Source organism: Perognathus longimembris, chromosome 3 (assembly GCF_023159225.1).
Source record: "Perognathus longimembris pacificus isolate PPM17 chromosome 3, ASM2315922v1, whole genome shotgun sequence".
NCBI lineage: Eukaryota > Metazoa > Chordata > Mammalia > Rodentia > Heteromyidae > Perognathus > Perognathus longimembris.
Genome location: NC_063163.1, coordinates 7,749,085 through 7,893,263, shown reverse-complemented (window position 1 = coordinate 7,893,263; position 144,179 = coordinate 7,749,085). Strand labels below are relative to the sequence as shown.

At 43.3% G+C, this 144,179-nt stretch overlaps 1 protein-coding gene across 1 annotated transcript; it reads left to right on the top strand.

Annotated features, from left to right (window-relative positions):
- Positions 1-53,867: 53,867 nt before the first annotated feature.
- Clybl (citramalyl-CoA lyase) lies at positions 53,868-132,853 on the top strand. The gene is made up of 8 exons (XM_048340578.1): positions 53,868-53,914; positions 54,288-54,474; positions 105,560-105,748; positions 109,620-109,721; positions 111,544-111,637; positions 112,965-113,132; positions 117,650-117,774; positions 132,560-132,853. The coding sequence occupies exons 1-8, from the start codon at positions 53,868-53,870 to the stop codon at positions 132,653-132,655; spliced, it is 1,008 nt and encodes a 335-aa protein (XP_048196535.1). The 3' UTR covers positions 132,656-132,853.
- Positions 132,854-144,179: the final 11,326 nt, after the last annotated feature.

Below are 144,179 nucleotides of genomic sequence, written 5' to 3'. Positions count from 1 at the left end.
CTCTGCCATTGGCTTCAAAGTGTCCCAGCTGGAGTCAGAATTAAGGACATAGTAAGGGAATTTCAGAAGCACTGAGGAGAATATCTAGGTTTAAATGGAAGGAAATAAGCCATTGTTTCTTTAAAAGCTTAGTAACCTCCATAATGAGAGGCTATGAAATAGTCCTTTTTAGAACAGTAACTTTTTAACTTCCCAGCCCTAATAGCTCCAAGGGTCACTAGTGGAGAGCCCCAGGGCTACACCTGCCTTGAGTAGATTAGGGTCCCACTGCAGCTGTCTTCATTTGCAAGACTAAGGTGTAGCTGAAGCGGCTGGCGCTCTGCATGGCGCCTCCTTCTCGATCTCCATAGGCTGGCTTCACGGATTAAGTTTACCATTGCAAGCCAGGCACAGAAATTGCAAGATGAGGCAGGTAATGATTTCCTGGGTTTTATGTGTTAGACCTTCAGAGATCTGAAGCAGGAACCTTCTACAGGTCTGCCTTGAATTAGCCATCCCTTTTACAATCAGCTCTGTTGAGGAGCAGTTGCAGAATCTTCCAGCATGTACACGGGCCATGCAACCATTGGCATACTAACATGTTTCCTGAAAGTTTGTCTGTGGATGGGTTTGTCTCAATGAGCACAAAAGGGAATGAATGCTCTTTGAGACCTATAGTTAGTCAGTGTCGGTCTGTGGGTTGGACACGCTTTTCCCTGTAATGGGAATTCGTTTCGCAGGAAATACAATTAGGATAATTCTTGTGTGTTCTCTCCAGGAAGGAAGTAGTATACTGCTTTTGAATGGTGGGCTAAATGAGGGAACCATTAAAGGGGTTTTAATAGACTTTTGAACCAAAAGACATAAGGGACTCTAGTTATGTTGCCTTAATTGAGAAATATTTTGGCTGTGTGAGGAGACTTAATCAAGTTTTCATTACATACCTGGTCAGGGAGCAGGTTGAATGTTTCTTTAAGCAATTGGGTAAAATGGTCATTGAAGACTTGTTAGTTCTGGGAGAATGTGGACGACGTGCTCATCTCTCCTGTGGGTGCCCAAGTAGCAGATACTTGGTTTACTGTGTTGGGTTGAATGCTTCTGTTCTAATTTCTAATGAACTTTACCACCAGACTACTTGATCATGACTAAGCCCAGGAACAATGCAAATGGAATTGCCCCCTGATGGGGAGGAATGGGCCCAGATGGCCCTTAAAAGGTGATAATTAGGAAATATAGCATATCTGAGTAGCTAGCAAGAGAGAAGCTTGTTAAAGACAGTCAATCTGTTTGAAGCAATGGTCTTTCCTTTAATTATATGCATTTTCATTTAGAGTTGCTTTAAAGTAAAAAAAAAAAAAATTCCCAGGAAAAATCATTAGTAGCTAGAGCCTAGAAACCACTCACTTTTATTTTTGTTTCAGATTATCTTGAAAATTCTTTATGTGCTTTTGTTTCCAAGATCTGTGTAACAGACTTGCACTCTGTGTGTGTGTGTGTGTGTGTGTGTGTGTGTGTGTGTGTATTTAGGGGGCCATTTTAGCTCTTATGTTAAAACAGTAGGGGAGTAATTAAAAGTGAGAAAAATATTGGTATATATTTGCAAACTGAGCTTTTAAAATTAAAATAGTTGCAGGATATTACAGTGTGTGATTTCATATACTTTGTAAGATTGCCTTAAATGTATTGCCTTCTTGGCAACATAATATTTAGAGACTTTTCAAGTATGTCATTATACATATTTGCATGTGACAAATTGGGATTTTTTTCTAGTAATTATATTTTATCTGAATTAGCATATTTGTATTTGCTAATGCTATCACTCATTTGGCTATTCTTGAGTCAGCTTTTTTTTTTTTTAAGTGTACAAACTTGGCATTACTTTAAGAATAACAAGTGAACTGGGAATAAGACCAGTTTGCAGAGAGAGAAGAAACATCCTTATCCTCCCTCTTGCAGCTCCTGCCTGGAATGGAGGATAGCGAAGGTGGCGGTCCAGGGAATTAAAGCATAGCACAGAAGCCAGAGTGGCCGGAAAGCAACTTCTCCCTTATTTGTAAAGTCAGAAAATCAAATTACATGGAGGTGCTAAATTACATTCTTCTGGATATTTTGGCAGTCATATTTGGGCAGATGAGTTGCTTTCCTGAAATTACTCAGCACCATCATTCATTCTGACAAAAGCCAGTAGTACAGATGCACCTTTGGGACTGAGGCCAAGGTGAAACCTGCCTTTTCCACGTCTGCCCACTACAGTTTGGAAGGAGGCACACACCACGCATCACCCCTCTCCTCCTGAGGAAGTATGCACTGTGGCTGAAAAGCGGGGTCCCGGGAGCCTAATATATATTCCTAAAGCAGCTTCTCGACGCCAGAGTCTCTTACAGAGTCAGACATTTTTAAGCTGTGTCACTGAAAAATGGATCTAGTTCACTTTGTTTCAGGTTTTCAGAAGCAAACATACCCAGACAGAAGGGAGAGGCCTTTGCTCCTTCGGAAGCTGCAGGGTGAGCCCTGGGGACTCTACCTAAAGAAGCATTGCAGCCGTATCCTTGCAATTATTAACAGGTCGTCCCACGTCTTCCTGCTCAGACTTCTTGTTATCAGTGAAAAGTAGAAACTATCTCATGCAGGCATGCTTAAGAGAAGACAAAGGCAAGAGGAAAAATGGGAGATAAAAATCATTTTTATCGTTAAATTCATGATTCTCAGCAAGGAAGGTTTTAAATCCCATGTCTCCCAAGCTCTCTGTAAATGAGAGTATGATTTTCGGAGATTTGAATATAAGGATTTCAACTTAAATAAGTTCCATGTTTACCAAAGGAATGTGTTTGTGTACTCTTATTTCCTAGATGCAGACTGACTTGAAACCTTTCATAATTGAACATTTTTATCCTTCACAGAGTGAGCTGCAAAGGGGAATAGCCTCTAGTCTAGTGTTGTTTCAAAAGGTAAATTTGAGAGCCACTACTAGCCTGTGTCTTGTGTGGGTAGCCAGTACCTGAATGCTCAAACAATATTTGGAATTTTGTCTAACAGCAAGAGCCTGTTGAAATAACCCGGGAGGTGAATGGCTTGACTCTGCATTCTTTTTAGATTGTTTTATTAATTAGCTCTCAGAGACTCAAATAGGTTACATCCTCTGAGCAGTAAATTGCATTCCATTTGCAAATGCTTTGGAATAAATTTGCATGTGGCCCAAAAGCTAACCACTTGGTTGTGTTAAGTAGCATTTTATTTCCCTGAAAGAAAGGGCCTGTCCCCCTCAACCCCCACTTTTCTGCCTCCCCCACCCTTAAAGTTTTATTCACTTTCCTTTTGGGCATGGAGAGTGGCTAGTGGTTTGGTCATTTGGCACCATCTTTTTTAATTGTTAAATTCACTAAAGGCATCATGCTTGGGTGGTAGGAGGGCTAGCAACTTCCCAAGTTCTGGTCCACTAAGGTTTCAGAATTCTTTGTTGTTTATTTACAAGGGATGTTTTCAGCTTCTGTCTTTGCTTTGAGAGCTGATTAAAAGAAAAACATCAAGCAACACTATAAAAGGTAGTTTTTGCTGTTGAGTATTTTCCCTTGAAACTTTCTTCTCCCCTGCATCCCACCCCCATCCCCATCACCACCTTCTCCCGTCCTCAAGAGTCTGTGACTTGGATTAGAAATATTTTAGGAATCAGACTCATACTGCACAGCCTGAGGACCAGAGAGTTGGGTGGCGCCTCCACACCACATTGATGCAATCCTCAGCGGTGCAAATCTATTTTCCAAGATGATGTGAGAATGTCCCCCAACGGCTGCCGGGAGCGGTGGGAGGCCGGGACTCGAGCCCACCTTCCTGCCATTCTCTGGACTCCCAAGCACAACTCTTTTGAAAGAATTAATATCAGACTTCCATATTACAATCTATCATTTAATAGGATGGGTTTCTTTTCAGTGCATACTTTACAATTCAACAGGGGCTCTGCTAGTTTAAAAAATCATTAATCACATACTTCTGGCATTTTCTCTTTCAATTTTCTGGGGGGGGGGAGAGTTATTTGAATAACAAACAAACAAACAAAACCCCCTCACTGCAAGTAGCTGTCAACCTCCTACTTGAACAAAAGCTTTCTCTCACACTGAGACCTACAGTGCTTTGTTTAGTTAGAGGCCCCCGGGTGGGGTAGGCCCTGTGCTGAAAGGGCTGGGTTAATAAGCACTTTCTGGAGTTAGTATCTCTGATTAACTCTTCGATTGCTTGCTTTGGGTTGTTGACCCCCTTTCATTGACCCCCTCAGGAACTGTAACATGGCAGCCTTCTCTGCATAGATGTCCCTCCCTAGATTCACTGAAGGTAGTTAGGAGTGGGCTCTGGGGAAGTTTGTAAGCAGTGTGGTGGTTTTCAAACAAAGTGAAAGCAAAAAGCTCAAGTACTACTTGTTTTGTTGACCTAAGGCGCATTTTCAGTTTTCTTCTCTTCTCTTCCTCCCTCCCTCCCTCTCTTCCTTTCTTCCTAGTATTGGGGCTTGAATCAGAGCCTGGGTGCTGTCCCTGAGCTTTTTCACTCAAGGCTGGCATACTACCATTTGAGCCACAGCTCTTCTTCCAGCTTTTTGCTGGTTAATTGGAAATAGGAGTCTCTCAGACTTTCTTGCACAGGGTGACTTTGAACCCCAATCCTCAGATCTCAGTCTCTAGGATTATAGACATGAGCCTGCTAAGGAACATTTCCTTAATAAATGAGGTGATCTAGAGTTGTAAATAAGCTAAACAAACGAATTCTTAGACACACGTCTATTGTGTTAGTACTGAAGATTGAACTCAGAGCATCAGCTCGTGGTCTACCATTTGAACCACACCTCCACTTCCAGCTTTTTGTTGAGTAATTGGAGATAAGAAACTCTTTGATTTGGTTGCTCGTGCTGGGTTCAAATCCCAGTCTTCAGATCTCAACCTGTCTTCTCTTCCCTGCCAATCACAAATCTTTCTGAATTTGTAGTTTACCTATTCTGAACATTTCCTGTAAATGGTATGTTATTGTGGCCTTTTGTGTCTGGCTTGTCTCATTTAGCACAGTTATCTTTAAGGATCATCCTTGAGACATATATCAGTATTTCACTCCTTTTTGAAAAAATTGTAGGGAAAGTGTTTAAAGTTTGAGTGGACAATGAGAGTCAAGATAGAAGCAACCTTTACAGAATTTTTATTAGAGAGAACCCGAGAGAGCCTCTTGGAGTCCTGGCCATGGTGTGGAGAGGAGTGACTCTTACAGACCCTGGCTGGGGGAAGGGGGACTGTTAAGGAGTGAACAGAGGGACGGATGCAGCCCAGGCTCTTGGAGGAAACGGAGTCAGTAACAGGAAGACTGAAACTTAGGCCTCCCTGTGATGACCATCCCCTTGGGCTTAGCATGGTGAGGCCTAATGGCAGAAATTGTTTTCTGTTCTCATCAATAATACTTTCCTTTTCATAATTGCCCCATTCTGGAAATATATTACATTTTGTGTATCTATTCACCCAATGATGGATATTCGTGTTGTTTCTACTTTTGGACTATTATGTACAATTCTGCTATGAATATTTGAGTATAACTTTTTTTCCCCTTTGGTCATGTTGTGGGGCTTGAACTGAGGGCCTGGACTCTGTCCCTGAGCTTTTCTACTTCTGGTTTTCTGATGGTTAACTGCAGGTATGAATCTCACAGACTTTCCTGCTCCACTGGCTTCGAACTGAGATCTTCAGATCTCAGACTCTTGAGTAGCTAGGATTACAGGCATAAGCCACCAATACCCGGGGTTGTGTACAACTTTTTGATTAAACAGTTTTCTTTTTATCTTGAATACCTAAAAGAGGGCTTGCTGAGTTATATAGTTTCTCTAACTTTATGAGGTAGTAAGATGCATGACATTTTGTAATCTTTTGATGAAACTAATTATGAAGCAGCTTCTGTTTATCATCATTAGGCCTAGTTCTTCCATTGGGTTTTTTGTATTTCTTGCAACAGGCATTATCCTTGTTCATCTTTGTATCTTGTTTAGTCCAGTCCCGCAAAGCACATAGTAGGTCCTCAGAAAACTGATAGCAGTGGTAATGACCAAAGTAACATTCTTTTACCCTTGAAATCACCGGCACATGTGGCACACATGCACATTTTCTCTCTCCTCTACATAACAAGCGCAGTGCAGCTATAGAGATGAGGCTCAGAACTGTCCATCAAACCTGATAGCTGGGCACACCCCCTCCTTATCTGCTGTGGGGCCTTCCCCCGATTCTGGATTTCTTCAGGCTGCCTCCTCCCACAGTAGCAGTCCCATGACCTGCTTTGGTTTATGCAGATCCTCTAAGAGAGATTATTTTAAGCTCCGCTGAGACTGGAGCAGAAGCAGGGCTGGTGGGAAAGCTGAGTATTTGAGGGTGAGCTTCCTGTTTGACACAGTTCAGCATGGACTCACACATCTACTTTCCAGAGGATTTGAGCAGAGACACTAAGACACCTAGCCAGGCTTCGGCTTTGGGAGCACTTTGTACAGAGAGTTTAAGAAAGATTATTTTAAGACCCTTTGAAGGTAGAAGCAGCATCTTTGCGATTTTTTTTTCTACCATTCCTTAGGCTCCTGTGATTTTAACCGTATCTCAGGTTGGATTGAAGAGACAGAGCCGGCCTTCACTGAAATGACCACCTTTGATGTTACAGTACTGAGGAGGGGAGGGCCGGGGGAACAAAAGTTGTAATTGCCCAAATTTACAATAGGTTCCCAGCAGCAGCCAGCACAAAAGAAATGTTAATGCAATAAACTGTAAATGGAAGGAAGCTAAGCAGGATTTATGGCTGGCACAAACCTCCACCACAACACTGGAGCCTCTCTCCTTCATCCCTGAGGTATTGCAATGGGCTGCAGTACAATTGAGTTCATTTGAAAGCCGTGACCATTCTGTATCCTCCCTCCCATATGTCTTGCAACCCCTCCACAAACCAACTGCTGTGAAAACCTGACAGAACAGTTGCAAGAGACTAGCAGGTAAGGAAGGCCAAGCCTAAAAGTCTGGCAGAGCCTGGAGCACACACATCAGCTGTGCGCATGTCTGTGCCACAGCTGCAACGGAAGCATGCCTTTCTTTTCCTTGCATCAGCCCACATTGGGCGTGGCCATGGACACGGCCGATGGCCATAGTGTTCCTGTGTTTTGAGCTAGAGAGAGAGGGCAGCCTGGCACTCATTGGTCAGGTTCTGCCCTCCCTGCCAGGGCCACATTGTCAGTAGCTGCTTTTCACACTTGAGTTCCTATGGGTTTTATGTCATTCTAGCTTTGCACATACCTTTACCTGAATTGGGGGTGTTGGTTGTCCCCTCAGTCACATGGTGGCTGGTTTGGTTTGTTAAAGAGCGGAGGAGCACAGTCTAAATGGAAAAGTGCCCTCTGAGGTCAAAGTGCCATCTTCACAGCTCCATGGTGTTAGGGGCTCCCTGCAATGAATGCATTCAGAGACATTCTCTTGTCCCTGGCCCTGGGCTCCTCCCCTTCTGACACTGAGGCTCTAGTTGTGATTCTAGCTTTAAAAATAGGTAGAGCCAGGCACTGGTGGCTCATGCCTGCAATCCTAGCTACCCAGGAACCTGAGATCTGAGAATTGCTGTTCAAAGCCAGCCCAGAAAGGGAAGTCCATGAGACTCTTATCTCCAATTTACCACCTGAAAACCGGAAGTGGTACTATGGCCTAAACTGGGAGAGCAGTAGGCTTGAGTAAAAGAGCTCAGGGACAGCACTCAGGCCCTAAGTCCAGGCAGGACCCATGACCACCACCACCAACAAAAGATAGAATTAGAAGAAAATGAGTTTCCTAATTGAGTAACTGTGGGAGAATCTCCCCTCTTTTGGAAATTGGGGAAAAGAACTCATTAGACAGCGTTTTTTGTTGTTTGTGCTGGTGCTGGGTTTGAATTCAGGCTTTTTTTTTCTTTAAACTGTACCACTTAAACCACATCTTCTTCACTTCCAGCTTTTCAGTGATTAATTGGAGATAAAGAGTTTCACAGACTTTCCTTCCCAGGCTGGCTTTGAACCTGAATCCTCAGATCTCAGCCTCAAGTAGCTAGGATTATAGGCATGAGCCACCAGTACTTGGCTGGTTTTGTTTCTTTCTTTCTTTTTTTTTTTTTTTTTTGCCAGTCCTGGGCCTTGGACTCAGGGCCTGAGCACTGTCCCTGGCTTCTTTTTGCTCAAGGCTAGCACTCTGCCACTTGAGCCACAGCGCCACTTCTGGCCATTTTCTGTATATGTGGTGCTGGGGAATCGAACCCAGGGCCTCATGTATATGAGGCAGGCACTCTTGCCACTAGGCCATATCCCCAGCCCTGGTTTTGTTTCTTGAAAGAGGGTTTTGCTTTGTTACCCAGACTGGCCTCAATCTCACATGCTCAAATGATGTTCCTGTCTGTTCTTTTCGTTTTTTGTTAGTTGTGGGCCTTGAACTCTGGGCCTAAGCACTGTCCCTGAACTCTTCAGCTCAAGGCTAGTGCTCTACCACTTGAGCCACAGTGCCATTTCCTGTACTTGCCTCTGTCTTCCAGTACCTGTGACTGTAGGCCTAACCCGTTATTATAATGCCCTGTTAAGTTCTACTAGCTTCATCATCAGTGTGTGTGTGTGTGTGTGTGAGAGAGAGAGAGAGAGAGAAAGAGTGTGTGTGTGTGTGTGTGTGTGTGTGTGTGTGTGTTCTGGTCCTAGGGCTTCCTGAGCTCTTTTTGCTCATGGCTCTACCACTTGAGGCAAAGCTTCCCTTCTGACTTTTTTGAAAGTTCATTGGGGTTAAGTTTCATGGACTTTCCTCCCTGGCTGGTTTGGAACCCCAGCGCTCTGTTTCTGTATTGTTTGAGTCTTAGTTAATATTACAGGTATACTAACAGTAGAAAACACATGAGGTTGGGGTTGGGACTTGGAAAAACCTTGAGTTGCAATGCAGTACTCTGGGTCAGTGATCTGTAAAATGGGTATAGTCAAAGTCTTTAATTTGTAGATGTAAACCTCTGGGCTGACGGTGGTTGCTGTTATTTGCAATAACCTTCTGTTTAATTCCTCTTTTCATGCTGAGGTTGACTGTGCTCCACCTGACAAAGCACCAGGTCATTAGGGCACCAGGTCCACAGGTAAATCTGGTGGCATGGTGATAGGAAAGAGATTAATTGAGGATGTCAATACTGCCTAACACTAAATCTCAGGAAGTCTCCCAGGGCATGCAGAACACAAACCCTAACAGCACGCTTGTTGTCGCATGATTGGGGACATTGAGTGGCACTTTTTGCATGTGTCAGCGGAGGCTAGCTCGGGGTTGCATGCCTTGATGGAGTGGCCAGTCAAGAATCAGTGCCACGTCTAGGCCCCCACCAGAACTACACTCAAGCTATAAGTAGTTATGCAGAGTCAGAGGTTAAACGATTAGGGAAGAAAATGCCATTTGATGTGACAGAAATGAACCCTCCGAGGCCCACATTTCCTGTGGGACTTGCTCTCACTTACGGTTCTTGTGTTAAGTAATTTTATTAACTGAGGCAAGGAGGGGCATGTGGTGACAGGGGAAAAAAAATTTTTTTTTTAACCAACATTTTAATCCTAATCACAAAATTTATTATGTGTTGCTTTATATGCATTTGTAGCCATAAAACTCGTGGAAAATGAAGAAAATAAAATTTCAAATGTGTTGTTTCTCTTCCCAGGTGTTATTTAAAGCATTGTATGAATTGTCAAAAAGATTAATTGTTGCTTGCAGCTGAACAGATGATAAATTTTAAAATTATATTATGACTATGTGTCAGCATAAAAGCTCTGGGTCCCAAGTGTGGCACCTTTTTCTGTTGCTGTTGACAAGGTTCACATTTTATAGCACACCGCCAGAAGGTGTTGACATACATTCAGATTACTGATTAAATGTTTTAAAAACGTGCCACTCAGAAACTAACCCTGATGTTCTACAAGAGAGTCATTTTTTAGGAGAAAGATTTTTTCTTTCCCTTCACCATTGACATGGAAGAAATATTAAACATTGACATTTTAAAATACAAACTTAATGTTATCTTGCTATTTTTCAATTGCAGTGTGTGAAGTAAAAGGGGCACCAGCACCCTCCTTTCTGCCATTCTCCTTAGAAAGAAAGGGAGCAACATGGTGTAAAAATGTCTCAGAGGAAGGTGCTAAATGGTGACTTGTAAACACCCCTGCTTAGCACTGGATGCAGAATGCCAAGACTAGGGAGGTGAGGACAGGCCTGAGATTGTTTGTGCCTTGTAAAACTCCCTTGTTTTGACTCTACCTTTCAAAGCTGACTTAGCCTTTGTACCTCAAAGTCTAGAAGCCTCACAGTCCTTTCATACTAGAAGGTGTATGGACATCACAGGTCATGGCCTTTTGAATTTTGTGGATGAAATGGGCAGGTCCTTAGTCCTTAGGTGAGTTTCAAGAGCTCACCTGCATATTTGCTGTAATGATAAATATAGTGTGCCATGAATCAACATTTGACAGTTACGATATTTGAAAGACATAGTAATATCTCCAGCTCTAAGCATAGTGTGAAAGATCTTTAAAACAGAACCTGTTATGGTGACTTACCTATAATACTAACCACTCAGCAGTTGATGCAGGAGTAGTTAGTGTTCAAGGCCAGCCTGGGGTACACAGTGCAACCCTGTCTCAAAAAAAAAAAATAATTGTGGGAAAGCTGGACATTTCCCCCTTTTCTGATTTTCAAGATTCCTTTGTCTTGTCGGTTCTGGAGTGTGAATGGTTCCTCTTGGTACTGAGTTAAGTTGCCATTGATTCTGTGGTGTATGACAGCTATTGCCCCTGTCATTGTCATCTCAATGAAGTTCAAGTTCAGAGAGACACAGAGTCTCCCCTGGGGGAAAAAGGCTCCTGAATCATAACTACTATGTGTGGAGCATTTAAAGCAGATCTGGAAGGTTACACTTATTGTCTCTAATCCCAGCAATCTAAGGACAGTTAAGTGGAGACTGTGTGTGTGTGTGTGCGCGCGCGCGTGCACGCGGTGCTCCTGAGACTTGTACTCAGAGCCTGGGAACTGCCCCTGAGCTTTTTAGCTCAAGGCTGGTGTTCTACCACTGGAGGCAGGGTTCCACTTCTGACTTTTGGGTGTTCAATTGCAGAGTTTCATGGGCTTTCTCGACCAGGCTTGGAACTTCAATCCTCTGATCTCAGCCTCCAGAGTAGCTAGGGTTACAGGTGTGAGCCACTGGCGCCCGGCATTCTTTTTTCACTGCCGAGGCCGAAGTGCCACCCAGTTTGTGTCCATTTGTCCTTGCTTCTTAGCTTCCTGTGTGCTCTCACTTCCTTAATGCCTTCTTTATTTAACTCACTTTAGTGTAAGATTTGCAAGTCAGCTGTTTGTTTTCTTCTCACCTCCTGCTGGTTTTTAATGTGTAGATGACTTTGGGAGGTGTTTGCATATTAAATAAATTCTTTTCTTTACGTAGGAGTTACAGCCAGAATGATTATCCATCTTCCTTGTATACAAAACATTTTTTTTTCAATCAAAACCTCATCTGCTTGACTTACAGTAGAAAGGAAACTTTCTCCTACATACTGGGAAACTTTCCTACTTTGATGCCAGTAGCCCAAGTTTATACCTACACGGCAACGAGGAACATGGATAAAGGTCAGCCCAGTGCTGGCTTTCATCACTTTCTATTTGTAAAACAGAACCTAAGCTCATTGTGTAGGAAATCCCAGTGTTTGTCAGGGGCTTTGAGAGAAAGTGATTGCAGGAAAGGGACAAAGCACCTGCCACTTGTGTAAAGGCCATTTATGTAAATTCTCAAGCTTACAGTACTGGAGGAAGCCTTCTTTGTATTGTTAATGACTTTCAGCTCTTTCCTCTGTAGGAGAGTTGTCTTTGGTTTCTTCCAGCCTTGTGAGGTGTTGTTCTTCACTTATCTGAAAAGATTAATTTATTTTTGGTTGGTCATAGAGTTTGAACTCAGGGCTGGGCACTGTCCCTGAGCTCTTTTTGCTCAAGGCTAGTGCTCTACCACTTTGAGCCACAGCACCACTTCCAGGTCTCTGGTGGTTAATTGGAGATAAGAGTCTCGCAGACTTTCCTGCCTGGGCTGGCCTTGAACCATGATCCTCAGATCTCAGCCTCTTGAGTAGCTAGGATTACAGATGTGAGCCACCAGCGCCCAGCAGAAGATTTTTATTACTTTGATTCCTTCTTTCGGAGTCTGGTGATAGTTATAGGGATGTTCGTGGAACATTTAAAATCCTCTTGTGAGATGGGTGCCAATGGCTCACATCTGTGTTCTTAGCCACTCAGGAGGCTGAGATCTGAGGATTGCAGTTTGAAGCCAGACCAGGCAGGAAAGTTCATGGGACTCTTCATCTCCAGTTAACCAGCAAAAAGCTGAAAGCAGAGCTGTGACTTAAATAGTAGAGCAGTGTCCTTGAGCAAAAAAACTCAGGGGAAGTGCTCAGGCCCTGAGTTCAGTCCTCAGACCGACTAAATAAATAATATAGGCAAAGCTGCTAGAAAAGATACAACATCCCTTTTTGAGTCAAATATACCCCAAATAACAAAAATATAAAAAGTAAGCCAGACTCTTTTTGTAAATTCAATTTTGCACCCTCCGGGATCCTTTAGCTAGCTTGTTTGTCTGGGGGCTCCTCATTGCTAAGGCTCCAGGTAAGCTAGGAGGTTTACAGTCAGGTCAGTCAAGTAGACACAGATTGTGCAATGGTGGGGATAACTTTAGGGTTCTTAATAATTGTGAATTATCTGTATCATTGTATTTCTGAGACTAAATCCTGAAGAGTATTATTTTGTGGACGGTCTTGAGAAATTGCATCGTTCTTGGGCATTCAGTCATTTGTAAAGGGGAAACACGTGCAGTCAAGGTCAAACCTCTAATGATGCAAAACTAGATCCACACAGGGCTTAGTAGTTGGATTGTACACTTACATCCTCTCCAGCGCTAGAGGAGATTCCTGTTTCCTTAGCTGAGTGCCAAGGTGAATAGAGGCTAGGAACTTTCAAAAGATAGAGAGGACTGTCGGGCTCTGGTGGCTCACGCCTGTTATCCTACCTACTCCAGAAGTTGAGATCTGAGGATTGTGGTTCAAAGCCACCAGGGCAGGAAAGTCTGTGGGACTCTTGTCCCTAATTAACCAGCAAAAATCCAGAAGTGGAACTGTGACTCCAGTGGTAGAGCACTAGCCTTAAGTGAAAAAAACTAAATTCAAGCTCCAGTACTCGTATGCACGCGCGCGCGCGCACACACACACACACACACACACACACACACACACACACACACACAGATAACCTCTACCTGTTACGGGGTTCAAGGGAGGAGATTCCACATCACTCCAAGAGTCCACCATGCAGAGACAGTCTCAAGCAAAAAGATGGATTTATTGGGGAAACAAAAAGCGAACTGACCGGCCAGGGACACAGTGCAGACTCGGGAGCTAATACGGTGACCCCTAACAATCCTCAAACTGAGGTTTATAAAGGTAAAAGCATAGCACAGATGTGTAGGGGGTTGGCACAGGGGGTAGAGCAAGCAACAAACAAGCCATTTACAGAAGCAGAATTTTGCAGTCAGGCTGACCTAATATTTAACTTCATTTTAACAATTGCTACCAGGTTTCCTTAATCAAGATGGACTCAGCTCTACTCCCCAACATTTGCTACCATGTTTCCCTAATCAAGATGGAGTCATCTCTACTTCCTACAACATACCTAGTGTCTAGGTTCTTGCCATTGTTGAAGGAAGAATTTAGAGACTAGACAAAATATCAGGGAAGACATTTCTTTCCCAGTGAAAGTACAACAGTGAGGGATCAGATCAGACTTCTCAAGAAGAATGGCACCAGCATATATCTGGGATTTCTGGATCCAATTTTACAAGCACACTTTAATGAAGGGGAGGATTATTCATGAGTTAAGGTGGAAAAAAGGTGGTGAATTCTAGAAATGGTCAGAGATTTTCCTAGAATAGTGGTTACTCCTCTTTTCTGTTCTTATGTGAGGTTTTCTGGATATGTCCCAATTCAGATGCCTGATGGGACAAGCAATTTTGCAAGGCTGATGATAATGGACCTGCCATTACAATGAAGCAAAGGACAGTCAGCATTTGCACTGGTTGGCTTGGCCATTTGGCTCCCAGCTAGTTTGGGGTGGTTTTTGTAAGGTCCACACCCAGGAGGGCTCCATGCAGGTGTCCCCCACCTGTGTAAGTCTGCGTCCACTACCTGAGTTACCTAAGTAACTGGCACACCTGGAGACAGTTACCTCCTCCTCTGAGGTCACACCCAGTCCACCTGGCCATACCTCCCACCTTTCCCCATATAATCCTGCTCAAGACAGTCCCCACTCTTTGTTTTTCTTTCTTGCTCTTTTCTCTCTCCCTTCTTCCTTCCCCTCTGTCTCCCCATGCCTCCATCTTATGTGGGCTGGCAGTTTATTCCTCCCCCCCCCGCCCCCAATAAACTCCTTTTTGCATGAACCATGTGGCAGGTTTCCTTTCTGGCCAACTTTACAGTTTTGTTTTTACTGTTTGCACAGTCATATGGCCGGCATTGATACAGCTTTGTGAAAATCCATGCAGTCTCCGCTCCCCTGGTCCTTTGCTATCTAGCCTACCTTAGGAAAATGAGAACATGTTTCCACTTAGAATCAGACTCTAGGAAGAAGAGTATTTTGATTATCTTTTCTCCTTCTCTTGCTAGGCAAGTGCTCTGCCACTGAGTTCCATACTCAGTCCTAGAGTGTTTTGAAATCTGAATTTAGACAGGTATGACAGTTTCCACAAAGTGATAGAGGCTTCTGGAATTTGGGATATCTGGGACTCTATAAAGCAATTCTGTTTTCTCATTCATCATGAGTGATTTGGCTGGGCCTGAACCCTCTTCAAATATTTTTTTTTCTACTTTTGTTTCTTCCAAGTACAAGTAGTTAAACTCTAGAAATTTCAATATGAGGTGAATTTTTTGTGTGTATGACAGTCCTGTCTGTCCTGGGGCTTGAGCTCAGGGCCTAGGCACTATCCCTTAGCTATTGTGCTCAAGGCTGACACTCTAATCACTTGAGCCATACATACACTTACAACTCTCGGGTGCTTAACTGGAAATGGACTCATCTGGGTTTAAATCTCAATCCTCAGATCTTAGTCTCTTGAGTAGCTAGGGTTACATGTGTGACCCTCAACCAGCTTGAATGATTATTTGAAACACTAGGTACTATAAAGCTTCTTTCTAAAATGGCAGTCAATCATGTTGCTGCCATGGTTGACTTGGAAGGAAGATTCTGATAAATCCTGATGATTAGTATAGTTGCCCACATTGTGTTTTTCCTAGGCTAGCTGTTCAAATCTCACCATCTCCCTTATATTTGAAAATCATTGTGGATTTTTCTTCATTAAAGTTGAAGCAAAGAAGCCAGGTGCTGTAATCCTAGCTACTCAGGAGGCTGAGATCTAAGGAGCATGGTTTGAAGCTAGCCCAGGTAAGAAAGTCAGATGGACTTTTATCTTCATCTAACCACCAGAAAATCAATAGTGGCGCCATGGCTGAAAGTGGTAGAGCACTAACCTTGAGTATAAAAGCTCAGGGACAGTACCCAGGCCTTGGGTTCAAACCCCATGACCGACAAAAAAAGTTGGAGCAAAGGAAAATCATTAATGCTAAGCATCTTCATCTCAAACCCATGTTCTGTTGGATATCAGTCCAACATGCTTTATCATGCTTTCCCTTAAATGCCCCTTAGCATTCATCCCAGACTATGGACCCTACAAGTAATTGGCTGGATGTGTTGGACAGTGTTTCCACCAGTCATCTTCTATTATTTATTCCCCACCTTTGTACATCATTCATTCACTTGTCCATTTATTGCTTGATTTTATTGCAAAGGCATTTGAATGTGTGAAACACTAGAATTTCCTTCCTTCTTTCCTTTTATCCTTCCTTCTTTCCTTCCCTCCTCCCTTTCTCCCTCCCTCCCTCCCTTTATCCCTTCTTCCCCCCCCCCCCCCACCTCCAGGGTCTTGCTATGTAGCCCAGGCTATTCTCAGACTCATGCTTCTCCTAATCCACCTCCCAACTGTTGGGGTTACAAGCATTTGCCACCCTGGGATGTCTATACTGTCTCATTATATACAGAATAAAGGGTAGATACTGGTTAGAACTCATAAGAACAAGGTTGTGAAATCCGGGTCCTGTTAATTACTGTTTATTTGATCTTAGGCAAGTTGCTTAACTTTTCTCTTTTCTTTGTTTCTTTCTCTCTTCCTCTCTTTGTTGGTTGTAGGGCTTGAACTCAGGGTCTGGGCACTACCCATGAGCTAGTGCTCTGCCACTTGAGCCACAGCACTACTTCTGGTTTTTGAGTGGTTAATTGGAGATAAGAATCTCACGGGGGCTTTTTTGCCTGTGCTGGCTTTGAGCCATGACCCTCAGATCTCAGGATTACAGGCATGAGCTACTAGTGCCCAGCTAATTGCTTAACTTTTCTAAAACTGCCTTTTCTCATTTAAAAAATGGGAATGCCAGGCATAATAGTGCATGAGTTTGAAGCCTGCTTGGGCCATTAGTAAGACCCTTTCTCCTAATGGGGGGATTTCTCCTAAGTAGACTCTGTGTGTGTGGGGGGGGCAGAGGTTCAGATGTGGAGTACTCTAGCACTGAAAGTAAAGTGCCAGTAGAAAACACTTGACTAGCATGTGCAAGCTTCTGAGTTCCATAACTCCCCCCAAAAAGAAAGCTAAAGTAAAAAAGAAAATGTTTACGCCCAAACTATTGTGAGGACTGAATTTGTGTAAATTATTTCACTATAAAGAATTTTATAGGGGTTGGGATTATGGCCTAGTGGTAGAGTGCTTGCCTTACATACATGAAGCCCTGGGTCCGAGTCCTCAGCACCACATATATGGAAAATAAAAAGCCAGAAGTGGGGCTGTGGTAGAGTGCTAACCTTGAGCAAAAAGAAGCCAGGGACAGTGCTCAGGCCCTGAGTTCAAGGCCCAGGACTGGCAAAAAAAAAAAAAAAAAAGGAAGAAAAGAAAGAAGGAAGGATTTTGTAAATAGTCATAGGAAATAAAGCAATTAGAAGTACCTTGTTATTGTTTCAGCAGCTAAATTCACTCCTACTTATTTTTAAATTGATGACTTGGGGTTTTGTTTCTTTGCTTACTTTTAAAGTAACTTAAGATTGGACAGTGCCCTCCCCTCCTCCTCGGCCTTCAGTGCTAGGCCCTGGGCCATGCAGCAGGGTCGCATTCTGGACTGGGCCGTCACAGACAGCGCACAGAGCATTTGTGCTTCCCAGGCACCGTCTGCTAGGTTTCTCTGCCCCAGTGGAGCTGGGGGAAATAATAAAGCTGTTATTATTTATACTGTGCAGCAGTGTGTGTGTGTGTGTGTGTGTGTGTGCGCGTGTGCGTGAGAGAGAGAGAGAGAGGGGGGTCTTTGTCTTTGAGACTTGAGAAGGCAATGTAGGGCATGAGGGAACTTGCAAGTTTTTAATCTAAACATTGGGAGAGGAATCATGTTTCCAGGAATGTTGCCTTCCTAAATTCCTCCAGATCTTTCCATTTCCTGTCTTTGTCCTTCTCTCCACTGTCCTTCAAGTTCTTTCTGTGACCTCAAGTGATGTCTGTCAACTTGCCACCTCCAGCCCTTGGCCTCCCTCTCGACCCACCAGTGTTCTGTGGTATCCCCTCTTTGGCTGCACTATATCCCCAAAGAGGTGATGGAACCCAGGGCCTTGCATATGCTAGGCAAGCACTCTTAACTCTGTTTGTTTGTTTTTTTTTTTGGCCAGTCCTGGGCCTTGGACTCAGGGCCTGAGCACTGTCCCTGGCTTCTTCCCGCTCAAGGCTAGCACTCCGCCACTTGAGCCACAGCGCTGCTTCTGGCCGTTTTCTGTATATGTGGTGCTGGGGAATCGAACCTAGGGCCTCGTGTATCCGAGGCAGGCATTCTTGCCACTAGGCTATATCCCCAGCCCCTTAACTCTGGTTTATATTCTTAGCCCTTTGTTTCTGGAGACAAGATCTTACTGTTATAGCTCAGGCTGGCTTTGAACTATGTAGCCTAGGTTGGCCTACACCTCCCAAGTAACTATGATTTATTGGTGTGAACCATCATACCCAACTTAAAAATCTGCGTGTGTGTGTGTGTGTGTGTGTGTGTGTGTGTGTGTGTGTGTTTACAATACTGGGTTTGCACTCACAGACTTTTCTGTCTAGACTGGCCTTAAACGAGCTGCAGAACTCCAGTTCTCAGCCTTCTGAGTAGCTAGGGTTATAGATGTGAGTCCCTAACCCCCAGGTTTCCCTTTACTTTGAGGGGACTGGTCTTGCTGACTTTTTTTCCTTCTAAGTAATTCATCTTAGTCTCCTAAAAGGATTTTAAATCCTTAACTAGACCCTAAAATCTCATACCCTTCAGGGTAACTTTTTCCTTCTATGCCATTTCTCTTGACAATGACATCCTTTTCACTTATGATAATTCTAGAATCTTACTTGGGTATGAGGCACTGGTGTTCAGCCATTGCTTGCTATTTTTTAAATGGAGATGTAAATTTTGAGAAAAGATACAATTTACGGAGTACATTTACAGAGTAACTAAGCAAAATAATTCTAGTACTTGTTGAGGCGAGTCAGACTGACTCCATCTCAGATTAAGAACTCACCTCGCGGGCTGGGGATATAGCCTAGTGGCAAGAGTGCCTGCCTCGGATACACGAGGTCCTAGGTTCGATTCCCCAGCACCACATATACAGAAAACGGCCAGAAGCGGCGCTGTGGCTCAAGTGGCAGAGTGCTAGCCTTGAGCGGGAAGAAGCCAGGGACAGTGCTCAGGCCCTGAGTCCAAGGCCCAGGACTGGCCAAAAAAAAAAAAAAAAAAAAAACAATTCACCTCACCCTTGGGAATTAGAACTAACCTACAGCCCAAAGTATTATCTCCTGTGACCACCTCCTTGTTGTGTTAAATCGAGCAGAAGCTGACCCCATCTTCATTAAGATCTCCCCTGTCCCTGAGCTTTAGGGTCGAGGGCTGCGCCTCGTCTGCTCAGAATCCAGGGAAGGTCCCCTTCGCCATGATGAGAAACTGCTTGACCACCTGTGTTGTGGAACATTCAAGGTTAACAATAGTACCCTGCCCCATGCGTAAGCGTGTCCGCCTGCATCATGTGGGGCCAGCCAGATTCGCACACCAATTTCTAACTAAAATGACAGGGTGGTTTGAACCAATACTATGTGGCAGGTTGTAACTCCATTGGCCACCTACGTGTGGCCTGGCATAACTATGCGGTTTTCTGTAAGTGTTGTAACCTCATTGGCCACCTGCGTGTGGTCAGGCTTGACCATGTGGTATTTGCCTTTATAACCCCAACTTGAGCACCACTCGTGGTCACGGTAGCAGCTCCGGAGTCTGCACTGTGTCCCTGGCCAGTCAGCCCGCTTTTTTACTGTCACAGTTTAAGCTCCTGAGTCTGTGCTGTGTCCCTGTCTGGCCAGTGGGCTTTTTGCTTCCCCAATACATTTATCTTTTTGCTTGAGACTGTCTCTGAGTGGTGGACTCTTGGAGGGACGGGGAATCCCCTCCCTAAAACCCGTAACAGTACTCTAAAATAATTGTAATACTCCCACAGGTGTGAGCCACCAGTGCCGGGCAAACAAACTTTATTTCTTATAATACTAGGGTTGGAAATCTAAGATGAAGGCCCCAGCTGAATTGGTGCCAGATGGACCCCTCCTTCCTGACTCGGAGGTGCAGATCTTCTCACTGCGTCCTCACTGGGTAGAAGCAGTGAGGGCTATACCTCTGGATCCCTTTTCTAATAGCACCAGTCCCATCCATATGACCTCTGCCCTCTTGACTCAGTAACCAAAGGCTCAGTCTCCCCAGCCAGCACACTGAGGTGAGAAACTTAACATAAGAATCTGTGGGGAGCCAGGTACCAATGGCTCATGCCTGTAATCCTAGCTACTTAGGAGGCTGAGATCTGAGGATTATGATTCAAAGCCAGCCTGGGTAGGAAAGTCCATCTCCAGTTAATTACCAAAAAACTGGAAGTGGAGCCGTGGCTCAAAGTGGTAGAGCTCTAATCTTGAGCACAAAAGTTCAGTGATGATGCCCAAGCTCTGAGTTCAAGCCCCAGGACTGGCACAAAAAAAGAATTTGTGGGGGATAGAAACATTGACTCTATGGCACCATTGCCTTCTTGCTGTGAAGAATGAAGGCACACTTCTCCTAGGTGTCCTTTGTCAACCTCTTCAGGGTTTATATTCTGCTGATGGAAATACTGTTCACAGCCGAGCAGTACTGTGCCCTATAATTAAGCTGGCTTTCTTGTTTGACTTTTGCCTTTCTTACAGAACCTTGTTCCCCTCCAGTCAGTAATTGACTCTTTAGTTAAAACTAGTCTTTTCTCCAAGCTCTCTGACAATGTTGTCAACATCAAGCAATCTATTTTGGGGAATCAGAGAAAAAGAGTACCCCAGGGTTGGAGATGTAGCTCAGTGGTGGAGCCTTTGCTTCCATACAGGCGGTCTTGGGCTCCACCCCCAACACCACAAAAAATGAAACAAATCAAAATAAACAAACAATAACACCAAAAATAGTCCTTTAAGCGATGGCAATTTGGTTGCCTGAGTACTTTGAACAAAAGCAGATTGTATTCCCTCAGAACCCACGTCTCTCTCGACCTTCTCCTTCCTTCCATTGTTTCCTCCCCTAATCAAGGTTTAGAAGTCAGAACTCCTCTTCCCTGGTGGGTTCATAGAAACGATAGCCCTTCTCCTCTAAAGTACACTATAAAACTGAGGGGTCATGCTAGGTGCCCAGTGGCTCACACCTCTAATTCTAGCCACTCAGGAGGCTGAGATCTGAGGATGGAAGTTCAAACCAGCCTAGGCAGACAAATCTGATTGACTCTTGTCTCCAATTAAGGAGCAGAAATGCTAAGCAAGAGCCCAAGGCCCTGAGTTCAAACCTCCCCAATACCCTGAAAGGTCATGATCGTGTATCTTCCTTCTCCCTTGAGGCCCCTGACCCAGAGGGAAGAAATCTACAAGGAGGTCAAGAAGAACCTAACGGCTGGGCCTCGCCAGCCTTCCTCCTCAGTCTATTACCATTAGCACCTACCTTTTCATACAATCATATTTTTAGCTTTGTTTTTGTGCTAGAGATCAAACTAGGGCTTTGCTCATACTAGACAAATGTTTGGCCACTGAGCTACATCCCCAACCTGTCCAATCCTCTTTCTATCAGATATCTATTCTTCTTGGAACATAGGAGTGAAAATAGGCTTCCCTGGATGGCAGTCTCCATTTCGGAGGCTTCCATGTCATATAAAATTGATTGAATACATTTGTTGTTTTATTCCTCTTGTTAACTTTCCTTTTGTTATACTGGTGTCCTGCTTGCTATGTCCCTTATAATGGGCCAGGAAAGGGAAGTACCTTTCTGCTCCTATGCTGTCTACACCCTCTCTTCCACTCTGCCACCCTCCCTCCCTTTTTCCTTCCCTTCTTTCCTTCTACCTCCCCCCTAGAGCTTTCTGTTCTGAATCTGCTGCTTTCTAGGCCAGCTATTATTTACCTCCAGGCCAGCTTTTTGCTTGCTAATTGGAAATTGATCTCTCACAGACTGTGCTGCCTGGGTTGGCTTCGATCTTGGATCCTCAATCCCTAGATCTTAGCCTCCTGAGTAGCTAGGATTACAAGCTACTTATCTGTACCCAGCTTAAAAAAGAAAAAAAAAACCCAAACCCTTTTATTTCTGGTTTTTTTTTTTAATGGTATTAGGGATTGCATTTAGGGACTAAACGCCACTGGTGCCCTGCTTGCTTGTCTATTTTAAGCAGGAATGGGTCTGCATTATCTCAGTCTATTATAACCTTATTCACTTTCATGCCTTCCATCCCAATTCACCAGCCCAGTTTATCCGGCTGATCTGGATGAATGAATAAATGAGTGAATTAATGAAATATCCATTTCCAGGAACAAACAGAAACAGTATTCCAGTGAGTAATGCTTCCTTGTCAGGGAGACTAGGATCGGCAGAATGTACTTCTCTATGAGGATGAAAGTAACGTGAGTTCCTAGGGGAAAAAATTAGAGGACTTCTTATATACTTCTTTTCTTTCTTGAGCCACCATGGTCTTCTATGTACTCAAATTCACACTGCGCCGGCCTCGGCCTCCTGGGTGCTAGAACCACATAGGTGTACCACTATGAGCTTTATCTTCAAGTCCCAGGCGATAGAAACCTTAAACCACCCTGCATTGCTGGATACTTGAAGGTCGCCTGACAAGTGAGTTCTCTTTTCCTTTGCTGGTGGCTTCACACAGCATCTTTCCCAAGTGGAAGGATTAAAGGGTGGCAGAGAACAGGACACTGGGCCTGTTTACTTCCCCCTTGCCCCATTTTTTAAGAAAAGTGTGCCTTTGATGAGATATAGCTGCAGGCTCTTGTTTTACATTTTTCGTCAGCTACATTGTCAGAGCCTAGTTATTGATGCCATGCCCTGTTTTAATTCACACTTCTCTGCTAATCAATTACAGCGTTTATCCATTAATCAGGCATCCTGACAGGGTCAATAACTGCTTTTTGCGTCTTGTGCCAGGCTGCACGTTGTCAAGCAAAGAATAAGGCTCAGGAGTAAGCTTTAAAACATGGTGTGACTTTCCCAGGCTGGTGGACTTCCGGAGCAATAAACATCTACTGGGGATTTCATATGGTGGGTTTTAATATATTTGGTCGATGGGATTTTCTCCCTGAACACTTCATTAGCAGGGCTCAATGTTAGTGAAGTGTAGACAGGTGTGCTTCTGTTTAAGAAAAACAGAAACATCAAAAGGTAATTATTCCCATCACATACCCAAGATTGTTCCACCTACAAGTAGCATTAAATCACAAGCTTCCTTCATGTATTCAGTGTTTACAAATAGTATCTTCGTAATAGGGTTTGAAAGTAAAGCAACGTAAGGCCCAAATGTTTGAAGCTGGTGCTAGGTTAAGAAAAAAAAATCCCAAATTGAGATCATATATGTCTATAATTACAATGTGAGTAGAGAGGGAAATAATTTATAAAGAAAGCTGAATTTCCCTTCATAAATTTCCTGAGGCCTATCTTGTAGGTGGAGCGATTGGACTTCCATAGCTAAGTTCTTATCCATGTGCACGAACACATTTTCCACACACCTCCGCCTTTATGATGTGTTACCACACACACAGATGTAAATCGGTGCAGAAAGGAAAACTTTGCATTTTAGGAAGAAAGAGGCAGCAAGCTTTAACTAGGATTACAGTGTAGATCGTTAAGTTACCATACAGACACTGGCTCCAGGTTTCAGTGGTCCTTTTTTTTCCCCCCTGACAGATGTACCAACATTTAATTGTTTTTCATCAAGGGTGGAGAGAAAAGACACTTGTGTAGATTTTTCAATTCTCCTATGTGTCACTTAGCTGTCCTCGCCATTGTCTGAACCCCTTTCTCTCACCCTTTTCGCTGCAATGAGTTGTGTCATTCCCTCATGGTCAGCACTTTTGTTGTCTTTGTTTTTTGCTGTACCTCAGAAGTCCATCTTTTCTTTCATCTCCTTCCCATTCATGCATGAGGGAACAGTTGTGCCCTGTTGTGGGGATGTTCCGCTGGCTTTCAAACAGTAGGGTTTCTTTTTATTCTCTTCGGAGAAGTACAATGGGGCTGAATGTCTGTTACAGAATGCACACGCTAATATGCCAGGTTATTTGGTTTCTAAGAAGTCAATAAAAAAATACTACATTTAGGCTCAGTCCTTGGCTTCCTTTTTCCCCTGCTCGTTTTTCAAGTCTTCTGTGATAAATCAGTTTGTTTGTTTCTGGTTGTAAAATAGAATCTTCCATATTAAATCGAAGGGTGGAATCAACAAACACTTAGAGGAAAAATGTTTTCTGGCGGTGGAGTATTTTCGCACTAGGCAGGATTGGCAAGCGGCACTCCCTTAAGAGCCTCGAAGCCGCCGCCAGGGCTAATTAATGGCAGCCACGACTCTGAGAAGATGGAAAAAAAAAAAAAGAATGGAGCCCAAGTTGGTCTTGGCCAAACTTTGCAGTGTAAGACTAGCACATGTCTGCATTTCATGGGCTGCAGCTTTGATGTTTTCATCCAGGTCATCTTGGGTTCTTGTTTTGGGGGGAGCCATGAGCAAAGTATGTTCCAAACTCAGCCCTGAGCCCAGCACAGCTGCAAAAGGCTAAAACATATATAAAGCAGATGTCTCAAGACACTTGGCTTTCATATTCAGGAACAATCTTCAAAATCCTCCCTAATGAGGTCATAAAAGAAAAAAAATGGAACAAGTGTTCCTTGTGTACTTCGCTAGGGCGTGTCGTCAGGGTCACTGGCCACCAGTATCCTATTTAAAAAGGGATTGGGGGAGTTCAATCAAGCATTGCATTAAGAGGGACACTTTGATTAATTCCTTCTCTTTTCTTTTGTGCGACAGATAATTTCAGTAAATTCGTGATACTTTCTTCTTAGCCATTGCTGAGGCTTAAAGTTTGGGATACGTCCTGCTGCGTATTAGCATTTATCGGGCCTCCTTGGCCAGGGTGAAGGGGAGCACATGTGGCAGGCAACGCTCTAATCCCTGACAAGCAAGGCTGGTCTATAAACATGACTGTAAGCTGGGATCTTGAATTAGGAAAGAGCTCACTTTCAGGTTGGAGGCAGAAGCAAAATCTTGATGTAAAAGAAGGAAGACCCAAGAGTCATAAATAAGATGGCGATTTTCCACAGGAAATGTTTGGAAAGATCCTGGATCTGCCTCTTGCCCAGAGATTTCCTAGCTCTGGTAAGTTTCAGGGAAGGCTCTCCAGGGAAACAAAAGCTAGCGGAGAAAGGGAGCTTGCACGAGGGCAGTGGGAACTGAAGCTGGCCCTGAGGGGCAGGCAAAGGTAGGAGATAGGATTCCACTGCCACTTGCTTTCTTTAATTTCCGCACTGTTTTGTTGGTTGGGAGGCATCTGAGAGATGAAGGGGCAGTTTAACACCATTCTGAAGAAAGCCAGTTAGCTCTGCTTGTTTTGGTCTCCAGGCAAGTTAGGGAATATTTAAAATGCTTAGTTTAAACTCAGTCACACACCTACTGGTTTTTAACGGTGATTTTGTATATATATGTAAAGTCTATTATTTATCCATTTGCTGTCTGTATACTTTGGTGCCATTGAGAAGTTGAGTTTGGGTCCAGGTGGATGAACGGCTTCCAGGGAGACACCATGGTGGCTTTGAGCCGCCCTTCCTTTCTAAGCTTACTCCAAACACTGGAGCTGTTGCCTTCTGCCTTGGCAATCCAGCTACTGCACATGCGCTGAAGGCAACAGGGGAGCAGTCTTGACCTAAGGACAGTTTTTGGTGTGTATAGATAGAATCCTTACTTTTCCATAGGCAGCATGTTTTTTTCATGGATATATATATATGTATATATATATATGTTATATGTATGTATGTATCAGTTAAGTTAGATCAAGATTTCAGAATTATTTTTTAGAATGTCTTGTGATAACATTTTAATAGCCAATCATAAAATTTTTATTTGATTGTTTGATTTTTAAATTAATTGAGTAGTTGTGATACTGGGGATTGAACCAGGTTCTTACTTGTGCTAGGCAAGCACTCTATCCACTTGAGCTATGTTCTCAGCCCAAAATGGATAATTTTAGAATTAATAAAATATTAGGCTTCTCATTGATTCTCGTTGTGGTAATATTTCTAGATTAAGAACCTAAAGATGAACTCACTTGTTTATCAAATATGGTTTATTAAACCCCTATTTTGTGCCAACCTCATCATAACATCGTTGTTGAAATTGCCAGTGCAGTTATTTCTTACTTTTTATTTATAGTGATTATTGTAGCTAATAGGAATAGTATCCTAGAATTTGAAAATCAGCTTTGAACAGATGTCTGGGGCTCTCCCGTAGTTCTTGGAATGTGAACTGAAGTTTTGTAACAATAATAGACTTCTCAGTACTTGAACTGGAGAGATTCTGGGGGGCAGAGTGGTGTCATGGAAGGAACCTAGTGGCCCTGGCCTTTTCTTGTGTGAAGAGGGCTGAGTCAGCAGCTCCGGTGGGGAACCAACCCCCGATGTAGCAGGGCCCTAGCTCCATGGTTCCCTTTCCCCACCCCATATTCTTGGGAATTAGTTTCCGCAGAGAGTAGAACCAGAGCAATAGAGTGCAAGAATGTGTAGTCAGAGTTTCATTCCTGTAGCTCTGGAGGATATACCTGCCTCATTTGCTTGTTTGAAGCAAGATGGCAGAGTTTTTGTTTTTGTTTTATTTATTTTTTTGGTGGGCTTGGACCCTGGGAGTGAGTGCTGTCTCTGAGATTTTGTGCCCAAAGCTAGCACTCTCCTACTTCAGCCACAGTTTTACTTTGGCTTCTTTTTTTGTAGTTAATTGGAGTTCAGAGTCTCATGGACTTTGCTGCCTGAGCTGGCCCTGTGATCCTCAGAACTCCGCCTCCTGAGTAGCTAAGATTATAGGCATGAGATACTGGCGTCCAGTATGAGATTTTATTTTGCAGTGCTGGGGGTAGAACCCAGGGCCTCATACATATTAAGCAAGTTCTCTACCACTGACCAACATCCCCAGCTCTTGCAGTTATTTTTTTAAAAATATTTTCTCCAGTGGCTTTCCTTTTTTCCTCCTAAATATTTTTGTCACAAAACCATTTTTGAGAAGAAAAAACTCCCTTAACATCAAGTCTCCTTCTAGTAGTTTCTTCCAGGGTTGCAGGTTTTTTGTTTTTTGTTTTTTGTTTTGTTTTTTGGTTTGTTTTCAAATAAAAGAGAGAGGAGTGGAGGGTCATCTCCTAAAACTGGAAGATCATGGTCGACTGGGCATTTTGTCTCTGATATTAAGTTGAAGATTCATTTCACTACCCTCCTAACAAACCTTCGTAAGTCAGATCTTGCATCCAGGCAATAGCAAAAGTGGGCCACCTAGAAAAGGAGCCATTGAAGGAAAGACCATCAAACGGTCTGGGCTTGTCTAGTTAGACTTAGTTCTTTCTTCCACAGCCAATGTGCAGCGACTACTAGCTGGAGAAAAATGTCTGTCATGGGTCAGATCTCACAGGAAGAATACCTTTTGTTCTCTTCTATTTACAGAGGATATTAGTATAACTATTACATGCTTCTTTTCATGACTTTTGTGATGGGTGTTCTCTAAAGCCTATTTGATATAAATTGGGTCCTCCTCCACACTTAATTTAAATATAGCAGTTTTCAATCTATTTATGACACTTGTTCTTTCTGCTTCAGAATGCTGAAAATACCTTTCTGAACGATTGTGTTCTGAAAGCATCTTTGGGCCTTGCTGGTAGAGCCAGAGAAAACAGGAATGGTTAAGGGCCAGCAAATCATCCTCTTCCCATAGGGCAGGATGAAGGGCTGCGTTAAAAGATCCTTCTCATCTTAAGCGGAGAATAAGTAGCACTGAAAAGAATGATCTGGACTCTTTTCTCTTGTCTGTTGTATGTGTGAACTCTAAGGGGTGGAGAGGGTGTCTTTGTGTGCTGTGATGTGCCTGACACATTGTTTGGTGACTAACAAATGTACTGGGGCATTTATATGGAGATAATGCATATGTGATCTTAGCCAAAGACCCTCTACTTATAGGTCAAACACTAAGCCTTTCTTCATCAGCCTTTGTGATCACATTCCTTTGTCAGCCACCTTCCTGAGTACCTGTTATCCTTAAGCAAAAGGCACAGGAAATATTTCTCTGCTGAGTTTCATCTGGTCAGTAAGATATATATGCCTTTAGATGTGTGAATCTGTTTGCGGCTGAATATCTTCAGAGTTTGTTGGGCATCAGAAATGTGCATAAAGGGAGAAGGACCAGAGGCCGCATCACTTCTTTACTGTTTAGAGGGGACCAAAGAAAGTACAGGTGGCCATTGGCCATCGGGGAGGCATCAGAATCAGATCAGAAAGACTTTTTCTCAAATCATGACTTTCTTCTGCTGATAAAGCAGGGAGGAAGAGTGCTGGATTGTGGCCCCTTAAGTCTGTATGCGGTTCCACTGTGTCGCTGCCTTCTCTTCCCACTGCCACTGCTACCCTTTGTACTAGCTTAGCCTGCTGAGGCCGGAGGGCTAGGACCACCTTTCCAAGGGCTTGCTACTAGAGTGGACACTTAGGGAAGTAGCTGCTTGACTGGGCCGCTGGAGCCTCACTTTCCATCTTGTATCTGAGTCTGCTGTTTAAAATATGACTGTCCCTACAGGAAGAGCCCGTCACTCCCACAATCTTCAGTTACTGAGGAGTCAGGCCTGGTAGGAAGTTCAGAAGTGGGTTGAAGGGAGTCAGCCCGTGACCTGGCAGGATGGAAGGCATTAGGCCTAAAGCATTTCATGATTTCACTGGCAGGCTTCTTTGTTAGTGAGCCCCCAAGACTGCTGTTCAGAGCATTTCCTTCCTACCTTTCCTCAGGACAGGCCCTGGTTGGCCCTGGTTGGCCAAAAGGAGGGCCAGGGCGGCTGCTTCTCGTGTAAAAAATGGCAAGACAAGATCCAGGGGATCCTTGAGCATTAGACCTCAGGGTTTCAGGAACCAGCCGAATAGCTCAGAGTCAAATCTGCTCTGAAGGTAATGGCCAAGGCGCCACAGTTTCTGGAGTCCCAGCATCCTCTAGCACAGGCCTCCCCATCATTTCCCCTATAGAAGCGGGGTTGGGGGTGGGGGGCTGGAGGAGAGGAAGCAGGTCCTGGCCTGGTGGTACTTTGTTATTATGTGCGCACAACGGCAGCTTGCACCAAGTAAGGAAACATAAATGGCAGAAGAGTTGTACAGATTGGAAAAGTTATTAGAGCCAGCAAAGCCTTGTTTGAAAGTTTGGACAGCTTCCATTCCTTTTTCTTACTTAAACAAAAAGCCTAGGAACAGAATAAACAACTATTTTGCCTCAAATTAGAAGAAGGATGCCTCAAAGCATTTACATCAAACTTGCTGACAATATCACTGGGAAAATAGAAGCCTGTGCCGTTGATTGGACCATGAAGGCTAACAGAGAAGGCCACGCATGCATTTCAGCGGGAGCAGATAAAGGGCTCAGTGGGGAGACCTTAACGGAGAGATGGGTCTCAGGACAGAAGGATTATGATAATGAGTCATGGAGTTGTGATTTTGCTATCTTGAAAGAGTTTTAAAACCTATAGCCCGTTCTTGACCTCAGGGAACCACTCACAAATTTTAGGTGTCACAAATATCTGAAAGAGCTTAAAAATAGAGCTAAAATATGAAAATGCAGCTGTAGAAAAGGCATTCATGACCTTTTCCTTATCCATCAACTTCAACAGGACAACTTTATGCCTGACCTAAATGTATTTAAAAAGGAAACACTTTCCTTTGCCTCTTTTATGTCTCTGAATTTCATTTGAATGATTAAGAGAAGCTCATTGGTTAGTACATTAACAAGTATAGTCTCTCTCTCTCTCTCTCTCTCTCTCTCTCTCTCTCTTTATTTCTCTGAGGGTCTTGTTATGTAGCTTAGGGTTGTCCTCTTTTTTTTGGTGCCAGACATGGGGACTTGGACTCAGGGCCGAGGCTCTGTTCCTGAGCTTTTCTACTCAAAAGCCAGTGTCCTACCACTTGAGCCAGAGCTCTACTTGAATCTTTTTAGTGGTTTATTGGAGGTAAGAGTCCTGCCCAGGCTAGCTTCAAACTGTAATCCTCAATCCTCAGACCTCAGCCTTCTGAGTAGCTAAGATTACAGGTGTGAGCAGGCTATGGTCTTGAACTTGTGATCCTCTTCCATGTACCTCCTGAGTGCTGGTATTACAGGAGTATGACATTACTCTTGACTTGCGCTTCTCATTTTTAATTCTTTACAAATAATAATTGTCAGTATCATATGATTAAGGGAAATGAATTTATACAAAGTAATTTAATAGATAGATTTTGCCCTCATGTATTGACACATGATTTTTTTTTTTTTTTTCCAGTCCTGGGCCTTGCACTCAGGGCCTGAGCACTGTCCCTGGTTTCTTTTTGCTCAAGGCTAGCACTCTGCCACTTGAGCCACAGCGCCACTTCTGGCCATTTTCTATCTATGTGGTGCCGAGGAATTGAACCCAGGGCTTCATGCATGCTAGGCAAGCAGTCTTGCCACTAGGCCATATTCCCAGCCCTGACACATGAAATTTTAATTAGAATCTGTTATATAACAGTTATAAGGCCAGGATCAGCAAAGAATACTTTCTAAAATCACAGCTCCCTAAAATCATATCTCATTTTGTATCTGTTTCTCATTCAAATATTGCCTCCTTCCTTGTCACTGAGATCAGGGATTTATATTTATTTATTCATTTATTTATTTATTTATTCATTCATTCATTCATTCATTCATTCATTCATTTATTTATTTATTTTTGGCCAGTCCTGGGGCTTGGACTCAGGGCCTGAGCACGGTCCCTGGCTTCTTTTTGCTCAAGGCTAGCACCCTGCCACTTAAGCCACAGCGCCACTTCTGGCCGTTTTCTGTATATGTGGTGCTGGGGAATCGAACCCAGGGCCTCATGTATACGAGGCAGGCACTCTTGCCACTAGGCCATATCCCCAGCCCTATATTTATTTTTAATACCCCATAATTTCAGTTATGTAATATGATGTAGGGATGGCTAGAAGACAGAAAAATATTCCTAAAATTGTCATTTCTGGTTGAGCATGGTGGTGTACGTCTGTAATCAAGCCCTCAGGGTAAGGGAGAAAGGTTGCAAGTTTGAGGCCATCCTGGGCTCCCCAGTGAGACCTTAAGGTAAAAGCAAAAGAAGGGAAGAAAGAGGAGGAGGGAAGAAAAAGGAGCAGGGGCAAGTAGGGATGGAGGGAAGGAAGGAAATTGTAATTACTGGAAAGCTGACAACACCAGAAAAAGTCACATATTTGTCTTAAGATTGTGCCTGTGAGAGAGGCCTGCTAAGGCTCCAAGCAACCCTTGTTGTAATTTGGTCCCTCAAAACTGCCTATTTATTGACAAAATTACTGCCCACATTTCCTCCTTCTCCTTATTTCCCCTTGCTTTTTATCTTGTATGCTACCAGCATACAACATAGCCATGTTTAACTACTTCCTGAAGACATCATTAGTCATCAGGCGCCCCAGTTATTATCAGTGTGGATAAATGGACATTCAGCCCAGCCGCTACCAGTTGACTCATTTGGAAAATGTTTGTTTGTTTGTTTCAAAAGAATTGGCTCCTTTGGACGTATGTAAGACTGCCCAGTACATTTCTCTCTTGATTCTGAACACCCAGCCAGTGTGCAATGCAGATGCAATAGGGGTAACATAGAAAGTAGGGAAAGCTGGCCGAGTTCAGCCTCCTGCCTTTAGAACTCAGGATCTGGGCGCTGTCCCTGCGCTCTTTGCTCAAGGTAGCTCTCTATCAGTTTGAGCCACAGCTCCACTTCCGGTTTTCTGGTGGTTAATTGGAGATCAAAGTCTCATGGACTTTCCTGCCTGGACTGGCTTTGAACTGCCATCCTCGTATCTCAGCCTTCTGAGTGGCAAGGATGACAGGTGTGAGCGACCAGTACCTGGCTCCATTTCATTTTTGGTGGGCTTTCAGCTTTCCTTCCCTAAACGTAGCTCCACATCTTTCACCAGCTATTGTTTCCTCATCTTAAAGGGAATAAGAAAATTATGACATTTTAAATGCAGTTGACTTTTATTTTGTTCTGACCCAAAGGGAATGAAGGTAAGAGATTAAAATCTTGTCTTGCTTCATCTGAGTAAGCATGGAAAACTACAATCCTTAATCTGTTAAAGTAATAATAATAACCCTTCTCTGTTTGTGGGATTTCTGAATAATTTTTTCCACCCTGCTCTTGTATCCTGCATTTGTGTAGTCAAATACTGTCTGTCTAGGGGCTGGGGATATGGCCTAGTGGCAAGAGTGCTTGCCTCCAATACATGAGGCCCTGGGTTCGATTCCCCAGCACCACATATACAGAAAATGGCCAGAAGGGGCGCTGTGGCTCAAGTGGCAGAGTGCTAACCTTGAGCAAAAAGAAGCCAGGGACAGTGCTCAGGCCCTGAGCCAAGCCCCAGGACTGGCCAAAAAAAAAAAAAATACTGGCTGGATTTTTGTGTATCAATTACCTCCCTCCTTACCCTCCCCTCCCTTCCCATCCCTTTCCTTCCCCTCCTTCTGACCGCATGAAGAGCAGGGAGACTACAGAGCACTGAGTTTCTGGGTTTTGTATTTTAAAAGCATGTCATGCTTGCTGACCTTAAAAACTCAAAGCTGCTCCATTACTACTTGTCCCCAAAAGAAATTTTTTGGCAGCACCAGGATAGGAGAAATAAGGAAAGTGAGAGACCTGGGGAGTTTAAAAATGCAACAAAAAAGAAGCAAATATAATGTTGACTTTTGTGACTCACAGCAATGCCACTTTCCTTTAAGGTGGTACAAACTAGTAAACGTGGCAGCAACTTCAAACTTCCCAAGCTACCGGGGAGCATCAGCGTGCTGAGAAGTTCTCTTGCTGGGGGCTCTGAATGGCAACTGGGCTGACACACTTGACCAGCCCAATCCTTCAGTCCTGACTGCTCTGCCCTGACACAGCTATTGTACCCAGGGTCTCCTTGGTGACTTAAACCCCTTTCTGTGGAATGCTAGATACATTGGTTTACAGCTCAGCCTGAAGACAAACATTCTGTTGTAAATGGAGTGTATGTTTTTATGTGTGTGCATGCATGCCCTGGCACTAGGTTTAACTTAGTGCCTTGCACCTTTGCTCAGCTTTTTTGCTCATGGCCACTTGAGGCATACCTCTAGCCCTGAAGACAAATACTCTAATCTGGAATCTATTGGCCAAATCAGATCACCACTCATTTCTGTTTGTCCTTTACCAAAGAATGATTTTCCAAGTGAATGATTTGATTATTGGGCCATTAGTTTTGAACCTCAATTAAACAAAATGCTATCTCTCAAAAGATTTTCATTTTTCTCATGTGTGGAACTATAGTGACCAAAAATTGTATGCTGTTTTATTTGGAATGCTATCAGCAAAAACATTTGTACAGATTTGTATTCCTTCTTACTAAAGGACCTATATAATTTCTTTATGCTTGTCTCTCTGCCTACAAAGCCTGGAATAGTTCCTATCTGACCTTTTCAGGACAAAATTTCTGAGCCCTGTTCTAAACCCTCACAAATAGAGACACTTTTGATGGGAAGGAGAGGTGTTCTTACTTAATTCTTTGCCTGAATTGCTGTCTTTTTTTTTTTTTTTCCCCCTGTCAGTTGTGGGGCTTGAACCTGTGGTCTGGGCACTGTCTCTGAGCTCTTATTCTCAAGGCTAGCACTCTATCACTTTGAGTTACAGCTACACTTCTGATTTTCTGGTGGCTAATTGGAGATAAGACTCTCATACACTTTCCTGCCCCAGCTGGCTTTGAACCACGGTCCTCATATCTCAGTCTCCTGAACTAGTATTACTGGTGTGAGCCATCAGTGCCTGGCTGAGTTGCTGTCTTGTCCGCTTGCTTACGTGAAGTGCTTCTGGCCAGTGTGCATGAGGCTTAGTGTGCATTGGCTTGAATAGCGTCCTGAAAAAGCTGTCAGTTACGAAATGTGCTGTAATGTTGTCAGCATCTGTCTGCTTGCAAATGTAGATTATAGAATAAAATAGACCTGTGTCTCCACATATAAAATAGGCAACACTAATAATAATTCTGTTTTATAGGATTGTTGAAAGGATTAAGATAATGCAAAATAAGGGGCTAGATGAACGTTAAAAAGAAAGAAAATTCTACCATTGAGAATTTAGATTTGCTTGCTTTATTGAAGTGTAATATCTTTTATTTTAAGAGGTACTGTTGTACTCAACGCCTAGTGCTTGGTCCTGGGAACCCCCACATGTATGGATTAGACAGGTGAGCCTTAGAGGTATTTCTGGCATTGTGGAGAAAAAACACCTATGGTCCTCACTGTGATGAGCCCTGCTGTGTTCCTCCCCTTGACTCTCATGTGCATTATTCCTCCCTCCCTCCCCCAGTAGAGAGGACATTCTGAGACCCGAGAGACCGCCATCTCCTCCTCTCACCTACCCCCCACCTCCCAACCCAGGGCCTGGACCTCTGTTTCCCACCTGGCATTCTCTGTTCTCCTTTAATGCCCCCAAGGGTCAGCTTAGATGCCAAGTTGCTATTTTTTTCCACTTTAATACAAAATGAAAGGCAAAACCTTATGAAATTCCTTTTTTTAAGACATAAATTGATAGATATAAGTTATTACGAAACCTTATTTTAGAGCTGATTGAAAATTTCAGAGAAGCCCAGATTTATAGTTTTATAGTCTTATAGCAATTATATAATTTATAAATAATAATCTATAAATTATAGCAGATATATAATCTATGAGTCTATAGATATAAATATAAATTCTGGGGCTTAGAAGTAGGCAAGTCCCTCTTTATTGCTTGCAGTGCCGATCCCTCGGCGTGGAAGCTATTCTCCGGGCCCCTTGGCAGGTGTGGCACCATCTGTCTCTATCTCTGGTGAGGCTTCCCACACATCTAGCTCAAGGAGGTGGGTGATGGGGAGTGTTCTCAATCATATTTTCTGGTGTGTGTGTGTGTGTGTGCAGTGTGCAGTGCTGGGTGTTGAACTCAGGTCCTGGAGCATACTAAGCAAGGACTTTACCACTGAGCTACACTGGTGGTTGTTTTATTGCTTAGACTGGTTATGCAAGAGGCACTCATCAATCACATGACTTGTACCATTTCACTGATTTCTCCTAACCACTCCTTTAGAATATCCAACTCATGAGTTGCATTCACACCAAAGGTGTCCTCAACGCCAGGACTGCTAAATTCCAGAGCCCAGGCCCTGACCACTCGCTCCGTTTTCCTGCCTCTCACCTCTTTCCCAGTAAGAATGGCAGCTCACTTCCCATGAGCGCAGACATAAGTGGGACTTGTGTCCTCGTGGCTAAGCCGTGGGTCTCCCCTGAGCCCCAGCACTCATCACCTCACAGATGTGGCCATTTTCTAAGCTGCAGGTGACAGCAGAGCCGAAGCGCGGCACAGTAAAGCCCTCCAACTTTTAGAAAGGGTTTTGATGGCTTACATGAAATTACATGGGAGTTAAATCCATTGAGTACCTTGGGCTGGAAGTTTCAGGCAATGAGAAATGAGCTTCTTGGTAATTGAGAATGAAGTTAAGGAAGAAAATTTTATTGTTAATCAAGGGCTTAATTGCCTCTGGGACATTTTAAATAAATGCCATGCCGTACTTAAGGAGCAATGCTCTGTAAGTGAGATGCAAAAATTCTTTAATTAAACCATCATGGGTATTCCCTGATTGAAATATCTGCCTTTATCTTAATAGTTAAACCTTCCATGATTCATGTAACAACTCAATCAGGAATGGAGTAAATTAAGGGCTCTTTGAAAGAACAAATCAATTGTGTAAAATTGATTGGAATTATTTGGGGGGTAGTCTTCTTTGTGCTTTGTTATATTGACAGAATATTCTTGGTGCATTTTATATTTAATTGTCTTAAGCCATGTTTCAGCCTGCAGGGGACAAATTGAGACTATGATGTAGTATAGGGCAGACAGTTATTAGAATTTTTGTGAGAAATGGTATAAACCTAAGGGTTTCCTGGCCATTAAGAAAAACTAAAAACAATTCTCAGGTGATGACTTATGAGCCCCACATTAACCAGATAGGAAATTGCTCAGCCATTCATTCATTCATTCATTCAGTCAACAAACCTGAGTGTGGCCAAACCCAAGACCTTGTGCTTATTGTTGATAAACTTACATAGGTGGCAAAGAAACTAATCAGAGCCAGAGATTCAACACACACACACACACACACACACACACACACACACGTGCACGCGCGCACGCACATGCACATACACATACACACCCTAACAATTAGATATTCAAAAGTTTTGACTTCCTAGATTGCTTAGTTTATGATAGCAGAAGTGCATGACATGAAGCTTCTTGAATTCTTCTGGAAAGGCGGGGAGAAGGGCAGGCGTGTGAGAGGAAGGAAGGGAAGGAGGAGGCGACGCATCTGTCACTGCCCTGCAAGGCGTTCTCTGAATAGTTGGACCCTCAGCTGTGACTCATGCCATTAACAGACATTGCCACGTGAATTAAAAAAATGCAGAGGAAGATATCTCAATGGCAGTTTTCCAGTGCAGGCATGCTTTGTTTTACCGGGTAAACAATGATTTCATTTAATTATTTAGAAAAAAAAATTGCTACCTGAAGTTACCAAAGTCTTAAAATGTAGGATTACTTCTACTTTAAAAAAAAAGTCATGTAAAATGAATGATCTGCAAATGAAGAGCTGAAATAATCAGCACTCATAACATAAAAAACTTCAAGCCTTTAGAAGAACTCAGAGTGTGACTCAAGTGGTAGAATGCCTACCTAGCAAGCATGATATCTTGGGTTCAATCCCTGTACCTTCAAAATAAATTAATAAAGATGGAGGTTTTATGTTTTCAAATAGGCACACAAATAAGGATGGGGAGGAAGACTAACATGTGAAGTCATATCTTCAACATATGTTGTAAACTTAGGACAGATCTGTGGCTCAGAACCGTGTGGCCCCTGTGTTTCCTAGAAGCTTTCCCTTCTGGAATGTCTGATGGTGTTGAAATCGCACTCAGGTCTTGAGCCATTGTTATGTCTAAGTGAATATTGAGATCTCTTTAGAATTGCACACGATTCAGAGCCATTCATTCTGCTCTAACTTCTATGCCCTGGGAAGAACTGCTCTTGACAGGGACAAGTATTCCTGCACACATAGTCTGTGAAGAAAGGAAACTATGCTCTATGCTTCAGGGAAAAAAGCTGGCTGATTTTCTAGGCAGCATTCAATATGTCTTGCTACTGACCTGATTTCCAAGTGATTTAGACTTAAAGAAATGTTGGTGTCGAGGAACATGGAGCCTCATCCCAGCCTTCTCTAGGCTCGTGTTATTTCTCAGTGGGTTTTCGGCATAAGGAGATGTATTTGTGAATTTTTTCCTCTGTCTAGTAAACCTGTCTTTGTGAGATCAGTGGCGTGTACACAATTAGCACATATAGGAAGAGATTGAAGATTCTCGTGACACATTCTTGAGGTACTTGGCAGAGTGAGGGCGTCTATGAAACCCACTCCTTCAGCGACTTCGATGCAAAGAATCTATATTCATCTCAAGAAAATGCTTATCTGAGCCTTGTGTTGCAGGGCCCTGGCGCGTTGGATCTTTCTGCTGTTACCCTGGTTCTGTTTGATCTTTTCCCCTCTCTGTCAGTCCTGTGCATACTACGTGCTGTCTTACCCTGGTTTCATATGCATTTGGGAAAAGGTATCATTAGAGACTTGATGCCTGCGTTATGACTTAACAAGCTAGAGAGTCAGCGTGCATGGATTTTGTATCCCTCAAACAGAGATTTTTTGATTCCTAAACAGGTTGCCTGTAGACTCTTCCTGGAGGCCTTGGTTGCTTGGGACACAGATTGTAATCACAGCAATTAGCACTGAATTTTCAAGTGCTGCTCTCCAGCTTGACCTGGCAGCATTTAAGCAGTGTGCACACAGCTGGATCAATGGCCAGCATTGAAGGGCCCAGACGTAGGGCTGTGCCCTGAAGCCTGTGGTGGGCACCGTCCCTGGGGAATTGTAGGAGCCATCAGGGACAAGAGGACAAGAGGCGGTGCAGAGACCTGGCACAGCAGAGGAAAGAAACATGATATCGGCAAAGCACATGTCGACGGGAACCATGTTGAAAAGTTCCTAAGGGAGATAGACAGCAGTGCGAATTTGTTAGTGTTTCTACTTCACGCTTATATCAGTTTAGGGGTACTTTCTAAATGGCCCTTGCTAAACATTTATATTCTTATTCCCTAAGAGAAAACACCCACAAATATGAATCTAAAAGCAAGTTAAAAAGAAGAAAAAGAACACAAAGGCCATGAAACAGACACTTCGGTGCTGGGGCAAAGACACTCCAATGTGCACTTCTGAAAAAAGCTACTGGGAATTATGGAGTGGTGGAAGCAAGGGATACAGTACAGATGGGCTCCTCTGTCATCCACTTCCTCTGCCCAGTACCTGGGTGTGTGCATCTCATCAGCCAGAAGGGAAGGGCAATACAAACGTGGCAGCCAGGTAATGTTAGGCCCCATTGAGGATTAGTGATCTGGATGGATACCTTAAGACTGACTCCTGAATAATCAATATACTTAGGCTTATAAGAAATGAACTCAACACAAAACCAGTTGTTGGGTATAGTATCTATAACAATATGATGAGTGTAGTTGACAAAGCATGCTAGACAGACTTAAGAAAATAAGATAAGGTGGGTTCTAATGGCTAACACCTATAACCCTAGCTACTCAGGAAGTTGAGATCTGAGGATCACTGTTCAAAGCCAGCCCAGGCAGGAAAATCCAATAAACTATACAGAATCAGCTGGAGGTGGCTCAAGTAGTAGAGTGCTAGCCTTGAGCAAAAGAATCTCAGGGACAGTGCTCAGGCCCTGAGTTCAAGCCCCAGTACCAGAAAATATAAAAATAATTTTTAAAAAAGCTAAGACAAATCAATCCCTTCAACCATTTTGCATCAGAAGTTCATATAAGGTTAAACTTTGACATATTTCACATATTTTTAGTTGGCAGCATTTGTACTGACTTAAATTGCTAGAATAATTATGTGGAAAATGAGGGCAATTCTGTGTTTAAATGGACTGAGGTCGGATATCTCACTTGACAGTCATTTTGTGATTTGAATGTTCACTTGACATTGGCTCTCACATGTTCCCACATAGTAGTTTTTAGGCCATAATTATATCTGCCGCTAATTTGTACCTTAGAAGGCATTTCCAGGTGCCACTGGGACACACTGTACTGTGCGTGCGTTCCAATGACGGGGAGCGGAGCCTTTCCGCTGTCATCTGCATTCACAATGCCTTCTGTCAGGATCAGCCTGTAGTCTGGGGTTCTGGAGAAGTTCTTTTATGTCTGACAGCCCATTCAGGCACACGCCTAGCACTTTTTCCTGAAATTCTTTTATAATCCTAAAGAATTACTTTCTCTCTTTTTTTGGTGCCATTCTAGTGCTTGAACTCAGGGCCTGGGTGCTGTTCCTGAGCTCTTTTGCTCAAGGCTAGTATACGACCACTTGAGCTACCGGCCACTTCCAGCTTTTTTTGGTAGTTAATTGGCGGTAAGAGTCTCCCCTTTCCTGCCTGGGCTGGCTTCAGACTTCAACCCCTCAGAGCTCAGCTTTCTGAGTAGCTAGGATTAGAGGCACAAGTCATTGACACCCTGCTCAAGACTCTGTCTTAACCAACGACTGGTAGTGAGCGGCACATGCCTGTCATCCCCCACAATTTGGGCAAGTACAGGCAGTGGGATCACAGCCCAGGCCAGCCAGGCATAAAGTGAGACTTGAAAAGAACCAGTAGAAAGGGTATGACTCAAGTGGTAGAGCACCTGTCTAGCAAATACTGAGGCTTGGAGTCTAATCCTCACTACCAACCAAAAACAAACAAGCAAACAACTCCAAACCCAATCCCAAATTCTTTTTTTTTTTGGCCAGTCCTGGGGCTTGGACTCAGGGCCTGAGCACTGTCCCTGGCTTCTTTTTGCTCAAGGCTAGCACTCTGCCACTTGAGCCACAGCGCCACTTCTGGCCATTTTCTGTATATGTGGTGCTGGGGAATTGAACCCAGGGCCTCATGTATATGAGGCAGGCACTCTTGCCACTAGGCCATATCCCCAGCCCCCCAATCCCAAATTCTATGTACCTTATTTTTTTCACTTTTTTATTATGGTTCCATGTGGCATGATTTTTTTTTCCTTTATCTCCACTTATTTTCATTGTAAGGCATGTCTGCTCCTAGTGAATATTACAGCGATATATATTTGGAAAAGCTTGTATTTCACCTTTATGTTAGAAACATTTTGTAAAGCAGAGAATTATATATTGTCAGCCTTTTTTTCTATGAGAAATCTGGTTTTTGGAATGTGACATTATCCTGATTCTGACTTCTTTCCATATTTTCTTTCTCACTGGTTTTGATGTCCCATTGAATATTTTAAGTGATTTAAAATTTAGAAATCTATGCCAAATTTTTAAAAAAGTCCTTGGATTTTGTCTTTAAAAGTAACTGTGCGATTAGACACATCATACATTGACTCTGTATTTTCTTAATAAATTTGAATTTTCAGAATCTCTGTTTTTATATTATAGATCCTGCCAGGTTGTTTCAGGTTGAAGAGGCTCAGCAATGTTATTACATACTTTTTTTTTTCCTGAAGTGCAAAGTTCGATGGGACCAGGGGCTATTTCATTTGGAAGACAGCCATTTTCTTTCTTTCTTCTTTTCTTTTTTTTTTTACTTTTTTACCTCCTCTGTTTATTTCATTTTATGTTTGGAGTATCTCTTTTTACTTAAGACTTTGGCTCTCTCTTCTTTTGTTGGGCTTTACAATTTGCACTAGAAGATGGTATGGGATTTTTGTTTGGGTTTGGTTTTTCTCTCCTTTATTTTTTTTCTTTGCATATTCCTCCCTTTCAGGGAAGAGATTGTTGCTGACCAAATTTAAAACACTTGGGTGTTTAGGATCCCTGCAGGGCCATTTTAAGTATTTGAACTTGTAAGGGCCCCAAGCAATAACTACCTGAATTGCTTTTAATTACACAATATAGCTGCATCATTTTACTTCAGATTCTTTTTGATTGATGCTACAAGCAATTGTAACCGCGGATGATGGGATTAAGTGCCTCTTCAAGTGACTTTAGCTTCTTGGGGGAACAAAGGGAAAGAAGAGAACACTTAGTTCCTTTTTGCCTGAGCAGCCTTTTTTCTTCACTTGCCATAAAGAAATACAATTAACAAACATTATCCCCAGAGGTAAATTGAAATGTACATGCAGACAAGAACTGCTCTTGACTGCAATTAGACATATATGATCCAAGATATTCTGGCCATTCATTAGTGCTAATTGTTTGAGAAACAAGGCCAGAACAAATGATTAAAAGGTAGGTGCCATAACTAGGATTAATAGCATGTGTGATAAAATGCACACTCTTAGCTGTTGTACCCATGAGCCGTTTCAGAAAGTAGTTCTGATTTGACAAATGCTTGGCTCAGCTCCGCGGTAAGCTTGCAGTGTTTGCTGAAGACATGGTGATGTTTATAACAAACAGCTTCTATCTTTCTTTTTAATTAGTGGGAATTACTGTGCAAATGTTGGAATATCCTTTTCCTTCCCTGTGCTTTTTTTATTGTTATCACATTCTATTGGTATTGAGGGGAATCGGCATAAACAAGTTCTTAAGTTTCATTTCTTTGCTGTGCGTCTCTAAAATACTGGACACCAGGGAAAGCCAAGTTCAAGTTGTTTTTGTTTTTGCTAAATTTCTGAATAGTTCCCATCTCATATACACTAGTTAACTAGATCTCCGGCATTTGGAACCTGTATCTTGGTGCCACAGATCTGACAGCCACCATTCTCTAAGAGCGGTTCTTAAAGGCTGAAGGGACTGGGCTAGGGATCTGTCAGAGCCAGACTGCAAAGCTCTAAGCCCTCTGGAACTCTTCCTGTGCAAATCATGTGGTAGAATAAGGACCGATTCTGAGATACATAGCCCTTTGCCTTGCCTACCCATGCTTAGACGTTTGCATTAGCAAGTCAGTAACGGGAGTGAAAGGCACCAAAAGAAAGGGAAAGAAAGAAGGTTAGAGATGGAAGAATGGGAAGATGGAAGACTTGAGAAATAATCTCAGGGCGGGCCCAACAGAAGGTGTGTTAGGCCTCCTCATTGGTGGCTTGGGGGGGTCTGTTCTCTGTTGACATTTTGGCAACTTGACTCAGAGAGGCAACATTTGGAGATTGTCTTTTCAGTGCCATGAAACATGCTACAACATTCCCTGTCCTTGTTCCTAGCATACCTTGTAGGGTATAGTGAGCTCATTCTAAAGGAAGGCAAATCATATCAGTGTTGGTCTAGGTTGGACTTAAGACTGAAAAAGCTTTCAAAAATTGTTACCACATTCACGGACAAACACAAAAGAGTTGTTGGTTCTCTAGTTTCTCTGCATTCCATCTGTCCTGGCTTATCACAGAAAATGGTGACTTGAGTCACAAATGCACTATAACATTGATGATTAAAGATGCAGTTTACAGAAAGACTTCACCTCTTAATTTCTAATTCCCTTCATAGTTACCATAAGTGTTACTCTCTGAATTTGTCTGGTTTGGTCCACTGAAAACTAAATGGCAATGTAATATAATAGAGTGGTTCATTTTTGGAGGAACTAAAAATAAATCAATTTTATACTTGGGGCTGGTACATTGCTAAGTGTGGCATTAAAATTTTTTTTTAAACCCCCCAAAAACCAAAAAGTACTTAACCTTCCCCCAAATTAGAGCAAATTCTAGGAAGTCTTGCCTTAAATAGATATTTAACCTAACTAGTACTTGTAGTACATTGAACATACTTTAAAAAAAAAAACCTCAATTATGTTAGCAAAAGCTTTCATGATCACATCCATATGTTTAGTTTTTAATTTTCATCACACTTAGCTCTGAATAATTAAGAAGGAAAAAACAATCTTAATCTTATTGTGGGTCCCACACAATCAAAGCACATACACGTGATTGGTGATCACAGCTTGTATTCACAGCTTTCGTGTGTGTGGAATGGGTCTGGCAATTAGACTCAGACTGTGTTTTTTCTCAAAATTATTCAGTGTGAGCAAGAGATCAATATTAGACTCTCCCAAAATCTACAGATCAGAATAATCAAGGAACTGTGGCTAACAAAATAACAAAATTCCAAGCTATGTAACATTTTGGCCTCATTTCATTGAGATTGACACTTGAAAGGAATTTGTGAGAGAATATAGGAAGAAAACAGATTCCATTAACCCAGATCATTTTCACAACATTTTTTTTTTAAATTAAGATGTGGGAAGAACTATTTTCTCAAAATTACAGAGCCACTTTCTGGAGGAAAAAAAAATCTGTCATTATTATTTTCATATCAAAGAACCCAGTCATGGGAGAGACACATTCATTTGACATGTTTAGCAGCTTTTGAGCTTTTGCAAACCTGTAAAAGAATCCTCACTACATCTGTCGCATTGACAATCTTCTTTTCTGACCTTGAACAGTAAGTTAAGGAGAAGTTGATCTTTCTAGTTTACATTTGCTCACTTACCTCGAAAGCTCTGAGCAAGCTCAGCTTTAGATATATTCCTTTTCTCATGGAATAACTTGATCCTGATGGAATCTCCAAGTGGAAAAGTTTAGTGTGTACTTTTGGTATTAAATACTTTATTTTGTCTTTTACTAATAGTAATAAAAGGGCTGGGGATATGGCCTAGTGGCAAGAGTGCCTGCCTCAGATACATGAGGCCCTGGGTTCGATTCCCCAGCACCACATATACAGAAAACGGCCAGAAGCGGTGCTGTGGCTCAAGTGGCAGAGTGCTAGCCTTGAGCAAAGAGAAGCCAGGGACAGTGCTCAGGCCCTGAGTCCAAGGCCCAGGACTGGCCAAAAAAACAAAACAAAACAACAAAAAACTAATAGTAATAAAATATAAATCATAATGTTGTTGTATTAATAAAATACTACTACTAATTATCATTATTTTGCCAGAGCTGAGGCTTGAACTCAGGGCCTGGGCACTATCCCTGAACTTTTTTTGATCAAAGCTAGTATTTTACCACTTGAGCCGTAGCTCCTCCTCAGGCTCTTGGTAGTTAATTAGAGATAAGAGTCTCAAGAACTTTCCTGCTCCAGCTGGATTTGAATCTCAGTCCTCAGATCTCAGCCTCCCGACTAGCTAGGATTACAAGGCGTCAGCCTCCAATGCCCAGAGAGTTATTAATTTACTTTGTGTGTGTGTGCCTCCACCACTTGAGCCACAGCTCCACTCTTGGCTTTTGGGTGGCCAGTTGGAGGTAAGAGTAATCGAACGGACTTTCCTGCCCAGGCTGACTTGAGATTTCCGTCCTCAGATCTTAGCCTCTTGAGTGTGAGCCATCAGCATCTGGCCTTTCATTTGTTTCTGTCATTGTTATTACATTGCCCAAGCTGGTCTCCAACCTTGGGCTGAAGGATTCTCCTGCCTCAGTCTCCCCAGTACCTGGGACTACAGGGGGCCCGACTCCACTGCCTTTTCTTGTGGGTATTACTGATGGTTCCATAGTAACAATACTTCAAAGATATTCTCCATACGGTTTCAGTATATTAGCTATGTTGTCTTCTCTCCAACTTGTTTCAGAATGAGATCTTCTTAGTCAGGAATGCAAACACTGAGCAATCTGAGTGAGTATGCAAACACTGAATACGTGTATGTGCACGTGTACACGCACGGAGGCTGGTTACTGGGGCTAGAACCCAGTGGCCATGGTGTGGGCTTTGTCCCTTAGTTTTTCACTCATATCTCTTGAATCAGAGCTCCACTTTTGCGTTTCTTTTCCCCCTGGTTAGTTGGAGAGAAGAGTGTCACAGACTCTCCTGCTTGGACTGACTTCAAACCATGGTCCTCAGATCTCAGTCTCCTGAGTAGCTGGGATTACAGGGGTGAGCCATTGCATCCTGCTGTCTGATGCAATCTTAACTAGAAGGCTATGCTCCTAATGTTCATCTCTGGCCAGTTGTGGAGCCCTCTCCCTTCTTATTGTTTACAGTGTTTCAGGACCCAGCATCATAAATGGTCTCTATTGAGCAAAGATGCACCTGGTGAGGCTGGCAGGTCCTTAGGTTTTAACTACAGCGTATCAGACACGTCCGCGTCACCTGCCTGACAGGTGCTGTGCATCCTAGCTCCCTGCTCAGGGAATCCATCCCTCCATCTTCCTGGGCGGAGTCCTGAGTCGCCAACGGATCCCGGACCAGGCCCTCAGCAGCTAACTAATAATGAAGGACATCCTTGGAGCCCTTTGTGTTTCCTGGAGCCCCTCTAGAAGCCGCCCAGAAAGAGCAGAGAGGCTAATCGCTTTGTGTTCCCAAATGTGGTCAGTGAAGGAGTGCAGGTTTCCCTCTTGACCTCGGTGTCAGGCCAGGATTAAAAAAAACCCTCCAGCCTTCCCTTCACATAAAATCTCTGCTCCTCCTTCTCTTGCCCAAAGGAGAGCAAGAAAGTGGGATTAAGGGACTAGCCACTAACAGGCACATGCTCTATTGTTGTCCCCCTCAACACTAAACAAGGAGCTTTGCAAATAAACAAAAGGCCCTGCTCCCCTCCTCTCCCTGCCCCCACTCACCCTTCCTTCTCCCTCTCCCCTTCCCTTCCAACTTCACACTTCCCCATCTGCTGCTTTCCCCCTCCCACCCATCTTTCCCCTCCCGCCTGTCCTTTCTGTTCTCTCCCTTTCCCACCCGATTCCTGTCCCCTGGCTCTCCTCTGCCTCTTTACCTCCCGCTTAACTGGTTTAGGCTTGTTCAGAAAAATGTCCTTCTCTGATCTCTGAGACGCTGCTGAGCACCCAAGTGCCATCGAACTCTGAAAGCTGCCGTGGCACATTTACTGACACAATGGGGACCCATTAGTGGGCACCCTGGTGGTGTGGGGTTTCCTTGTTCCTGGAACTCCCTCCCCTCCAAGTCACACACCTGCATGGACAATTAGAGCTTGAGGGCCACACCAGGTGGCCTCGGTGGGTGGCAGCGAGGAGCTACTAGACCGTTAGCTTTTCTGTCGTGTCTGGACAGCTCACAGTGCTTCCCGAGGAAGGGCCAGCTTGTTGTGGACTCCTGCGGGATTGCTCCTCCGCTTGAACCACACACGTTGGTGCATATGGAATGCTAGCAGGGATGTGACATGACGAAAATGGAATGCTAACATTAGGTTTCCTCTCCCCTCCTCTCTCTTGAGAGAGGACCTCGCTATGTTGCCTAAGTTGGCTTCCAACTCCTAGGCTCTAGCGATCCTCCTGCTTCAGCATCCTTCACACATGCTACCATTCCCAGTTCTTTAATTTTATTCTTTTATGGCAAAATATACAGAACATAAAACTTGTGTTTTAATCATTACAGTCCAGTGTCTTAAGAACACTTGGTACAACTATCACAACCACACATCTCCAGAACTTTCGCATCTTTTCAATGTGAAACTCTGTATGCTTTAAACAATGCTTCCTTCAGTCCCCTCCCTGCCCCTTTCAGCTCTGGGAAAGCACCATTCAACTTTCTGAAGTTTGTTTGTTGAGATGGTGTCTCAATATGTAGACCAAATTAGATTCCAATTTGAGATCTCCTGTCTCCACTTGGTGATTGCTGGGATTACAGCTGTGAACTCTCATACCCAGCTACATGCAACTGCTGTTTCCATGAGTTTGGCTCCTCTAGCGACCTCATAAATAGGATCATAGAACATTTGCCCTTTTGGGTCTGGCTTACTTTATTCATATTAATGGGTAACTTTAACTTGATATAGCATTTGTTTATTTGCTCATTTTGTGTGAATAAGAAAGTGCTAGAGCCAGGCACTGCTGGCTCAGGCCTATAATCCTAGCTACTCATGAGGCGGAGATCTGAGGATCATAGTTCAAAGCCAGCGGGGGGTGGGGGGGAAGAAAGTCCATGAGACTCTTATCTCCAATTAATCACCAGAAAGCTGGAAGTGGCCCTGTGGCTCAAGTGGAAGAGCACTAGCCTTGAGTTGAAGAGCTCAGGGACAGCGCCCAGAGTTCAAGCCCCATGACTGACCCAAAAAAGTGCTAGCACTGCGGTCACTTGTAGGAACTTGTTTTGCCCTTTGGTATGGATAGTCTGAGGAATGAGTGCTTCACACTGGTACTGCATGACCCCACTGTTCCCCCACCAGGCAGGAGCAAGATGCTGCTTTTCCTCTGGTCCCATCTGCCCTTTGCCCCACCGACACCTCCCTGGCAGAGAAGCACTAGAATAGACAAGGAGCCAGACACTGGCGGTGGTGGCTCAGGCCTGTAACCTCATTTACTTTTCTACTCAGGAGGAGGAGGGAGACCTGCCTACCCATCCAGAGCCCTGGCTTTGTATATAGGCCCCCAGTAGTTGCAAGGCCGACTGGCAACCATGGCTTACATCCTGAGCCCTGGGCCATGCCTTAGAAGTGAATCCCCAGTGCAGCGCCAAGCACCACCCTGTGCATGTGTCTGTCTTGGATACAAGATGATTTCATCTCTGCATAAAATGGAGCACCTGAGTGAGGTGCGATTGAATTGTTTGTGAGAGAGTGTGCTCTGGAAAAAAAAAAGTCTTCTTGGCTGTCCTGAAACAGGGTACACATTTATGTGTATTTGCACCACACAGTATTTGCACAAAGGGCCTGCTCTGTGATGGGGATACAAATAGCTGGATTCTGGTAGCATGTGCATGGAAAGCTTCCCTGCCTCTGTGCACTGTTGCCATAGCAACCAGAACATAGTTCTTCAAAACAGGGAAGGAATCTCTCAGGGCACTTGGGAACTTAGCAAAGTGAGAACATAAGTAAGGCTCAATTATAGATGCTGGCGTAAATACCTGGTTATTAATAGCCGTAAGTGCGGTCGAAATTAGTAGATGAATTTTTCTGTCACCTGGAGGATAGGAAAGAGTTGGTGAGTGGGCTCTCCCCTCCACGCCACAGTCTTCTGGACATAGTACCATCACCAGATGAGGTCAGACCTGGGCTTCTCTCATAACCATGGAGGTGTCGATGGCAGAGATGCCTGGAGGCTGCCCCGGCCCGCGGGCCTGGCTCTGCTGACTGGCCGGCTTCTGCCCGGCCTCCCTGCTACCATCCGAGTCTCAGACAGTTTTGTGCATCTTCCTGCACCAGCCAGGCTGTATACCTGCCTTGGTGACAGCTGGTGCATAGTGCTCTAGCCCCTTCTCTGTTTCATGCAGATTGGTGGCTGCTCTCCTGCACAGCCTTGTCCACACTAAGCTCTCGTGAAGGCCTAGAGTTTGAAGCAGGAAATGACATAATCCTTCCTTACCCTCAGCTCCTGCCCTCAGCTTGCTTGTTGTTTCCCACCACCATTGTAGCCACGTCCTCCACCCTGCCTCTGCCTGACACAAGGCAATCACCCTAACTCCAGTCTGCTCACATGTATTCACTCAGCATCTGAAGGAATTTTTTTCCTTAAGAACGTTTTTGTTTGTTTTTTCCTTCAAGGCTTCGATTCCTTTCTCAGCCTCCTGGGAGCTTTGTGTTCAGACCCTCAAGCAGCTGGAAACGAGAAGGCCTCCTTCTCCATTAACAAAGACAAGTTTACTGTCTCACCATGGAGTTGGGATGAGAATCCAGTTATAGCTCCATGCCCAGCAAGGACTTTGGGTTCTCACCTGCCCCCTCCCCCCATCTCTGCAGTAATGGCCACTACTGAGGCAGCCACTAGGAGCAGAGAGCTGTGTGATTTCCAAGTCAGGAACTCCCCATGGCTTGATTCTTGGAAAGTTGTGTAATTGGTACCCCGACCCCTTTGGAAACAGAGCAGAATTTGATTCTGGTAACAACCCCAAGTCCTACCTTGGGTTAATAAGACATTTGGGCTGTGCTCTCAGCCTGGTGCTGACTCTCAGCATTGGCTGCACTTCAGAGTCTGTCTCGAAGCCTAAAGAATACCAGTGCCGGGGTCCTGCTGCCAGTTTCCTCAGAAGGACTAATTACTTTGGATTTCTTCCTGGGTATGGCGTTGTGTTTGTTTTTGTCAAAGTTCCTGGGATGACTGACTGTAAGGTGCAGCCCACGTTGAGACATCTATACACGGCCTCAGCTAAGGAAAACTATTATGGGTTTAGAATTCATATATGCTAAGTTAAGAGAGCCTCAAATGGACATTAGCTTTTTTTTTTTTTTTCTTCCCCCTGCCAGTCCTGAGCCTTGGCCTGGGCACTGTCCTTAAGCTTTTGTGCTCAAAGCTAGCATTCTACCACTTGAGTCACAGCTCCACTTCAAGCTTTTTTGGTGTCTCATGGAGTTTCCTGTCTGGGCTGGCTTTGAATGGTGATCCTCAGATTTCAGCCTTTAGTACCTAGGATTCTAGGTGTGAACCACCAGCACCTGGCTTACTTTGGCTTATTTGATTATTATTATTTCAAATATTGTTAGCAGTTCTATTGTTGATTGTTTTTTATGAGAAGAACTTTTCTGTAGGGATTTTTTTCCTTCCAAATTTGCTATATTTTTAGTTGTGGTTTTATTAATTTCATGCCGTCTTCTTGTGTATAATAGTAGCATATGAGGAGGTTTGTGGTTTTTTTTAAATGTGTTTGTGCCTGTCCTGGGGCTTGAACTCAAGGCCTGGTACTGTCCCTGAGCTTTTTCACTCAGAGACAGTGTTCCACCAGCTCTACTTCTAGACTTCTAGACTTTTGGTGGATATTGGAGATAAGAATATCATATAGACTTTCCTGCCTGGGCTGGCTTCAAACATTGATCCTCAGCTCAGCCTCCTAAGACATTAGGATTAGAGGTGTAAGCCACCAGCACCTAGTCCAAGAGAATCGTTGTTGGGGTAGAATTTTTTTCCCCATACATTGGGAAAGTATCGCAGCAGTCCTTCCCGTCAGCAGCACATGAACATCCCATAGAAAATGTCCGCCCGAAGCCCAGGTCTGCGCCATGGACCTCAGACTTCCTACAGCTGGGTGGTGACATCAGCAGATGATGCCAGTAAACTGCCAGCTTTGCAAATCTACAACCCAGAGTAACATTCTGCAAACGTTCCCAGGATCTGCTTCAGCTGCAGACCCACATGCCTTAAGCAGAGTGGGCTCTGGGGTCTGCATTCCTAACCTGTTCCTGATAGCAGATTCTTCACTGGAGGCAAGTGTTACTCTACAGCAATGTAAGTCTCCAGAGGGCTTCAAAACTTACCTAAGCCTGGACCTGGGAACAGTAATTTAATTGCATTGAGTAAGGCCTAGAATTTGACTTTGTTTTTTGTTTTGTTTTTGCATGGATTTTTTAATTTTAATTTTTTGGCCAGTCCTGGGGCTTGAACACAGGGCCTGTACACTGCCTCTGGCTTCTTTTTGCTCAAGGCTAGCACTCTACCACTTGAGCCACAGCGCTACTCCCGGCTTTTTCTGTTTATGTTGTGCTGAGGAATGGAACCCAGGGCTTTATGCATGCAAGGCGAGCACTCTACCACTAGGCCATGTTCCCAGCCTGCATGGATTAGTTTTGAGATAGAGCTTGCTTCTTGCCCAGGGACAATCAGCCTACTTTAGACTTCCCATCTCACTAGGGTGACAGATATGCGACCACCACTATCCCAGCTTATCCACTGGAGTTGGAGTCTGAAGGGCTCTTCTGCCTCAGCCTACTTGGAACCGTGATCCTCCTGTTCTTAACCTTCCAAGAAGCAAGGATTATAGGCATGAGCCATTGGTGCCTGGCTCAGAATTTGACTTTTAAAGAGCTCCTCAGGTAGTTATTCTATTGTACTCCAGGTTGAGAAGCCCCATGGTAGTAGGGACTAGTTATGTCTCTAGTTATAGCAATAATTAATCAATGGCATAAGGTGAAGGAGGAAAGGCAGGAGACAAAAACAAGGCCAGGAGTGGCCTCCTCTCTGGAACATCAAATCTGTGGCCTCCTCTCTGGAACATCAAATCTGTAAGAAGGTCCCTTGTAGGGAGAATGCACCATAAGGCTACCAGATTTTTTTCAATTCTTGGTAAGCCTCTTATTTGCATATTATATAAATATATTTACATGTTGACTGTTAACAAGTCCTAAGTCAAACTATGAAAAAATAAGTTTGATCTTGTCACCTGCTGCAATTACATTCATAAGCAGTGTCAGTGTAGAACAGAAAGCAAGCACAGAACTGATTTTGGAACAGCGAGGGTGGGAGAAGGAGAGAGCTGGACTGCTGGAGCGGAGGGAGGCTCAGGAAGCCCTTCTTCCTGAGCTGTGACCCCCACCATCGGGCTGCTGACAGCCCCTCCAACTGAGTCCACAGCACATGCTGGGGCCGGAATCCCCAGCACCTATCTTTTACTCCAAACAGTTGCGCTGCCTTTGATCCTTTCTCATCCAGCCTGTGTGTCACGTGGAATCCTGCTGGCCCTATTGCCAGGCCTTTCTTTTGAGTGACACTCCCTGCATCTTCTGCGAACCTTCCGTGCCCTTCTTGGCTGCCTCCTAGCCATTGCATGTAGCCATACAAGGGTGTTCCCTGAGCAGGGCTCGTAGGGGCACAGCAGGACTGACCTTCCCCTTGCTGCATTCCCCAAGCCACACTGCAATGGGAGCAAGAAGCTCCTTGCCCTCCTAACCGCTGAAAGGGGCTTTTTTGAAATCTATATCTTGAGATTGCACTGTAGAAGCCTAGGTTGGGGCACCCATTGGTATTCACTAGCTGCTCATTGGCTGAATGAATAGATGGGCACATGAGCAAAAGAACAGAGGAGGCCATGAGGATAAGTAGAGGCTTTTGTGTTGTTTAGATAAAGATGAAAGAGGCCTGAAAGCAGGGTGTAAATGCTTCATACGTGCGAATAGAGGAATGGAAGAAAGAAGGAACAGGTCATGGTTGGATGATGGTTCAAGGATATGAAGGGGAGGAAAATGGAAATGACTTCCTGCTTAGGTACCAGTAACATTGACTCTTCCACTAGAATGAGGGCGAGGTGACAGATGAGTCCTCTGAACTCACTTCTGAGCACTTGGTTTTGGTTGGTACTGTGGACTGGAAATAGTTTGAGTCTCCCCCCCTCCCCCCACAAAAAATAAGTTCATGTGTTGGAAGCTTGCATCTCAGTGTGGTGATGTGAGTATTGCTGGACCCTTTAAGAGTTGGGACCTAGTGGGAGGTCTCTAGGTCACGGGGAGATGCCCTCAGAAGAATTTGTGCATTGTTGGAGAATCCCTGAATTGTTTCTGGGAAAAAAAATTTTCTTTTTTTGTCAGTTGTAGGGCTTGAACTCAGGGGCTGGATGCTGTCCCTGTGCTCTTTTTGCTCAAGGCTAGCGCTCTACCACTTCAAGCAACAGCACCACTTCGAGTTTTCTGGTGGGATTGAGGATAAAGAGTCTCATAGACTTTCCTGCCCCAGCTGGCTGTGAACCGAGATCCTCAGACTTCAGCCTCCTGAGTAGCTAGGATTTCAGGCGTGAGCCACTGCCTCCCGTCTCTGTGTATGCATTTAATACATAGGCTGTGGACGTGGTAGGGTGTGCATGTAATTGTAACATGTGGAAGGCAATGGTAGGAGAATCTTAGGTCCATAAAACTAAATAAAAATCCAAAAGAGAATTGTTTTAATGTCTTTTTCTAGTATGTCTACCATCAGATGTTTCCCAGAGAATTTCTACCCATTTGTTTTTTTTCTTTCTTTTGGGCAATATTTTCTTGTTTATTTGTTTTGGGAACTTTTGTTGTGATTGTTCAAAATTGAGCCTTTGGATCTAAAAATCATGTGGCTGGGTCTGACTGTGAGAGCTGATTTACTCTTCTTTGACCAAATGTCTTGATCTAAAGCACCATTTTTTTCTGCATAAACTATGGACCAGGTTTGTAGTGAGCTGAATGTTAGTGCAGTGGGAAAAAGGATGGAAGGACATAGTTTAGGAACAGCAGGGGCTACGATTCTCTATTACTAATGGAGCTGTTCCCACTTCGATATCAAGCAGCTAAAACCTGACTGGCTAAGGTCTCCCTGTATTTCACTGCCTTTTGTTAATTTTGCACCGATCTGCAGAATGATGAAGGGGGGATGCTTCTAATAAAGGTGTCTTCAATTACTGAGCTAGAAGTGGTCTTCCATCCAGTACTTTTTACATCTTTTTAAGATGTAGCCAGTGGGGGCTGGGGATATGGCCTAGTGGTAAGAGTGCTTGCCTCATATACATGAAGCCCTGGGTTTAATTCCCCAGCACCACATATACAGGAAACGGCCAGATGTGGCTCAAGTGGCAGAGTGCTAGCCTTGAGCAAAAAAAAGAAGCCAGGGACAGTGCTCAGGCCCTGAGTCCAAGCCCCAGGGCTGGCCAAAAAAAAAAAAAAAAAAGATGTAGCCAGCGTATCTGTCTTTTCTTAAAACTGGACTTGAATACTGTTTTTTCTACTGTAAAAGGTACACTGGCAAAGAGAGGCCCATATTCTAAGGCCAGCATAGTTTGTTGATTTTCTGTCCTTATGTACATATAATTGCAGACAGTACAGTTGAACATCTCTAATCTGAAAATTCTGAAATTTAAATATTTTTAAAATTCAAACCTTTTAGGGCTGGGGATATAGCCTAGTGGCAAGAGTGCCTGCCTCGGATACACGAGGCCCTAGGTTCGATTCCCCAGCACCACATATACAGAAAACGGCCAGAAGCGGCGCTGTGGCTCAAGTGGCAGAGTGCTAGCCTTGAGCGGGAAGAAGCCAGGGACAGTGCTCAGGCCCTGAGTCCAAGGCCCAGGACTGGCCAAAAAAAAAAAAAAAAAAAAAAAAAAACCTTTTAGAGCAATGACATAGTACCCCACGTGGAAAAAACTGTACCTGAATTTATGTGATCAGTTACAGTGAAAATACAGGTACAAACCAAGCATGGTAGCACAGGCCTATAATCCCAGCACTCAGAAGGAAGGAGAATCTCCTGAGCTACTTAGTGAGACTCTATTTCCAAAACCATGGGCTGGGAATATAGATTAGTGATAGAGTGCTTGCTTAGTATATGGAAAGCCTTGGGTTCAGTCCCTTGTACTGCCAGAAAATAATAGCAAAAAATTACCTTCAGGCTATGTGTATATGAAACAGAAATGAATTTTAAATTTAGACTTGAGTGTCAGCCTCCAGATGTCTCATTAAGTATATACAAAATTCCCCAAATTTAAAAACATCTCAAGTCCCAAATATTTCTAGTCTGAAGCATTTTTGCTAAAAGAGATTCTCAACCTGTTTTAGTGTTTAGTAATGTTTGAATATTCCTCATCTGTTTCTCCATGGGAGCTATCTGCACAGTATGTTGATACTGGAAGTCATTTTCCAGAAAGAAATAGGTACCTCATTCTCTTTCTCTCAGAAGATAATGCCAGTAACAGTGCTGTTTTTAAAATTTCAGTCCAAATGACATAGTTTCTTGTTTACTTTTCTTGAGATTATTTTCTATGTGAACTTATGCCCTGCTATAATTTAGAAAGATTATTCATTTGTCCTATTTTTGTTAAAATAAGTTTTTTTTTTGGGGGGGGGAGGGTAGTGTCATGGCTTCTGTGGTAGAATGCTTGCCTACCAAGTGTGAGGAGGTCTTGAGTTCAAAACCCGGTACCTCAAAAAAAAAAAGTTTTCACCAAGTTACGTATTTTGGACTAACCTCGGTTGTGTCACCTGCAGGACAGCCTCCCTGGCCGCTCGGGTCTCCAAGCGTGGCTACTGCTTCTGGCCCAATCGCAAGTACATTCCTCGGAGGGCGGTGCTCTATGTCCCTGGAAATGATGAAAAGAAAATAAGGAAGATTCCATCGCTGGAAGTAGATTGTGCCGTGCTGGATTGTGAGGATGGCGTGGCTGTGAATAAGAAGGTAATGGCATGGCTTTCAGAGGGGAAGAGAAACAGACAGAAATCTCCTCTTCTTTGGGTTGGATTTCTCACTACTTGGAAGGATGCTGCTGTATTCGTTTTCTGCTGGTTGCTAATGTTTTTTTGGATTCAGCCCTTCTATGAGTTCTCATTGTGTGTCTTTTGCCCTGGAGAAAGGATTCAAACAAAATATATTTTGAAGTCATGACATTCAGTCGCTGTAATTACCCTGTGGATAGACTGAGCCACAGGAGGAAGTTCCCATTTTCCTGCTTAAAAGGAAACCCCACACAGACCCCTTTGGATTATGCTTCTGGCTGATTTCCTCATGGCCTGATCAAAGCAATAAGTCTTAGAAAATCCCTAGTCTGTGAATAGGTACAAAAGTTTCTTTATTTTCTTCTCTCTCTCTCTCTCTCTCTTTGTCTCTTTGTCTCTTTCTCTCTCTCTCTCGACTTTTGAGACAGTCTTTTTAAAATTGTTATTATAAAGATGATGTACAGAGGGGTTACAGTTATGTAAGTCAGGTAATAAGTACAATTCTTTAACAGTGTCACCTCTTCTCTAGTTCTTCTCCACGTTTTTTCCTACTGACCTCCCTCCCACATAAGTTATATAGTTCATTTTCAACATAGTATCTAGTGAGTGTTACTGCTACATTTGTTCACCCTTTGTCCCATCATTTCTGTGTTCCCCCTTATCCTCCCCCAAACAGATAAACTTATATGCAAGACAGAAGGTACAGAAATAAAAAACAGCAACAAAAGAGAAAAAAAAAAACACCAAAAAACAAAATACAAAAAAAACCTCCATTTCTTCGAGTTCATTTTAATAAACATCATTTTATGTGATTGTATACACATAGCTAAGAATGTCTACAGTCCTGTACAATTTATCGTGTCCAAATATATATTTTTTTGTCTTTTACCATCCAGTGTGTTTACTTGCAGATTTATAGGCACATTCTAGTTATAACAAGTGAGGAAACAATGCAACCTATGTTTCTTTGGGTCTGGCTTACTTTGCTTAATATAATTTTTTCCAAGTCTTTCCTTTTCTTATGAGTGGTACAACATCATTCTTTCTGATGGAAGCATAGAATTCCATTGTGGGTATATAGCACATTTTCTTGATCTATTCATCCACCAAGGGACATCTGGGTTGCTTCTATATTGTGGCTATGGTAAACAATGCCGCAATGAGCATGGTTGTGCTGGTGGCCTTGTTTGTGGTCTATTGGATAAATGCTCAGGAGTAGAATTGCTGGACCATAGGGAAACTCTATGTTTAGTCTTTGGCAAAATCTGCTTTCCAGAGTGGTTGAACAAGCTTACATCCACATCGTTGCCAGCATCTGTTATTGTTAGTTTTCATGTTAATGGCCATTCTCACTGGGATGAGATGAAATCTCAATGTTGTTTTGATTTGTATTTCTTTTATGACAAGAGATGTTGAACATTTCTTCATGTGTCTATTGGCCTTTCTTATTTCTTCTAAGAAGTCTCTATGTCTTTAGTCCATTTATTCATTGGATTGCTTTTTCTTTGAAGGCTCATTTGGGGGAGGTAATTATTTTAGCTCTAAGTATATTTTAGATATCAGACCTTGTCTGATGCATAGCTAGTAAAAATCTTCTCCCATTCTGTGGGCTCTTTATCTTGCTAGCTATCTCCTTTGCAAAGTAGAAACTCTTTGCTTTGATGCAATCCCATTCATCCATCTTTGTTTGATTCACTATGATTATGGAACGTTACTCAGGAAGTTTTAAGCCATACCTAGGAGCCCTACCTCTTTCTGTAATATTTCATGGAATCTGGCCTTATCCTGAGGTCTTTGATCCATTTGGAATTGATTCTGATATAGTGTGATATATAAGGATCTAGCTTCAGTTTTCTGCAGATTTATAGCCAATTCTGCCAGCGTCATTTGGTGAAGAGGCTGTCTTTCTTCTGCCATGTGTCTTTGGCTTCCTAATCAAATATTAGGTGACTTTAGATTTATGGGTTCATTTCTGGGTCTTCTCTTCTGTTTCATTGGTCCTCAGGCCTAGTCTTGTGCCAGTACCAGGCTGTTTTTTTCATTGGTCCTCAGGCCTATTCTTGTGCCAGTACCAAGCTGTTTTTATTAGTATGGCTGTGTAATAGAGTTTGAAGATTGGTATCTATATTCCTCTGACATTGTTCTTCCTGTTAAGAATTGTTTTTGCTATTCAGAGCCTTTTATTACTCTATGAATTTTTGGAGTGTTTTCTTTATATCATTGAAAAATGTTGTTGGAATTTTGATGGGTATTGCATTGATTTGTAGATAACTTTGGGCAGTATTGCTGTTTTCATGATGCTAATCCTTCCAGAAGCATGGAAGATTTTTCCATTTCCTTAAATCTGCTTTAATTTATTTTTTCAGATATTAAAAAATTGTCAAGGTGACATATAGAGGGCTTACAGTTATATATGTAGAGTACATTTCTTGTCAAACTTGTGGCCTCCTCCCTCATTTTTCTCTCACCTCTTCTCCACCCCTCCCCCCAAAGTTGTACAGTTGGTTTACAACATATTGTCTTCTAAGTATTGCTGTTGTATTAGTTTGCCTTTTACTCTTTTTGTCTCACCATTTTGATGTTTCTCTTCCCCTCCCTAATTCAGATAAACAATTCCCAGGGTACCAAAATCAAATACAAAAGTTTTCGTCATACAGGTCCTTCACATCTTTGGGTAATTCCTAGGGTTTTCTTTTTGTTTTGAGACTATCACAAATAGAGTTGCTTTCCTGACTTTAGTCTTGTTCTTCTCATTGTTGACATATGGAACAGCTACTGGTTTTTGTGGGTTGATTTTATACCCTGTCACCTTGCCAAAGTTTCAGATCAACCCAGGTAACTAGGGGGAGGAATCTGTAGGGTTCTTTAAATACAGGATCATGTCATTTGCAAAGTGGGATAGTTTTACGTCCTTTTCCCCTATTTGGATTCCCTTTATGTTTTTTGTTATTCTTGCCATATTGCTTTTGCTAGTAATTCCAGTACTGTATTGGAAAGGAATGGAGAGAGTGGACATTCTTGTCTTGTTCCTGATTTTAGAAGAAATGCTTTTAGCTTTTTGCCATTAAGTATAAGGCTAGCTGTAAGTTTGTCCTATGCAGCCTTTATTATATTGAGGGATGGTCCATGGATTCTTAGTTTCTCTTGAGCTTTTACCATAAAGAGGTGTTGAATCTTGTCAGATGCTTTTTCAGTGTCTATTGAGGTACTCATTTGGTTCTTGTCCTTGCTTCTGTTGATGTGTTGAATTACATTAACTGACTTATGTATATTGAACCACCTTTGCATCCCTGGAATGAATCCTGTTTGATTGTTGTGTATGACATTTTTGGTTATTTGTTGAATTTGGTTGGTCAGAATTTTTTTTTTTTTGTCAATCATGGGGCTGAACTCAGGGCTGTCCCTGAGCAATTTTTGCTCAAGGCTAGCACTCTGCCTCTTTGAGCCACAGCTCTATTTCTGGTTTCTGGTGATTAATTGCTGCTAAGAGTCTCAGGGACATTCCTGCCCAAGCTAGCTTTGAACCACAATCCTCATATCTCAGGTTCCTGAGTAGCTAGGATTACAGGCATTGTTACCAAGCTAGTTTGCCAGAATTTTATTGAGAAGTTTTGCATTGATGTTCATCAAAGAATGGGTCTATGTTTGCTTTCTTTGGTGATTCCCTTTCTGGTTTTTGTATGAATAATATGCTGACTTCATAGAATAAGTTTGGTAGTGATTTGAGACAGCCTCTCAATGTATCCTCCTGCTTCAGTCACCTCAATGCTGGAATTATTGGCATGCACCACTGTACCCAGGTCCATGAGGGTTTTATTTGGTGGTTGTCTGGGAATGCATTTGTCTCTGTTTTCCTTTGCTTAACTTTGTTTTTGAGATTTCTGTAATGAACATGAATTTTTTCAATGACATGGGGAAATATGTAAGACTTTATAATAATAATTTATGTTTTCATGTAATCTTTTGGTAACACACACTTTCACCTTTGTCTATACTGTCTCTCTGGACAGTGAAGGTCAGCTGGGAATGGGTTGTGAGGCTGGTGGATAGAGAGAGCTGGCCATCTGGACTCCTGCCTATCTGATCGCCCCTGGCTCCAGATGAACTGAAATAACATGATTATACTGTACAGCTTTCTAGATTAGTTGCTCTCCTTAGAGATTCTGGAAAACAAATATTTGCCTTAATTTAAAAAATAAAGCTACTTTTCACCTCTTCCCACTGGAAAAACCAAGGCTTTCTAAGTATTGGGAAATGGATTTGAATAAGCATGAGGATTCTAAAATGTCTGCAACATCTTTGGCATGTGCAAGGAACATATAATTAATCTTCTTTCTCCCAGAGGTGAAGCTGAATAGGCCTTCTTTTTCTTTCCTTCTTGAAGGCTATAATGTGATTCTGGTATGATTCCTCTTGAAATTCATGTAGTGTGCTCTAAGGTTAGATAGTAAATTGTAATTCTAGTTCTATGCAACCTAGGGCAAGTCACCTTACTTCTCTGCCTCAATTTCTTATCTGTCCTTCAGGGATGACAATATCTTCTTTTGTCAGAACAGGGATTATTAAGAGAGAAAAGTTGATAAAGTGCCTGGGAGTCGCTTGATTTCCTATAAGAAGCAGATAAAGCTTCTAGTAATCAAGATTAGAGGGGAATTTATTATAGTATTGTAGCACAGTGAGCCATTAGGTACCTGATAAAGTTCTAATTATATTTCATTGCAAATCTTCAGGCTATCCTCTGAGACATACCTGAGGATGTTTCCAGTCTCTCACATGCGTTAGAAATACATTCCAAGGTCTATTCCTACTTCCCCTTCACTAACTGTTCATCTGTGTCCTCAGCCGTCCTTGTATTCAGAGTAGTAGCAGCTGAGTTCCTACTTAGGGGAATCTACAGGAGGTAAGAGAAGAATTAACAATTGGCAAACTGCATTCCACAGAGAGTTCTTATTAGGACTCTAGTTCTCTTAGTGAAGTTGAACATTACTGGACACACTCTTTTCTGCATGTTGAGATTAGAGTCACCTAAAAATCCTTTTAAAATCCACAGAAAGTGGGGCTGGGAATATGGCCTAGTGGCAAGAGAGCTAGCCTCGTATACATGTAAGCCCTGGGTTCGATTCCCCAGCACCACATATACAGAAAACGGCCAGAAGTGGTGCTGTGGCTCAAGTGGCAGAGTGCTAGCCTTGAGCAAAAGGAAGCCAGGGACAGTGCTCAGGCCCTGAGTTCAAGGCCCAGGCCTGGCCAAAAAAAAAAAAAAAAAATCCACAGAAAGTCCTAGTGAGCCTGGATAGCACTTTTTAGGGTTGGAAGTATGGCTTCGTTGGTAGAGCACCAGTCAATGAGCAAAAGAATCAGATACCAAGCTCAAGTCCCAGTCTCAGACCTAAAACAAACAAACAAAACATAAAGAGACATTGTTTTTCTAATAATTTTGTTTCTTCTCTCTTTCTTTTTGTAAATCCCATATCCAAATTTGAATTTAGAGACTTTCATTCTGACTTGGCTTTTTCTGATCAAGGCTGGCACTCTCCCACTTGAGCCATACCTCCACTTCTGGCTCTGTGTGTGTGTGTGTGTGTGTGTGTGTGTGTGTGTGTGTGTGTGTGTGTGTGTGTCTTGAACTCAGGTGGGGCTTTAACTCAGAGCCTAGATGCTGTCCCTGAGCTCCTTTGTTCGAAGCTAATCTCTACGTTTGAGCCACAGCACCCTTTCTGTTTTTTTGGGTAATTGGAGGTAAGAGTTTCACTGATACTTTTCTGCCTGGACTGGCTTTGAACTGCGGTCCTCAGATCTCAGCCTGCTGAGTAGCTAGGATTATAGGCATGAGCCCACCTGTGCATGGCCACTTCTGGCTTTTTGTTGGTTAACTGGAGATAAGAGTGTCTAGGATTTATTTTGCCTGGGCTGCCTTCTCTCCTCGATCTTCAGATCTCAGTCTCCTGGGTAGCTAGGATTATAGGCGTGAATCACCATTGCTCAGCTATTTTTTTTATATAGTTTCTCTCTAGGATTTAATTTCATCTCATATATTTCAATTTATAGTTCTAGCCTGTCAATTTTTTTAATTTTGATTTCATCATCTAACATTTATATACTCTGAGAATTTGATAAGCACACCATATGTAAATTTAACAAGTTTTCTATGTGAATGTTGAAGCAGTTGGGGCCAAGTGTTGCACAAACATGCAGTTAAGAACTTCTGTTAGAGTTTATTTAGCAAACTGCTGCTGCTGACTAATGCCAAGCATTGTAATTTGCATGACAACCCACTGAAATACGGCTAGTCCGTTTTGTTTATAAAGAAAGTGAGGCAAACTGAGGTCATGTTCATGATCAGTACTGGGGATATAGGTGTCAATCATCGTCTCCCAAAGTCCAGGCTTTTAATGAGGTCACTGTGAGGCTTGTGGAGATTGTGTTTTCACAATGGAAGTATGCCTTCACTGTACCTGCACTTCATTTTTCTGGTTTATTTTCTAGCTCTCTCTCTTCCCTTCCCTCCCTCCCTCCCTTCCTTCCTTCCTTCCTTCCCTTCTTTCTCTCTCTCTCTCTGTCTCTCTTTCTTTCTTTGACAAGGTATCACTATTTAGCTTAGACTACATAGTCTCAATCTTGCTATTTTTTCCTCTCCAACACTGGTTTTACAGGCTTGCGCCACCAGGACTGAATATATTAAACGCTTATTTTAGATTATTTAGTAGTTGTTTTGCTGAACAAAACTCTTATTTCCTAATTGACGTTCTTGGAATTATTCAAATGTAGTCACTTCATTTTATATGCCATTTCCTTTTTATATTAAGAGACTAATTTCATTGGCTCTGGATAGACTATGGGTTCATAGTGAAAACAATCAGAATTTCCACAAAGCAATTTGTAAGTATATAATACCATCTAGGAAGCTCTAATCTTGCCCCACTGATCCAATTTGTGTGTAAGTAGCTCTTCATGTCAAGAATGACACTACCAGCTCACCTTCCTAAGCTTGAATGATGAAAAAGATCACTCTTCATTGTTAAATACATGAAGAGGTACTGGGCTGTCTTTCTAAGCCACTGCTTGCTGGGCCACACTGTGAATACACCAAGTAATGCACAGAATTCTGCTGAATTGTTGCAACACTGGGGGAAGCTAAAAAGTCACTAGTGCCTGGATGTGGTATCATTTTTACAGAGGTAAGACTTAGAAAACAGAGAGGAAGAATGGATATCACATTCTTTAAAGTGTCTCTTTCACCTATGAGAACATAATTTGATGATGAAAAAGATAGACTTGGGAACCAGGAGTTGGTGGCTCATGCCGATAATCCTAACTACTCTGGTAGCTTTGATATGAAGATTGCAGTTCAAAGCCAGCCTAGGCAGGAAAGACTGTGAGATTCTTATCTCTAAATAATTACCAAAAAGCCAGAAGTGGAGGTGTGGTCAAGGGGTAGAGCACCAGCCTTGAGCAAAAGAGCTAAGGGACAGTGTCCAGGCCCTGAGTTCAAGAAAGAAGAAAGGAGGAGAAGGAGGAGGAGGCAGTGGGGAGGGGGAGGATGACAACAACAAGGAAGACAAATGAGCTAGGGATACCTAGTAGTAGTACATATAGAATGTTTGAGGCTATAGTTTGATTCCCACACCAACAAAAATAAAATAAAGAAGGAAAGAAAGGTAAGAACAGTAGGAAGGAAGGCATAAATGGAGGGAGAGAAGGAGAGAGAGAGAGAGAGAGAAGAAAAAAGATAGAAGAGATGTGAAGTTAAGTTGCCTGTGTCTGTCTTGATTCTAACAACATCTCATTCTGACAATGTGACCCCTTAGGGCACCTTTTCCACTTTTACTATAAAGGCGACGTGGCAATAGTATTCTACCCCACAGAATTAGAAGTGCCTGGGACCACGTGTGGCACAGAGCCAGCGTTAATGAGAGTGTGCTAAGTATGTAAATAGCGATTTTCTTAGCTGTACTCCTGGCCAAGGGTCTGACAGAGCAAAGTGGCTGCCAGTGGCTTAGATTGCCAAGGCTCATTGGTTTGTTTGGTTCGTTGGCCTTGGCTTTCCTATCTCAGGAAGCCAAAACCAACCAGCTACATAGCCTAGGCTGGGCTCAAGCTCAAGATCATCCTGCCTCAGCCTCCTGAATGCTGGGATTATAGCTATGTGCCACCACACTTAGCTAGTTGCCAATGATCAGTACCTTGGATCTCTGACTCTCACAGGTAATGCAGTGGGACATGTGGACTTTTCCAATTTTGGAGTTTTTTTAAGCTCTCTTCCTCCATTATGATAGACAAATGGCTTTGGAAATAGAACAATCTCAATCTGTAGCTCCCTCTAGCTCCCTCACAGATTGCTTCACAGGGAGGAACCAGAAGCAGCTCTCTTTGAGAGACATGACTCTAGCAGTAGACTGACTGCTTAGCAACTGTGAAACCCTGAGTTCAAAACCGAGTACTGACACAGACACTTCAGAAAGATTGTTTCTTCTCCCCTCAGAAAACCAGGGAGAAAATGAACTTTACATATAGGTCTTTTGTTGTTGTTGCTGTTGGTCTTTGGGGCTTGAACTGGGCCTGGGCTCTGTCCCTGAGCTCTTGAGCTTAAGGCTCAAGTGCTCTACCACTTGAGCCATAGTGCCCCTTCTAGTCTTCGGGTGGTTAATTGGAATTAAGAGTTTAACAGACTTTCCTGCCCGGGCTGGCTTTGAACCATGATCTTCAGAGCTAAGCCTCCTGAGTAGCTAGGATTACAGGTGTGAGCCACAGTACCCAGCAGGTTTTGTGTTTGTTTGTTTTTTAATTTGCATTTCTGTACTGGGTCTTTGAACAATTCTTTTTTTTTTTTTTTCAAATTTTTATTATCAAACTGATGTACAGAGAGGTTACAGTTTCATATGTTAGGCATTGGTCTTTGAACAATTCTGAGAAGCAAAGCAATAAAAGTCCAAGGAAGACAGGAAATGGCCCTGTGAGATGAGGCTGATTGGCTATTCAGAGCAGGGAGAGCAGGTCGTTGTCCTCAGGTGAGGTACACTTCTGATGAGCTCCCCATAAAAGAGGCACATGCAGGCTTCAGTGGGGACTTGTGGGGAGAGTGGAATGGTCCCAGCGAGAGTGGTCCCAGAAGCACCTCTTCCCCGCCACCTGCCCCACAGGGCAGAGGACCCAGAGCTGGCAAGAAGGCTGGCTTCTCACAGCCATTCTCCACCTTGAAAAGCAAGAGGAAGCCATTTTCCTTTTGAGTGACAGTCAAGGCTCAACAGCCCCCTGGGCCCACCCTACGTGTAAGCTTTTTTTTTTTTCTTTTGGTTGTTTAGCCGTGGGGTTTGAAGTCAGGGGCCTGGTGGGCATCACCCCTGAGCATTTTTGCTCCAGGATAGTGCTCTACCACTTTGAACCATAGCACCACTTCTATTTTTCTGGTGGTTAATTGGAGATCAAGAGTCTCACAGACGTTCTTGCCTGGTTGGCTTTTAACCATGATCCTCAGACGTCAGCCTCCTGAGTAGTTAGGATTACAGGCTTGAGCTACCAGCACCTGGCTCCTACTGCGTTTCAGATGGAAGGGTTCTACTCCTCTGCCATCTGTCCTGGATATCAGGATATATTAACGGCCTCAAGGAAGATTAGTCCTTTTTTCTTTCTTTCTTTTCTTCCTTCCTTCCTTCCTTCCTTCCTTCCTTCCTTCCTTCCTTCCTTTTTTTTTAGGCCAGACCTGGAGCTTGAAATCAGGGGCTGGGTGCTCAAGGTTAGCGCTCTACCACTTGAGCCACAGCTCCATTTTCAGCTTTTAGGTGGTTAGTTGGAGATAAGAGTTTCATGGTCTTTGTTGCCTGGGTGGCTGTGAGCCATGATCTTCAGCTCTCAGCCTCCTAAGTAGCCTGGATTCAAGCATGAGCCACTGTGTGGCCAGCAGGAAGGTGTGAGGATGAGTGCACAGCAGAGGTGCACGTCATTGGTAAGGGCTCTGTGGCTACATTCCCCTAACAAGAATTCCTGGAGGGCCGTCTCGAGTTATGGAGCAGGTTCGGCCCCATCACTGTTTGCCAGGGTGAGTTGTTTAAGAAGCAACCTCGGCCGAGGTTGTGGCTTATCATTACTACTGAGTTAGTACCAACAAGCTCTCCTGACAGTCGTTGCAGTGCTGTGGGTGGAACCAGGGCCTCACACGGGCTGGGTAAGCTCTGTACTACGGAGTTACAATACCAGCACAGCGGTCGCTCCCCGTCATGAACCAGTTAGGTCTTGAATTCCTCCAAATACTTTCATTGCCACACAGCGGAAGATCCTTTTCCACCCTGAGCATATGTGTTGGCTCTTGTTGGCACTCTCATTTGCACTTCCTTCTTTTGTGTGTGTGCACATTCACACAGCCACACACACACAAGCACAGAGATACTAAAACCCCTTTTGTGCTTACATAGCATACAGGCACACACCACAAAGGTACACACATCTATTTGGATCAACTTTAAATTCCTCAGTGTTGTCACTTTTGTTGAAATAAATTAGGAGAGTGGCTAGGTGTATTCTCCCCACAGGAAGCAAGCTAAAGGATGTACAGTGAGCGATTAATGTACACCAGGGCATGGCGAGCTGACTTCTCTTCAATAGGGGTGTGAATTAGGATTGAAGGCTCCTCTCCCAGGTGCCATGCCTTTATTAAAAGACTTAAGAGCTTGGGAGATTTCTTCAATAGCCATTGGGGCATTTGTGAGTCTTTTGGGAACAGTATGGAAAGCTGAACTGTGCTTAGGAACTCTGCAAGCTCTTTTTGATCCTTAAAGGTTCTGATATAAAAACCTATCCAGGTTTTTATAAAAGTAGTAAAGTATTTCCATCTTTTTATTAATCCCATCCTATCCTTAAATAACCTTTCTCTTTCTGAGGAGTAATTGTTTACAAAAAAAAAATCCAAACAAACTTTTTTCTCCCATGTTTTTCATTCTTTAAATCAGGCATCTTCTTAAGGCAAATTGATAATAGTCAGCAAATTTCCATTTAATGAGCTCAACAAAGTTTCTTTACAAAAGGATGTGAGCTTTAAATTGTCAATTATTTCTTTTCCTGCATTTCCTGGGAATCCAATTAAGTAAGACTGACTATGATCCACGATGTGATATATCTGACTACAGAAAGCCCAGACCTAGCCAATAAAACAGATCTTTGAGTTCCAGCTTAAAATTAAGATTAAAAAAGAAAGAAAGAATTCAATTGAAATGATCTGAAGCTTTATACATGTGGAAACTAGTCTTTTCCTCTAAAATGAGGTAAGAGATAGCTCGGAGACTATAGTGCAAAACCATTAAACTTGGGCTAGAGCACTACCTAGCATGCCTGATGCCCTGGGTTTGATTTCCTGTCCCCCCCAAATCATTAACCTATTCCAATTATAAGTACTAAGTAAAATCCCTGCTTTAAAAAAAAATCACAAATGGTTTTCTCAAAATAAGCCCAATAGTTTTCGGTCTGCTAAATCTCTAACTAGAAAACTAAACATTGTATAGCTATCATCAAAACAGAGGGCAAACAATCTTACAGAAGAACATGCTTAATATAAAAATGCAAGCTATTACCAGGCATTGGTTGCTCACCTGTGTAATCCTAGCTACTCAGGAAGCTGAGTTCTGAGGATCATGGTTCAAAGTCAGCCTGGGCAGGAGAGTCCAAGAGACTTTAACCTCTAATTAGCTAACTAAAAAGCCAGGGTTGGAGGTATGGCTCAAATGGTAGAGCAACTAGCCTTGAACAAAAAGCTCAGGGACCCTAGCATCCCAGTATGCCAGTACTGGGATAAAAAACAAAACAAACAGAAACAGTATACAAAGAAAACACAAGTTTCTTTCCAGATTTTCTTATTTCACTGGCCACAAATCATAGCAAAATATTGAATACTACTATGTTTATATTAAGGTAAAATTTAGTATTCTGGTTTACAAAGACAAAAACTCATGTTGTGCTTTTGCCACATTCTTTTATATGCATCAGAGCTCCTCAGAACGATGACACCGGTGGCAGCTTAAATTCTTATTCCACGCTTGTTATGTAGGCTAGCGAAGATTTTTCTTTTGTAAGAAAGACAAGTGTGACTTGTCAGGGACAACTATCAAATCGGGAACTAACCCCAGGGAAAGCCTGCTTTTCTACTAAATCTTTCATAGAAGTATATCTATACTGTTGCTTTCAAATAAATTTTTTTTGGTGCTTTCCCTCAGGTGATGTAGTTATAAGAGCTATTTGTTGATCCGAAATTAACTTTCAAGAAGTTAGCACTGGATTCCCAGCCCATCAAATCTAAGAAGTTGTTCATTCTCTGGCACATTATTGATTAGCTCCAGAGAACCTGCCCACTGTGTCAGAAGAACTAAAAACCAGAGAGAAAGATAGGACATGAGACATGGAACTGACCTGAGATAAAAATGGGTTTTCTGCAAACGCATCAGGTTTTTCCATCACAGGATAAGTTCTTGGAGCTTCTTGAGGTATTTCCATGAAGCTAGGGTTGAGCACCAGTCAGCAGCCCAGTAAGAATTTCCCCCTGTCTAAATCTCTTCGCTAGTTGGAGGCTGACTGCAGGGAGTGGGGCTGGCCTTTTCTAGAGCTGTGGATAGTTAGATGCATGGGAAATAGCAAAGAGATTTAGGGACAGTAAATTTAAAAAGAAAAGAAAACCAACAACAAAAAAAATCGCACTTCTACCTAGTTTGTCAGAACAAAGGAGCTTGAATTCAGTGAATATGAAGGGCCAAATTTAAAGACAAAACTTTAGAGGGCTAATAGAGCCAAATTCAGGACTTCTCACTTGTTACAGCACCTGTCAATGTTCAATTGTGAGGGTCAAAGGAGGAACAGACCTTAGTTTTTTTTTTTTTTTTTGTTTTTGTTTTTAGCAGAAGGCACTTTCCCAGTCTTTCTCCCCAGACCCTGCTTTTCCTAACACCAGGCTCTGGAGCTGACCATGGTGCTGACAGTGGTCTGGGAATGATTCCTGAGACCACTCAGGGGCCCCAGTAGCTGCAGGGAATCATTCATTTGATGTTCGTTCACAATTCTGTGAAAGAGGTATTCTTATTATCACCATTAACAGATAAGGAAAGGAGAATAGAAAGAAGTTGACAAATTTGTTCAAGATTATGCGGCTAATAAGTAATAGACAGTTTATACCATAGGGCTGCACTTGTGATTACTATATTGTGCACGCATTTTTAACACCTCTCTCCCTTTTCCTGATGACTACATTTTATCATAATTAATATTAACAGACTCATACAGAACCTTTAGAATTCTCACTTGTTCAATACCGTTCCAGCAGAAGGAGCTAAGCTTGCCACTCTAAAGCAGACAGGCAGATTTTTGTGGGTTAGCATTTTGGGGAGAAGATAGCGATGAAGTTTGGGTGACTACCTGTTCTCTCATGATAGTTCCTTTGTTCCATATCTACTTCCCAGATAGACTCTTGGTTGTTTTGTTTGGTTGTTTGTTGCCAGTCCTGGGGCTTGGACTCAGGGCCTGAACACTGTCCCTGGCTTCTTTTTGCTCAAGGCTAGCACTCTACCACTTGAGCCACAGCACCACTTCCGGCTTTTTCTGCTTATGTGGTGCTGAGGGATCGAACCCAGGGCTTCATGCATGCTAGGCAAGCACTCTACCGCTAAGCCACATTCCCAGCCCCTAGACTCTTGGTTTTGTAGAGAGTATTTTATTTTATTCCCCAAACTGCCCAGCACGAACATGCACTCAGCAAATAAGGGAGTTATATGTGGTCAACACATGGTAACTGTTGTTTACTTGTATATTATTTCAATAGTAACATATGCACTAACTGTGGGAATTATAGTTTCTTTCTCTTATGTGTTTGTCATATATCATTGGGAAGTTTTCATACGTCCAGAATGCATCTTAATTTTTTTTTAAGTAATAAGGTTTGAACTCAGGGCCTGTACTTTCTAGACAAGCAGCTACCACTGAGCCATAACTCCAATCCTTTTTTGTGCTTTTTTTGAGATAGAATCTTGCTTCCTGCTCAGTCATGTGCTTGAATAGTTCTGTCTATTTTATGTTTTCTGTTGTAGCTCAGATGACAGGCACATGCAACCATACCCAGATTCTTCCTATTGGCATGAAGTCATATAGACTTTTCAGCCTGTGCTATCTTTAACCTCAGTCCTCCTGGTCTCAGCCTCCCAAGTAGCTAGGATTGCAGGCATGCATCAACAGTGCCCTGTACAGCACAATTTATTATAGATGCTCTACAGAGAACAAAAAGTAATAATGACTTCGACAGTTTGAATGCCTCAACACATGTATAACTGATTTTTTTTTGGTAAGATTTAGGATCTTGTGCATATATAAAATTTAACAGCTTGTAGTATCTCAGGAAGGGAACTCCACTAATATAAAAATAACTCTGATCTCTTAGAAGGCACGTAAGCATTCTGTGTCAACAGAGTCTGTAGTAGCAGTTCAGTAGCAATCTAATCAAATTTCTCATTTCAAAGCTGAGTGGATTGCCCATTTGTTGTATGATTTTAACCAAACCATATTTTTGTTAAGTTGTATTAACATGTGAAAATTTCTCTTATCTGCTGATTCAACTGTTTTCGTGTGTGTGTGTGTGTGTGTGTGTGTGTGTGTGTGTAAACAACACTCCACAGCTGAGCTCTTGGAGGACCAGGCCTATTTTGACAGCTCCCCTTAGTCCATGGATCACCAAGCTTGTTCTCTGCCAATATGTTTCACATAATTTTGTGGACATGTGTAATGTGCCTGTACGACTTGCAAACACCCGTACATTACCACAATAATAATTGGGTTTTGATGCAACTGGAACTCAGTAGTACTAAGCTGCCAGCATTTCCTTTTGGCCACCAGTACTAGGCAGGAAAATTATAGTCTAACTGTCTTCCTGTTTATTGATAAACAAAGTGGGCATCCCAGCAATGGAGCCTGATTAGCAGTTTGCACCCTTTGTGAAAGGATAAACAGAACCCTACTGTTTTCTGTGTGGGACTGCAATTTACATCTTTAAAGAGGTTGGACTGCCCTGAGATTCATGTTCAACTTCCGAGGGCCTGGATCGACTTTGATATCTTACGTGTCAGCCTCCTTGTTTTCCTCTCCTTCATCTTGAAACATTTGCCAGTGTTTCTCTGTTCCCATCTGGCTTCCCATAAGCTTCTCCATAGTCACCTGTCTGAGAAAGGAGGGGCCACGGGGTGGACAAGAGAAGAAATCCTTCTCTGTTTCAACTATGCCAGAATTTTACATTCCCGGAAGGCCCTTCTCCATTTTGTTTGAAGAGACAGTAGACAAAAACAGACCTGTTTACCATTGTCTTTGCTCTGCACAATTATTTCTGACCTCCCCCCCCCCACATCTTCATCTACCACCAAAAATATTCTCCTCTTTTGTAAAGTGAAATATCATATTACTCATCTGCCTCAGTTTGGTGTGATGTTGTATCGTGAAATTTAGTTTAATCTAATTGGGTTCTTACACTAACAGGTAATGGACCAAATAGTTGATTCTCTCTGTAATTATTTTCCAATGAAAGACATGAAGATCATTTGAATTTGAATTTGCATGATGTAAAAGGGAGCATAATAAATACATGCAAACATGTGTTAATCTGTTTAAACAAACTTTCCCATAATCCTTACAGTATGTAAACAACATTTGTTCTGCCTTAGAGATACTGCATGATTGGGCCCACGAGACTCCAGTTATCCTACTGAACAGTTTCCTTTTATAACTTCAAACGAAATGTTATATACTTATTGGAGGTTGTAGGGTATTAAGTGCAGTTAGGCACAAATTGTACTTCAGCTATTTCATTAATGACGATAGGGATTAAACTAGATTTTATAGCTGTTGTACAAGTCTATTTTGCAATTAACACAAGGGATTTTTAAAATCCTGGAAAACATAATCCTATTATAAAACAAACAGCTGAATTAACATTACCCAGGAAGGGACTCTTCATGTATTAGTAATTTTAAAAAACAACAACAAAGAAAATCATCAAATTCTATGGGGATAGTACATGATTTTTTCAAAGTAAGAGCAAGAGTTAAATGGCCAAACATGCCATTACTTACAGCCTGTGCCTTGTTCAGGGGAGGGGCAGCTCAGGGTGGCCTTGTCTTCATTGTCACACATGCACCTCTGTTGGATACAGGCCTGTTTACATGCATACCTTCTCTCCCTCCCCCCTCCCAGATATTAGCATCAGTAATTCCCTACTACCGCTTTCTTTCATAATATAACAAGTCACTTGAGATTTTTTTGTGTGTTTGGAACACAAATTGATGAGTGAATAAATGTCTGTGTTCTGTGAAATTAGTAATGCTTTTTCAGTCATTCTGACACTCTAGAATCTGAGACTTTTGGAGCTAGAGGATCCTGGGCATTAATTAACTAATTAATTAAATTTTGATGAGACTGGGGTTTGAACTCAGGGAAGGGCTTAATGCTTGCTAGGCAAGCATTCTACTACTTGAGGCAGGTCTCTAGTTTCATTTAATTATTACAGTCCTATTCTAACTTTTGTTTTGAATATAATATTGCAGTGAACCTTTCTTCCCACTATGCATCTCTGTGTGTGTGTATGTATGTAACAGCAAACTATGTGCATACTTACATACTTGCTTAATAGTGTATGGATGGCCTTTATACTTTTAAAGAACCTTCCTTAAGTCTTAGTGATTGGTTTTCACTTGCAGATGAGAGTTATTATTAGAGCTTGCAGAACTTGCCAATTTTCATTTGCATGGGTATCATCTTAGCAGATAATCACATGGGTATCAATCACTGGTATATCATTGTGTTAGATAATTGCATGGACATCAATCACGTGCATATCTGGAGCAAAGCATGGCATGGGCCTCAATTTCACTATCTGCACTGGAATCAGGAAGGGTGTGTCTTCATGGAAGATAATCACACGGGGATCAATCACATAGATATTGAGGTAGACACTACTGGGCACATCCAGCACATGTTTCAAGGTAGCTAATTATGTAGATATCAGTCATATCAATGCACTGATTTTCTGGTACAGGTTTACACGTGTAGCAAATGTGTGGAATGTTTATGTGGGAGAAAAGGCTGTGGCCAAACACCAAGTCAAGTGTCCACAGGTGGCTTGGCACTGAGTAGCAGCCATGTTGCCTATAGCAAGGACTTCACTAGGAGAGCTCTGGAAACACCATTATTATTATTCAGTTGAGATTGATTTGTGTGAAGACTTTGGCTCCTGCCAAATGGAAATGCTTCTGGAAAGAATGTGAATGGATGTTGTACATCTTGGAAGTTTTGCCTTCCTCAATATCCATTTTTTCCTCCTTAAAATCTTGGTTCTGGATTTTGTTTTCAGCTCACATTTTCTGAGTGAGGCTTCAGCTCCAATGGAGTCTAGGACCCAGGACAACCAATCAGTGACCTATATTCCACTAGCTACAGTGATTGGCTCAGACAAAGCCACATGACCTTAGCAGTCCAATCAGAGTGAACCGGAAGGGTTCCTTATTAACACCATTTGCTTTTTTTAAAATGTTGATAAAATAATTAGAATATAAAATTTCCACTTTAGCCATTTTTAAGTTTATATAAAGTTCAGTAGAATTAAGTCTATTTACATTTTTGTGAATCATCACCACCATCTATCTCCAAAACATTTTCATCTTTCCCAGACACTCTTTAACCATTAGACAATTCCCCACCTCCTTTCTTACCCATGATAACCAGCATTCTACTTTCTGCCTCTGTAACTTGTCTAGTCTAGGGGCCTCATGTAAGTGTAAACGTACCATGTTTGTGCATTAGTGTCTCACTTCACTCACTATGATGTCCATCTGTGTTGTAAAATTTTTCTAATGTTCTTTCCTTTTCAATGCTGAATAATATTCCATCGTATGGATATATGACGTTTTGTTCACTCATCCATCTTGGTGCTGAAGTTTGGATCTTAAATGCCTCCCCAAAGTCCATATGTTAGTCTTAGGCCCAGGGTGGCACATTTGGAGATGGTAGAACCTTTGAAAGGTGGAGCCTTATGAAGAATTGTTATCGTTAGGAGTATGTCCTCAAATGGTTGGACTCCAGTCCCCCTTCCCTCATCCTTTCTTTTTACTCGTGGCAATGTGGTTAATAGCTTTGCTCTACCATTTGCTTCTGCCATGATGTATTTCCTTGCCACAGGGCCAAACAGCAATAGATTGGCGCCTTCAAAACTGTGAGCCACTTAATTATTTTCTCTTTATAAACCGATAATCTCAGGGTTTTTTTTTTTTTTTTTTTTGTGGTGACAGAAAGTTGACTACTACATTTGGGCTGTTCTGTCTTTAGTGATTCTGAATAATGTTAGTATGAAACAATGCTGGATGATCCAAAATCTGGTTTCCTCACTGTTTTTCATTTCTTTACTGGCATTTTTATGTTTGTTATTCTGAGAAACTGCCGTAAGTAAATATCATAAGTTCTTTTTAAATTTGTCAAGATAAATAAGCTTTTTTATTAAAAAAAAAAATAGGTTCTTGTGCTGGAGGGTAGCTGAGCACCTCCAACAGGCTGGACTCTCAATCCTCCTGTCTCAACCTCCCAGCTCACTGGAATTACAGGTGTGTGCTATCAGTCCTGGCTATGAACAAGTTAATTTTGGTGAATCAGAAAGTCTAATCATGCAGAGCCTAGTGAGTCGGGATGAAAACAATAAGCAGTGAAGTAAACACTTGCTGAGAAATAGAAAAGTGCAGACAGGAAACTCCTGGTACCACTCCAGTGAGCCCAGTGTTGATCCTGCCCCCTCAGGATGCTAAAGCTGGGAGGAAGGAAGGGTGAGGAAGGAGAGGGACCCAGGGGAGGCTCTGTAAGTGCCTGCAGGGCTTATTTCTAGGTGCTTTTGCATCCATTAACTTATTTAATCATCAAAACAACCCAGCGTGTGCCCTTATTTTTATAGACAAGTCTTGTCAGGTACTTAAAATTTATAATTTTTATTGCTTTTAATAGCAATAAAGAATATCTTTAAAAGGGAAGGGAAGAAATCATAATGAATCTACCAACCTAACACAGCATACTTCCCTCTTCTTTCCAAGTCTTGATCCCTTGTCAACGATATTTTTTTTGTGTGTGGTTGCATTGATACAAGTTTATGTTCTGCTTTTTATGTTGCCATAAACATCTTTGTATTTACTATTTTCACAAAGGTTTCACTTCACTTTAGTTAACCGTTCCCCTACTGATGAATATTTAGATTGTTTACATTTTTACTAGAGTTTTATAATTGTATCTTAAAATGTGATCATTTTAGTTTAAAAGAGCCTTATGTATATAATTCTTTCTTCTTTTTAACTTATTTCTTTAAAACAGTTTTGTAGTACCGGCATTTACTTCCAGATCAGTGGTAGAAATATTTTATGGCTTTTTTTGTTTTGTTACATGTTGCCAAAGTATTACACACACACACACACACACTCACACACACACGTATAAATAAATATTATATATATAATTATTTTTCATACATTGGTAATATATTGCCAACAGTAATATTGGAGTAATGTCAATGTTTGAACATTAATTTTTGCTTTTTTTTTTACTACATGGCACATGAAAAATTATACTTTACTCTTGCTTTATTTTTTTTGTTTTTTGTTATTGTTTGTTTGTGTCAGTTATGGGGCTTGAACTCAAGATCTGGGTACTATCCCTGAGCTTTTTTGCTTAAGGCTAGAACCATACCACTTTGAGCCACAGCTCCACTTCCAGTTTTTAGGTGGTTTATTGGAGATAAGGGTCTCACTGACTTTCTTTGATCCTCAGATCTCAGCTTCTTGTAACTAGAATTACAGGTGTGAGCCACCAGCTCCCAGAACTTTCTTTAATTTAAAATGAAAATTTAACAATATAGTTTTCATGTGTATAGTAGGTATATTTTCATATGTAATTTGTCTCTCCATACCTTTTGTTCAGCTATTGGGTGACAAGAGCAATATTACATTTTGATTAATACTTGCTAACAATGATAGATTCAGTTCCTACCTTTGTAACTCCCTTGATTGTGGATAAGTTATATTTCACTTCATTAAGCCTCAGATTTCTGAACTTTAAAATCAGAAACTTTAAGAGCTTGGGATATGGTTCAGTGGTAGAGTTCTTCCTAGTAGGTACAAAGTACTGGATTCAGTCCTGATAGATAGGTAGGTAGGTAGATAGATGTAAATAAATTGTGACAGTAGTCTTATTTTATTGTGTTACTACAAGGATTAAATAATAGATAGTAAACCATCACTTCAGCACAGTGCTTGACACTTAGAAGAGGCTCAGTAAATATTGGGTATGATCACTTAGTGTCCTTTCCCTACTAATTTCTTCTTCCTCCTCTTTTTCTCTCTTTCTTCTTCCTTCTATTTCTCCTTCTTCTCCTCCTCCTCGTAACCATATATTTTAAAATCATATTCCAAGTCTTCTGTTATACTTCCTTTCACTCTTGGCTGCTTGGGTTATAGGGATGAAGCTAGGAGGATGGTAGAGTTTGTTCATCCATGCGTACAATCTGGTCAGACCGAAAAGCATTTTGAGGGAGGTTTTGTCTCTATCTGCATAGTTTCATCCATGATGGTCTATGGGGGAGTCGCAGGGTTGAAAGGATGTGTAGAGATTCCATTTTAGCCACTCGGCAGTTGCAGTTTGATTGGGTTCATACAATGTGTTAGTCATTTGTTTTTCTTAGCTGTCACAAAATTTCCAACAGTAAGAAAGGAAAGATTTATTTTAGTGGTTATATACTAGTAAGGCAGGCATGGAAGAGTCTGTTTACCTCATGGCCGACAGGAAACAGAGACAGAAACAGAGAAGGGCCTAGAAAAAGGACACACCCAAAGACATACCCTTAGTAACAGATTTCAACAGTTTAGACCCCATCTCCTAAAGTTTCCAAAACCTCACAAAGTACTGTCACCAGCTGGGGACCAACCCTTCAATCCATGAGCCTTCATAATTTATCATTGCCAACAGTGGTTGTTGAGCTAGTCCTCCCATTTGCAAGCCAGTTCAGACTCCACTGCTAATCTTGTTCCTGACCTTCTAGCCATAGCTCATAGTTTTTTCTGCAGATAGAGTAGAAGTGGCAGAAAGCCTGATTCCTATGTTTTCAACATCTAATGCTCTTTAGGCACTTTCTATAGGCTTTACTACTGGGACTTGTTCCCTGCCAGGTACATGCCTTATCCCCAAAGGTATTGATGGATGACGAGTCCATTGGCTAGCTTTAAAGTATATGCAAGAGTTGAGATCTCGAACACCTGTGATCAAGCAGCATTAGGTTATAAGAACTAAAAGTTAGAAAAAGCTCTAGTTTCCATTAGTAGATGAATAGATAAAACATACCTGACATATATGACCTGTATGTACTAGGGAATGGTATTTAGCCTTAAAAAGAAGGGACATGCTAACAAATGCTTCCACATGGATGAACCTCAAAGACAAAGGGTAAGTGAGATAAGCCAGCCATAAAGAGACAAATACTGGATGATTCTACTTGTAAAGTTCAGATCCTAAAAGTAGACTCGTGGTTTCCAGATACTGATTATGGGGGAGGGAAATGAGATGATGTCGATTCATGAATATAGCTTCAGCTGGGCATGGTAAAACATGCCTTGTAATCACAGCTATATGAAGTCTGAGGTAGGAGGATTGCGAGTTTGCGGCCAGCTTGAGCTACACAGCAAGACTCTATTTCACAAAACCAAGAGCGGGGAATGTAGCTTAATGACAGAGATTTGCCTAGCATATGCAAGGCCCTGGGTTTGATCCTCAAACCAGCAAAGTACAGTTTCTGTTTATGAAGATGAAAAATGTCCCGGTGATGGCCATGTAACAACACTGAATATGATAGAAGAAAATACTTTAAAATGTTTAAAATGACATATTAGGTATATTTTAACAATTCATTCTTCTGGTGGTACTGAGATTTGGATTTTCACTTTCTGGACAGGTGTTGTACTACTTGAGGCATGCTCCCCAACACTTTTTGCCTTCGTCATTTTTCTGATAGGGTCTCATGCCTGGCACTCACCTCAGACCACGATCCTTCTACCTATACTTCCTATATAGCTGGGAGTATAGACATTCACCACTGTATCTCAAAGTAAAATACCATTTTTTTTAAATTAAAAGAAAACAAGAACTAGTTGAGACCCAACCAGGAATATGAAGAATGTGAAAAGAGGCTAATAGACAGTAGTAAGTTGAGTAAGAAGTTTATAACGCAAAGCAGAGGAAAGAATTAGGTCAGAATGAGGTTTAGACTCAAGAAAACCCACTGTGTCTGAAGTGACATCTGTCACAGGGCTTGATAGCTCTGGCACGGGCACTGCTGTTCCTGGCCAGGGCCTGGCTGTGCTGGGGAAAGGCTCAGATCTATAAGAAAGCTCAGTGCCAGGGAATGGCCAGTGCTACTCACTTGACCATCCTCCACCATGCTGGGGTTGAGATCGTGTCTCAGAAGTCTACACCACTTCATTTGGACAGAAGCATCAAGATTTTTGGCAACAAACACAGAGGCTTTCAAGTATCTTGTGAAAGCTGGGGGTAAAAATTCCTGCCCGTGAGATGGGAATGGTGTCTTCAGGCCCAGCTCCTTCTTTTGGCACCTTTTCCCTGTGGGGGGGACAGATCCTGAAGTGAAGAAAGGGATGGCTGTCGGCCCTGAGCTGTCACTGTTAGTGATTTGATGTTTTTAGTGGTTATGCCCTTCCATCCAGGGTGTGGCGGCTGGCGCCTCTGATAATGAGATGATTTCCAGGGCTTGTGTGTTTGAGGCCCGCTGGCTTCCTCTTGTCCCTCATTTGCTGCTCTCCTTGGCAGCCTCGGAGTTTACTGACATTATCACCCATGTGACATGTTCCTCTTGGCCAACATGAGAATAGAGGGAAGACAAGCCAGTCTGCCATCAGAAAAGCACATAGAAGCTTTGGGGAGAAACACAAAGAAAGCCAGATGAAGCCACCAAACAGACTTGTGTACAGGGAGCCAGGCAGCAGCTTGGCGATCTGATCTAATGAGCGCAAGCTCAAGAGCACCCCATGTTTGAATCCCCCCTGCACTAGAGCAACTGGAGTTCTTGGATGACACGGGGGTAGCACTGTTGGTAAAATTATACCCACTAGAGAAGTGATTCATCCCATAACATGCCAAATGATGATGGAGCAGCCATTCCGGCAATACAAGGCCTCACTGGGGGTGACCACGGTGCACAGTGGAAATAGCTTCTCCTCTCGCAGAGCTCATGGTGTCCGTCATCAGTGTGCATTCAAACACGTGTAGAGTTGAGAATGGTCATTCAGGATGAGAAGACAAAGTACAAGATACAGTAGGTGCATACAGTGGCACCAGGGGGACATTGGACGCTAGCAATAATGGCTTCTTTTTCTTAGAAGATCTTTCTAGCTCTTTGTTTTAATGGAAAATTCCATTTTCTTGCCCTTGTGGTGAAATTTTTTTTTAAACCCAGGTACTTCCAGTTTGCATGAACAACTTTAGAAGAGCCAGGCCCCAGTCCTGAAGCCCAGGGCTGCCTCCATAGATACAGTGGACCCTCTGACACCACTGGAAGGCGCTTACATCCCAGGACCATTAGAACCCCCAAAGTGACCTGATTTCCATCAATCCCAAAGCCAGCCAAGCAAGGTCACATTTGTAAGGCTCCCTCCTGGTGACCGTCTAGGAAACAATGAAAACAGATGCAAGCCCCGCTGTGGTACACAAGCCCACTTTGGGAACCAGGGGGTCAAGTGCCCATTATCCAGGTAAGCAGGCTCTCCCTGGGAGGCCAAAAATGCATGTCAACATGCCAAGTGGTGGGGGCTGGAACCACCAGGGCCACCTGGGAAGGGAGGCCTCAGCCAGGCAGTACTAATAAAACTGGACAATGCCACAGCACTGGTGTGGCGCAGCCAGAAGAGAGGCAAAAACGGGGTTGGGAGGAAGGGCCTCCCTTCCTCCAAAATCAATGTCCCTGTTAACTTGGGCAGAAGAAAATCTGACAGCTCTGGAAATCTGCCCAGTTGAGGCAAAAGAGGAAGCTGAGAAGCAGTTGGAGCCAGAGAAAGCCCCGAAATGGCAGGCGAGATTAGTTGCCCATTGGGGACCTGGGGCACGAGCTCTCTACTCTGCTTTTACCGACGCCCCAGGCACAGGTGCCACTGCTGTCTCCACATGACCTCCCAGCTGCCCCCTAAAGCAGCCTGCTCCTCTGATGGGCCTGGCTGGAGCTGTTTATAAAACATCCACGAAACAGACGGGCACTCAGCCCGAGACCCAAGTTCCTGGGGGGCTGTTCCATTTTGTTCTTAGGGATAGAGCAGGAGAGGGCACCGGAATACTGAAATCTACAGAGAAATAGAAGTCTCCACAAGATGTTTCCAGTGGAAAAGCACCGTCTTATTGACAAAGCAAGGCTGTCTAGCTGGTCCATGGTATTTCTTTCAAGCCTCTTGAAAGAAGAGATTGGTACAAATCCACTGTCCTCTGTCGTCAATTCCAAACTCACGAAAGCTCTGAAAGTCAAAAATTGTATGATAAATTTGTAGCCAACTCTCTTGTCAACAAAACCTGGGTGAAACCACCATAAGGCTGTGTGTTAACGTCAGGTCTTTGGCTTTCCTGCATTTCACCCTAAGTTTCAGAAAGGATGTAAAGTAGACTGTCCAGGTACCATTTTTCCATTGTGAAGTCGAGCATATTCGTAATTCCCAAACATAGTTGTACTTTGGGTGTACTAAGAAGAGATTATATACTTACATTGTTATAGGCTTGAGGATTTATGCTCCTAAAGAAAACAAAATGAAACAAAATCCTAGAGAAGGCTCTGTAGACCCCTTTATACTATAAATAGTTCATAGACATATAGATGTTTGAGGTCTATTGTTTTGTTTTTGTTTTTGTAGAAATTCCCTTTTTAGGTTATCTGAATCCAGATTTTAATAGAGGTAGTATGTATGCATGTGTTGAAAAATACGTAAGTTTGAGGGCTAGGGAGGCAGCTCTGTGGTATGCTTCTTATTGAGGCCCAGTGTTTTGTCTCTAACACACACACACACACACACACACACACACACACACACACACACACATACACACACACGAATTTCAGAATCAGAAGGGACCTCGTCATGATTAATTGCTCACATGGCCTTGGACAAGGTTTGGGCAGGGCGATGGGTACCCACACTTTTGGTTTTCAGGTTCCATGTTTCAGGCCTGTAATCATATGATCGTGGTCCTTACTGGAGATGGAGATAACAAACACAAACTGCCTCACTGGGGTTTGGTGACTCATGCAACCTGGTATGAATGGTGGCTGGGTGATCAGCACACCCAGGACCCTGGGTGACAACAGTCCTGGTGAATGGATGAGACTGTGGAGGGTCCCTGTTGTGCTAAGGCTGTGACATCACATTCTGCTGAAATCAATTTGGCTCTGTTTCATGCATACCTAGCAGATTTACCAGATTGTGAAGATGAATGTGTTCTATGCATGTGGCTGATTTTTGCATGCATCTGTTCACTCATCTAAACCTTCGTTACATCCTGCTAGGAGAATAAAAGGCTATAATTTCTTCTTTTTTGAATAATAATTTCTGAAAATCCTGTATCAAAATGGTTAACTAGCTTTCTGATTTCTGCTTGAAAATCCTGCACCAAAATGGTTAACTATTTTTCTTTTCTCGCAGGGAGAACTAAATGGACTGATATAGCTGTATTTTCTCTAGATTTGCAAAGACCTTAATGGGGGTCTTGTGCTTGAGAGCATGGTTTTCAGAATAGAAATATCCAGCGTAATGCAAACCTGAGTACTCACTCTATCGTTTGCATCTGACATTAATGAGCCCTTGCTGGCTTGCCACATTTCCATTTTAGATGATAGTGGCTGTCTCTAAATGTCAGTGGTCAAGTGCAGGAGCAGTAATACTAGTACTTTGCATTTCTGCAGTGCTCTTATTGCCCTTAATTTGTAAACCACAGATTACTTCTGCTCAGTACTACACTCTTCAGTGTTCACAGGGTAGGATGTGCTTGTCATTAATGAGGTGGACTTAGGAGCTAGTCATACTCAGATTTGGCCCCGCATCTTCTACTGACTTCCTGGGTATCTTGACTTTAGTCTTGGTGTCCTCATGGTTAAAAATGAAGATAATGACACGTTGTCCAAGTGAGTAGGCATGAGGATTAAGCTAGCATATGTACATACAATGCACAGTATAGTATCTGGCACTTAGTAAGTGTTCAGTATGTCTTACATTTCAGCCAAAAAGCTCTTTCATACCTTCTGCCCTAGAGAGGGGACACAGGGAGAAGGAACTATCTGTTCACCAGAGAGTGGGTCCTCACCAGATACAAGACCTGCTGGCACTTTGCTCTTAATTATCTCAGCCTCCAGAACTGTGAGAAATAAATGTCTATTGTCTATAAGCCTCTCAGTCTATGACATTTTGTTGTAGCAGTCTGAACACTTAGACAGGCCCCAAAGAAGAGAAAATTATGACAAGTATCTTCTAGTACCTCTAGCTAAGATTTTTATGAGAAGTGGTAAAGGGATCTGCTGCTCATTGTTAAGCGAAGATGCAAATAACACCAGAAATAAGGATAAGGGCCATGCAGTTATGTAGGCATTTCTCATTCTTTCTCAGACAAGCCAGCTTGCAGCCAAATTCTGTTGTTCTAGAACCTGAATTTATCCCTCGTAACTATTTTTTTCCCCAGGAATAATTTTCATTGAGATCATAATATGTTTCTTTACAAAAAAACAAACAAAACCAATTTTGTATATTGACTGTCCTTAGAGATAAAACTCTTTTCTATTTAAATTTCAGTATATCTTCTTATTTTTAATATGTATGTATGTATTAGTGGGGAGAAAAAATGGGAGGAGGGAGAGGAAGAGAAAGAGCATAAGCAAATAGGATAATTGAGAGAAGATTTGAAAATTTCAGCACTGGGCTTAAATTGAAATATATGAATTCCAGTATCAGCTAGTCATCCAAAATCCACTTTCCTTTGGCACATGGCTTGTATTTCTCAGCCTCCTTCATAGTTATATATTGGCTTGTAATTAAGTTTGGATCAACAGACTGGGGATGGAATTTTCTACACTTTATGTTCTTCTCCCTCCTGGTGCTTTCTCCCTCCTGGGTTGACAATAGAGAGAGACAGAGAGAGAGGAAAAAAAAAGAGGGAGGAGAGGGAAGGAAGGAGAGAGAGAGAAACTTGAATATTGTGGATTAAATACATAGAGCCAGTGGCAGCTTGGGTCTCTAAAGACTGCATAGAACAGAACGAACAGACAGACAGACAGACACACACACACACAGAGATTTGACATCAACAGGAAAGGCATTACTACTGTGTTAAGCCTCTGTAATTGCAGGGTTTCTCCGCCACAGCTGCTCACATTGCCGTAGTTAAAGCATGTCACAAAGTTGTTTTAACCTCCTCAGTTTCTCCAGATATGAGGTAGGATTTGCTTTTCACAAAGCTCTACTTACTCCATTGAGATAGCACTGTGAGGTGTGTAATGTGCTCTTCTTATTCTGTGTTCTTTTCCAGCCCTTCCTCATGCATTTTTACTTAGCTACAGTAAGTTTAAATATAACTTTATAGTGAGCTTTTTTTCACTTGGCATATTGCAAGCATTTCTGCCTGTAGCTACAGTGTTCAACGTTGTAAATGTTAATTATTCCATCAAGCTTAAAATCCACCGGCCGATGTGCCATAATCATCTAAAACTAGTGTGAAATGCTGCTGCTATGTTTTACTTTGAGAAAATTCAGCTTATCCATATAAAAAAGGTCTATTGATAAAAGAGAACTTTTAAATACTGACTCTTCTAGTCTTTCTAAGACATAATCTAAATTGCAAATGCTTGATAGACATCTATTACCGATACAAAGAATTACTATTGTAAACATATATATATATATATATATATATATATATATATATATATATATATAGTGTTGGTTACAGTTCTCTAGAGAAACAGTATATTGACTGTAAAAATAAGTCAGAGGGGATGAAGGTGGGAATTGGCTTATATGATAATGGGGACTGAAAAGTTCTGGGATCTGCTGTGTGGGAGCTGGAGAACTAGAAAAGTGAATGGTGTCAGTCAGTTTCAGCCCAAAAGGACTGAGAACAGTATAAGTTTCACGGTTCAAAGATTCAAGAAACCAGGACATCTAATGGCCAGGAGCAAGGGAAAAAGAAAAAAAGAATATTCCAGGCCAAGAAGAATAGAGGGGGAAAAAAACACCATCTTTTTGTTCTAGTCATCTTTTAATTATATCCCCATCCTCAACAGATTGGATGACGCCCACCCCTATTGATGAGGGAAATGCAAAAAGTCTCTCACAGAAACACCTAGAAATAAATAGTTTACCAGCTATCTGGGCATCCCTTAGCCCAGTCAAATTGGCATAAAATTAACTGTCAGAGATCTGCACCTCCAAAGGTAGGTCTGTGCACCTGATGGCTACTGATTGCAGAAAATCAGTTTCCTTAAAGCTATCCAGGTGATCTTTCCCAGTACCAGCCCTTTGACGTGTGTGTTTCTTAGCACAGGACGAAGAAACTAACATTAATACATGAGCTCAGAGGCCAAAGGGTAGATTGTATCAGGTGGCAAGGTACTTGAGTTTTGGTTCCCGTGTGTGTGTGTGTCTGTCTGTCTGTCTGTCTGTCTGTGTCTCTGTGTGTGTGTGTGTGTCTGTGTCTGTGTCTGTGCCAGTTCTGGGGCTTGAATTTAGGACATAGTTGCTATCCCTAAGCTTTTTCACTCAAGGCTGGCGGCTGGCACTGTACCACTTGAGCTACAGCACTACTTCAGTGCTTTTTTTTTTGGTGTTTAATTCTGCCTGCGCTGGCTCAAAACCATGCTTCTCATTTCAGCCTCCTCAGTAGCTAGGATTACAGGCATGTGCTACTAGTACCTGGCTGCACATGAGTTTTAAGGTGGCCATTAGACACAGGACAGCCAGGAGCTGAAGGTCAGCAGCGGGCAGCGATGAGAGGACTGTTGTTTATGTTCATATGTATAAAATATTGAATTTGTTGAATAGACAAAATATAACAGCATAGCATAATAGAAGTGGAATAAACCACTCAGCAACTTGCAATAACATCTGTCTGTATACTGCTTCCACAGTTTGTTGTTCTTGTTCGTGTTACACAGAATGCATGCCTACCTGAATTCACCTAAGTAGTATTGTTTCTTGCTTTGGTCATGGAGAGTCACTGTCAAGTTGGTGTTTAGGACAATGACAAAGGCAGGCATGGTGACTTAAAAGAGCCATGCTCACCAAGGTCAAATGCAACACAAATTATCCTAAGGGGCCTCAGGAAGTGGGGTGAGCCCCCAAAATTATCCGAAGAGGCCCAGTTGGGTGGCTGTATATTTGTACTGATCCCACAAGTGCTATAGCCCAGTTTCCATTGGGCAAATGACTTATTTTTGATGAAATGAAAATGTGTCCCATATTTTTGGGACAGTGTGGCAATTATTTCTTGATTTTTAAAAAAGATATTGTCTATTGATCTAGATAAGTGAGAATTAAACTCATCTTCCCTTTTCCTCCACTACTATTCTCCATATATAAATACATACGAATATATAAAATTCTATTAGTATTCACTTAGAATGAATATATAATTACTTTCAAAGTGATACATAAAATTCATATATTTGCTTTCTTGTTTTTCTGAAGTTAATAATTGCCTTGGAATTATATAGCAATACAATTTTTAAATTAACTCAACTTATAGTTAAATTTGAACTCATTCTTTATGTTGCTAAGTAAATATACAGTGCCATGTAGTCTTCATTACAGTATCACACAGTATAATTTCATTACCCTAAAAATATCCCCTTGGTTCATGAATTCAGCCTCCTCAGTGAGTTCCTGGTAGCCACCGATATCTGTAGTATTGTTTTTTCTAAAATGTCATAGTTGGAATCATAGGATACATGATATTTTCGTTTTACTTTATTTAACAAAATTCATTTAAGATTGTTCTCTTTTTGTGACATTATAAGTCATTTCTTTTTACTACTGAATCATTTTTCATTGTCTGGATGTACCATTATTTATTCATTTTGTAAATTGGCTTGAATTTGTATCTATCAATAATGCAGTGTCAAGCTCTCAGTAGAACTGTAAAATATCTTTAAATACACCAGGCAACTTTTAAATTCTATTTCTTCCCCTCCAATGCATTCTGAGCTGGTTGCTCACCAAATTGTGCTCTGGTAACTTCCCTTTCATTCATGCAGGATAGTACTTTGGCCTAATTTCTGAGTTGGAGCTTACTTTCTAAATTGGATCATATGTCTTTTTCTTTCTTGGGTTATTCCCTCATGTTAATGGGGCACATTCTTTAGACACTTCCTCAAGAAAGAGATATGGAAAATAATTTGTTCTCCGAGACAGGGTCTCACTGTGTAGCTTAGGTAGGCCTCAAACTTAAAATCCTCCTGCTTCTGCTTCTCAAGTAGATATTGCAGGTATGTGTCATCACACCAGGCTAGAAAATAATTTTAAAAAGTGATTTGACATGTCTGAAAAAATATTTATTCTATCTTCAGAGATCAGGTTTCCTATACAGAAATGTCAAGAGAAAATGAAGTTGAATTCCTGGAGGATTGAATAAGCAATTAGGAAGCTATTTCCTGAAGGTTAGGATTTGACTCTTTATTCTATCTTCAATGTAAGGGGTTTTTTTTTGCTTGAAAAGAAAACTTCTGACTAATATCCCCCTCACACATAATGATTTTGCAAATTGGCTTGAATTGGCTTCACTTCATTAGTTGAACATTAGAAATATAGGTCTATTTTACAGCACAAGAATGATTGTGTTCACTAAATACTATTTCTCTCTCCACATTTGGATTGAAACAAGTACAGAATAATTAAAGCAGAGACTATTTCTGGCAAATAAGACAGTTAATAGTTGGAAAGGTATGTTTTAGTGAAGATTGTTTATAAACACACCTCTTGCTGCCAAGATCTTAAAAGTCTAATTAATTAGTATCAACCCAGCCCCTCCTTTCTGCTTCTATCACTCGCTTTCATCTTCCTTCATTTATACACACTCACATTAGCACATATGCACACTTCATTATCTTGATTTCTCTTTTCCTCTTTCTCTTGGTCTGCACAGGTTTGGGCACAGAGTTGGCTCGCTTTCTAGCTGTTTTATCCCCTCACTCCATCAAAAACCATTTTCTGCATCTCTAATTTCATCAAGATATGCCTGACTGAGAATGTCAAAACCACTGAGCAGAAGTGTTTAATCCAGAGTTGGTTCAGATTAAACCAGTGACGATCAGCTGAGGAAACAACCTTGAATTTCTTCCTAATTATTTGTGGGGATGTAAGCCTTCACTTTGCAGGGTAGATTCACACCCTTGTCTTCACACCCCCACCTCTGGCTGTTCATCATGCAGGCTTCCCACTGACTTCAAATAGAGTTCTCCGTACTCAGGAAAGACATGGGGAGGGAGAAGGAAGTGTTCCTTGCCATATGTGAACAGTGCCTTTGACAAAGGTTTTCCATAAGCCGAGCGTCCCTTCTTGGTTACCAGACAGGCAGATCCTGGCTACATTTATGTAACTCCATGAAGTAAGGTTTAAAAGGTGGAGCTTGTCAGCAGCAACAGGCCCCATGGGAAGCAAGAGATTACTGCTGGGCCTTGCTCAGCAGTCTGGTAACACAAGTCTGTTCACTTCTCTAAGTCTGAGAGCCATAATCTGGACTTCCGTGTGAAAAGTCTTATGTGAAAGCATACACTGTATCAACAATACAGTACCATGTAAATGTTACTTGTAATTAGCCAACAGAGGCATACTTAGGAAATACAGAGAACAGTGATAAGGAAGAGCAAGGGACCAGAACCGTACAGGCGAGAAGCACAGATCACCATCTATTGGCTGAAATTGAAGTACCTCAGAGACCCTTGAAGAACCAGACAGATGTCATGACATAGGTGGGTCTTCCTCCCTCCATTCACCTGTGTGATCACCATCCACACAAGGCTCAGGATGTACAGCCCCCTGCAAGTGGCTCTGTGGTGAGGAAGACTGCAGCGTAGCTTTGAACTCTAATGTATCGGCAGCATATCGTGTGTGAAGACCTGCTGTATGTCATGTATATGTATATCACATGTATTGTGCTATACATGTGTATGTGTATGTGTATACATAGTGTATGTATATCACATGTATTGTGCTATACATGTGATATACATACACTATGCTGTATATCACACTATACTAAGACTGATCTGTTGGGGAGCCACTCCAGGGTCTGTTGCACAAGGAAGGAAGCTGGACTCTTCATGAAATGAACATTTTCCTTGTTTCTTCACGGCATGGAAGAAAGCCACTGTAATGGTGAATTTTAGGTTCAACTTGGATAGGCTGTTTTAACATTATGTAACCAAACACAATCCAGATATTTCCCAGAACTGTCTAGGTTGTGAGTGGGATTAACACCTGTAGTCAGTTGATTTTATGAAAGATTATTCTCTATAATGCAGGTAGCCAATAAGGTGTTGCAAGCCAATTTGAGGTTTCCTGGGTAAGAAATTATGCCTCAGGATGACAACATCAACTCCTGCCTGACTTTACAGCCTGCTGGCTTGCTCTGCACACTTCATACCTCAATCTACCATCATACTAGCCAGTTCTTTAAAATAAGTCCGTCTACCGGTATCTCCCACTGCTTTGTTTCCAGAAGGGCCTTGACATATACTGTTACTCAAAAGATTGCCTTTTCCTTCCTTCCTTCCTTCCTTCCTTCCTTCCTTCCTTCCTTCCTTCCTTCCTTCCTTCCTTCCTTCCTTCCTTCCTTCCTCCCTCCCTCCCTCCCTCCCTCCCTCCCTCCCTCCCTCCCTCCCTCCCTCCCCCAGTCCTAGGACTTGAACTCAATGTTTGGGCACTGTCCCTGGCTTCTTTTTGCTCAAGGCTAGCACTCTACTAATTTGAGCCACAAAGCCACTTCTGGCTTTTTTGGTTTATGTGGTACTGAGGGATTGAACCCAGGGCTCCATGCATGCTGCTATGGTAAGCACACTACCACCAAGCCACATTCCCAGCCCCTACCTTTTTCTTCTTTCTTTCTTTCTTTCCTTCCTTCCTTCCTTCCTTCCTTCCTTCCTTCCTTCCTTCCTTCCTTCCTTCCTTCCTTCCTTCCTTCCTTCTTTGTTGGTTTTGGGCCTTGAACTCAAGACCTGGGCACTGGTCCCTGAGCTCTTTTTGCTCAAGGCTAGCATTTTAGTCAAAGCACCACTTCCAGTTTTCTGGTGCTTAATTGGAGATAAAGTCTCATGCACTTTCCTGCCCAGGCTGGCTTTGAACCACTATCCTCAGATCTAAGCCTCCTGAGTAGCTAGGATTATTGGTGTGAGCCACCAGTGCCCAGTGAGATTACCTTTTTCTTTGTTTTACACCAAAGCACAACAGTCCAGGGTTTGAAATATTTTCTTTCCACTAGGACAGTCAACTGCATTACTTGAACAACAAATCTTACCAATGAATCTGAATTTATAATTCAACTGATCTTCTTCAAACCTACTAAGCTTCAATACAATTGGATTATGACTTTTAGAAAAAAGTCTCTATCAATTTACCTCTTTGAAAGCCAGAAAATCAAAGCATCTGCATTCTAACCCAGTATTTCTTCTGATTCTCAAACTTCTAGTGGTTGCTAATTGTCACATGTGAACATATGCCCATCAGAAAGGAATTTGAATATAACAATGAACTGAATATTAGAGTGCCAATACAGTAGAACTCAAATTGTTGGCTTTGTTTTGCAATGAACTTGTCTTTTCTTCCATACTAGATTTGGAAAAAAAAAAAAAGTTATTTCACAATGTTAGGTTCCAAGATCTCTGAGGAATGACTGATTCCTCTCTGTTTAGGTTGTCATTTTTATTTTCACAGCAAGGCTTAGAATCTTTTACAGACACTCTAGTCACGCTAATGCTATAAATCACAAATGTCATAAACCTTACCTTTGGCTAGACCAAGGCACACCAGTCAGGGCCTGAGTTCCGTGAGCCATTTACCACAGACTTCAGGTCGAAGCAGTTCCCCGCGGGGTGATGTGTGAACCTCTTCAATTGTCCGTGACTGTGTTCTGCATACACATATCGATCCCAGTCTCTTAATTCCCAGTGCTGCCGCCCTGCCCTTCTGTCTGGCTTGGGTAGAGCCCCCGAGGGGCAGGAGACAACCCAGAAGCACTGGTGCCATCAGATGTCCCTTAATGGTAATACTCCATCCATCGAGTCAGTGGTCCCCAAAGCGGCCATGAGCATGGTCCTGTGGATGAGCAATGTAGGCGCAATCACGGAAAACAACCTCATTCTGTGCCTCAGGACCCCATGCATGGCTTGTCATCCAAGGACAGGCCCTCCCCTCAGGAGCCTGTCAGCCCTTGTCACTAGCCAGCCCAGGGGCTGCTCAGAACGACTGGAGGCACGCACTTGCATCCCCCGCCATGTGCACGGCCCACTCGCAGCCCCTGCCACCTGGAGAGCCCACACCAGGGCAAGGCCATCAAGCCTGGATCCTGCACAGTGTGCAAAGCTTGTTACCAGACAAGGTCCTGAAAGGGTTATATGTGCAGGGCTCAGATTTTCACTGTCTACAGAGGCCCTAACTATCAAGGTGAGGTATGACTTTGGAGGGAGCCTTCATCTCGTGCTAGGGTACCACCAGCAGGGGCACGCCTGGGCAGGAAAGAGGCCATCTCATTTGCCAAAATAGCCAGAGTTGGCTATTGTCACACGCCCATGTGTTGGAGGGAATAGACATCAGAAAATGGCAATCTCCCCCTCCCTTAATTTAGAGATTTCATTTCAATTAGTGCAAGGGGGAAATGTAAAAATTCCCCTCCTTCTAGATGACCCTCTTGGGACATGGGACCAGCAGGTTAAAGATGACTAAACACAGAAATCTTCCTTCCTTCCTTCCTTCCTTCCTTCCTTCCTTCCTTTTTCTTTTTCCACCTCCTCCTTCTTGTGTTTTTTTATTTATTTTAAAGATAGACACTTCCCATGTACTCCAGACTCACCTTGAATTTATGATCTTCTAGCCACAGCGTCCCAAGTGTACTGGCCCAAGTGTAATAGCCACCACACTGGCTGTTTATTTTCAAAGATAACATGAGATGACATCCTAGAGCGTCTGTGACTACAGTGTTATCCTTTGAAGAGCTGTTTGAAAAGTGGATGATTGGCAAAAAAAAAAAAATCTATAGAAGGAAAAGAGAAAGGAAGATTTCTATTTTCAGCAGATAGATGGACACACCGGAGATTCGGTTATCAATTGTTTCCAAATATTCCAACACACACATCTCAAACAGGTTTTCTTGTGAAGACTGAGAAAAGCCAGGGGGTCAGGGGCACTGTCCCATGGTAGTGACAGCTGTCCCCACAGAAACAGCCCAATTTGTCTCAAAACTGCAGGTTTCACTAGCTTGGGCCTCTCATCAAATTGGTTTTACATGCATGGGAATTATTTTTAAGTACTCTAAAATGGTATCATTTCCTGGATGCAAATTATTTGGGTGTATTTTGAAGCTAATTAAAAGAGAAATGTCCTATTTTGTAAAGAGCAGCATTTCTACATTTTAAAAATCAGATGTTCTCAGTGGGGAGCAAGGTTTTATCTTTGTCAGTGTTGGCTTTTGCTAAGTGCATCCCAGATTGAAAATCTAAATGAAATAACTACCAGGGGAGGCATGGGGGAAGTTTATGTTGGAAAAGCAGGAGGGAGACACGTACACATATAGAATACATAGACGATTTATCTGCAAATTTAGAAAGCCTTTTTATGTCACTTTTTTCTATCTTGCTAGCTCCTCATTATTTCACTATGAACATTGCAAATATGGAAGGCTGCAGAGGTGCCAGGCTCCATCATGGTGTCCAAAAATTGGCTTTGTACATATGCTAAATTAGAGATTGGCTGGCAGAAGCAGTTCGCAGATCCGAGATTGGCAGGGATTCCTCATGAAAGAAGACAGGGCGGCGAGCCCATGGGACTCACTCTGTAGCCAACAGCAATGCAACATGCTCTACCCAACATGCCAAAACCTGTTTTAAAATAAATTTTGAATCTTCATCAAGCATCATTTCTGGCCCAACTAGCATGCTCCACAAAAACGTAGGCCCCTTTCCTGTTCATAAGGAAGGGTTTATGTTGAGTCGTGCACGGGACAGGGCTTCAAGACTTTCCCCTCAAGGACCCAGGGCATCTCAGCTTCCTTCTTTAGTGGCCAAACCACCCCAGCATCAAAGGAAGCAGGTAGAAATCATACAGAGGAGAACTTTTCTCGTTTTGTCTTCCTTGGACAAAACCAAAACGTATTTCCGTGATGGTTGTAATTAGAAGAATTAATGCGGTGAGGAAACATATCAGACAGCCAGAGCAGATAAGTCTTTGCCAAAAGGATCCACCATCTGGGTCTGTTCTCAGTGTGTTGACCAGAAAATGCCCTTATCATTTATGAAAAGATAGCTGATGTGGTTTTTTTTCCCCTCTTCCCAAGAGATCTACTTTCTTTTATAAGCAGTGATATTTGATACACAAAAACAGCTTTGTTAACATTGCTGTCATTGTTGACTTTGGGTTCTTGTTTAATTTTAGAGTCAAGCTCTAGAAAAGGAGGTAAAGAAAGTTCTTTTCTAGCTCAAAGAGGGGCTTTTGACTCAAATGATCACACCAGATGCATCTCTGAGCCCATAAACTGGGATATTAGCTCCGTTTACTTTTCCTCTAAGAGGATGGTGAAGAATTAAGAACTGCAAGAGATGCCCTGAGTCCCTCACCACCCTTGTGGGACTCCCCTGAGTGTGCAAGCCCCGTGAACACAGAGAGCTTGTGTGCCTGCAACGCACACGCAGTAAACGTCGTCAGCTACACTCATTCTGCTGATGACCTCTTTGAATGGCGCCGCAGAGACATGTCAAGAATAAGGCCAGGGCACCTGTTATAAAGCTGCAGGGGAAACGAAAGGGCTGGAGCAGGGGCACAAGCTTGCCAGCCCCAGCAGCACAGGGAAGCACAAACAGCTGGCCTGCTTTGGTGAAAGGGAATGGAGAATACCTACTTTGCAAGCTTAAGCCCCCGAGTTCAATCTCTAGTACCACCTGAAAAAAAAACCAAGGAGGAGCAGGAAGAGGAGGAAGGGGCAGCAGTGGCGGCTGCGTCCCATTGCATACACGCCATGTATATTCTAGTGCTTGCTTGGCCATCGGAAGACTTAGGTTGTACTCTTGGCTTTGTCCCCAGCATGTTGAGTAACTTTCAACCATTTTAAATGGACTTTAACTTTTTCTAAAAGGACTAGTTAATCACAAACCTATCTTCAGTCTTAATGTTACCTGATTTTATGGTTAGCCAACCATTTGAAACTCATTCTCTGTAATGATGAAAGATAGCTACTAGTATTACATGAGAGACACAGTACTACTGATGGAAAGAATTACTCTAAGCCTGTGCGTTGAACACAACGGTTCTGAAGTATCTTCTTCCCCTTCCTCTTGGGAGATTCTCTTCTAATATTGATAAGCAGCAAAATAGGAAACAATCGGTGCAGAAAGAATGAGACAGCCAATCATGTCCCCAGACAGCACCATGATACGTAATGCAGAATTAGAGCCAGTCAAGAACAAAAAGATGGATTTGGAAGCACTGAGCTGTTGTAGGTGCACGGGGCCAAGAATGTTGCAGAGGGGTTAAAGATTGTTCTGAGTCTTTGTCTCCCCTAAACATACTGCCACCCTAAACATAATGCCAGTGACTTCAAATAATCCAGATACTGTTGCTCTAAAGAGAAGTCAGGAAGGGAGGGAGGTATAGAAAAGGGAGAGCTCATCTTTATTATCATACTGCTTCTAATAGATCCTTTCAGGAAATATGCTTCTGGAGTGGTTAAATGGTGACCTCCCAAAAGGCATGTCCTCATCTTCCTCTGCAGAGCCTGCCAACCAATGGGATCTTGCCGGAATAAGAGCCTCTGATGGAGTTAAGGATCCACGTGTGAAAACTCTACGGTTTGTTATCCAGGTGGACCCTAAATCTAATAACAAATATGTCCTTATATGAGACACACAGAGAAGCAAGTCATAAAAGCATAGGTTGGAGCCATGGGGCCACAAGGCTGTCAGTAGCAGCTGGCAGAGGCAGGACAGATCCTCGCAGGATGGAGAATAGCTCTGCTGAGACCATGGCTCCCAGAACTATGAGAAAGTAAAATTCTGCTGTTTTCAGTGGCCTTAGGGTATCATTCATTGGACAGTCGATTATCTTTTTCTGTTGACATTGTGATTGGACCTCTCTCTCTCTCTCTCTCTTCCCCTTCTCCTTCCTCTTACCCAACCTCCTTCCTTATTTCCCCTCCCTCCCAATCTTGCCTCCAGTCCTGGGGCCCGAACTCAAGGCCTGTGTGCTGTCCCTTAGCTTTTTCACTCAAGGCTGGCACTCTACCATTTGAGCCATAGCTCCACTTTCAGCTTTGTTGGTTAATTGGAGACAAGAGTGTCACAGACTTTCCTGCCTGGCTAGTTTCAAAGTGTTGTGATCAGATCTCAGCCTAAGTAGTTAGGATTGCAGAAGTGACATATATATATGTGTATATATGTATATACATATATACACATATATATATGTAAGCTTTTTAACTGTTGTTGCTGTTCACATAATACATGTTTTTGAATCAATAGTGTTCCTAAGGGATTTTTTTTAGACCCACTATCAGAGAAAAGAGCTTCATTTTCAAACTCCCCAAAGTTCTTCTGATAGCTTTCTGTACCATATCCACTCTCTTAGTTAACGTCATCATTTTAAGGTATTTCCGTTTCTCTGAGCAATAGTACCAATAAAGCCCTACTGTTTTATTACACATTTATTAAATAGTCAACTATGTGGTCTTTTGGCCAGAATCTGTTGGCCTGTTCTCAGAATTCTGTTTCAATACATCTTTTGAGAACTGTTTTCCAACACCGCCTTCATTTTAATTGTAGAATATGATGTGCACCAATTTACTAACTCACAATTGACGATGAGCAGCTTACAATGCTAGTGGCAACACTGAGTTTATTTCTTTCCAAATGGATGGGCTTTCCCTCCCCTCCCCCCAAATCAGCACATTGTGTTCTTGTTTGTTTTTTACAATCCAAATTTCAGCATCTGAGCAACTTTGCTTTGCTGGTTGACTTCCATTAGGAAAGCAATGGCCTTGTGCAGCCTTTGTTTTTGACTCTTCCTGGCAGGTTTGCCTTCCATGGTGTAGAGCCACCAGGCGGAAGCCCTTACTTCCCTTCTGCTGCTCAATTCCCACCTGTAGATGGGGCTTGGATACTCAGGCTATGCAGGTAGCCCAGCGCTCTGCTCATACTCAGAGGGGTGGCAAAGAGTGGATCCAATAGCAAGGAGAGGTCAGGGTGTGGCGATCCATACTGCGAGGCCCACATCACCCTGCACTGCAGAGATCGGGAGCCCGAGACATGAATTCCGCTCACTTAATGCCCGCTAGATGTGAGACTTGTGCATGCGTTTGGGCTTTCTGTTGTTCACGCAGATGGGGATGATAAACCTTGTCTGTGCTGCTCAGGCCTCTGAGAGGACAGCGGGGGCAGCTCCTCAGCCACAGGGGAAGCAAGGGGAACCCTGGGCTGGGCTGTGTGCCCAGCCAGGAGGTGGGAGAGGCTCAGCATACACGCTGTGTTGAGCGCATCAGAGTGGAGTCCTGTCATGCGCCCGCGCCCCATCTTCTTTGCACACTTTAGAAAACACAAGAAGTTGGTTATAGGAAAAGAGGGCCACGGAAGGACAGGTTTTTGCACCGTCCGGAGGCCCTCACCCCGTCTTTCAGGAAGGGAAGCCATGGAGCCTGCCCACTCTGTTCTGCCAAGTCGCACCTGGGGCCTTCCACCAGAGAAGATTCTGGGGAGACATTTACTCAGAGGAGATGCGGTTAACCCAGCCTTGCGAGCCCGGCATCTCCTCCTCTTCTAGGACAGCGCTTCTGCCACGCATGGCAGGGACGTGGCCTCCCCAGTGCGGGTGAAAGGAAGTGTTTCCAGGGCCACCGTCATCTGCTGACATTTTGTTTTTCCTTTTCCTTGTTGATGTTAAGAGAACATAGGTGACTAATAGAATGTAAATACCTTTAAAATACCTATGTTTGCTACCTGAAAGAAACAAAAAAGCCTGTTTAGTTAGGATTTCCTTTAGGAAATAATTACAAAGCATGACAAAAACCAACCACACATATACCAACAAATTAAAATAAATGATCAGGTATTGCAAGATGAAAGCGTAAGTGTATGATTGAGTGACCACGGGCAAATCTACAAAAGTGGAAACAACTGGTAGTGCTCTATATGGGTAATTGGTGCTTCTTTACTAACATCCCTTTTTTGTTTTGTTGTTGTCTTGTTCATTGGTTTGTTTCTTTTTTTTTTTTTTTGGCCAGTCCTGGGCCTTGGACTCAGGGCCTGAGCACTGTCCCTGGCTTCTTCCCGCTCAAGGCTAGCACTCTGCCTCTTGAGCCACAGCGCCGCTTCTGGCCGTTTTCTGTATATGTGGTGCTGGGGAATCGAACCTAGGGCCTTGTGTATCCGAGGCAGGCACTCTTGCCACTAGGCCATATCCCCAGCCCCATTGGTTTGTTTCTTGTGCCCGGGCTCTATCGCTTCACTTTTGCTCAAGACTGGTGTTCTATGACTTCCACCACGATTTCACTTCCATCTCTTTTGCTGGCCCTGCTGGCTTGGCACCAAGATTCTCAGATCTCAGCCTCCTGAGCAGCTAGGATTATAGCCACTCATGCCTGCTTTAGAAAAAATTGGTTTCTTTGGGAAGAGAGAAGGCGGGTGAGGGCGAGTTCTGGAGGGGGCCAGTGTGACCAAGTCCACACTGTGCATCTGTAGATAGGCCACAAGGACACCTCATACAAATAATTGATGCTGGCGATGTAGAATAAAAAGAAATCAGATCCTGACACTCATGTGAAGAGGACAGTTGAGATCTGTTTCCAGCAATGTGTCCCAAGTTGGCCTGAGAACTGGAGCCGAAGCATATGAGCCCCACTGTAAAACTGCTCACTCCCGCGCAGGGGACGCTGCTGTCTGCAGGCGTGGAACCAAGGCAAGGCCGCCTCGTTAAATTATGAACCCACCACTCTTGATTTACCATTTAAAAGAACGAAAGGACCCGGACCTTGCCCTGCCTGGTGATCCGCTGCACCTGCCGCAAATGGCGCATTTTCCTCCTCGGAGTGAAAAAAGGTAGGTGCAAAGGCGTTTGATGACACGGTTCCCTTTTGCTTGTTTACTTTGATTCTCCCACGCAGACTGCGACCCAGCAGGAGGGCTTTTAAACCAAAACAGTTAATTACCTCCTCTAACCCAGAGAAGTCGAGAAACATAAATACAGCGAGAGAGAAAGGGCAGCTTTGCTCCAGGCTGTACTTTGTACCAGTTGGGGGAAGAGAGCCACCTTCTCAGTCCTGGTCCTGTGTGGTAGAGGTAGTGGGCGAGCAATTAGCAGGTGTGCACAGGGAGGTGGCCAGGCGCTTGACCAGTGTCCACTCCATCTCCGGGTCAGGGCACTCGGGCCTGTGAATCCCCAAGTCAAAATCCCACGTACAAACGTGTGGCCCAAAGACAAAGCCTAGTGTCTGTGGGACCAGAAGCCTTCTCAATTGGGCCTGACGAGGGAATTTCTCCTCTGACTGAGGATGGAGACTCCCTAAAGGCAGTCCCATACAGGGTAGCTTGGAGGTGCTTGTCAGCTGAGAATTTATGTCCTACCACCATCATCCCACCCACCTTCTGGAATAGAACCTTAGCCCTTACATTGCTAAATCGTGGGCTGGACTTTCTTGTCTTTCTGTTCATCTGTTGGCTTTAGCAAGAACTCTCCTTCCCTGGCTTTATATATACTGGCCTCCTACTTTACAATTTCTGTCTTTCTCCTCTGTCCATTTTTGGCTCCCTGATGTCTGCACCCAACCCCTTGCACCTACTGACATCCTGCTTGGTCTTCAGAGTTGCGCTCAAGGCCCTAGCTTCTCCTCCCATCTCAGCCAGAGTGCTGCCCTTGTCTCTACAACCCTTCTGGGTCTGAACTGTGACTTCACTTCCTGTCCCGTGTGCCTTTCATCACCAGCCACATCTGGTGATAAGATTCTTAGTGTTCAACAGGGAATGGTTTGTTTTTATCTTTCCCCCGTCACCCCATATGTGTCAACAACCCTAGGAATAGTAGAGAGCATCGCATTAATTCTTCTTTTTTTTAAATACCAGAGCAGGGTCATCAGGAAGAATCTGTAAATGATAGTCAGGATATTTGCTCTTCAAAATCATGAACATTCTTTAAAAAAAGACTCAGGTATCTGAATATTTTCAACTATCTGAATATTTTGACATAAAGTATATAAAACAACTAGATGAATGATTGTGATCGTAGTTTTCCTCTGGCCTCTTCTCATCATGTAGAAGTGGCCCCCCCTGGAGAAAGCACCCCATTCTCCACTCACAGGTTATCCTGCCTGGGGCAAATCTTTTAGCTCTGTATGTTTCTGCCACCCTGCTCAAAACCAGGAATTATAATACTCCTCCACTGAGGGACAAAGAGGCAGGAGTGAGTGGAGAGCAAAGAAAATAATGCCAGTGCAGAGAACCAGGAGCCTGCAAATCCCATCGTTCCACAGACAGACCAACATGGCAGTTGTTACTGGGCAAGATGATGTCAGTCTTTGGTAGGCAAAGAATGCCTTTCTTAAAAGGTGGTAGCAACTAACTGTAGTTCCAGTACTCAGCCCAAGTCCCTAGGTTGAGTCCCCAGCACATACATAGATGGCTACATAGATAGACAGACAGATAGGTCGATTTGAAAGATTGAAATGGGCTGGGAGCCAGTGGCTGACACCTGTAATCCCAAGCTACTCAGGAGGCTGAGACCTGAGGAATGTGGCTCAAAGCCAGACAAGACAGGAAAGACCTTGAGACTCTTATCTCCAATAAACCACCAAAAAGCTGGAAATGGAGCTATGGCTAGAGTGCTAGCCTTGAGCAAAAAAGCTCAGGGACAGCACCTAGGCCCTAAAATCAAGACCCAGGACTAGCACACACACATACAAAAAAGGTTGAAATGGGAATTGTTATGTTATTAAATGTTTTACCTCAAAATTTAAAACTAGTCAAATGATTGTCTAGTTCTTCTTTTCCTAAGAAGAATGGCCGTAAATGCATGAAAGGATTTTCAGTGTTATTAGATAGTTATAAGGGAATCACAAATCAAAACCATAGTGAGAGACTACTTCCCACCCACTGAGATGGCTACAGCTAGGAAGACTTAAAGTGCAGATGAAGATGTTAAGCCACTGAACCCTCACTTGTGGCTGGTGGCCACAGAAATTCATATGACCACTTCAGAAAATAGTGGAATGGTTTCTCAAAAAGTGAGCTACTGGGCTGGGATGTAGCTCAGTGGCAAAAGTGCAGTGTCCTGGGGTCAGTCCCCAGTATCAAAAAAGAAAAAACAAAAAAAGTGCAGTTAAAAAAAAAAGCAACCAAAAAAGTGATCTACCATGGGACCCAGGAACTGTACTTTTGCTTAGACACATACTCTGAAACCATGTGGAATTCTAGAAGTGGAATCATGTCCACACAAAAATTGTACATGAATATTCATAAAGCATGGCTCATAAGAGCCAAAAGATGGAAACAACCCAAATACCCTTTAACTGATGGTAGGCAAATAAAATGTGCTATCCATACAATGGGATATTATTTGGCAGTAAAAAGGAAGTATGGACATATGGTACAACATGGGTGAACCTTGAAACATTATCCTAAATGAAAGAAACCAGTCACAGAAGACCATATAATGTATGGTTTTATTTATCAATTCCAGAATGTGCAAACTGTAGAGGGAAAAAGTATACTAGTGGTATATAGTAAATACATGAATTATGTGTTGTATGAATTTTCTCTCTTTAAAGCTAGTGCCAAAAAAATCACAAACCTAAAAATAATCTTCCCAAAATTGTTTCCTATAAATAACAAGTAAAATAAAGATTAAGTTATTAATTACTTTTTAATATTTTATCATGGAAAAAATCCAAATATATACAAAGGTACAAAGAATAGTATAAACAGCCCCAACATATTTGTCAATCAGGTAAAAAAATATGAACATTCTAAAGGTACCTTTTCAAAATTTTTCCCCAGTTTTATTACAGAAAATTTTAACATCAGAAAGGCTAAAAGATGATACAGTAAATATATACATATCAACCTGCTGTATTATTGCAGTAAATTTACTGTTTTCGTTGTATCTACCCATCTCTCTGCCCTCACCTCCATTCATCAATTCAGATTACTTAGACAGCAGTTCATTTCCCCTTATGATTTCTGCATGCATTTCATTGACTAGAGGCTAATGTTTACTTATAGTTCTCCTTTTGCATTTCAGGTGAAATACAATGAGATGCACAAATTTAAAGTCTCTGTTTTGTAATTTTTGACAAGTATAAAGGTTTGCATGACTCAAATCCATTTCTCTAACATCCTTTAGAAATAATTGTTCAGAGATAATCTAAATTGATTATTTTAATAGAGCTTATTTGGTATAGTTGTGATTTGCAGAGTTTTCTCTTTTCAGTTAAATCTCTGAAGACCAGAAATTACAATTGCATGTTATAAGCTTCCCATTCAGACATATTCCAAACCACCTTAGCATTTCAGATGAAACAGATTCCTTTTATTTTTTTTCTATAAACCTGTGTCTTAAAGTAGCTTTTATTATTAACACATCAAAAACTTTGTTCCATCAAAATATATAGGTTTAGAATGTACAGCGCCTGGCTTGTAGATACTTAGAATAAATCAGTGAGTGAAATTTAATCCAGGTCACATATGGTACATTCAATCATTGTAGATCCTTTCTTTTTTTAGAAAATGGACAAACCAAGACTTCTTTTTCACCTGGGAAAAAAATCAGCAAGTCAATATAATCAAAATATGTTCTGTGCATATATGAAAATGTCACAATGAAACCCATTATTTTGTACAATTAATAGGCACTAAAAGCCAACACTATTACCTTACCTAGCAAAATATAGTACTGGTTCCCAAGAATCAGTGATAATTCATGTTTTTACATTTCAATCTCTATGATCATTATAAAATTTTTGTGTGTGTTCATGATGGTTCTGGGGCATGACCTCAGGTTCTGGGTGCTTTTCCTGGTCTTTTTTTGCTCAAGGCTAGCACTCTACTACTTGAGCCATGGCTCTGTTTTGGCTTTTTTGGTGCTTAATTAGTGATAAGACTCACAGACTTTCCTGCCCACACTGGCTTTGAACTGTAATCCTCAGATCTCAGCGCTCTGAGTGGCTAGAATTACATGTGTCAGTCACTGGCATCTGATTACAATAATAAATTTTATACATTTATACAAATTCAATATAACTTATAAGTAATTACCTATATGTGGTATAGGAAGATTTTTTAAATTTTATTTTTTAAATCTTTAGTTGAATAACGGAGTTTCAACTCAGTATGTCAGTTTAGGAGTAAAATGCATCTTGACCTATGTCATTTCTTTCATCTAGGAAGTTATGTTTTAGTATAAATGCATTAAAAAAAAATCATAGCCAGGTGCTGATGGCTCAGACCTGTCATCCTAACACTCAGGAGGCTGAGATCTGAGGTTTGTGGCTTCAAACCAGCTTGGGCAGGGAAGTCTACGTGACTTATTAACCACCAAAAAGCCAGAAGTGAATCTGTGGCTCAAGTGGCTAGAGCACCAGCCTTGAGTCAGAAAGCTCAGGGACAGTGAGCAGGCTCTGTGTTCAAGCCCCAGAACTGTCATCAAAAGAAAATAAAAAGGAAACATATAAAAAGCGTTGTCGGGTGCTGGTAGCTCACGCCTGTAATCCTAGCTACTCAGGAGGCCGAGCTCTGAGGATTGTGGTCTGAAGCCAGCCCAGGCAGAATTGTCTGTGAGACTCATCTCTAATTAACCACCAAAAAACCCGGAAGCAGCGATGTAGCTTTAAGTGGTAAGAGTGCTAACCTTGAGTGAAGAGGTCAGGGGCAGTGGCCAGGCCCCGAGTTCAAGCCCCATAACCGACAAAAAAAAATAAATAAAATAAAAGATGTCCTTAAATGGAACAGGTCACTCAGAGGTATTTTTATTTTCAAACCAAATTTGACCTTGAAATTTGCAACACAAATTTTAGAAAAATGCTGATATCAAGGCCTTCAGCCCAAAACTTGGAGCAGCTCATGATGTCATTTGCACCCCGTGCCTGTGATGTCATTTTACACATGAGATGAAGTGGAAATGGGCTACGATGGGCAAGTCCACAAAGGACAAGACTAGTGTTTCTGAGTAGAGGACACGGCGACTTGCCTTTTGTGGGGTGGGTACATGTATTTTTTTAAAGTGTAAATGCTGTGCATCTCTGTGGAGTTGCTTACGATTTCTTAATTATGAAATGTGTGTGGCCTGGCGTTCCCACGGCCTTGTGTGTGGCACGCAGCGTGGGCTCTGTGGTTTGCTCGGAGAACTACTGTGCATGAATATTCCAGGTTAGGGGAAGAGGTGGAGCACAAGGCAAAGCTGTTTTGGAACTGTGATAACGCTATTGTTTAAGGCACTTATTGGGGCTTATACTTTTTATAAATAAGTTTTGGGGAGCTTCCTGGGGGATCTCGGATCCCGCCTCTTGCTGTTGATGCGGCTCTGTTTGCTGGAAGCTTGGAGCTGATGAACCTCTGTGGAGCCCCGGCTCTGGGCGCTTCGTCCTCCGGACCCCGCCCTCCTGACCCCGCCCTCCTGACCAGCCACCAGAGGGGACCATGGGTGACGAGCATGTCTTCTCCTTTAACCTTGGGGTCTGCAGACCTCTCCCCGCTCCCCAGGTGATTGAATCCAGCCTTGGTTCCGAGCCAGACACTCACCTAATCCGAGGCTTGTGGACAGGACAAGTCCAGTAGCCCCTGGCCGTGGGGTGCTGGGGAAGCCCGCTGTCCTTGCAGGGTGGTGGGCAGATGCTCCCGCCGATGCCCAGCGAGCTCACGGCGCCCAATCAACATGGTTCGTGACCCGCCCCTAGGGCCACTGTCTCACGGAAGATCGAATGGAACTATTGATAAAGGCCTTAATTCCATTAGTTAGTCTTTCCCAGCTTGTCAGCTATATGGAGGCAGATTCATCCCACAGAGAGGCACTGTCTGTCATCTGGGCTGCGCAGTTCCTTTCAAGGCCTCCTTGTTAACAGTCCACTTTGCATCTGGAATGTAAGATCCCCCCCCCCCCCAAAAAAAACCTCCTTTCTCCAGAGGCCTCTTTCATATCCCTTTCCTTCTTTCTCCACAAAGAATTTCCCCTCCCCCCCCAAAAAAAAAACCCCAGCAGGTTACTTAAGGGACCCTGTTAGAAAGGTGCTAAGGCCTCTTGCTTCTTGCTACTTATCCTAAGGAAGAAGGAGTCGGAAGGATGCGCAGGGCAAAGAAAAAGAGAAGGGACGGGGAGGATTGAGATGAGAGGAATGGAAGAAGGATAGGAGGAAGGAAGGAAGGGGCGAGAGAGAGAGAGAGAGAGAGAGAGAAATTGGATGTCTTTGTTTTCACAACTGGGTAGACTGATTCTCTAACTCAACACCCAGCCCTAAACTTAATTGTTGCTAGAAATTGCCTTTCCTCTCAACCCAGCAGATGGCCTGGGTGTGTTTGCTAGCTCGGTGACATATTTCACCATTAAAATACCAAAAAGAAAAAAAAAATCAACATGCTTGTTGGCCAGTGTAAATTCAGTGAAGTTGTTGGACATTTGGGAGTACATGCAGAGGGATGCACACTTAGTTTCCATACATTTGTAACAAGCAACAGCCTGTTAAGTGGCATGTACCTCAGAAGCCACTGTCTCTTGTTGGAAAGGTGTGGAATGGTGAAGAGGAAAGAGCTTGGTTTTAATTTGGAGCCAAAAAAAAAAAAAAAAAGGACAATAAAGTGCTGAGCTCATTATTATGACATGAAAAGTTCTAATCAGATTATGCCTAAAATTGGATTTAGGTACTTCATTTGCAGCCAATTTCACAAGAGCCGAATTTTCCTAAGTAAACCGGAATGTGCTGAAACCATGGCAATCTGACTTCAAAATAAAAATCACAAACAGGTTTAGAATATAAGCTTTGAACAAACAGTCCCTTCCAACCCAAGCGAAACAGCGACTCAGCTTAGAGGTCAGACTGTGTGACCATGAGCAATTTAGGATCCTGCGTCGCAGTGCAGATTAGAGAATGGACACAGTGATTCCAATAACTGGCGGGGGGGGGGAGGTTATTCCTCTTTAAAAAAAAAAAAAGAAAGAAAGAAAAAGGTTCTTGCTAGGTACTCCTGCTGGCTTTGAACTCATGATCTTCCTGCCTTACTCTCCTAAATGCCGGGATTATAAGTGTGTGCCACCACTGATGTGTTCATTGTAAGAATTTTGAGGGGGTTAGGGGACCGTACTGAGGTTTGAGTTTAGGACCAAGCACTTACTAGGCAAGTACTCTGTCACGTGATGCACACTCCAATCCCTTTTATTTCTTTTTATTGTTTTGCTTTTACTTTTGAAGGCACCTCGCCCTGGTCATCTTCAGACCATGGTCCTCACTCATAAATGTACCTCCCACCCACCTGGGACTGCAAACATAGACCCCCATGCCAGTCTTTCATTTAGGTTTTAAAATGCACTTTGGGCCAGATGCCAGTGGCTCACACCTGTAATCCCAGCCACCCAGAAAGCAGAGATTTGAGTATCATGATTAGGAGCCTACTTGGACAGAAAAGTCCATGAGATACTTACTCTACTTAACCACCAAAAAGCTGGAAGTGGAGCTGTGGCTCAGGTAGTAAAGCACTAGCCTTGAGCAGAAAGGCTCAGGGACAGTGCCTGAGCCCTCTGAGTTCAAGCCCCTCATCCACCACCACCACCACCAACAACAAAAGCATTTTGGCTTAAACACTAGCGTTCTCCCTTTGATTTCCCAGGAACTCTATCCCAGGCTGTCTTGCATGTTAATGAAAACCTGGGAGTTTGAATGCTTACAAACCAGAGCAAGTTGTAGCTTATAGTTTGTGCTTATAGTTTGACACATTTTAGGGCCTTGGAGGATAAAGGTCTAAACCACCTGCATTACCAAGGAGCAGGAAGAATTCCTCCTGCAGCTGTAGTCTGCCTTAGAACCACAATATCGAGCTACCTTCTGTCCATCTTCAGCGTTTCTGTATTTAGCGGCTGTAAGAAGAGTGCATGGTGGATGAGTTCCAGAGCTGTGGAGTAGCCAAAGGCGTGACATGGAACCAAATCGCTATTGGCTACACCATCCCTGATTTAGCTACTATGAGCCCTCTCTTGCTTTGTCTAAGCATGGCCTAATTATTGGCAGCCAAAGCAGGATTCCACAAAGCTGTCCTTAACTGGTCTTATGTACTTACTGTTTCCATCTGACCTGACAGCTACTGTTTCCTCAGACCATTTAACTCAGACTACATTTGGTAGCCTTTCTTGCTTCCACTGAGTCAGCCTGCATCCATCTGGTTTAGATCTTCTGAGTCATCTTATTGATTAGACTTCAACTCCACATTGGCATAAATAATTCTTGTCTCTCTTTTGGTTGCTATTTTCCTAGGTAAGTATTGCTATTCAAATGGTTATCTATTGTTAAGACTTTTTTTAAAAAAAAGCATTCATTGGCAGTGAGAAGCTTTAAAGTTTTCTTTGTATATATATAAAAAAAAAAACACCTTCCCAGACGTAACTCTGACAATGAGAATTTGTTGAGGGCTGGTGGCAAGTTGGAGGAATTTGGTTTTGAAATTGAAATTGTTGGAGCTGGGAATATGGCCTAGTGGTAGAGTGCTTGCCTTGCATACATAAAGCTCTGGGTTCAATTCCTCAATATCACATATATAGAAAAAGCCAGAAGTGGCGCTGTGGCTCAAGTGGTAGAGTGCTAGCCTTGAGCAAAAAGAAACCAGGGACAGTGCTCAGGCCCTGAGTCCAAGCCCCAGGACTGGCAAAAAACAAACAAAAAAGAAATTGAAATTGTTAGGAAGCATGGTGCTAAGTGCTTTCTTTCTTGATACCAACTCTCAGCCCTGGAGGTCCTCCTTGCCCACCCCACCTCCATCACCAGCTCAAAGCCAACCAATAACATATTTCGCCTTACCCCTCACGATTTCGGGGAGAATAATTTAAATATTGAAGCAGACTTTCACCCTTGCAACTTTTCATTACTGGAGATAAAAACTGCCAAATCAAGGGGGAAAATGTATTTGTCAAGCACTTTCTGAAAGGATTTCATGGTGATAGCAAAGCTGCCTTCTACCTAAATAAGTGGGAGGTTTTCTTGTAGCATAGTGTCAGAGTTCTTTGAGCACCTTCTTAATTGAATGTCAAGATGGAACTCAGTGACGAAAGAATAAGATAATAATAATAGACTATATGATACCTGGGGAAAATTAAAAACAAGTCCTTATTTTTTCCCTAACGTGAATACACTGACAGTCAAGAATGCTATTATCCAAATGTCACCCAGTTTCTTACATTTCTTAAATGAGAAGATACAGATAAAGGAGATGATTAGATCTTAATTAATCCCCAATCAATAAACAATTGCCTATTAATTATTCTACCTTCTCAACTGGAGAGTGCTGCTAATGAACAAAGTGCCACCAGTATTTAGAAATACTTCGGTGTTGCATGCTGGTGGATCCCAGCTTTGGTACAGCCATCTTGAATGAGGTCTAGAAATCACTTGCTTCCCTATCAGACTGGATCATTTATTTCAACTATCACTTATTTGATGGGCAGGAAATGTGTAGCTCTAATAATGGTACTCAGACTGAATCCCCATAGCCGTTTCATAGACTGCTTATGTTCCTGTTAACAGTACAAATAAACAGGAGATACATTTTCTTTCTACAGAATGAAGCTCGATTGAGAATAGTACAAACCCTTGAAGAATTTGATCTGGGTCCAACTGAAAAGTGTGTGCGAGTGAACTCGGTGTCCAGCGGCCTGGCTAGCGCTGACCTGGAGACCCTCCTCCAGTCCCGGGTCCTGCCTTCCAGTCTAATGCTACCCAAAGTGGAGGGACCTGAAGAAATCCAGTGGGTGAGTAGCTAACGCTCTGCTTTCAGATACTGGGCCGGCTCAGGAGTAACAGAGAAAGGATCAGAGTGTCACTGGTTTTTTAAATGCACACACAGAGGAGCGAGGAAGGAAGGAGCACAAGCCACTGTTTCCTTCTCCTGGATCTTGGCTTTGCCCAAAGTATTCTGTACAATGGCTTTACTTTGTGCTTCTGCTTCCTGACGGAATTTGTGGTGTGATGAGAACACCTCTCATTGGCCCTCACAGAGCGGTCCCAGTACCTCATCCCTCCTCCCCGAGGCAGGCCGGAAGCCAAGGCCTCCACCTGGAAGAGCCATGACGTAAATGGCCCTTGCTGAGATGCATTTGAAATCATCACGGGCAGCGAGAGGACACGAGCTGCATATTAAAAAATGAACCCAGTGGAAGGGAGGAAAAGGTCATTGCTTAGGGCAGCTAGAGGGATAAACAGGAAGCTTTTAACTAGTGGTTTTAATTAGCACAGATATTATTTCCTGAACAGATCTCTCGTGCGTCCTTTTTTTAAATTGTTGACAGGTGTGCTTGCGTTTCATGACAGACCTATCAGCCAATAAAAGCCTGAAATGTAAAGTGGATGGCATGTCAAATTACTTAAGAAAACTTTTGAAATGGGCTCAATTATGACTATGATTGTTTTCATTGTGAAATGAGGAGGGGCTAGATTTTATGGGGGGGCTGCTGTTACTCTGCAGGTCTCTGTTGAATGTAATAACCTTTTAATCATGCCCCCCTGGGACAGAGCCTGCGAGCTGGAGATGCTGGGTGTGTTTGTGGTGGGGGCGAATGGGTAGTGGGGGACCACGGTGACATCTAGTATTACCGTGAAGGTTGTAGAAGCAGCTGCAGCTTGTAATGCGTGGTGAAAGTGCTCACCTTTTTTTAAATTTTTTATTTTTAAATAGCATCTCTGTACAGCAGATCTGTCCTTTTGGTGCAGGGGCCCCTGCCTTGTGGCGCCTGAGCGCTTGAAGTGTGGCCAGGGCAAATTGAGATGTGCTCAGAGCATAAAATGCACACCTGATTTGGAAGACTTGCTGCTCCCCCCACCCCGAGGGATTTTTTTTTAAGTATGTAAAATATGTCAATAAATTTTCTATTGATTGTACGCTGAAATGATACTTTAGATTTATCAAATTGGATACAAGACATGATGAGAATTAACTTCCTCGGTTCCATTTTACGCTTTGAATAGAGCCAGTATTTAAAATAGTACACATAAATACCATTATGCTTCTGGTAGATACTTCTTGGGTCCCGTCCTCAGGGAGTAGTATTTACTTAGTAAAGTGGAGTTCTCCTGACAAGGTTACCCTCAGACTCACAGAGACCAGTGTGATCGAGTGTGTTCCTGGCCCAGGGGCTCAGACTCCATTCAGATATGTCTTAAGTTGATGGAAAAGGACTCTGAAGTCACTTCTCCCTTTGGTTTCATCATTAATGCCTATTTATCACCAGCATTACCCTTAATTTAAGAGGGGGATTCCCGCCCCCCCCCCCCCAAGACTTCAGCCAAGGCCTCTGTTCTCTGTTTCAAATTCTTGAATGTATGGGACATGCTGAAATTTAAATAGAACTAACTCTTCGTTAACAGAAGAAGTCTTTGGGGCTGTTTATTTTTTCCTCTCCGTTTGTATTTATGTGAAGCGTAAAAACCCAGAGCCTGATGCACAACTGAAAGATGGGCTTACTTGTTTTCTTTTGTGTGAGAATCTCTTGCTCGCCTTTTGTGGCTAGTGTGGGTTCTTGTTTGACTGGCACAGCTTATTGGACTATAACAAGCGTAACTCGGCCTCTTTTGTCGCGGGACAATTCTCCCACAAATCCCGAACAGTGAGCATTCTTCCAACACACTATTGGGTGTGCACTGGAATTGAAAGAATTGCTGAGCCCTGCTACTTCATCTCCTCCCCAATCTCTTTGTAATTTTTCCCCCTTCTTTTCCTCCCCCTCCCCAGCCCCATCCACCTCGCTGAAATGAACACTTTACCAGGCCGGAAACATTTAATCGTCTCCTTTTGAAAAAAATTAATTGAAACTTCTCCACTAGTTACCTTTTGTGTTAGTACTTAATGCAATTTTTTAAGAGAGAAGGGAGAGGGAGAAGGGGAGGATGGGCTAGCATATTTAATTTTATAAATGCCCCCCTATCGGCTTAAAAACAAAAGGCACCGAAGATTTGGCTCAATAAGAACAGAGAATATCTTGTAAAAAGGTTTACCTAGTTGCAAACCTTATGGTTTTTGTAGTTAAAATGATTATCACAAACACCAGTAACACTGCAGATTTTCTCTAATGAGCAAAGAAAAAAATCTACTTATTCATAGTCACCTCCCCCCCCACCCAAGCACTAATATTTCACTGCCCATTCTCTAGCTTAATTGTTACATAAATTATGTTTTCTTTTCCCTTGCATTGAGTAACATGCATTTGGTCAAATCGTGGCCTTCTCTGCGGCCACTGTTTTGGTTGAGTTCTTCCTTTGCATGGAAGTTGGGAAGGGCGGTGACGGGGCCGCGTCTGCGGAGGGAGGGGCATCCTGGGAATCATTCCTCATTACTGAAAGCTGTGATTTATTTTAGCCTAATTGTAAAGTTACTGCAAATTGCTCAAAAGCTTTTTAAAGATCCTAGTGATTAGATTTTTTTAGGGGGGGGGGGCTGCACAGGCGAGGAGGGGGCAGCTAAAAGGGGAAATAACACCTCTAATCCCGCTTCTGGTAAATAGGCTGCCAGCTTTTAAAATGAGTTTCCTTTCTATTAGTCAGAATATTATGCTAAGCCTTAAGCATTAGTTTTTTTATGTTGCCATAGCAGCCTTATTCCTGCAGGGTGGTGACCTGTGATGATTACAGTACAAAGCTTATAGGGTCTTGAAACCCCCTTTGAAGATGAAAAGTCTTTGATGGTTTATATTTATGCAAATCTCTTAGATATGATTTACCCAACTGAGACTGAATGGAGAGATGATTAAAATTCCCTTTTCCTTTGATATCAATTAATGGCAGAATATTCCTTAAATTTTAAATGGATATAGGTTTTCATCTTTATTTACAAAAATATCTTTATCATACCTGTATTTCTTTTTTTTTATCTTCCCCACATCTTATTAGATCTAGATAGACATAATAGATTTACAATTTAGATTGTGGGTTTTTTTTCCCCCCTTTTGAAAGGGGCGGTGGGGGGAATCGGGGCGAGAGCTTTTGTATGTTTCCAGATGATAGATTTTTGGAATTTGGGCTACCCCACTGGCAGCACAGAGCTAGCTGTGAACTGGTCTCATGGAAAAAATTGGCAAGCTTTGGTCTTCAAAGAATTAAACTTCCTTTTTAAGGTCTTCCTAGGTAAGCTAAAAAAATTTTGAAGAAAAACCTTTGGAACAAAGGGTAATGGTGCTATCAGGAATAATATGGAATCCACGTAGAAGGCAGCGGAACAGTTACACTGATGGCAGTGCTGGGCACCAGCAGAACAGAATGGCAGGTAGAGGAGCGGCATTGTTTTAAGGGCCTACAATTTGCATTTAATGCAAAGAGGGTGACAGGTCTCAAGTAAATAGGTTTTCAAGGGAAGCATTTAAACTTGGTTTCTCTCCTTCCAGTCTAACTCCTAGGCCTCAAATTGCTCCTTTGGGGGGAGGAGATTGCAAAGCTTGGGGTTTTGCATTTAGTTTGGTGGGAACTTTGTTACTTTTTTTTTTTTCTGTTTCCTTTGTTTTTCTTTTTTAATTCTTTTGTGTAGAGGAAGGAGTCTGGGATATTACTTCCTCAGGTCAAAGACTTAAATACTACTGTGACTATGTTTCAGGGATTGCACTTTTCCTCCCACTAATCACCTATGACACTTTTTAGTTTTTAGACAAATTCTCATTCCACTTAAAAGGCCGAAAACTTGAACAACCAATGAATTTAATCCCCTTTGTGGAAACTGCAATGGGTTTGCTCAATTTTAAGGTAAGAAACCATAATGTGATTACATAAATTAGTGTTTGATTTCTGATTTAAAGAGAACTTTTGTTTTCAATTTTACCATCTACTTTAAAAATATATTTTTAGAAAGTCTTGTAAGCAAGATTAAACCTTGATCACCATTTATAATCTGTAATAGTCCAAAAACACGGTATCAGCACCTTAGAAAACAAAGAAATTGATTAAGGAGGAAGGAAAAGCTTCCCAGTCCTAAATCTAGAAAACAAAATATTGACATATCCTGGTAATAATTAAGTGACTAATCACTGTGTACATATGGGCTTTGAATTATTACATTTATAGGGTAAATGTACATAGAAAACCTATATTTTGTCACCCTTTTAAATTTACTTGGTTCATTTTCTTTGCATCTGAAAATGTTCTGGCTTCTTTGTAGCAGCATCAGTTCTAACATCTAGCAGATAAGCTCTTTGTTTGTAATTCCATCTGAACAAATAACTTGTAGGCTACTATTTCATGTTGCCACATTAGAACATAAAATATTTTGCAATATACATCAGGAAGGCTAATTGAGCCAAGTGTTTTCAACATGGTGTGGGCGATTACATTACCTGCCTTACCAACTTCTTGGGTAGCTTGTTTGTCCTCTTTCATATCGTTTCAGAACTAGCATCTCATTCCATCTGGCCTGGGAACAGTCACCTAGCACCCTCGCAACCTCCCCTCATGAGTTTCTAGCTCTCTCTCTCTCTCTCTCTCTCTCTCTCTCTCTCTCTCTCTCTCTCTCTCTCTCTCTCTCTCTCTCTTTTTTTCCTTCCTCGTCTACCCCAGAGAGCAAGAGGGGAAAAAAAAAATCACTAAAAACAATGGAAAAGGTAGTTGCCTTGCCCTGGAGAGAAAATGTATGAGCAAATGTTTAGAAGAAACTGAGACCTGTGGGGTGGTACAGGAGGGGCTGAAGAGAATGTTGGGGGGCTGCTTGCAGCCTTGCCTCGTGTCAGCTCTTTTGCACAAATAGCCACCAGCTCGTCCAGCCTGCCCTAGAACCCTCCAAATATAATGAAAAGCACATTCTTTAGATGCAACCAGATTCACACAGTGATTTAATTTTAAGCACTGTTTTGCCATTTTATTGCATAATGTACTTAGGAGCCCTTCTAGCGCCTGAAATTAATCAGCAGCGTCCCCACCAGTTTCTCATTTCTTGCCACCCACATATATATTAGCAGGTTACATCTCTACCTTCTGAGATTCACAGTTCCACCTATGATGAATGTTATTAATCTCTATATTCATTTAGAAATGTCAGAGCTGCTTTATTAATACATCAGGAATGACTTGTTGCATTTTTATTTTCCTCTCTAAAGTTGTAGGTTCTGTGTACATGTCTTTAATCCTGAGACCATTTACTTGAACCTAATGCAAATAATCCAATTAGTTTGACTTTAAAATTCTTTCCTTCTCTCCTGTGGTTTTGTGTCTGTTGTTTGAGAGACTTTGGAAGCTTAAGAACAAATTTTGAGAAAATATAAATAACTTACAGTACAATCACAATGAGTGAACTCAAAGTTTCTCTAGAAAGTGGATGACTTATAATTTGAACATTAGGAGTGTGTTCCTATGTAAGGACAGCTCTATTAACATAATCCACTAGGCGAGGCAGGGACACACAAGCCACTTCTAGGACTGATACTGAATTCCTTTGGGAAGGGTTAAATCTGGACTGGACTTGTAGGACGGCTTCAGCCATGCAATGTCAGGAGCTGGGTCTCTGTTACCAGGATGCCCTGGGCTCCCAGGATTTGTGCGTTTCTGTGAGACTCAGTTCTGTTCTGCTCTTTTCCAGGCAGTGTGTGAAGAAACACTAAAGCTCGGGCCTCAACTGGGGCTTTATCTAGATGCAGTGGTTTTTGGAGGAGAAGATTTTCGAGCCAGCATAGGTGCCAAAGACTTCCCTCTCTTCCTCCTCTGTGTGTGTGTGTGTGTGTGTGTGTGTGTGTCTATACTGTGTACAATTTTTTCTTTGCCCCCCACATATGGACATTTACATAACAATGTATATTTACCAACCATGACAATGGCTTTTCCTGATGGTGGCATGGATACCACTTCCTGATGATCTAGGGCTCCTCAGAGCTGTCCTGCTTCCAGAACACTGCATTTTTTACTTTTGCTCATTTGTAAAATAACTGATAAGAAGCTCGTTGCACATTTAAGACTATACTTTGCTCCTAATAAACACACTACCTGATCAGCCTCATGGTGGCTTAAGTGTTTGTCTTCGGCTCAGTCTGAGGGCTGGCCTGAGCCTTTCAAATATAAAGTGCATTGTCCCACCTTGTCCCTAATGAATTATCTTTCTACATTGAATGTAGTATCTAAATATTATTTAAGCCAGATCTTAAATTTACTTTAAAACATATTCCAGAGCCCTTCTTATTAAGTATGTACTGAGGCCCTGCTGGTTTCCACTGCTGTGTCCGGCTCCCGCCGGGCCAGGGTGTTTGTGTAACTGGGGACTGCGGCCAGTGGCACGGAACACATTTCCAGAACAGCACCCATTGACCTGCAGACATTTTCCCTGAGCAGCGAGGTCCGCAGACAAGCAAACAGTAAGCCCCATCCGCACATACACCTTCCGTGCGAGGTGAATTAAAGGAATTTATTTTAATACTAGTGCTCCCTGGAGGCTTGTGTGTCCCTCAGCTCGATGGACTAGAGAAAGCATGGCACCCAGAATAAGTGACCTTCCCTCACTCCTAGGTACCCCCTCCAAACCCTGAAGTGTTCAGCTCGGGACCTCAGGGAGAACAGGGCACTGCAACCCCAGCACGGCTGGGCGGGGCCCAGCACACGCCGTTCTGCACTCAGTGTGAGCGGTCAGCCGTGTCCCTGCCCGGCCTCTTAGCCACTTTCTGTGGTGCTGTTGTTGGACGGACACTTCCCAAGGAATGACAAAAAAAAAAAAAAAGGAGAAAATCTTATCAGGAAATCACGGTGACCCTGATGCCACCTCCTGAAATAAGCAGGGCCTTTCTTTGTGGCACGTCGACGTGGCTGTATTGAGAGACGCACAGCCAGTGACACAGACACGCATGTGGGTCAGATCTGCCCCTCCGTGCCCCTCTCCCTGTCCATTTGAATAAGCATTGTTCTGAGAAGCAACTCCCAGGGAGACACAGATGTCTTTACAAACGGAATTTTTGTAATCAAGGCCCTTCTCAGAGTTAAAAGCCTTCTATTTTCTGTCCACACTCCCGTTTTCAGGAGCAACAAGTAGTAAAGAGACGCAGGACATCCTCTATGCCCGACAGAAGATTGTGGTGGTGGCGAAGGCCTTTGGCCTGCAAGCCATCGACCTGGTGTACATCGACTTCCGGGACGAGGACGGCCTTCTCAGACAGTCGAGACAGGGGGCCGCCATGGGCTTCACCGGTATGGCTTCTCATGAGATCTTAGAACACTGTCTAGAGTAACCACCCTCCCCGCCAAAGAGGAAGAACCAGAATCGGTATCTCCTCCAACATCCGATGCCCCCTCTGCCTATCTCCCTATCTGCCCCAGGAAAAGGTCACATAGAACTGACAGACAAATCGTTACATTTTTCTTTGGCTCTGAAAATCAAAAGATGGTCTACTCATTTTATTTTCTCTTTCTGTTCACTACCATTTGTTTGTCTAGCCTCTTAAGTGCTTTGCTATAGTTTTAGCAGATCCCCAGGAAAGGATGAGGCCATTACAGAAGTGGTTTTGAGTGAATTGCCCGAAGAATTTGGATTGGTGTGTGGGAGAAATCATTCCCAAGACAGTCCAAATATTAATTTGTTTCTTTAAAAATGCTGATAGTGAGGTTTTTTCTTCTTTGGCCACTCCAAGCCCTTCTCTTCCCCGACCTCCCAGTGACGGTATCCGGGCACCTGGCGACATCTGTGTGCACTGGCCAGCACCAGGGTCAGCAGAGGCCTCACGGGGTGGGCCGCAGCCCCTCAGCTCCTGACCCCCCAAAAGCCCAGGAAGCCACTGCGCATGGTGTCTCACAACAGACACGTGTACATTTTTGTAAAAGCACCATGGGATCTCTGGCCACTACAGGGACCATAGGCCAGCCGTCCTTTCTTGTTTGTTTCCATGATGAAAGTTCTAGAAATATACCGAGTAATGAGAACGAAGCAAATACCGCTTTTATCAATATTTTTATAATTGTCTCTAGTTTGTGTTTGCTAAAAGAAAAGTCTCACCATGCCCTCTGAGATGTGAAAGATGGCCGAATAGAGTATGATTTAACCCCAAATAACTTTGAAAGACTTAAAGAGTTAATTAGTTAAAGAATAAAATAGTTATTTTAGAATTAAACAAAGCACTGACATTTGTGTTTTTAACATGGAACTAAAATAAACATAAACTTCTAAGTCTTTGGATTAAAAAAAGGAAATGTGATCCCTTTCAGAGAAATATTTTTCCATTACATGAACGATTCGTTAAATGAATTCTCCCCACATATAATAGTGACTGAGAAAGAAAAGAGCCCCCGGCCGCATCCACGAGGTTGCTCTCGTCCTGTCTCATTCCAACAACTGGTTAGGATGTGGCCCCAATGAAAAAAGTTAGAGGGAAAAAGCTCCACGGAATCTGTCTAACCGACCCTGGGGTCACTCTCCTAAAACGTGTGGCACTGGCTGCCAGGCAGCCAGATGTTGCCCTGAAATGGGAACTGATTCGAGAGAAGAGAGCGAGCGAGCCCCGGCCTCCTCCCCCTGCCCCCGGTGGGACCTGGGTTTCCTTGCTTCCTCTGCAGTGCTGTTTGTCCCAGAGACGCCCAGGGGCTTGGAGAGGTTTCTCCAGGACATAAGACTGAATGAAATTGGCCCCCAATTTAATCACAGAAGACAGGCTATTTCAAATCCGGTTTAAATTTCTAGACTGTGTCCAACTCAGCACGAGGAACTTATGGAGCTGGCACCATTGTTTCTCCACGACAGGGAGCATTAAATCACTGAGAAGTGGAGGCGGGAGGACGGAGGGCACAGTGCCCACTGCGTGTTCGAGTGAACGTGGCCGTGCACGGGGGGCCACACCACACAACCAGCCAGTCATTTTTAAAGAGGTCTTTGTCGCCCCGGTTATATTTCCACAGATTAATAAAAGGAAATTAAAAGATACGAGATCATGGGTAGTATTGGTTTAAAAAAATACACGCTTTTTTTTAGACTACTCATGCTCCGTTTGGCATTTAATTTCCATACCTTATACCTTACCGGAGAAGAGAGGAAAGGAGTGAAAGGAAGAAGGGCCGGGAGGGAGGACTTGGTGGGGTGGGGGCACAGAGGACGGAGAAGCACTGTGCCCCACTCTGAGGAAGTAGAACCATGCTCTACTCTGAATACCTGCCTGGACCAGGTAGCAGAAGGCCTAAAATACATTGGAAGTATTATATTATCCATAACACTGAAAAAGAAGATCGAGTTTGCACTATAAGAATTTCCTGTACTTTTAAAAAATATAGTTTAAACATTTGTCATGCCTTAAAAGTCATATACCCAAAGGGGGCTATCGTTTCTTTACTGCAGTCATTATTCCCTGGGGTAACAATCCATGTTGATTGATTGTAAATCAATGCATTGGCTGCATAAATAGCTACTAACTTTAGGGTTGTTGGTTTTTTTTTTTTTTTAATAAAAAGACACTCAAACTAAATCTTGGAATAAAGCTTTACCAGCTGACTTAGTCATTATAGTTACTCTGGGGCTGCATGCTGAGAAGAAAGATTATAAGTATGAAGCACTATAGGTTTTCTCCTTTTTTGCAGTCTTTTGTAGAAGACAAAAATGACACCATCATACAGTTACCTAAAAGACTTGACAGGTATTGATTTAAAGCAAGATATATCAAGTGGTACTGTAAAAAGGATTTCATGGTCATAAATTTTAATGTCGTCCAATTTTGCACCCTCTCAGTAACTTGTCAATAACAACTCCTCTGGATAAAATATTTGCCTCGTTCTCACACGGCATTAAAGCCTGCAGATAGTTGCTGGGATACACATGATACGATGAAACAGAAGTTCACACGTGAATGCATAGATTTCTAAAACCTAGCATACACCCTAAAAGCAGCCCAGTTACCAAAATATAGGTACCCAGGTGCTCTCAGATATTTCATAGTATTCTAAGTAGTTTATTTGCTCCTCAAATTACAATACCTATAGCAGGAAGTCGCTGTGTAATACACACCTTGTTAATTATGTATATAATTGTAAGTTATGTACATAAACGATAAAATCCAGAGCTAACAATTAGTAGAAAAGGACTACCAGGACTAGCAACCTTTATTAATAAATAGTAACAATTATTATATTACTTAAATATAATCTCAAAATCTACTATTGGAAAGCGCTCTCATGTTGTTTCCAGAAATTATTCTTCAAATAATTTGAAGCACTATTCTTTGTTATTTGAATAATAATGTCATTATTTATTGGTTAAGTAATATTTAACTATAATATTTAGCAATTTAATATTTTACAATAGTGTTACAATTATTTATCTAAATAATTATAATGATTTAAATAATCAAAGTACCATACTTTATATAGGTTTTTAATGTTTTATTAGCATGCTGATAGAGTGAAATAGCAGTGAAAGGATTTTTTACTTATAGCATGGCAAAGAAAAGGCATTGTTTTATCCAATCAAGCTCCTTTTAATGAAGAACTAATTTTTTTTACCAACATTTTCCTTTTTTATTCCACAGGGCAATAACAAATCTTTATAAAAAGATTTTTTATAAATCTATAAAAATTATAAATTCATAAAAAACATTTTCTAAAGCATTCAGGTTTAATATATACTAGGTAAATGTTAAAACAACGATTTCAAAAGCTAAGTAAGTTGATATACCAACAAATATATCCAGGGAAGTGAATGAGCATTAAGAGTACATACATTTTTAAAGAGGCAAATTGTATCTGTAACTTTATCATGTAATAAAACATAATCTTATCATTATTATAACATTAAATTATCTGATTTTATTAATGGCCTAATTAGATTTCACATTTCCCTGATTACTAAATTGTTTTTTTTTTTTTCCCAACAACAGCATGATTCCACGGAAGCCTTTGACACTTAAGTCTATGATATTTTTATTTAAAATCCTTAAGCTTCAAAAAGAACTAAGCATTTCTAAAAGTATTTCTACAGAGATAAGATTCTTCTAGGGCTGTGTCAGGTGCTCATGCAGCGGGAAACAGCCACCCTTCATTCCAGAAGCAAAAAGGGAAAATCTGCATGTATTTTGGAAACAGAAGTTTTCCATATGTTTTTAGTAAAATAGAATAAAGGCCACAGCATTCAAATCTGCCTTCTGCCTTCGGTATTGGATATACTATTTTATTGAAATAGTTACATGTTAGAAATAATACATGTTCATCTTAAAGAAAGAAAGTTAAATGTATCATGATGAGACAGCATTTAATATTAATATTGTTGTGATGTCTGTTTCTATAAGGTATATGAAAACAGATGTGCTGCTTCTGCAAAATATCATCGAAGGTGGCAGAATCCAACAAAATAAGCAAAAGACAACTTGCAAAAATTGGAGACTTAATGATTACTTTTATTTTGCTTTAACTCCAAAAGATCACTCTAATTTGCAGACATCATCACCTAAATTCCCAGGCAAAACAGTTATTCAACAAGCTGCCTGGCCAGTCTACCTGTAACTAAAAACAGAGATTATCTGCACTGAGGTGGCATTTCTATAGGATCAGAAACACAAGTGTAGTGGTTACTATGTGGGATTCTAGAAAAGCTTGCCTCATGATGGGTTTGGTTTTGTTCTGTTGTGGTTTCTTTTTTTCCTTCAAAAAAGTTCTAAGTTATTTAGCATGCAGTGAGACATTTTGTGTGCACGTCTGTCCACCGTGACATTGTGGTGTATGTACTCTCTCCTCAGGTAAGCAGGTGATTCACCCCAACCAAATTGCCGTGGTCCAAGAGCAGTTTACCCCCTCCCCGGAGAAAATCCAGTGGGCTAAAGAACTGATTGCTGCCTTCAACGAGCACCAGCAATTAGGAAAGGTAAATGTTTTGTCATCGCCTTGGGTGAAACAGGGGTTTAAAATACTCTAGGGGAGAATGAAAAAAAAAATGTTTGAATAGCTTGAGGAAAACTCATTTTATTTGGGAGTAGTGGGGTGAAGGGTGGGACGGAATCAAGGGACAGAAACAGTCGGTAAAGGTGGATGTCCCTTCCCCATTCCTAAAGACCTCACCGAATGCCTCTCGAGTCTCATTTTATTCTTTTCATAAAATATATTGGCATCCTTAGAGAAAATAGAAGTCTGTTTAGTTTTTCCTCTGTAGAATTCCATGCAGCATCATATGAAAATAATTTTAGATCAAAGTGAGAGCAAGTTGTAATGAAATAAACACAGTTTGAACCAAATGGTTCTTGTGGAGAAAAGAAATAAATTTCAAGTTATTTTAATTTGGGGGAGGGGGACAAAAAATGTACAAAAATCTCCTCCGGTTTAATCATTTAAGAATGAGAGGTTGTATGTGTGTTTGTACCGATTTCTGGACTTGAGATTTGGATAGAATGAAAAGCAAATTAACACTGGAGAACGGTTGTTCCTAATTTAGTGCATCATTGAGCCTCACGTTTCCTGCTCTGTGGGTTTCTGCTATGTAAATATTGCAGTGGTAATGCACAATCTGTCTCCACTTTGTGCCAGTAACACTTAAATTAGGTGTCGCCTGAAGGAAGATTTTATGCTAGATGCAGCATTGTCAGTTAATTATCTTAAAGGTTATTTGCAATAATACCGTTTGCCTCTTTTTAAGAGGATAGGAGGGAAAGTTGCATCTATAAATCTATCCTAGAAGTAATCTCTAAACTCAGCCTCGTGATTCCCATAAGGAATAAAGTTCTGATGCCTTCAATGCAAATTTACTTAGGAGAAAGAATAATGAAAACAAGGTTTTGAATGTTAAACAATATCCCTTCTTTTGAAATTAAAAAAAAAATTAAAAAGAAGGAAAGCAGGTGCAGTGGCAAAATCTGTGATGTGCATGTGAGAAGTGACCTTTGCACTTCCACCAGCAGCAAAAACAGCGGAGGACCCCAGGACTTGTAAAAACGGGTGACAACATTACATGAGTCCTTCCCTATGGAATGACCTTCAACCTTGACCTTCCCCTCCTTAAGCACCCACACACGGGCACATGCACACACATGCTCATTTTTGCACAAACTCACTAACAGAATATGCTACATAGGAATCATCCATACCTCTCGGGTGTGTATCATTTCATTACGAAGAACATCCTTTCATTTCACATCCACAGTGGCCATCCAAAAATGAAAAGTAGGGCAGTTCATAGAACAATATTTGTTTTCTTAATCTTTAAAGAGTTGTACAAACAGGTTTCAACCCAACATGTCAGTTTATGAGTGCAGTGTATCTTGATCATTTTCCCCCATTAAATAGAAACATATTTCTGTGTCGACCTGTTATATTTTGTGCATTTCTACATCTTAAAACTCAAGATCCGGCCAGGTGCTGGGGGCTCATGTCTGTAATTCTAGCTACTCAGGAGGCTGAGATGGGAGGATTAAGGTTCAAAGCCAGCCTGGGGAAAGAAAGTCCATGAGACTCTTATCTCCATTTAACCACAACCACCAGAAACGCTACCCTTGAGCAAAAGCTCAGGAGCAGCACCCAGGTCCTGAGTTCAAGCCCCATGACCAACAGAAAAAGAAAACCCAAAAAGCCCTCACATTTCCCTAGAGAGAAGACCACGGGACTCTTTGATTTACACGTGCAAACAACTTCCCTCTTGCTAAGTAGCAGCTAGCCCGCATGAATACACATACTAACTCCCTCTACATTGTGCCCTGTGCCAGCTAAGGCTGCACATGTGACAAACACTTCCTACTGAAACAGTAAACTGAGGCAGCGTGTACTCCATTAACACAACAGAGCAAGCATTGCAGGGTGGGCTGGCACAGCCTCCATGGACCATCCTAACCGCCTCTCGCGTTGGGTAGCAAGGAAGGCGGCCACCTGGCATTGTAAGCAGCAGGATGCTTAGCCAGGCCACTGTCCATTTCACGAGCCCCCAAACAAAACGCAAACCAAAAGCCTTCTTTTCCTGACATTTCAATTCCTGAGTGAGGGAAAAATGACCTTTCTCATTGTATCTTGAAAATGTTGTTCCCAGGGGAAATTACCCATGCCTTTTGATTAAAAGTTAAATTCTGAGCCTCTCCTCCCTGCAAGAATTGCCCTCTTGTTGGGACATAAGCTTTCACAACAGTGTGGTGAGATGGTTTTTCTTAAACAGGACCACAGAAATTAGAGCAGAGAAGAGACAACCTACTAGGTCATTCCTTCCCTGCCCAATTTGTGGAAGGGTCTTTCCTACAGCAAATTCTCCAGATGCTTGGTCCACATGATGGAGCATCTAGGAGGAACACAGGGTTCTTTTATCCAGGTAGCATGTTTCTTTCACTTTAGGTATAATCTGTCTGGCCACAGACATTGGTGACTATGGGTCTTGAGGGGGTCTTGGCGTTTAATGGAATGGGTTCTGTTCATGAAGAGCTCATATAAATAGGTAACTAAGTTGTAGAAAGAATCACCTCCCACAGACGTCTAATCTATTTAACTTCAAATGTGAATCAACTGATGAAAACGTGGACCCGTCCGTGCTGCCCACAGCGCAAATGACTCTTAAGAACTGAAAACTGGTGGTTTATGTCATAGTGAGACACCTAGACATTTCTAGGAGACTTCCCCCCTGCTCGAATGACAACGTCATCCGAGCCAAGAATGTAAAACTAGATGTCTTTGCATTTCTGCATTTCTTCCTACTCCTATCTGAAATTAAATTTTGCTCAAAGGTCAAAAACATACCTAAGTTCGCAGTTAATACTGAGTCACTTGTGTTTTCTATAGTCATAACAATTATGGTTATTGTTATCCAAACAATAAAAGTCCTACTTTTTCTTTCTGTCGTCTCCACAGGACAAAGTGAATAGAAATATTTAGATCATGAGAAGATGATTTATTGGCGCTCAGAGTCTTTGCACAGATTTTTGTGTACCTTTATTTCAATTACAAGTTTTGTGGAAATGGAGTTTGATGATTTTAGTGTCATGTCAGGTGGAAAACCACCTTTGCATTAGAAAAATAATAATAATCGGCTCATTCACCTGTGACCCCGGGGCAGGTAATCATACTTGTGACTGTGTTATTTCAACAGTCTCAAGGACTTTTCCAGGCTAAAGAATTTGCCTGGCATAACACTCCCCACTAATCAGATTGAGGGCAAGATTAGGGACTGGAGATTATCTTCTTTTATTAAAAACATGTCAGGAAAAGTTTTTAAGCTTTCCATAGCACCTATGCTCCCATTTTAATTTCCTGAAATGAAAACGTTTGTAACTTAGCTGGTAACATCAGTTGTGAGGCAAACTAGTCTTCCCTTCGCTGCTTTGAGATACAGTCAGCATCTGATTAATCATGTTGGCTTCAAATTATTTAACAAAAACACTGCAGACAGGATTTCCATGTTATTTGTTTTAAATTTATAAAGGACTTTCTTAAAAGTTAATTCCATTTTATGTCTTCTTTCATAATTAATAATGGTGATTCCAACAATATTTGAAAATTCTCCATTGAGGACTAGATTTGGTGTTGACTTACTGAAGAAATCGGACTTTACCAGTTCTTTATTCTTAACTAAGAATTTTATATAGTATGAAAATTGGATATTTAAAATAAAGCTTTCCAAGTAAGGAATTCGTTAACACTGATAGCATTAGAAATTAGAGCAAGCATTTATAATAAATATATTTCAAACTGTGTTTTTCACATCTGTATTGTAAACTTAGTGGGGTTTTCTTTAAATTTCTTTATTACCTTCTTGGCAGAAATGATAGCTAAAAGAATAAATCTATTGCTTTCAAAAATAATCATTAATTATCATAGGGAAGTTTAAATGTAAGAATTACATTTCTTCCTAGAAAAAGTCAAGATTTTAAAAGAAAAATTTGAAGGGAAATAAACATACATACATGTATGTATAATTCATGTGCTAGATTTTTAAAAATACTTTGCCATCATATGCATATTTATTTCTGCAGTATCTGGCTACAAACATGATAGCTTTTCAGTTTTTCCAAGCATCATTCTGTTTTTGCGGTGTTTTACTTGGCTTTGGGAGGATTGGGTTTAATGTCTTCAATATTTTTCATTTGTTGTTATAGTTTCACAATCTGGTTAAAGACCTAGGAAGGGAGAAATTCATATTATAATCTAGATTTGATTAATGATCATGCAGGTCCTAAAGAAGGTCACTACCTGACATAACAACTGTAAATATCCACACATACATTATAATTTCACTCCTTAACAAACAATAGTACCAATTAACAAGAGGACATTAATAAGTGCACCCTATACTGGCATATAAATTAAGAACTTCTCTGTTAATAAAGAAAATAGAAAGTAAAAATTGTTTTCCTCATGTAAGTCTTTTCACCTAGAAAAGTGCAAACAGTAATAAATCTCCCCTCCCAGATACTGAACACAAAAGGTTTTCCTAAGTATCTGATTGCAGCTCGCACACCTTTCCTTTATGTTTCCAAATGCGGGCCTTTACAAAAGAAATACTGTTCGTCCAGATGGCCTTCTCCAAGGCTCCCTGAGAGAAACGAGAGAAGTCTCTCTAGCCAAAAATATTGTTTCCGCTTATTCAAGTGCCAGAAATCCCACTGCCAGCCTTTCACGCACATCAAATAAACCATCTAAAGATTTGGTTGTTGTCTTTGTCAACTGAAAGGGTTGATTCCACTAATAGCTGATGATCCTCCTCCCGCCATCCACCCCGCCACCCACAGCCTTCCCCCTTTATTTGTGAGCAGCAACACGCAAGTCCGCACGGAGGCATTTCTGGTGAAAATGAAAGATGAAGGGACAGAACTCTATTTTTGAGATTCTTAGTCGTTGCCTCTTTTCCTTTCTGTCCTTACCATTTTCAGAACCATATGCCATAATTTTTTACTTGAAAATGTCTAATTCCTAGGAATTGGAGAGTCTGACAAAGATGACTTTATGATTGCTTTGACTAACACCAAACCACAAATCTTTAAACCTATAGAGAAAAGATCCGTGCATTTCTGGTGCTGATCATACCCCAGTTCACATTGTTTTTAATGGCAAATGTATGGTTCATTATTAAAGGATAAAAGTATTTGTAGATAAAAATCTCATAGCCTTGATAACCTGATAATCGAATTATTTGCACCATCCTTAATTTGTAAGACATTCTTAAGGATATTGTAATCAGAATCATTTTTACTCTCATTTATATTTTTCTGAAAATTTTTCCTTTCAATTTCAAATGTTAGAAAATGTTATTCCTCCTAGAGGATAAAAAGCTCAGAAATCCTCTAGTGAGAGCCCTTCCATTTATGACTGATCCAGGAAAGGTTTAGCAGTTGCCCAGGTAGTGATAGCGCATGACCAGAGTCCAGGATCTGTTTATAAACGTGGATATGAGTATGGTTAGCATCAGTGTGTGTCAGCTGGATGACAAGCAACACTGTACTAATGACAAACTAGAGTCTTGAAAGTATTCCATCACAATCCGGAAGTAAACTTGGGTGTTTCAAACTTACGCACACGCAAACACATGTGTTGTGCAGAAACTGATGAGGAAAAAGAAAAGAAAAAACCCATGTCTATGTGTTCCTCCAGGCCTTCCTCTGTCCATGCCCACGCTGTTCCCTTCTCCAAACCCGGCTCTGTTCTTGTTCACTCTGCCTGCCCCTAAGAAGGCTTCTTGGGCGGCTCTCTCCAGTACCACCCCCATTCCGTGCGAAGCATTATCATTCCATTATGAAAAGAAGCCACATGTATAGTCCAGAGCTTACTCGGTTCCATCTTCTTTAAGAATGTGCACCTGAAATCATGTTCTCAGCTCTACTTTTGCTGTACAGACAAACAAACCTTGGCTTTCAATGTCCTTTAAGGGCAAGAAGAGGACCATTTTAATTATGTAACCTCTTGGTCTCTCCTAGTCTCCATGTTTCTCCATCTTGGGTAGTCTGGATCTGTTAGATACATCCCTTGGCCTGTTTAGCTGAATTCTTGGTTCCTTCTTTTTCTTCACACTTCTTTCTTTCTCCCCATACCAAGTCCTTACCTGACCACATCTTTCCCTTCTCCTTTTTATCTGATGATTATGGAGAAGTTTGGAGCAATCTTTTCTTTTCATTTGGGGGGTTCTTATTAAAGGATTTGTTCATTCTTATTTATATTAAACAGGTACATGGAGGGTTTTTGTGTGTGTGTGTGTTAAAAAACAGAAAGTAAGCATTTCTAGAATTTCCTGTTTTCTTTCACTTTAGGTTAGTGGGCCTCTACAGGAAATAAGAATATTCTCTAAGAATAAAGAATTCTGTGTCTTGCATTGCACACGCCCCCCCCCCTCCTCCGTAACACCCCAGACAGAACCAGGCAATCAGAGCACAAATTTACAAATATGACTGAGATAACCGGTTATGCTCAGAGGAAATTGTTGGATGCATTTTTACAGACTATATGATGCTCATCTCCTGCTATCTTCTAGAAAAATTGAAATAAATGTTATTCATCAGCTCATGTGGTATACTTTAAAATACACATTGGTATTTTAACAAATCTTTAAAAGTACCATTTAGTTCATTAGCTCATTTATATCTGCTCTCCAGAAAACAAAATAAGCCTAGAAGTATATAGCATTATTGGTCTCAGCTGCACACTACATAAAATGCCTTTTACTCTGTCTTTCTCATAGGCAACAGCAGTTAATAACTGACATGAAGCATTTTAAATTATGTAAAAATTAAACATTTGGTTTATTTCACACTATTTAAAAATAAAAAGATTAAATAAGATTTCCTAGTTTGGAAACTAAATCTGGGGCTAAAGGTGTAGCTTAATGGTATAGCATTTTCCAAGCATGTGTAAGACAACAGTGGATGTAATCCTTTTAAAAAAAAAAAAAAGGAAGAGGAAAGAAATAAAAGGAAAAAGAAACCTGAGATAAATGTGATGGCTACAAAACTCTATGTAATTTCTAAAAAGTCAACAAATTATATGAAACCATTTAAAAAACACAGAAAATTAAACACAAGGTCTAATTTGCTAGCACATTTGGAAACAATTTTAGATTTTAGCACACTTGTAAATTAGTCATTCTGATCTTAGTAAATAGCTTTCTTTATGGTTTGATTTTTTTTCCAGTTTCCCTTATTTAAAAATATTTAAAATGAACACTTATCTGTTCCTGTCTGGTCATTCTGCCTGTTTTGAGGTAAATCTTGATCACTGTGTTTCTGAAGACACCCCAGGCTTCCCCTGCGGGTTGATAAAATAAGGATTCTCTCATTCCACCGATACCCCCATCCATTGAATGCGGTGACAAACCACCAAACCTCTACCGCAGCTCTCCTCCCCTTTAGCCGTTGCCTCGACTTTCCCTACCTCGTGCCTACCAGGCCTCCTTCCAGGCCTTATACTGCTCCCTCTTTTCCCTCTGCCTTCCTGGAAGTCATGGTAAAATCCTTAACGAAGTTACCAAACAGGATAGATGGGTGTTTCTACTTTCTACATAGAGCTAGAACTGAATACTTTGAGGCTAAAGCGAGAGGTGCGAGTGTTATGGGTTCCTCTTACATCCCCTCCAGGCCACATCCCCTGCCATGCCCTGCTTTCTTTACGAACGCGCCTGGATGCCTCTTCCTTCTGCCCATCGCTGCCCTCCCGTGAGCCCGCCCGCGGCTTGCTCCGGGACATCTCCTGAGCCTCTTCTCCAGCGGATAGTCTTAAGATTCCAAATTCTTTTCCATCTATTCGTTTTCCATCTGAAGTCCCATCAAGTCTCTAGTACTCCTTAGTGACTTCTTAAAAACCGACAAAACAAAACAAAAACCCCACATTCCTGATTTGTAGGAGTTGAGAAGTTCCAGGCATACACCTTACTACATTTTCAACAGCACCATGTTTCTCAAACTCCTTTTTGTGTTTTTCTCCAGTGCTGAGTATCAAACCCAGGACGTTATATATTAGGCAAGTTCTCTGTCTCTAAGCTAACTCCAGCACCACAAACTCCGTAGCTCTTAAAGCTCCTCTGAAGTCAAACCCGGTTATAATTCAAATGTTCTGCTTCTCACTGGATGTTCAGTGATCAGTGGAGTTAAATTATCTTTGCCAAATAATAGCAGTAGTAATTTGTGGTGGTATTCCTGGTGGTGTAACAGTAATCAGAGAAGAGGGTCCTAGTTTGGGGAATGGTGACAGCAATCACAACAGTGACATGTCACAGTGGCTGTAGCAGTGACAGTTGTGCTGGACTATCAACACCACGCACTGAAAGCCTCCTATGTAACAACCCTGTAGGGAAGTACCATCGTCCCCATCTTACAGATGAAAATGTTTGCTTGGGCTCAGACAGCAGCACTAAGTGTTCCTGGATCCATTCAGATGTGGCTAAGTACAAAGCCCGTATTCCTAACTTCTGCATCAAGCAGCCTCAGAGGGGAGAGCCCAGAAAAGCAAGCTCCGTCCTCCCTGGGCATCTTTGTGACCTTTTATTCCAGCCTCAAGCTTCTGAATGCCACCTCAGAATGCACCTCACTAGCAAGTGTTCTATTTCAGTCTGGCAGAAGGCCACGGAGGGGCTGCGTGGGAGGCTGCTCCTCCGAGTCCCTGCAGGCCGGGACCACACAGGGTTTCCATTCTGCTCTCCAGTGGCAGCTCAGGACTTTGGCTTTGTTTGGGGCCAGTACTGGGGCTTGAAGGCAAGGCCTCATGCTCTCCCTTGGCTTTTTTTCCTCAAGCGTCTCGCTCTACCACTTGAATCACAGCTCCACTTGTGGCTTTTTGCTGCTTCGGTCTCCTAGACTTTTTTTGCCTAGACTGTCTTCAACTGTCAGTCCTCAGATCTCCGTCTCCTGAGTCGCTAGGATCACAGGCGTGAGCCGCCCGCGCCGGGCAGGACGATGGGTTTTGAAAGCCAGAGTTCCACGACAGGCGAGGGATGGTGGAAGTGGTGAGAGGCTGGAGGACGCGCTCAAGGCGTTAACTTGGAAGATAGGTCGTACTGCCCGGTGCAGATGCCATCCCCCCACCTTCTCCAAGCGCGGCCTCCGAGGCTGGCGCTCCCACCCCATGTTCCACTGGATTCCCCCACCAGGCGCAAAGCTGACCCCTCGGGGTCTCCCACTCGCTCCAGTCTCACGGAGACTCCACGGCTCCCCGCGACCGGCCCCGGCGCGGCGAGTGCAAACCCCAGCCACAGTGCCAGCAGCAGATTAGCACAAAGTGAATCGTTGTCCGTGCTGAATGACTTCAACTGAACTTTTAGAAATTTCATGTAGAGATACATTAGCATCTGTAAATTATCTGGTAATGGGAGTAAATGACTGCTGCATTTTAATTCAAAATATTATTAAAATATCTGTCAAATTATCACTACAATTGGAAGTGCTAAAAAAGAAAAATGTTCGCTGTTTCCCAAGCCATCAATAATATTCTTAGTAACTGTTTTTCATGACAGTTTTCAAGTGGGAACTCAAATGATAGATACTATATCAAGGTGGTCCCAAATTCAGTTGTTAAAATGCATTTTCGTATATTTTCTGCACATTATTTAAATGTTATTTTTTCAGCCTTGTCCTAAGCAATATTGTCATTGAAATAACAGTATAGAAGTGCTATTATTACATTCCATCAAAATAAAAATTTTAAATAGTGCCTAAAAATAAATGTATATATATATTTTTTAAATATTTTTATATCATCATACCAGGTACTAGTTACCAGCCATATCTTGGAGCACTTCCCCTCAGATACCCAGCTCAGGGGCCCACTAAGAGCTAAGGTCCTCATCCACTGTGTCCTGGTCTCTTCTTCCTTCTCCTCTCTGAGCAGGTGCATTTCACCCTTTACATCTGGGCTTGGACATCACTTCCCAAAGGGAGTCACATCTGACCAGGCTAGAGCTCCCATCCAAAGCTTTCCCGTTACCCTGTGCCTTGTTTTCCAAGGTGCAGACTCATTTACAAGTTGACAATCATTTCTACCTCTGTCTGTGTGATGTGCTTTGTCTCATTAGATTGGAAGCTCTCTGGGTTGGGAACATGACCTGGTGGTAGAGTGCTCGCCTCATATCCATGAAGCCCTGGGTTCGATTCCTCAGCACCACATATACAGAAAATGGCCAGAAGTGGCGCTGTGGCTCAAGTGGCAGAGTGCTAGCCTTGAGCAAAAAGAAGCCAGGGACAGTGCTCAGGCACTGAGTCCAAGCTCCAGGAGGACTGGCAACAAACAAAAACAAAACAGATTGGAAGCTCTCTGAGGTCAGGGACACATCTGCTACAGCAAGCCCCTGAGCCTAACTAGTCCATGCCCAGAGGAGGTTCTGAATATTTTAGATAGAAAATGAGATGAGAACAGCTTGAAGGGTAGGAAGTGGGGCCTGGCCCCAGAGACCACTGCCTTGCACATGCCAGGCAAGGCGCCTCCTCTAAGCTGCACCGCATACCTACGCCTCCCTTACTATTTGCCATCATTGTCTGGTTGACACCAGTTGCCCGGTGTGCCCGGCATGTCCTGGGCACATGGCTGTGGCTAGTTTCAGAAACGTGAGACCTAGCCTCATCCTCAAGGGCCTGCGAGCATATGAGAGACACAAGGCACTCCAATAAGGACAAGAGAACAACGAGAGTGTATGGGAAAGGAAGAATGGTCCAGAAGAAACTTCCAGAGGTGGCATCTTCTCACATCTCAAGGCAGTAGGAAAAGTTTGCCCAACAAAGGGGAAGGAATTTTAGGGAAAAGACCAAAGCAGGTGGCTGAGGTCTTCTCTCTCTCTGTGTGTGTGTGTGTGTGTGTGTGTGTGTGTGTGTGTTGGAAGGTAGGGGTCCTAGTGGACTTCCTAGACACAACTAGGGTGAGAGAGGAGATAGGACAATAGGGCCTTGGACTCTGTAAGGTCAAAGGGAATCAATACCATCAGATCTGCAGATGATCCCACTAGATCTGCTTCAACGAGATAGCAGCCTGAAACCAATGCACACGCACACACACACACGCACACGCACACACACACACACTGAAACATCCCAGCTCCACCAGTGAGACGTGTCAGTACAGTAGCCACAACCTCCCGATGAGCTCCGGAGCCTGACATCCTAACTCTCTATATGAAAAGTGGATACCACAACCACACTGAGGGAAACACGGCAACATTAGGGCCTGTCCAAGGACAGTGGGTGGGATAGGTGGAAGGACTTGCTGTGAAGGGTTCAGTGGGAGCACCATACCTCGCTCTGTGGAGCGGTTCCAAGAGCAGGTGGCCACTAGGAAGAGCACGCCCAGGAAGGACGTGGACTGCGGCACTGCAGTTAGTGGGAAGGTCAGTAATGACCAGCCAACTCCAAAGAGCATTAAGGACTCACCGGGAAGTGTCATGGTAAATAAATAATTCCCTAAGGTACAAGAGACTCTGTGCTACCTTAGAAAAGGGTGTTCCTCAGCCGGAGTCGATAACTGTAAAAGCCGGGCTCCCGTGGCAGCACGAGTGCTCACCTAGAGCCTTTCTCTAAGGGAATCACAGCACCCTCAGAAGGTGCAGAGGGCACCCAGGATGCCCAAAGAAAGCAGAGAGCAGGGCAAGAAGGAGACTAGTTTGGGGGTAAGGATGTAGCCCACTGGTAGAACACTTGCCTAGCAGTATGAGGTCTCCAGTTCATTCCCCAGCACCATAAAAAAATAATAATAAATTGGATGAATGTGTGGCTTCCAGCAACTTGCTCTTTTAGTACGCTAGAGAAAAAAAACTATCTGAAGAGCTAAAAGCCAGAAATGTAAACTACGTTAGCCATCTCCCATGGGTGTGATCATTGTGCTAATCACCTCCGTGGCATCGCTGCTTTGCCCAGCACGCAGAAAGCTGGCTCCTCTGCAGGAGGACGCTCAGGTCTGAGTTGGTGAATGTGCCTTGTGGGCCTGCCGTAGCATCAGCAGTGACCCGCACGTGGAAAGTCTGCAGCCCATGGCCACTGTGTTCCCTTTTTGGAGATGACACCCATGAGATGCCACACCTCTGAAGGGATGCAGGGCAGTAAGTAACGCAGTAGGTCACTGCTGAATAACGGCATCACGGCACGTGGTCTGCCCTTCTTCCGCAGAGCAGGCTGGCACAGGTTTCTTACGTTCTCTGTGCCTCCGTTACAAAATAAGGATGGATATGAACTTAGAGAGACAGAAAGGACAATAGCGATCACCAGGGACTACAGGAAGCCAGCTTGGGCAGAAATGTCTGTGAAACACTTATTTCCAATAAACCACCCAAAAGCCAGAAGTGAAGCTGTAGCTCAAGTGGCAGAGCACTAGCCTTGAGCAGGAAAGTTCAGGGATAGCACTCAACCCCTGAGATCAAGGACTACGAACAACAAAAAAAGCAAAAGGCAAAGATGGTCAATTTTGCATTGTGTATCTTAGTACCAAAACTAGAAAGAAACAAACAGTGGGATGAACCAAGGTATCTACTCCAAAGCGTGGTTATGGGCATTTCATAAAACTGTGTGGTAGTAATAACTGCTTTAAAAATGCTAGCTGTTGCTATTTTATTGTCCTGGTTAAGGTATTTAATCATGAACATATTATTACTTAAGGGACTTTAAATAAAATGGTAGTCTGAGTCCTCAAGCTAATGGAAGTTGTGTGTTTCTTTTGAGATGGGATACTGTCTTCAAGAAAGAATTGAGCAGTGGAACCAAAACCTTCCTAAAATCATCCATTAGAGAACATTAAAACCCTACCCAAAATCAAAGTAGCATTTTGACAAACTGTATTTTTTCAAATCCTGAGCCATTTAGATTTCCTATAGAAATCCATATATTTAAAAACAAAACCAAAAAGGTTTTGTAAGGTTATACGTTGATGTGTGAAAGCATAAGGATATCTTACTAAGCAGTCTAATTCTTAAAATCCAAAATTCGAAAATCCAAGTTGTGTTTTCCACTGTATACAAGAAATCAAACAACGCCTGTCACCATAGAGGGAAAAATGATGTCCCTGTCTTGAAAAGCTACAGGAAGTATTTTCCATTTTGGCCATGCATGTCAAACACAAAGCAGTTTTGGGCAACAGGCCTAGACCCAAAGGCATCATTTTGACTCTCAGCGCTTTATTTTGATTTCTTGTGCATCTATGCTAATTTGGTCTCTCCGGCCTATTATTTAAGCCTTGGAAGGACAGATGTGCCGTTTTACAGGGCAGTAATCCACTTGGTGGGCAGATAACCCAGAGTCCTTTGGTCTTCCTCATTTACTCCAATAACCAAACTAGACAACTGCCTTGTAAAACAGCAGGTGACCCACGCCCTAATTTCCATGGGTACTAACCTAGGAAACCTCCTCAAACCAAATTCATCAAATTCATCCTGATCAGAGAGATGACCCTGATTAGTTCTAAGTGGAATAAAGTCAGGCACAGGCCATTCTAAAAGTGAAAGGTCAGAAAGGTGACCTACAGTATAGACCTTGTGCCACAGGTGACTCACAGGTGGAGAAGATGAGGTATTACTAGAGCAGAGTCTAATGCATTCGTCTTTTAAATCTCTCTTGACTGAAAGATCAATTCTAAAGATGTGACTAAGAATTGCCTATCAGCTCTTTTGCGTTTTAACCTCCCTCTCTGTATATAACCCTAAGTGACTAGCTCTAGCCTATTAGCCCTTGAAGCCATCAGTAAGGACAGCACTGATCGACTGTGTACACAGCCAGTACCGGCACTTGTGAAAGAAGGAAATGGGCAGTGCTCTATGCAGCTAAATGCAAATGAACCATAATCAGTAAGGATTGGGATTGTTCCAACCCACCTCTGGTCTCCAAGGGCCACCTCCCCACTCAGCAACAGCCTTGCCGCCAGGTCCAAGGATGGGGGGTTCAGATAGGAAGGATGCACCTGTAAGCCTCAAAAAGAAGTCACTACAAGAGCATATTCTTGGTTCTAGGCATGCTGTCTCGACCATTTAATTCTCCCTTTTCTGACACATTAAAGAAACCTGTTGTCTTACTATAGGAGTCTGATGAAGGCTTAAAACCCGGAGAAAGGTTAGAGCTGTGTACAGAGCTCTAAGATTTCCTAGTGGCGTAACATTGGGACATCGCTTAATTACTCTGGGTCTTGTTTCCTAATGCAGAACAGAGCCTAGGTGCCACGGCAGTCACGCACTGAGTATTTGTGGAAAAATTAAAATAATGATAAAAAGAACCTGCAGAAGGGGAAGCTCCAGAATATCACTGAGATCTCTCCCATTCCTACCAATAAAACACGTGCGTGACTTCATGATTACAGACTCCTGCTCTCCTTTCGCTCACCTCTCCTCATCATCCTGTAACAATACCCACTGACCCGACAGCGCACCTTTTCAAACAAAAACCAGTTGCCATAACATATTACTGACCTTGGAGTCCTGTGCTATATTTCAAAAATGATATAAGTATTTCATTTCACTTTTCCTTGTGCAGTTGTTTTCTGCTTGATTTCAAGAGTTAAAAGGAATAGTTGCCCATGTTTTGCATCTGATGGGTTTTCCTTCTCCATGAAAATACTGACGAGAAGGGGGGCAGGGGGCTGAAATCTTTCCCCTGCAATTTGCTTTGGCTTTCTCAAAAGTTGGACAAGAAAGTCAGCCTAATTCAGGTGGAATCTAAAATGTTCTTGCTGTACAAGTGGGCAGAGAAAGGAAGCCTATAATTTCCAAGCGTTCTTTCAGGAAGTTTGTATTCTCTGTTTTCCAGGGAGCTTTTACTTTCCGAGGGAGTATGATCGACATGCCATTACTGAAGCAGGCCCAGAACGTTGTTACGCTTGCCACGTCCGTCAGGGAAAAATGATCTGTTAAATGAAGCTCTCATCAGGTGGGCCGAACACAGACAGTGTGTTTCTTAAAGACAAACTGTAATACTCATGGCAACTTGTTAGCATGCCAGGGTGGGCCTCACTCCATTTACAGTTCATGCTAATCACGAGGGTGGTTGTTATTGTCTTACTGGCCAATTATTCCTCTAAAAATGAACTTTCTTCCTTTGCCGGATCCAAGCTCATGATTTTTGTTTATTAAATGTGTTACAAATAGAGATTTATAATTTCATGGGGAACATAGAAATCCTTGGGAAATGGAAATCCTAGGAAAATAGAAATCCTTGATGGGCAGTGAGAAGAAATTAAACCTTCAGGGAAACAGATCTTTCCCCAGTACATAAGTTCCCTCCATCCTTCTGGGGTTAAAGGTCACTAGTAATCTGATGAAAATAAGAGCGATGGCATTGAAAACATTATTAAGTATTATATTGACTTGAGAAGATACCATCGCAAATAAAACCTTCAAAACTGTTTTCTGTGAACCTCCATCCCACAGATAGCCCCTCTGCCTCTCCCTCCCCCCCCCACCCCCGCAGGGTAGTTAGTGACTGGGAGCTCTCCTCTTGGACGAATAATCAACAGTTACCAGCAATTAAAAAATAAATGTGCACAAACACAAGACCATGACCATCCACTTTCCCCTTTTCCCATTTAACTGTACACCATTGAAGACACACACACACACACACACACACACACACACACACACACACACCCCACCCCCGTAAATGTATGGCCAGGATAGGACTCCGGACTCCTTCAGCCATGAACTTGTAGCGTCTAGGAAGACACAAAGCCACCGGCCTGGTGCATATGGCCCCCTCGAGATTTGCATCACATTAGAGGTGCTGCTCCAGGTCATATGGGTGGTGTGGTTAACGGGCTTAGTGAAGCTGTTTTGAAGAGGTTAACCCAGCTTGTAGTAAGGGTAAATAAACATAACAACCAGCCATTGTTCCCTATTCAGCATGTACTCTTATATTGAAAGCTAAAGGGTATTGAAGCCGCAAGGATCAACTTGTGCATGCCAGAGGACGCCAATGAAGTTTGAAACACCAACAATCAGAGATTTTGTTTCTGTTCCTCATTAAATCATGAGCTTTTGTGTGGAGACTCTGGACGACTGTTCTTTAAGAAATTAACAGAATGGGAAGTTTAAAACTCGACACCAACCTTTTCATGACCTACACAGCAGCCAGACTGCTCCGCTTAGACAAACACTGCGGGGAAGGCTGTTCTGTTTATTGAAATGTGTAAATAGAAAACAGTTGTTTTTCTGGTTCAGTTTCCACTTCCCCCTTCACCCATTTGGTTTCTTCCCTTTCTGGTTCCTGGCTTGTGCCCTGACTAGGGGTCTCCTTTTGCCTCATTTCCTTCAGACGCTGCAGAAGCAGGAGAAGGGAACAGAGGTGAAGGGTGCTTGGTTCCAAGCACCCAGTCGCCGCAGTGCTGGGTAGGAGGGGACCCTGTGCGATTAGGCTTGGGGAAGGAAGAAAATCCACAAGGACGGTTCTGGGGACGCATTCCTGAGATAGCAGCTAGTAGCCCCCAACTGGAGACCCAAAGGCACCCTCTGCCTGGCTCGGCAGTGGTCTGCCCTCCTCTAGTCATCCCAGCCCTGGATTAGGGCCTCGTCACTCTTCACCCGAGGCGCCCTGGGCTCTGGCAGGCGGAAGCCGCCCCATCCTCACTCCAGGTTTGAGAAGCTGCAAATGGCATCCCAGCACCCTCAGAGGCTGCCAGCGTCCAGCCCGGCTGTGCCTCGGGACTGAGGGCAGGGGCCCTGCAGGAGAAGCAGCCAACGAGCCTTACTGCTGCCGCTGAGAGTCAACAGGTCAGGTGTGCGGGAGGTGAGCCGGGCCACGGGCGTCCACGGCCAGCCTCCACTCACAAACAGGCCAGGAGTCCACTGCTCAGAAGATAGGGGTGGCACAAAGCCCCTGGGTGTCAGCAGGGATCCAGATCAACTGCGAGGAAGCCAGGGGGCACCTGAGATGGTTCCCACCCTAGGGTGCAGGCAGCTCCTAGCCAAACTAGCAAGTCACAGCCTCACTTGCCGGGCGGAAGGCCTGGACCTGGGAGAAAGCCGCCCCCCCCGGCTGGGAGGCTATGGAGGCCTCCTGCTCCATCAGCAACAAGCCCCCAGGCTCCTACTCCCTTTGTCCCAAACTAAATTTGCCCACACAAAACAACCTTGTTGTTTAAGTCTCTTGGAACATCAGCTTGACTTTATAGCCCTGTGGTTCCATTTCTAATAGGATCATGAGACTGGGAACCGCAAGAACTAAAAGTCTGGACCAAGGCTGACCTCTCTGTGGAGTCCCTAGCTGGGTTCAGTGGTGACCCGAGCCCCATCGTGTCCCCATGGCTAGAACTCCGGGGCACCCCCCTTCTCCTCCCACTGCCTGATACCATGTGTGCAAAGAAAGGTGGGAGGCGGCCGAAACCCAGGCAGCCGAAACCCAGGCAGCCGATCGGGAGCCTGCAGAACTCCTCCAAGCTGGGACACACACCGGAAGAGGGGCAGGCAGCCAATCGAACGCATTAAAAACTATACCTGTTTCTATTTTGTGTAGCTCATAGTAGCCACCTCACCACATCTCACACACACACACACACACACACACACCCGTTATTAATTCTTGGGGGCTAAATTATGGGCAACACTATTAAAACATTATCAGAACTAATGAGAAACAATTACTTAGAAAATGAGCCAGGACAAGATTGAGTTGAGAGCATCAGCGGTGATCACTGTAGATTAGTTTAATAAATCATCAGGTTCGAGGCAGGGCGGACTGTATGTATGCACAGCCTCGTCACGGGAAAATGAAATTGAGATTTTTTTTTGCATAATTTTTTCATTAATCTCAATAGGACCCGTGCGGTGTAGATTGCTTTATTCCCCTAATACCTTGCCTGAGGGGGGGCGGGGGACACCCAATAATGTCTTCATTGTCTTACTGAGGTCTTAATGACAATCTGTGACAACCTCATTTTAATGTATAGAGGAGTATATCAATAGTCAGGTTTTATTGAAATGGCGAAGGGATGGCTGGTCGGAGTGGAGGACAATCTGCGGACACAAGTTAGGGGATGGTGGACATCCGGGGCTTTTGCTTCAGATAACCAAGTTTCAGGACTCCCCCCCCCCCCCCATTCCAGGCTTGGTGAGAGTCTGTCAGGGAATGGAGATTTCAGTGGTTTGAATTTGAAAGTCACAGTCTGCCTGCCATCTTTTGCTAGTCAACAGAACGGAGCGTTTTGCCATTATTCCTAACCGTCAGCACTTGGTGGCCAGGGGTTTGGGGGGAGTCGGGGAGGGGGCGTCCTCTGAGGGGCCTGGGCAGAAGGCAGAGCTTGGGCCTCTCTAGTGGAGGGGTGCTCTGCTTTGACGGCTGCGTCCTGAACCCCCCGTTATTTACATTTCTTTTCCCTTTTTTAAGGAATGAAAGCGATCGAGGGTAGGGAACAAGTCCTAAGCTTGGTTTCTAGCAGGGCTGGTGCGTCCTCCGTCCCCCCCCCCCCCGTGGGGACCAGGGCTTGGCGCCCACCCCACCCCACCCCCGCCCCCATCCTCGAGGTCTCCAGGCCGCAGTGACCTGCCCCCCCCCCCCCAAATGGAGACGTCCGTTGCTTCCAGATGCCCAGCGTGGTCCCTGCGGGCCTGCGCCGGGGGCCCGGCCGCTTTGTGTGGCTCCAGCCGGCGGGGTGTGCGGGTTTGTGGGCGCCCGGGTAAAGGCTCGGCCGAGCCCCTGCGGTCGGCGAGGCCCGCGGGAGCGCGCGGGCGCCGGGGCCGGGGCGAGGGCGCGGGGCCCGGGAGGCCGAGCTCCGGCCGAGCCCCTCGGGCACTGTGGCCGTCCTGATCTTCAGATTACCCCTCCATTACCCGTGAGCGGCGGCGGGCTGGGCTTCGGCGCCTCCCGACGGGAAGGGCGCGGCGGGCCCGGAACCCGCGCGCCCCCTGGAAAGGCCACCCCAAGTCGGGGTCCCCCGTCCCCGCGCTTGCCGTCAGGGCGGTGGCCGCACGAGCAGACCCCGAGACCAGGGGCCCCCCTCCCCCCGGCCCCCGACCCCGGGGCTCCGGCCCGGCCCGGCCCGGCGAGGCGCGCGCAGCCGCGGAGCGCTCGGACGCAGCGGCCGTCGGGGCCCGGCCGGGGCCCCCACGCGGGGGACCTGCGCGGCGCGGCGCGGGGACGGGGCCCGGCCCGGGGGTCCCGCTCGCCCGCCACGGGCCGCCCGGACCCCGCGAGCCGGGCCGCGACGGGGGCAGATCAAAGGCGGCCCCGTGTCCCCGCGGAGCCGGGCGCCATCCCCGGCCTTTGTGCGCCGTTGCTAGGAGCCGCGCCCGCCGGAGAAGCTGCCGGGAGCATGTTAATCAGACTCGTTACAGTGCAACAATAACGCCTCTCTCGGGGACCCCGGGCCCCGCGCACCCCGCGCCGGCCCCACTCCCGCGTGGGGCCCTCGCCGCCGCCCCGGGAAGGACCCCGCCCCGCCCCGCCCCGCCCCGGCCCGCGCGCCCTGCCCGGGAGCCGTCGGGGGGGGGGGGGGGCTCCCGGGCCCCTCGCCCGGACGGTGCCCGGCTCCACGGGCGGGCGGGGGAATCCGGGGCTCCCCTGCCTCCCAACCCGGCTGTCCCCGACCCCAGCCCAGGGGAACGCGAACGCCCCCACTGCCGAGGCCGCAACTCTGCCTTAAGCGACCCAGGGCGCCCTCCCCGAGGGGGAAGAACCCCGACGAGGGCAAATAAATACTCCCCCGCCTTGCCGGGGAAGCGCTTCATTCGTTCATCCACTCAGTCATTCACCCACACCTGCTAAACCCACTTGTGTGCCGTTAAGATGGCAGCCAGGCACCCCTGTAACCCTAACTACTTGGGGAGGCCCGAACCAGCCCAGCCAGGAGGGCCTGCGAGGCGCATCTCCAGGGAACCCCAAGAAGGCTGCCGGTGGAGCCCCAGGACTGGCCCCAAAATAAATTAATTTGCATTACGAATTTAAAACATTTGGGGGAAACACCAGCCCGGGTGCGTCTCCCCGCGGTCAGGCCCCGGGCAGGTGGCTGGGCCTGGGAGATTTGCCCCAGGACACCCCCCCACCCCCCCCCCCCCCACACACACCGGTCCCCTTGGCCATACACAGAGACATCCGCTGGCCAAGGCGAGGGGATTTTCTTCCAGGACTAGGATGGCTGTCCCCGGTGGGGGCAGACCCCCCCACCCCGCCTGCCTCTGCCGCCAGGAACCCACGGCAGGAGATTCTCGTTGGTTCCACAGACGGCCCTGCACACCACACAATCATAGACCTGGACGGGGTTCCCCAGAGGCGAGGGCGCTGGGGCTGGGAGGAACTCGGGAGTGTTTTCATTGTATGAGCAGAGGGAGAGTTAACAGCCTGAAATTCCACCTCCCGGAAGCGAGGGGCTGTCCCCCAACGGTTCAGATATCGGCAAAAGGAAGAAATCAGCGAAAAACAGCTGCTGTGTCAGGCCCACGTAATGCCAGGGAGGCGGACTGTACCGGGTTTTGTTTTTGTTGTTTTAAAATCAGGAATCCCATTGCCTTAGTTAGTTATTTAGACGGATAGAATCCAGAGACGGGGAATAGCCAGGTGCTGGTGGCTCATGCCTGCCATCCTAGCTATTCAGGAGCCTGAGATCAGAGGATAAAGGTTCAAAACCAGCCCAGTCAGGAAAATCCATGAGACGCTTATTTCCAATTAGCCACCAAAAAGCTCCAAGTAGAGCTGTAGCCCAAGTGATAGAGCCTTGAGAGGAAAAATGAAGGGAAAACACGCAGGCCCTGAGCTCAAACCCCAGGATGGGGACACAAGTGCACACGTGCGCACACACACACACACACACACACACACACACACACCAAACATTATGCTTAGCACATTAGCACACAGCAAAGGCCAAATGAGTTCCATAGCATGCATTGCAGCCCAGGCCCCGAACCCCAAGGCAGCAAACTGCTTTCAAAGAATGCTTCCACCGAATGCACCCCGTTTTCTCATCTGTTTCTATTGGCAGATGCCGGCTATGTTCTCACAGAAGAACATTGGTGACACGTCCCTGTGTGTACTGGATGTCCAGTGACTTCCAGGCCTATGTGGTTGGCTCCACGGCTGGAGATGGAAATTTCCTTCAGTGTCCGCTCAGAAGGAAATCTGACCATTTTTGTTCAAGCCCCTGATGGATTATATGCTACTCACTCCTGCTTGGGGGAGCACCAGCCACAAGGGAAGAGGCAGTGCTAGTGGCACTTAGTTGTGTGACTGCAAGCACATGGGTGGGATTTGCACAAGTTCGTACTGTTGGCAAAATACAACTCAAATCTCCAGATTTCCTCCACTAACCCACACAGCTACTTGGGAACGCCTCCGATTCAGTCCCTTGTTTCTGTAGTCTAAGCAAGCTCCAAAAGAGCTTTCTGAAACAGGACAGCAGCCAAAGCATTCTATTCCACAACTGCCTCCCTGGGAGACAGTGGCGGACCCTGCCAGAACATCGGAACTCCTCACAACTCAAACAAAAGCAGCCAGAGTGGGCTTGGTAGCACACCCCTGTCATCCTGGTGAGGTTAAGGAAGGAAGAACTAGAGTTCATGGCCAGTCTGAGCTAGTCAGGCTCTGTCTCAAAAAAAGCAACAAAACAAATGAACGAACATCCTTACTAAAAAATAAACAAGGACAGGAAGCTGGGCGCCAGTGGCTCGCGCCTGTAATCCTAGCTACTCCGGAGGCTGAGATCTGAGGATCCCAGTTCAAAGCCAGCTTGGGTAGGAAAGTCCCATGAGACTCTTTTTTTTTTGGCCAGTCCTGGGCCTTGGACTCAGGGCCTGAGCACTGTCCCTGGCTTCTTCCCGCTCAAGGCTAGCACTCTGCCACCTGAGCCACAGAGCCACTTCTGGCTTTTTCTATATGTGTGGTGCTGGGGAATCAAACCCAGGGCTTCATGCATACGAGGCAAGCACTCTTGCCACTAGGCCATGTTCCCAGCCCCCCATGAGACTCTTATCTCCAGTTAACCACTCAAAAACCAGAAGTGGCGCTGTGGCTCAAAGTGGAAGAGCACGAGCCTTGAGCAAAAGAGCTCAAAGACAGTACACAGGCCCTGAGTTCAAGTCCCATGACCAGAAATAAATAAATCACCAGCCAGAAAACTCTAGTGCTGCCCACTAGGCAAACACATTCCCCCGAACCTTCTGCAGCATTTCCAGCAGGGCTGCTTTGAGAAAAGCTGGCGAATGTCTTGGATTGTCTCGGAAAGAAGCCCCTGGAGAGGAATGAAGTAGCGGGATCCAGACCGGAAGGACAGAGGAGGGCCGGCCAAGGCGGCTGGGCTGGGTCCTGACACCGCGCACTCTGCAGCCATTTCACTCATCCTTCCCTCTGTCTCCTGCCAGTCAATTCCTTGTCATTTTCCTTGTAGTTTTTCCTTCCCTTGACACACACTCCAAAGAAAAGGACCAATGCACCAAAGAAAGCAATGACAATGGGCAAAATTTCTACCCTAATTCTGTGCCCATGTTTTGTTTTTTATTTTGGGGGGGGGAGGGTGGTAAATTTGGCTTCTTAAATTGTGGACAGTTTGGGAGACACCTTCTAATCCTTCGTTCCTTGCGGTCTTGGCACAGGATGTATATATGCCTGTTTCATTGGAGAGGCCCTGAGCGCAGGTGACAGCTAATGTGCTCTGGGAATCAAAGTCGAAATGTTGATGAGGCGGCTAATTAATCAGTAAATTAAATATTGCAGCTAGGGCTGTTCTTCCCAATGTCCTACATCAGCCCAAGCTGTCAGAATGCAAAGCCAACATCTAGATTCTATTTCAGTGATAACGTAGGGCTGGGGCTGGCCCTGGTGACTCATGTTTGGAACACTAGCTACTCAGAAGGCTGAGGTGTGCGGATCCCAGTTTGATGCTGTGCAGGCAGGAAAGTTCAAGAGACTCTTATCTCTAGCTAACTACCAAAAGAAGACAGAACAAAACAAAACAAAAAGCTAAGGACAGCCCAGGCCCTGAGTTCAAGCCTAATACCACAAACAAACAAACTAGACAGGCAGGAGGTAGCGCAAGCAGCACAACACCTGCCTATCAAGCATGAGTTCAAAACTCAAACCCTACTGGCACAAATGCACACAAAAAAGACAAAGCTCTATGTTGGTTCTTATCTATCAGAAGAAATGATTTGAGTATACAAATTGAAACTCTTATATAAGTCTCATGGAATGCTTGTATGTAATAAAGTTTAACTTTATGTAAAGTTTACAAACATAAAATATATATATGCTAGACTATTTACATATAACTTATAAAGGCTGTCATATATGACATACAATTTCAGACTTCTCTTAATATTATTTCTTTTTTCTGATGACATTACAAGAGAGGTAACATCAAGTGATTAGTACAAAAATTTATGAGGGGCTGGGAATATGGCCTAGTGGCAAGAGTGCTTGCCTCGTATACATGAAGCCCTAGGTTCGATTCCTCAGCACCACATATATAGAAAAGGCCAGAAGTGGGGCTGGGGATATAGCCTAGTGGCAAGAGTGCCTGCCTCGGATACACGAGGCCCTAGGTTCGATTCCCCAGCACCACATATACAGAAAAACGGCCAGAAGCGGCGCTGTGGCTCAAGTGGCGGAGTGCTAGCCTTGAGCGGGAAGAAGCCAGGGACAGTGCTCAGGCCCTGAGTCCAAGGCCCAGGACTGGCCAAAAAAAAAAAAAAGAAAGAAAGAAAGAAAAGGCCAGAAGTGGCGCTGTGGCTCATGTGGTAGAGAGTGCTAGAAGTCAGGGACAGTGCTCAGGCCCTGAGTTCAAGCCCCAGGACTGGAAAAAAAAAATTATGAGAAGCAGCTGGGTGCTAGTGGCTCACACCTGTAATCCTAGCTACTCAGGAAGTTGAGATCTGAGGATCATGGTTCAAAGCCAGCCCAGGCAGGAAAGTCTGTGAGACTCATCTTCAGTTAACTACAGAAAAAGCTGGAAGTAGCACTGTGGCTCAACTCGTAGAGTGCTAGCCTCGAAAAAAAGGAGCTCAGGGATAGCACCCAGGCCCTGAGTTCAAGCCTCAGGAACGGAAAAAAAAAATTATGAGAAGCACTCCATTTTAGAAATATAACCTCCCCCCCAAAAAAAGCTCTTTTTTTTTTTTTTTTTTAACATAACCACTTCACTAAAAGCTTTTCTGGAAAGTCTTTCTATCATCTAAGGAATTTCACATTGTGAAACATATTTGTGAGAATACTTAAGGTCAATATGCTCAAAATAAGTAGCATGATTTTACACGCTTTACCTCTGAAAATAAGTGCCATTTGAAGATTTGTCCAAAATCTTCCCAGGCCGCCTTCTTTCCCCCTCGAAGAGCATCTGTGTTCTATTAGTGGTGTGTGTGTGTGTGTGTGTGTGTGTGTGTGTGTGTGTGTGTGTGAGAGAGAGAGAATGAATTTTCATAGCCTCTGGTACAGTGTCTATAAAAATTGTGATGATTTGAAGACTGTACCTTCATTTTTTTTTTGAATTTCCAAAACTTATCCTTTTTACTCTTTGGTTTTCGTTCAACAAAACAAAGAGTGAAGACGGCTCTAAGAAATGTTCTGCATTCTCAGCGAGCCGCGCTGGCTGACCCACAGGCCACGCAGTGCAACCTTCCCTCTAAGTCAGGCATCCCCGTTGGGAAGCACTCCAGCCTTTTCTTTTTATGAGGAATTTTAACTGCTGGACTTAATTTAATTATTGTATTTTGTACATACTCCCAGAAGCCCCCGGGCAGGAGCTTTGCTTTTTCCCAAACTTTCAAATAAATATCTTTAGAACTGCGTGTTTCTGACGGCGGTTGTTGCTCCTCTGACTTGGATTTCGGCTGCACAGGCCACGCGTGGCTCTTTCTGTTGCATGCACGCGTGGCTTCCCACGTTAGCCCCCTCTGCAGCGGACAGCCAGGGACGCCCCCACGGGCCTGCAGACATTTGCAGTCTTGGGGTGGGTCCCCAGACTCGTCTCAATGAGACAATAACCATCGCTAAAGCGGAGCTGCGTTTTCCAAACAGCTCTGGGGCCATGGTCTGTAACAAGAAGGTTCCCTAGGCAGACACTGCAGCCAAGTAGGAGCACACTGGGGGCGGCTGCCACCATCTTGTCTTCACGGTTTCTAGGTTCCTACACACAGGTACATGGCAGCTGGGCCGGCATCAACCTCTTCCCGCCCTGCTGCTGCCCCCCCCCCCGGCCCCTCCAGGGCTGGCCTGCGGGCAGGTCCTCCACCAGGGGCCACCTCAGCCCGGCCGCTGGAGGGCCTGCTCCTGACCCGCTCCCGGGACCACGAGAGACCATGGGTGCTTTGATGGAAATCATTTGCCTTGGGCTCAAAGTCCTCTGGTTGTGGCCACTCTGCCGTCCTAATAAGGCCGAGACCTAGGGCACAGATGTGCATCTTTTTTTTCTTTCTTTCTTGAAAAAAAAATTTCTTTTTAGCAAAGAAGATCCTGAGATGGAATGATTAAACGGCAGTTACAACGAGCGGGTGAGTGGCTTTTCTTACTGCTTTCCACCCCTTTCTCTACCCCACTACTCTCATTCTCTCTCCTTCTCTGGCGTGTGCGTGTGTGTGCATGCGTGTGCGTGTGTGCGCATGCGTGTGTGTGCATGCGCACGCACAGGAGCTTGAACTCAGGGCCTGAGCACTGTCCCTTAGCTCCCCGCTCAAGGCTGGTCCCCTGCTACTTGAGCCACCGCTCCACTTCCGGTTTTCTGGGGGTTCATTGGAGGTAAGGGTCTCATGGACTTTCCCGCCTGGGCTGGCTTCCCCCAGGATCCTCAGATCCCAGCCTCCTGCGTAGCTAGGATTACAGGCGTGAGCCACCAGGGCCCAACTTCTTTGTTATTGCTTGAATGCAAGTTAGCCAAGAACCTAGCTTCAAGTTTAAGACCTAAATAAATAAATAAATAAAAGGAAGGGGGAGATGGGGGGGGAGAAGACTTCAAAAAATGTCTTAGCAGCAGATTCTTGGGAAGCCATAAACAAGCTTACAAAAAGGTTAGAACTGTTTAATGGTAAGGACAAAAGCTTGAACCCTGGGCCTCAGCCTCACTGTGAAATGGGGATAGTGACCACGACGACCTCATACAGTTGTTTGAGACGGAAATGATCTGAGATACATAAACATACGTGCATCATACATGTATATATGAAGAACAGTTGGCCCTGGACAGATGGTAGCTGCCATTATTGTTACATTGTGAATACAGCAGGTGCAAAAGAAGAAAATATACCAAAGTATTAGCCATGGCTGGATAATGCAATTGATGGGGACTTTTACATTTTCCTCTTACTTTTTTTCCCCCCATGTGGTAGTAGGGTTTGAGCGCAAGGCTGTATCTTGCGAGGTAGGTGCTTTACCTGCAGCCCTTTTAGCTCTGGTTATTTTTGAGGTTTTGCCTCACTTCTGCCCACACAAGGGACGGCAGGTGCCTGCCATCGTGTGT

Excerpts from the sequence above, each read along its gene's own strand:
- Clybl (XM_048340578.1), top strand. The coding sequence starts at position 53,868 with ATGTTTGAATATTCCTCATCTGTTTCTCCATGGGAGCTATCTGCACA. Across the intron at positions 113,133-117,649 it reads GGCCGCCATGGGCTTCACCG|GTAAGCAGGTGATTCACCCC; the intron begins GTATGGCTTCTC and ends CTCTCTCCTCAG. Across the intron at positions 117,775-132,559 it reads AGCACCAGCAATTAGGAAAG|GGAGCTTTTACTTTCCGAGG; the intron begins GTAAATGTTTTG and ends TCTGTTTTCCAG.